The 138,590-nt window shown below is 36.3% G+C and overlaps 2 protein-coding genes across 5 annotated transcripts in view; one reads left to right on the plus strand and one right to left on the minus strand.

Annotated features, from left to right (window-relative positions):
- Positions 1 to 15,253: 15,253 nt before the first annotated feature.
- Positions 15,254 to 116,649, minus strand: CEP126 (centrosomal protein 126). Of its 4 annotated transcripts, none has more exons than XM_069079982.1 (11): positions 116,442 to 116,649; positions 108,808 to 108,927; positions 85,828 to 85,970; positions 82,027 to 82,138; positions 73,600 to 73,801; positions 47,948 to 50,159; positions 42,050 to 42,171; positions 37,331 to 37,361; positions 36,466 to 36,675; positions 35,023 to 35,087; positions 15,265 to 17,590 (listed from the first exon to the last, which is right to left on the minus strand). In XM_069079982.1, the coding sequence occupies exons 1-11, from the start codon at positions 116,552 to 116,554 to the stop codon at positions 17,456 to 17,458; spliced, it is 3,465 nt and encodes a 1,154-aa protein (XP_068936083.1). In that variant the 5' UTR covers positions 116,555 to 116,649; the 3' UTR covers positions 15,265 to 17,455. The 4 variants fall into 4 exon arrangements, with proteins under 4 accessions (XP_068936085.1, XP_068936083.1, XP_068936082.1 ...); XM_069079981.1 differs by having other exon boundaries at positions 15,316 to 17,590; positions 37,286 to 37,361; XM_069079983.1 differs by lacking the exon at positions 15,265 to 17,590 and adding an exon at positions 26,912 to 27,367 and having other exon boundaries at positions 37,286 to 37,361.
- An 18,332-nt stretch (positions 116,650 to 134,981) lies between these two features.
- Positions 134,982 to 138,590, plus strand: part of ANGPTL5 (angiopoietin like 5) — a 30,818-nt gene continuing 27,209 nt past the window's right edge. Inside the window, 2 exon segments of the mRNA XM_069079998.1 lie at positions 134,982 to 135,224; positions 135,226 to 135,282. Of these exon segments, the coding sequence (XP_068936099.1) occupies positions 135,024 to 135,224; positions 135,226 to 135,282 (258 nt within the window). The 5' untranslated portion in view covers positions 134,982 to 135,023.

A 138,590-nucleotide genomic window follows, 5' to 3' on the forward strand; every position in this document is an offset into this window, starting at 1 on the left:
AAATATGTGATAAAAAATGAGGGGATACAGAATGCTATGCACAGTCAAAAGAAAGAAATGTCTTAATTGATTGAAACTGACTACCTCAGACAATCAGACATCAATACCAATGCACTTAAGGGAATTCTTGAAAAGCTCATTAATTAATTAAATAAATATTGTCTTCCAAATGTCTGTTTCTATGGGGGATACACATCTCTGGTTTCAAGGATTCAACAAATAAATTCAACAAAATTTACTAAGTGTTTCTTATTTACAAGGCTCTATGTTAGACTCTATAAAAATAATCATTGGCTCCCTCTTAGTGCTAGGATCTTATTGGAAAGGCCTCTAATTTATCCCTATTGTAGATGATGCTGACTTGATGTGTGTGTGTGTGTAAATACATATATGTATGTGTGTGTAATAATTTTAATGAAAACTCCATTTGTTCCTATGCTTTCCAGTGGTTTTCAACAAGATTAAGTATTATATCTTCTCAAAGTATTTTTCTTTGTGTATTAATATAATCATAAGATTTTTGTTGTTTTTCTTATTAACACAGTCAGTTGTGTTTGTAGTTTTTACAATATGGAACCAGCATTGCATTCATGGTATACATCCAGCCTGGTCATAGTGTACAATCTTTATATGTTACTGTGCTCTCCTTGCTAATATTGGCCTATAGTTTTCTCTCTTTTGGTATCAAGACTATATTTGTGTCACTGAATTTGGTAAAACCTCTTCTTTCTTCTTTCCAGTTTATATCATGTTGGCATTGTTTTTTTAGCTTTTATTTTTAATAGAATTTTATTTTTTCCCCACAATTGTATGTAAAGACAATTTTTAACATTCATTTTTACATTTTGAGTTCCAAAATCTTCTCCTTCCCTTCCTCCCCTCCCCCTTCCTAAAATGGTAAACAATTTGATATAGGTTATATACATATATATATGTAACCATATAAAACACATTTTCATATTAGTCACAATTGTAAAGGAAGCAGACCAAAAAAAAAACCATGAAAAAAATTAAGTGAAATAAGTATGCTTTGATCAGCATTCATACTCTATAGTTCTTTCTCTGCATGTGGACAGCATTTTCTCTTAAGTCCTTTGTAATTGTTTTGGATCACTGTCTTACTGAGAAGAGCTAAGTCATTCATAGTTGATCAACACATAATGTTGCTGTTATTATGTACAATGTTTTCCTGGTTCTGCTCATTTCACCTTGCATCCGTTCCTACAAGTCTTTCCAGATTTTTCTGAAATCTTCCTGCTCCTTATTTCTTATTGCACAACAGTATTCCATAACGTTCATATACCACAATTTGTTCAGCCATTCCCCAACTGATGGGCTTCCCCTCAGTTTCCAATATTTTGCTACCACAAAAAGAGCTGCTATAAATATTTTTGCACATGTACATCCTTTCCCCTTTTTTATGATCTCTTTGGGATACAGACCTATTATGTGGATCTAGTTTGTAGTATGCTGGATCAAAGGGTATGCACAATTTGATTGCCCTTTGGGCATAGTTCCAGATTGTTCTCTAGAATGGTTGGATCAGTTCAAAACTACCAACAGTGCATTAGTGTCTCAATTTTCCTACATCCTCTCCAGCATTTATCATTTCCCCTTTTTGTCATATTAGCTAATCTGGTTGGTGTGAGGTGATCCCTCAGAGTTGTTTTAATTTGCATTTCTCTGATCAAGAGTGACTTAGAGCACTTCTTCATATGCCTGTAGATAGTTTTGGTTTCTTCATCTGAAAACTGCCTGTCCATATCCTTCGACCACTTATCAATTGGGGAATGACTAGTGTGCTTATAAATTTGACTCACTTCTCAATATATTTGAGAAATGAGGCCTTTATCAGAGACATTTGCTATAAAGATTGTCTCCCTGCTTTCTGCTTTCCTTCTAATCTTGGCTGTGTTGGTTTTTGTTTGGTTCATAACCTTTTAAATTTAATATAATCAAAATTATCTATTTTATGCTTCATAATGCTCTTTATATCTTCTTTGGTCATAAGTGCTTCTCTTCTCCATAGATCTGACAGGTAGACTATTCTTTACTCTTCCAATTTGCTTATGGTATTCATCCCCTATGTTTAAATCACGTACCGATTTTGACCTTATCTTGGTTTATGGTGTGAGGTGTTGGTCTTTACCTAATTTGTATCCTATTGTTTTCCAGTTTTTCCAGCAATTTTTGTCAAATAGAGTGAGTTGTTATCCCAGAGGTTGTTGTCTTTGGGTTTACATTTTTCTTTAAATGTTTGATAGAATTTTCTTATAAATCCATCTGGTCCTAGAGTTTTTTTTTTCCCTTTGGGATTTTATTTATGGCTTGTTCAATTTCTTTTTATAAAATAGCCATTTATCTTTAATGAAATGAATATTTCTGTGATTTATACTTTGAATTACATGTTCTTTGGAATTATTATTATTACTTTTGCTTTTTGGAGGACACCTGGGGTTAAGTGACTTGCCCAAGGTCACATGGCTAGTAAGTGTTAGGTGTCTGAGGCTGGATTTGAACTCACGTCCTCCTGACTCCAGGGCTATTCTTTGGAATTAAGTTATTTAGTTTCCAATTAATTTGGCATTTCTGATTCAACAGCTCTATATTGTATGTATTTTTTCCCATTATAGATAGTAAAAGTTATATTTAAAATTTTTGAGTATTTCATTTTTGTGAAGGTGCTATGAACAGCTGAGAAATAGCTATGTTCCTTTCTAGTTCCCAGTGTTCTCCAAATATCATCATTTCTAACTTTTCTAAAATTCTCTCTATCTTCTTAACTTATTATTTTTTTTTTGTTTAGATTTATCTATGTTTGAGAGGGGTAAACTGAGATCCCTTACTATTATAGATTTAATGTTTTGTTTTTTGGAGGGGGGAAGGCAAGGTAATTGGGGTTAAGTGACTTGCCTAAGGTCACACAGCTAGTAAGTGTGTCAAGTGTCTGAGGCTGGATTTGAACTCAGGTCCTCCTGACTCCAGGGCCGGTGCTTTATTCACTGTGCCACCTAGCTGCCCCATAGATTGAATGTTTGTATTTTCCTGTAACTCATTAACTTCTTTAAGAATTTAGATGTGATATTTGTGCAGATGAATGTGGTTCATTCATATTTAATATTGATTAATATTAATTCATTTTCTATAGTATCTTTAAGAAAATATAGTTATCCTGTTTATTTCTTTTAAACAGGTACATTTTTACTTTTGTCTTAGATTCTGATCGCTACCCATCTTCCTTAAGCTGAAGCAGAATAGGTTGTACTCCAGTTCCTTTTATAAAAAATTCTTAATATCTTTTTAATTGCTTTTCTTACAAAAAGCATATTGTTGAATTCTGATTTCTAATCCATTCTGATATTCTCTTCCACTCTATGGGTGAGTTTATCCCATTCACACTCACAGTTATGATTGCTGTATATTGTCCTTCTTGTTTTTCCTGCCCTCTCTTAAGAGTCTGTTTTGCTTCTAATGCCTCCCTTGATTTAGCCTTTCTTATTTCCCCTCCTTTCCCCTGTTTTCCTATTGCCCTGTTGATTGAGATGTATTTCTTAACCCAGTTGTGTGTAGGTATATTCTTCCCTCTTTTAATACAAATGAGAGTGAGGTCCTAATGTCATCACTCCCCTTCCTTACCCCATTGCCCTGCTCTTGTGTACACTCCTTCTTGCACATCCCATTTATGAGATACTTGCCCTCATTCTTTATCTCCCTCCATCTTTGTGTTTTCCTCTTCCTCACTCTTTCTATTCTTCTTTTGATGTCATCAAAATATAACAGAATTATTCCTAGGTAGTTTGTCAAATTAGACCCCTGATGATAGAGTTCTGAGGGGCTATATGTTTCATCTCCCCCTATAAGAATGAAAGTAGTATAATTTTATTTAGCACTTTATGATTTCTCACTTATGTTTATTTTTTATGCTCCTCTTGACTCCTGTGTTTATATGTTAGATTTTCCACTCACCTCTGGAATTTTCATCAGAAATGTATGGAACTCCTATATTTCATTGAAGGTTCATTCCTGCCCCTCCTGCCACCCTCAGTAATAATACTCGGTTTTGCTGAGTAAATTATTCTTGATGGTAAACCTCAATCTTTTGCTTTCTGGAATACTATGTTCTAAGCTCCTTGTTTCTTTAGAATGGTGATAGCTAAATCTTGTGTGATTCTACCTGGCTCCTCATACTTATATTCTTTCTTTTTTGAATGCTTTAATTATTTTTATTTTTATCTTGAAGATATGGATTTTGGCTCTAATATTCCTGAGAGTTTTAATTTGGGGGTTTCTTTTAGGAAATGATTGGTGGATTTTATTTCTACTTTGCCCCATGATTCCAAGATATCTGTATGGTGTTATGATTTTTTGAAATATGATGTCTAGGATCTTTTTCTTTTTTGGTCATGGCCTCAGATAGTCCATTTATTCTTTTTTTTTTTTTTTTAAGCAATCAGGGTTAAGTAACTTGCTCAAGGTTACACGGCCAGTTATTTCTGGGTGTGGTGCTGAGTGTCTGAGCCCGGGATTCGATCTCCAGGTCGTCCCAACACTGGAGCCGGTGCTCTTACTCGCTGAGCCACCTGGCCGCCCCTAAGCAATTGGGTTTAAGTAACTTGCTCAAGGTTACACGGCCAGGTGTTTCTGGGTGGGTGCTAAGTGTCTGAGCCCGGTATTCGATCTCCAGGTCGTTCTGACACTGGAGCCAGTGCTCTTACTCGCTGTGCTACCTGGCTGCCCCCATTTATTCTTAAATTGTCTCTCCTCAGTTTATTTTCCAGGCAAGTTAATTGTTTTTGCTGTGAAATATCTCACATTTTCTATTTTTTTAGCCATTTGACTTTAATATTTATTGATGTTTCATGGAGTTATTAGCTTCTATTTAGTCAATTCTAATATTCTTGTCTAAGGCTTTGTACTTATTCCAAACTGTTGTCTTTTCATATGTTTCTTCCATAGCTCTTATTTGGTTTTAAAAATTCTTTTTATTTTTTTAACTCTTGCTTTAACTCTTCCAGTAATCCTGGCTGGACTTGTATCCAAGCTGCATTTTACTTTGAGGCTTGGGAGGAAGATTTTTTTGAATCATTCTTTTCTTCTGGGTTTGTATCTTGAATTTTCCTATTACCACAATATCTCTTTATGGTGAGATTCTTTTTCTTGTTTGTTTGCTAATTCTAGCCTACTTCTTGATTTTAGACTTTATGTCAGTGCTGGTCTTTACCCACTCCTGGAGAGACTACTTGGCTTGAGCTCCTGTACTATTATGTCCTTCTATAGCATTCACAGCTCAGGCTGGAGGCCTGCAGGCTTTCTGTGCTCCCAAAATGATGTGATCCTGGGCCAAATGTGCTCACTTCCCTTCTGGTCTGAACTCTGCAAGTTCCTAACCCAGGTTTGGTTATTTGACTAATCCTTGGCTATGAATTTCAGCAGATGCTGCTGGACACAGCCATTATTGACTGCTAGGAGGCACTGCATGTTAAAGGTGCCTAAACTTCCCCTTTGTTCTGGGACTTTTACCCAGGTTATTCCACTATGGAACTGGGCTGTAGACTAGAACCCAGTTCCTGCTCTGCTACTGGGATCCAAGCCACACAGTTGTTTGCTTCTGAACTTGTTTTCTACTCAGGACATAGCTAGGGCCAACCTAGCAACTGCTCCTTTGGGTCTGCTCCTCTTTTTCCTGGATCTGTGACCTGAACAGGATAGTGACAGAGTTAACAGATGGCACCTATTCCTGTATCCTAGTACAGGAACTAGTTCAGGGAGACTTGGAATCTCTTCCTTCTCAGGTGATTCTTGCCCTGTTGATTCTCTTTTTATCTCTGGATGCTAGAATGCTCCATGCAGCTTACTTCTGCTCAGACCCCATTCCCTAGTATTTTTAGACCTCTGTCTGAGCTTCCTTGGGCTGGAAAAATGATTCACTGTACCTTTTTCTTGGATTTCTCAATGAGAATTTGGTCTGGAGAGGTTTCTAGAGCTTTGTGGAACAGGTTTGGTGGGTAAGCTAGGTTGTACTTCTGTTTATTCCCACATCTTGACTCTCAGTATATTTTATTAATGTATGGTACCAGAGATAAATTTTTTACCTCTAAAAATTGCTATATGTGATATTTATGAGTGAGACTTTGACCTATAAACTCATTTCTCTCAAACTGCTTTCCGTTTTTTTACAGTAGTTTTTTGTTGAATAGTGAGTTCTCATCCAAGAAGCTTGGATCTTTGAGTTATCAAACACTAAGCTACTGTGCTCCTTTGATTCTGTATGTTGTGGGCCTAATTTGTCCAACGATTGACCTATTTCCTCATTAACATCAAATCATTTTGATAATTATTGCATTGTGGTAGAGTTTGAAATCTGTTATTGTTAGGCTTTCTTACTTTCTACTTTTTGTCATTATTCCCATTGAGATTCTTTATTATTTTGTTCATCCAGATGAGAAAGTTTCATTATAATTTTGTCTAGCTATACAAAATAATCCTTTGGAATTTGATTGGTCCTGCACTGAACAAGTAAACTTGTTTAGGTAGTATTTTTATTTTTATTATATTGGTTTAATTGACTAGTGTGAGGAAAGAAAATACACATTTATAGAATAACTATTACATGCTTGTACTAAGCACCTTGCAAATATTATCTCTTTTGACCCTCACATAAATTTTGTGAGGTAGGTGCTGTTATTGCCTCCATTTTATAGTTGAGGAAACAGGTTAAGTGGTTTGCTCAGTATTACACAGCTAGTGTCTGAAGCCAGATTTTAATCTCAGGTCCTTCTTGATTTCAGACCTAATGCTCTTATCAATTGCATCACCTAATTTCTCTAGAAGTATGCCAACATAAATATGATCAATGAATATTTCTCCAATTATTTAGGTGTTTGGGTAAGGGTTTTCTTGGTAGTTGGATTCATATGGTTCCTGTGTGTGTCTTGGCAGGTGCACTCCCAAATATTTTATACGTTCTGTCATTATTTTCAATGGAATTTTTCTCTTCAAGCTGGGTCTTCTTGGTAGTATATCAAAGATGTCGATATTTATATGTGTTTTGCTGAAGTTATTGTTTCAATTAATTTAACACTCTACGGTTAAGTAAACCATCATATCACCTACAAAAAAATGATGATGTTGCTTCCTCTTTGCCTATGCTTATTTCCTTAATTCCTTCTTCTTGTCTTACTGCTACACTAAGTGCTTCTGTCACTATACCAAACAATAGTGATGGACTTCCTTGTTATACCTGATCTTAATATAAAGTCCTCATCATATGTAATGTTGGCTTTTAGTTTTAAATATTACTTATCTATATTAAAGAAAGACATATTTATTCCTACATTTTCTAGTGATTTTTTAAAAGATATGAATGGGTGTTGTATCTTATAACAAGCTTTTTCTGTAGCTATTGATATAAACATGAGATTTTTGTTGTTCCTATTATTAGTATTATTCATTATGTTCATAGTTTTCTTAATATTGAATCATCTCTGTATTCTTGGTGAAAATCCAACTGAGTGGTAGTGTATAACCCTTGTCATTTATTGGTATGGTTTCCTTACTAATATTTTTAAAAATTGTATCAGTGTTCATTAGGGATACTTGTCTATAGTTTTCTTTCTCTGTTTTAACTCTCTCTGGTTTAAGTATCAAGACAATATTTGGGAGGTAGAGTCAAGATGGCAGAGAAAATGCAGCCAGTAGCCTGAGCTCGCCCCCAAAACCTTGAAATAGTATCACAGAACAATTTGTGAAGCAACAGAACCCACAAAAGGATGGGGTGAAATAATTTGCCAGCCAAAGACAACTTAGAAGGTCAGCAGGAAAGGTCTGTTGCACCTGGGTGAGAATGGAACACAGTCTAGTGCAGGCTCTGGGAGCCATTGAATCATCAACAGCAGAGGTAGCTTCTGGCATCCTCAGCCCACAAACAGTAAGGGGGTTGAATCAAAAGGAGATTACAGAGATCTCTTTACTGGGGCAGGACATTGGGGGCAGGACTCTGTTGCTTTGCCATCCTCAAATCTGGGTCATAGTCCTGGATGGGACTCCCAGGGCAAGGAGGAGCACTAGCATACCAAAGCTTTCAGCTGGAGTGGAGTGGGGACCCTCATCACAGTTCAATGGCAGAAAAGAATACTTATGATCACTCACAGACTAGAAGAGTAGCAAATATACCTCTTCTTAGACCATACCACATTGGAAGAACTGAAAACTTACATATCACTAGAAGTATCTCTGAAAACAGCTGCATAAACCTCCTGATGCTTGGGACAATGTGTCCTCCACCCTGGAAGCAGAGCCACACTTTAACAAAGAGTTAAAAGCCAAGAAATAGATTGGAAAAATGAGCAAACAGCAGAAAACATTCTGATCATAGAAAGTTACTATGGTGACAAAGAAGATCAAAATACACACTCAGAAAATAACAAGTCAAAGCTACAACATCCAAAGCCTCCAAGAAAAATATAAATTGGTCTCAGGACATGGAAGAGCTCAAAAAGGATTTTGAAAATCAAGTAAGAGAGGTAGAAGAAAAATTGGGAAGAGAAATGAGAGTGATGCAAGAAAATCATGAAAAATGAGTAAACAATTTGGTAAAGGATACACACACACACACACACACACAAACTGAAGAAAATAACACATTACAAAACAGAATAGGCCAAATGGCAAAGGAGGTACTATAAGCCAATGAAAAGAATGCTTTCTCTGTTTTAAATTAAGCATAATTGGGCAAATGGAAAAAGGCATGAAAATTCACTAGAGAAAAGAACTCCTTAAAAAGTAGAACTGGCCAAATAGAAAAGGAAGTACAAAAGCTCAGTGCAGGAAATAATTCCTTAAAAATTAAAATTGAGCAAATGGAAGCTAATGATTCCATGAAAAATCAAGAAACAAAATAAAATCAAAAGAATGAAAAAATAGAAGACAATGTGAAATATCTCATTGGAAAAACAACTGCTTTGAAAAATAGATTCAGGAGAGATAATTTAAAAATTATTGGATTACCTGAAAGCCATGATCAGAAAAGGGGCCTAGATGTCATCTTTCAAGAAATTATCCAGGAAAACTGCCCTGATATTCTAGAACCAGAGGGTAAAATAGAAATTGAAAGAATGCACTGATTACTGACCCTAAAAGAGATCCCAAAATGAAAAATCCCAGGAAAATTATAATTAATTTCAGAGCTCCCAGGTCAAGGAGAGAATATTGCAAGCAGCCAAAAAGAAACAATTCAAGTGTTGTGGAACCACAATCAGGATAATGCAAAATTTAGTAGCTTCAGCTTCTACTCATACTTCATGGGGAAAAATGGATATTCAATGAAATAGAGGACTTTCAAGCATTCTTGATGAAAAGACCAGAGCGGAATAGAAAATTTGACTTTCAAATACAAGACTCAAGAGAAGCATAAAAAGGTAAACAGCAAAGGGAAATCACAAGTATTTTATAAGGTTAAATCATTTACATTCCTACATGGGAAGATGATACTTTTAATTCATAAAAACTTTCTCATTATTAGAACAATAAAAGTAAAGGGTGAGAAAGAGGAATGCACTGGGAGTAAGGGAAAGAGAGCAGTAGAATGGAGTAAATTATCTCACACAGAGACAAAAACAAAAGCTCTTACAGGGGAAGATGGGAGAGGTTGGGGCGGGGGGAATAAGTGAACCTTACTCTCATCAGAATTGGCTCAAGGAGAGAATAACATGCACACTAGATTGGGTATAGAAATATGTCTCACCCTACAGAAAAGTAGAGGAAGGGGTGTGATAGTAATGGCAATTAAAGATTCCCCTGTATTGGCTTGGTTTTCAAATTGATTGTGTTAAAGCCCAGAGTTTGTTAATCCCACCTGTGGGATGGGCTTGTTGATGTGAAAAGAAAGTCCTGAACTGGGAGGAGCTGGGGATGTAGATTTGGAGAGACACTAGAGAGAGGCGGAAGATCTTTTTGGAAGCAGCACCTCATGGAGAGAGAGAGACTAAGAGAATTGCTGGTGGCCGCTTTGAATTGCCCTGGACTTTTGAGACCTGCCCCCTGAGCTGCCAAGGACTGAGGAGACATGGCTGTTTTGCTGGTACTTTGTCTGTCTGTTTTGATGTTGTTTTGCCAGATTTGTCCACTGGTGAAAGACAGTCCTTTTGTTGAAGAAGTCCTGGAACCTGGCTGTTCGCTAAGAAGCCCTGAGACTGTTCTTCAGACAGAGAGTGAATACTGTCCACTGGTGAGGGACAGTACTGTTGTTGCAGGGGTCTGGAGACTGTCCTGCAGACAGAGTGAATACAGTCCACTGGTGAAGGACAGTGCTGTTGTTGCAGGGGTCTGGGAACCTTTCTGTTGGTTCGGAAGCCCTGAAGAAGGATTTTCTTGTTGGATGTTTACAGAAATCCTGGGAGAGGGCTTTGCTAATGTGTTCAGGGGTTCTAGGACTGTTCTACAGACAGAGGATAAATTCATGAAGGGACTGGCAATGTATCTTATGGCCTTGCTAAGCCTTGTCTCCCCAGGAACTAAGATTGCTGAGAACTTGCCTGGTGTCAAGATGAAGAAAAGACCTCCATTTGGGTATTAAGTGCTGTGTTTAAACTTGATGTAACTCTGGGGTAGATTCAATTGTGATCCAGGGGTGGGGAACTTTTGACCTTATGTTTGGAAACTAATCTCCATTTGAGAAGAGGGGCTTTGTGGTGGACTTAATTAAGGTATAGCCTAGGGGTGGAGAAGTATTTAGAACAGAGACTTTGTAATTGATTGAATGATTGGAAGGTCCTGGGGTGGGGTAGTCCTTGGAGATTATTTAATCACATTTAGTAAATGCTGTATTTGGAATGATGTCATGTTTTGATCTTCTCTGTTCTTGGTTGGTCACTGAATAAAATAGAGAGCACCTATGCTGGTATTTTGAACCTGGGAAGTTGCCTTTCTTTTGGCATTACATTACAAGGGGATAAGAGAAGGGGGAGTGATAGGTGGGAGGGCAGACTAGGGGACACAATAGTCAGAAGTAAAACACTTTTTTGGATGAAAGGAGAGATATAATAAAATAAACAGGGTAGGGAATAGGATAAAGGGAAATATATTTAGTAATCATAATTGTGAAAAACATTGGAGCAAGTTTCTCTAATAAAGGCCTTATTTCTCAAACATTTAGAGAACAAGAGTCAAATTTACAAAAAATAGAAGCCATTCCCCAATTAATAAATGATCAAGAGATATGAACAGTTTTCAGATGAAGTAATCAAAGCTATCTATAGCCATGTGAGGTGCTCTAAATCACTATTTTTTTTTTTTTTGCTTTTCATAGGGGCATGGGGTTAAGTGACTTGCTCAAGGTCCCACAGCTAGTAAGTGTTAAGTGTCTGAGGCCGTATTTGAACTCAGGTCCTCCTGACTCTAGGGCTGGGGCTCTATTCACTGGACCACCTAGCCGCCTCTCTAAATTATTATTGATTGAAGGAATGAAAATTGAAACAATTCTGAGATACTACCTCATACCTATTAGATTGGTTAATAGGACAGAAAAGGAGAATGACAAATGTTGGAGGGGATGTGGGGAAAATGAGACATTAATACATTGTCGGTGGAGTTGTGAACTGATTCAAGCATTCTGTAGATCTATTTGGAACTATGCCCCAAAGGCTATAAAATCATGCATACCCTTTGACTTAGCAATACCACTACTAGGTCTGTATCCTAAAAGAGACAAAAACCAAAAAGGAAAAGGACCTATATGTACAAAAATATTTATAGCAGGTCTTTTCTGGGGGCAAAGAATTAGAAATTGAGGAGAAGCCCATCAATTAAGGAATAGCTAAACAAACTGTGCTATGTGATTGTGATGGATTACTACTGTGCTATAAGCAATGATGAGCAGAATGCTCTCAGAAAAACCTGAAAGGACTTATATAAGCTGATGCAAAGTGAAATGTACTGTGTACAAAGTAATAGCAATATTGTAAGATGATCAGCTGTGAATGACTTAGCTATTCTCAGAATACAGTGATCCAAGACAACTCTGAAGGACTTATGAAAAATACCCATCCACAGATAAAGAACTGATGTTGTCTGAATACTGACTGAAGCATACTTTTTTTCTGAGGGTTTTTTTTTTGGGGGGGGTCTGTGTTTTCTTTCACAACATGATTAATATATGGAAATATGTTTTGCATGACTGTACATGTATAACCTATTTGAAACTGCTTGCCTTCTCAATGAAAGGAGTGGGAAGAAGAAGGGAGAGACTTTGGAACTCAAAATTTAAAAATGAATGTTAAAAATTGTTTTTACTATGTTTAATAGGAATGTATATGTAGAGCTGTATTGCCAAGTCAATATTCACAGCACTGACGGTGACTATGAGTATGCCAGCATAGCTCTGAATTGCAAAATTCAGAAAGTCAAATTGCAACACCAGGAAATTGAATCCATCATAGCAACAAAAAGCTAATACACATTATCACCACATAAAGCAACACCATCCCAAAGCCTTCTCCCTGCTCCAGCCTTCCCACAAACACTCACAAGCCTAGCTGTCTCCTTGCTTGCATCCTCTCTTCCTGCTGTTCTAACTGCTCTGACTCTCAGCTTCCTCTGGGCTCTGCTCCACCCATTCAGCAAGCTCTTCCTACCACAGGCTCCATGCAATTACATTCAGCCTATTAAGAGACAGGGAACATCTTCAAATTCCCATTACCATTACAAGAGCCTATATCAGATTGCATGCTGTCTTGGGGAGGGAGGAGGATAGGGATGGGGAGAAACTGAAAATTTATGGAAGTGAATGTTGAAAACTAAAAATAAACAAACTTTAAAAATTAAGCAAAAAATTGTTTTTACATGTGACTTGGAGGAAATAAAATACTAAATAAATTTTGAAAAAATAAAAAGTAAAAAAAAGACAATACTTGTATCACAGAAGGAATTTTTGTAGGAGCCTTCTTTTCCTCTTCTCCCCCCCGCCCCCGAAATAGCTTATGTAATATTGGAATAAATTTTAAATCCGTCTTATCTTGGGGATTTTTTTCTTTGGAAGCTCATTTTTGGCTTGTTTAATTTCTTTTTTTTCTTGAGATAGGGTTATTTATTTTTATTGGATTATTTATACTTGTTTTCATGTTGTCTTCCTAATTAGACTGTGACAGGAGGGCAGGAGTTATTTTCCTCCTTTTTTTTTGAACTCCTAGTTCTTAGTAAAATGACTAGCACAGGGTAGATGCTTGAAATGCTTGTTGATTTAAGTCCTCTAATTCTTCTTTTGTAAACTGTTCATTTTATATTTTTTTAAACATTCATCTATTTCATTTATTAATTTTTATTAGCATACAATTGGGTAAATAGTTTTCAATAATTTACTTTATTTCTTCTTTACTTGTGAATTCCCCCTTTTCATTTTTGGTACTTGTAATTTGGTTTTATTTTTAAAATAAATTTTTGCTAATGGTTTAATCTATTGTTTTTTTTAAAGAGCTCATACTTTAATTTTTTCCTTTCATTTTTGTTAATCTCTTCTTCGATTTTCAGGATTTCTATTTTGGTGTTTATTTGGGATTATTTAATTCATTGGTTTTTAGTGTTTTTTTTTTTTAAGTTACCCAAGTCATTGCTTTGTCTTTTCTTTTGTTAAAGGGTTTAGAGATATGTATTTTGGCTGAAGAGTGCTTTGGCCACATCCCCCAAGTTTTTATATGATTATTGCCATCATCATTACCATCATTTCTATGATAATTTTTATTTGATGAACCAATTCTTTACTAAGTTACTTATTCTAATTAATTTTAATTTCTTCAGTGGCCCTTAATGATTTTTTATTGCACTGTTGTTTGTAAAATGTTAATATTTCTGCTTTTCTAGTATTTGTTTATGAGGTGTTTATACCCTAATATCTGTTCATTTTTTGTAAAGATATTATATGCAGTGTGTGTGAATGCATATATGTATGTATGTATATATATATGTGTGTGTATGTGTGTGTGTGTGTATGTGTATACTTCCTCCTCTTCCTATTCAATTACCACCAATGATTTGGCACGTGTAATTTTTCTAAAATGCCATTCAGATTCTTAACTTTTATTAAAAAAAAATAGGTTTATCTAGGTCTGAAATAGTGTACATCGAGATACAGTTTTACTATTATAGTTTTACAGTTTCTCCCTGTAGCTGATTTAACCTTTAAGTGTGGATAATATGCCATTCTGTGCATACAAGTTTAGTATTGATATTATTTCATTGTCTATGGTACCTTTCAGCATAATGCAGCCTCCTCATTTATCTCTTTTAATCAAGTCTATTTTTTTGTAATGACAAAACCTCGTCTAAGAAAATTGCTACCCCTGCCTGTCTGGCTTCAGTTAAAGCCTAATAAATTTCCTGCAGTCCCTTATTTTAATTATTTGTAAATCTTTATACACTTAAAAGTGGGTTTCTTATAAACAACATATTGTTGGCTTCTGCTTTCTAACATATTCTGCAATCCTTCTCCATACTGAGTTCAGCCCATTCACATTCAGAGTTATAATTTGTGTGTTTCTTGTCATTCTGTTCTCTTATACTTTTCTTCGCTTTGATTCTTGACCTCTCTTAACAAAGAGAAATGTGAACAGTGTACAAAGCACCAGTGCTATAATTTTGATGCAGTCTGCTTCTACTTTCTTGTCCTTTTTCTTCTCCCTTGCCTGGAGCCTAATCACAGGTTATTACCCTTTTTTCTTTCCATTTAAACACCTCTTTCTGATCCATTCTCTGTCATTAGTATGTTTTGCCTCCCTGAATCTCTTATTCTTCTCTGTTTCCTCATTTGAGTGAACTATAATTCCGTACCCAACTCTGTATATTTTTCCACCCGCTGACAAGTGAAAGTGAGGTTTAAGTGTTGCCCACTTCTCTACCCCTTCCTGTGTTTATATAGTCTACTTGTACATCCTGATTGTGTGAGGTAATTTCCCCCATTTTCCCCCTTCCATTTCTCACCACAATAGATTTTTCTGCTCCCTCTCTCCTTCTTTTAAGAGATCATCAAAATATAGCAAAACTACTCATAGGATTTCTGTCCTAATTCCATCTATTATCCCTGATGCCAGAGTTCTGAGGAGACACATGTTATCATCTTCCCATATTAAGAATGTAAACAGTTTAACCTCATTTAGTCCCTTATGATTGCATTTTTGTGTTAACCTTTTTGTCTCTTTTGACTCTTGTGTTTCTATTTCAAGGTGTCTAGTCAGATTTGGACTTGTCATCAAGAAGCTTTAGAAGTCTTTTATTTCATTAAGATACTTTTTGTTTTTTACTCTGCAGGATTACACTGAATTTTATTCTTGGTAATAAGCCTGTGTTTTTTGCTTTTTATGATATATTCTAAGCTCTCTGCTCCTTTACAGTTGTGGCTGCTAAACATTGTGTGGGTCCTCAGTACTTGTTTCATTGACATATAAGCTCTGAATTTTGGCAATGATGTTCTTGGAAGTTTTCAATTGGATTTACTTTCAAGATGTAATTATAGAATTCTTCCTATTTTTGTTTTGCCCTCTGGTTCTAAGACATCTAGGCAGGTTTTTTTTTTTTTAATGATTCCTTGAAATATGTCTAGACTTAATTTGATCATGGTTTTTCAGGTAGTCCAGTGATTCTTAAATTAGCTCTTCTTGAGGTTAATTGTTCCTGATATTAGATACCTTATACATTCTTCTATTTTTTTCAGTCTTTTAACTTGGTTTTTTAAAAAAATATTTCTTAAATCATGGCACTGTTAACTTCTATTTAGTCTAATTTTTGATGTGCCTCTTCTACTAAGCTGTTAATTTTCTTTACAAGTTTTTCATCCATAGCTCTCATTTCTTTACCCATTTTTTCTTCTAGAGCTCTCATTTAAATTATAAACTATTTATAAACTATTTTAAATAACTTATGTTTCTTTCAGGAATTTTAGTTGAACTTGTGTGTTGTGTTTTTTGCAGTTGTGGCTGTAGATACTTTAGAGTCATTCTCTTCTTTTTGGGGGAGCTTGTATATACTGACTTCTACTTACCATCTTGACTGGTCTTCAAGGACTGCATCCAAGACATTTTGATATAGCTTCTTTTTGTTATAATTCTCAATCACGGTTTTTGTTGTTATGATTTGATCTTTGACTTATTCAGGATGTCATTATTAAATTTTCATTTGTATCCTTATGTTTTATAAGGGATCTGTTTAATATTTCTGTTTTTTTCCTTTTAAATTGATAATTTCTTTGTGCTTTGGCACATGGTCTATTTTTGTAAAGGTACCATGTGATCCTGAGATATATGTATATCTGTTTACATTTCTATTCAGAAGATTCTAAATCTTAAAAGTCTGAATTCTTGAACATCTAGAGAAAAACTTTGTTTTATATTTTTCTAATCTTTTTTATATTAGTTAAGTTGTGAGAGAGGCACATTAGTAACTACGATGATCATACTACTATTTATATCTTTTTACAATTCACTTTTCCTATATGAATTTAGATACTAATGTCGTTTACTGCATAAAGTTTAGCACTGACATTGATTCATGTCTGTTGTTCCTTTAAGTATAATAGCTTCCTTGTTCATCTCTCTTCATAATGTAAATTTTTACTTTTGCCTTTTCTGATAGTTTGATCGAAGCTCCTGTTTTTTGGAATCATGTGATGCATAATAAATTTTGTTTCAGCCTCTCATTTTCATTGTTTGCACATTTTAATTTTTTTTTATATTTAGCAGATTATTAGATTTTCCTGTTGTTCTTGTTACTTACTTGTGTCCAATTCTTTGAACTGCATTTGGGATTTTCTTGGCAAAGATACTGGAATGGCTTGCCATTTTCTTCTTCAGCTCATTTTAAATGAGGAAACTGCGGCAGAGGATTAAGTGACCTGCCCAGGATTACACAGCTAATGTCTGAAGCCAGATCTGAATTCACAAAGATGAGCCTTACTCCATGTAAAGCCAAACATGAACAGCTTTCTAGAGGACTGCCGCTGTGAACAGCTTCAGGGTTCTGATTATATAGTATAGTGAACTCTCTATTTATTCAGTAATAAACTTAAGACAAAACATCGACAGAAACCAAAGTACAGCATTCACAATATTATGACATAACACCTTATCACTAAAGTGTCCACATAGTTTTCACCAAAGTGGCCACATGGTTTTAAACAAAGGATATCATTCAGTAAGTCCTTAACTCAATCATCCTTAAGGAGCAGGCCTCCTTAAGGGACACAAAGTACACAGGTCAAAGTTCTCCACCCCTAGGTCACAATAAATCATGATCTTCTCAGCCAACATCAGGTACCCAAGAAGAGGTCTTTTGATCTTGACTTGAGGCTGGCTCTCAGATTCCATGGTTCCTCTTCCATGGTCCCAGCTCCAACTGTCACCTGGGTTCAAAGGCAGGCAGCTCTCACCTCCTTGTTTGGGTCCTTGTACAGCTCCTTGTTTAGTTCCTCATCCAGTTACCACTCCACACTGAAGTTGTGTCCAGTCCACCTCAAGTCCTTCACAGTTCCTGTTTCTGGGAAGACAAAGCTTAACAGAGCCACGATAATATTCATGCTCATTGCTGGCACCATCATCAATCCACTATCTGCCTGTGAAATCAACAGAGAACCATAAACAAGATCCAAGAGGTCAACACAAGTTATCAGCATAGAAATCAACACAGACCCCAAACAAGGTCTGAGAGATCAACACCAATCATCAGTAAAGTCCCAGGACCTCCAAAACTCTCCTCCAGGACTTCTGTTTACAGACAACCAGAAAATTATCTTTCAGAGCTTCCAGTAAGGTCCCAGGGCTTCTGGACAAAGTATCACAAACAAAAATGAACACAAACAGAAGAGACAAACAGAGTTCTGGAATTTCACAAGTTTTCTCCTTCTTAACTCTGCCACCACAAGAGTTCTCTTCTCAGTCCTGTTCTCTCCACCCTGCACCTCTCCTTATATATGGTCATTAGCTCCTCCCAACAGGGGATCACAAGTTTTGGGGTTCACAAATTCTGGGGTTTGAAAGTTCTGTTTCTTAACAAAGACTTGATATAATCATGGGCAAGGCTTAAAAGAAACTTGAACTGAAACAAGGTGTTAAATAATTAAATAGCTGAAACAAGGTGTTAACTACTTCTTTGTTTGCCATTACACTCCAGGCCTGGCACTGTGCCACCTAGCCACCTAGCTGCTACCTTGCATTTAGGATATATTTAATGTTTATTTAACTGAGTTCATTAGAGGGGCAAAAAAGTGTAGCAAAGTCTAAGTTGGGGGGGGGATATTATTACTGACTAGGAGAATAAGGAAAGTCTTGATGAAGGAAATGTCATTAAGAGACAACGTGGTGAAGTATAAAGAATGTTGGATTTGGCATTAGGGTCCTCAGCTTGAATTCCTGGGCCTCTGGTATTTACTACCTGTATAACCATGGAGAAGTCATTTTACCTTCTTAGGCCTCAGTTTCCTCATCTATAAAAAGCGAGGGATTTAGACTAGATAGCCCTGTATCTCCTTCTAGCATGAAGACCCATAAATCTATCATCCTGTGAGTTGGATTTAAAGAAGATTAGAAATTTAATAGATGAAGAGATGTAAATCTTAAAGAACTAGAAAGATGTAAACTATCATTATCCTCATCCTCTTTCTCATTATTATCATCCCAGGCATAAAGTAGAGTTTGAATAAGGGCATGTAAGTACATGCTCAGTGGGCAAAGAAAAGTTCGATTTGATTGTAACATAGAACATGTGAAGGCAATTAATATGAGATGAGGTTGGAAAAGTAGTATAGCTCTAGGTTGTGGGGGAGCCTTCAGGTCCAGGTAAAAAATATTAGAGCTTTATTCCAAAGACAGTAGGGAGCCAATGAAGATTTTTGAAAAAAAGAATAACTTAAGTATAAGGGGCCTAAGCATAAGAAAAAAATATTCTAACAGTATTATAAATAGGTGCTTTATAATATAGGACTGCTAATCTATATTTTTATTGAATTAGATTAAGTATACATTTTAATATTTTAAATTGTGTATAATATAGATGACTCATTTTCTTTGTAAAACATCAATCCTAACCCTAACCCCTAACTAATTTTAACCCTAACCCTAACCCTGTGAGTCCAAGGGTGAGAAGAGTTACCCTAAGTGTTAGTTACCTGGTGTTCCTATGGCAAAGGCAGATTTTTTCAAATAAAAGTGGTGGAAGGAATGAATGCTGATTGATAAGTTTGAGGACACAGGGGACTTTGTGGTTTATGGAGATTTCAAAGAGCACACTGGAATGAGCTAGGGGATAGTTCAGTAGGGATGGGAAGGGCTAAGATATAAGGATAGGAGTAAGGGTTTGGGAGGAGATATGAGTGGACCTGAAAAGACTGCTCTTGGCATGTTCCCTTAGCAGAATTAAATGAACAGGAGAGTTAAAAGTTAATCTTCTTGAGTGTTTGACATATAATTTGGAACTTTGGTATTCTGGAATGTTTGACTCCAAAAGGTGTCTTCTAGATACTAGAGCTCCTTGAATGAAGGAGGCCCTCCAGTTTTCTATACTCAAGGCTTCCAAGTTTTTTTGTGGAGGAAAGGCTTCCTAAGGGCTTCATTTAATGAATGGTGTCTGGCTTTTTCTAGTTTTCTTCTATTATACCTTTTGTCTGTTCACTATACCTAAAACATCTAATTCAATTATAATTTAAAATTCAATAATCTTTACTATTTTAGCAGAATTCAGTGTCTACTTGTAGCAGCAAGCACCCCAAGCACGTCCTCAGGGTTTGCTGCTCACACAGGTTCTTGGATCTGCTTTGTTAAAGGAAAGCAACTCAAAATGGGTTAACAAGCTTACTTTAATCAGTCAGACATATATCGTTTACCTTGTTCAGGGGAAAAAGGTCAGCACTCCAAACTTCAGAATATACAGGCAGAATTATCAAGACAGAAACAGATCAAGTAGACAGATTTCCAAACTGTCCAACCATTACATTCATACCCAGTCAACATCTGGGTTTCCACATCTGGGTTTTTCAAAGCTGGGGGGGCCCTGGACAACGGCTTCCCAGAACACAGATCAAATCACAGAACACTTCTCAAAGTGAGCCCCCAAACAAAACTACACATCAGGGCTTATATAGCCTTCTCCTGGCTCAGAGAATGTAACAACCTTATTGACTCACTGGCCAATCAAGAAGTATCTACTGAAAAACAAGCCTCCCACCCCAGGCTTCAGGTGCACTTTAGCCTAGGGACAGGGAAGATCTTCCAAATTTGCATTCCCATTACACTACTATAATGCAATAAATAAGTATGTCCTTAACAACATAGGACTGCTGATATATATATTTTGATTGAATTAGATTAAATGTACATTTTAATATTTTGAATTATGTTTAATATAGATGATTTATGTTCTTTGCAAAACAGCAAAACCTACAGACAAAAACTAACATATTGAGTCTGATTCAAGGAGTGAATTTTACATGTTGTATACACCATCAGAATGTGAGTTCCTTCATGGAATGGGATCTTTTTTTGTCTTTATATATCAAGCACATAGGAAGGTGGGAGAGTCATCTGGCACACCAGATGGAGTACTGGACAGAAAGATTTGGTTCACTGGACATCTAAAACATGTTCAAATTACTTAGGCTGTCTGAGCCTCAGTTTCCTTATTCATAAAAATGGGATAACCTAACTCACATAATTGTTGTTAGGTTTAAATGAGAAAAATGTAGGTAAAATTCTTTGCACACTTTCTAGTGCTATGGAAACAACAGTTTATATTGACATTTGATAAATTTAATTCAAGGCCTTTCTATCTATACTAAAATAACTAATATAAGATATGAAAATACCATTATTATTTCTTCTCTTAGCAACTATTTATGATTCTTACTCATACATTCGTCTAAACATTGTCAATACTCATCCTTTTGGAGAGCAAACTTCATAAATTTATTGCCTATTGTATAAAGCAATATTTATTTTCATTTACACTCAGCTTGGTTTGGGCAAGTTTCAATAAATATACCTTTTACTCTCATAGAGTTCTCCATGCCAATGCTATTTATAACTTTGATAACATTACCTTAACTGTCATCTTTCCAGAATCTCAGTTCCTATGATTTCCATCTTTACTTTACCTCAGCTATCTATAGAAATGGTCACATCTCAGTCCTCAACATCACCTAAAACAATTCTAGCAGTAATATTTTAAACTCTGAAACTCTGGTCAAAAGTTGTTCAACTATTCAACCGCCATATTCCTGCAGTACCTACTTACTTGTCCTTGACTTTCTCCCTGTTCTTTTGGTCTATTATCCCTGTATGGTCTTTACTTCCTCCATACACAGTGCTGTCCATTGTCAGTCATTTCAATAAGAATTTTTTCCTTCAGTCTTGAGACCAAGTTTCCTTGTACTCCCCATATTTCTTCCCTGTTACTTGTTAGTCCTGTGTCCCTCTAACCATCTCTGCTTTGATTTTCTAATTACATAACACTGCTGGAGGAAGTCATTCATTTTTTCCTTCATTTATTTATTAAACATTTGTGGAAAGCATGTCTTAGAGGCTAAAAGAAGTACATCTTTTAGATAGGCACAGTCTTATGTTCTTGTGAAGTTTATAGTGTAACAGTGGATAAGGTACAAGTGTAGTAAAATTGTTACTAATGGGGAATGGGGATGGTAAGAGGATGAACATGGAAGTCTTCATGAAGGAGGTATTTTAGTCATGAAACTGCATTGAATGGATCCACTAGCAATACATACTATTATAAACCAAGGTCCCACAGATCCATGACAGTACTTTTTATTAATTTCTGGCCAACTAATTATCACCCCATATAAAGGCTTTTTAAAGATTTTTTTTTTTTACTTTAAATTATCAATTCCCTTCCCAGCCCTCTGGACTGGAAATCTGCCACACTCCATTTCCCAATGGATTCTGCCACTCTAAAATCCATTCAGATCCATTTTTTAGAGGTTACTGAAGGAATTCTCAGAGTAGTTCAGGTGAGTTCCTGCTTTCAATCTGCCATCTTGGCTCGGCCCTGCCCCACCTTCTGTCTTAGCAAAGAAATAGTTGACAAGATTGGGAGAATATTGATAGATGCTGTCTGTGGTGAGCTTCCTCATCCACACCTCAAAATTCCATCTCCTCTTCTCCACACCTCAAATCTACTGTTCTTTCATCTCTTCCTTCATTGAAGTGTCAGAAGATTAAGTAATCCTCCTTTCAAATGTAGCATTAGATTCTGCAAAGCACTGAATGACTCACTTTTCATGATTTTATTGCATCATTCTCACTTCTCTTCCCAATTTTTCCTCCATTTATCTTGATTTTCAAAATCCTTTTTGACCTCCTTCATAGCTTGTGACCAATTCGCATTGTTCTTGGAAGCTTTTGATGCAGGAGTTTTGACTTTGTTGTCTTCTTCTGGCTCCATGTTTTGATCCTTTTTGTCCCCAAAAAGATTCTATGGTCTGATTGTGCTTCCTCTGCTTGCTCATCTTGCCAGCCAATTACTTCACTTTTGAGCTCTTTGCCATGGTAGAACTCTGCTTCCAGAGTCGAGAGAGCTGTGTCTCAAATTGCTGGGGTTTTCGCAGCTGTCTGAGCTATGAGGAGGGAGCCCTCTCTACAGCTGCCACAAGTTCTGGCACACTGGCCACACACCCCAGGACCACTGCCCAAGACTGCGACCCAGATCCAAGCAGGTCAAAGCAAGAGCAATTACCCTATGAATGGTTGCTCGGTCCCCCTACAATCTGCAGGTCAGGAGCTCTGGAGGCAGCCACAGGATAGCAGCTACTGAGCCTCTGCTACCTCTTGTCCCAGGGACAGGGGCTGGACTGCACTCTTCTCCACCCAGTTCCAACAGATTTCCCTACTAACCTTTTACTTTTTCTTTGGCTATTATGGGTTGAGAAGTCTGAAAACTGCCATAGCTGCTGGTGATTCACTCTCCTGAAGTCTGCTCTGGCCAGTTCTGTGCTGCTGTTTGGGGCCACCCTGGGTCTTGGCCCACAGCTCATATGGGACTGCTCAGCCCCTAGCCTGGTGTGATAGACCCTTCCTGTTGGCCTGCCAGGCTGCCTTCAGCAGGAGATTTATTTCTCTCTGTCACTTTGTGGGTTCTGTAGCTCTAAAATTTGTTTAGAGTCATATTTTACAGGTATTGGAGGTGGTTGGTGCGGGAGCTCATGCAATTTCCTGCTTTTACTCCGCCATCTTGGCTCCACCCCCAAAAGTGTATTCCAAATTCTGTATTCCAGCTCTGTGCAAAGGCACAGAGATAGATGATGGCACATAAAGTGTTATTCATGAGTGGCAGAAGTAGGTCAACTTGGCCAGGCAAGAGAATGTGTGGAAAGGACTAAAGTATAATACTGGAAAGGCAGAATAGGGCTAAGTTGAGACAAACTTTAAATGTCAGAGCTATCTAAATTTGACCCTAAAGGTTAAAGGGAGCCACTGAGAGTTCATGGAGTAGGGAAAGTGGTGCTTGGCCTGTAGAAAAAATAACTCTGGCAGATGTGTGAAGAATGATGTGGAGTAGAGAGAGACTTGGGGAGGGGAGACCATTAGGAGGATATTGCAATAGTAAAGATGAGAGGTGAGGAAGGCCTAAACTATAATGGCTGTCTGAGTGGAGAAAACGGGGCACACGTGAGAGATATTGCAGAAGTTGAAATGACAAGATTGGGTGCTTTTATGTGAGGTGAGTGAGTAGTAGACGGTGACAATAAGATTTTGAACCCGGTGGTACAAAGGTTGCTGCTACCCTTGATAGAAATAGGCAAATTTAGGAGATGGGTGAGGAAAGATAATGAGTTCTGTTTTGGGCTGAGTTTGAAGTTTGAAATCCCTAAAGTAAATCCAATTTGAAATGTCCAATAATCAGTTGATGATTCAGGACTAAAGTTTAAAAGATTAGAACTGGATATCATCTAGCATTCATTGGTATGGAGATGAAAATTAATTAACTTTTAGATGAACTGTTATCCAGCCACCTATACTCGAAAGGCTGATTTTTTAAAAACATAAATGCAAGTGTTTAATTTAAAAAAATTAATGCAATTAAATATAAATTACATTTTATTTTATTTGATTTTTGCCCAAATTGTAATTTTTTGGGATATCAATTCTGTCATCCATGTTAGATCACTCTTAACATTTTGTTACATGCAATATGACAGGCATGACATCCATGCCTTTATACAAGTCACTATTAAACAGCACAGAGACAGACACTTAGTGTACACTTCACTAGATAATTCTTTCAAGGGTAAGAGAAGCATTAATGACCAGAAATTAAAGTATGCATCCACCTGAAAATGCCATGGTCTAGCCATCATCTCTAAATCTTGTCCACAAATATAGCATTAGATTCTGCAAAACACTGCTGAAATCTAGGCAAACCTTACCAGCATTCCTCTAATCTATCATTTTAGAAACCCTGTAAAAAAAAGAAGTGATTAGTCTAGTAAGATCTGTTTTTAAAGCTTTTGTAGATTCTCACTCTCTTTAGAATGAAGCTTTAGAATTTTGCTAGCAATTTGAGTCCAACACAGTGGCATATAGTTTTTGTTTTTTTGCTTTTGGGAGGGCAGGTGGGATTAAGTGACTTGCCCAAGGTCACATGGCTAGTTTTTGTGTTAAATGTCTGAGGCTGGATTTGAACTCAGGTCCTCCTGATTCCAGGGCCGGTGCTCTATTCACTGTGCCAACTAGCTGCTTCAGTGGCATACAGTTTTTAGAGAATATTCTCTTCTCTTTTTGAAAATAAAGACATATGCCCTGCTTCAATCCTGTGGCAATTCTTATTTTCTCTACAGTCTTTCAGACACCACTGACAGTGTTCCAGAAATCACATCCATCACTTCTTTGACCACACTGGGATCTAGTTTGTTTAGGCCTAGTGACTTGAACTAATCAAACTCAGTTAAACACTCTATATTGGTAAATTTTGTTCATGCCTTTCTAGCCCAAAGATTATTCTCCTTGGAGAAGAAGATAGAAGAAAATAAAGGTTGAGTGGCTTTTCCTTCTTTTTGTTGTCTATTATCAGCTATCCCAATATAACTTAAAAAAATACTATTTTTATTACTTAGTATTCTTCTTAGTCTCAGCTTATTTAGTCCTTGATACTGTTAAAGAGCTGTGACATGCTTTTTATTTATCTTCAGTTACTTATTCTGGCCTCCATTTCTATATGTCTTTTGAAAATTCTAAGTATCAGAATTATAGAATCCCTGTTGGAAAATAAGATGGAGTCTGGGTCATATATGATTAAGAATATTCTCTGTAACACACTTGACAAGAAGGTATTCAGCGTTTGCCTGAAAACCTCTACTTGGGTGCAACCAACCTGTAACCTCCCAAGGAAGTTGATTCTACTTTTCCATAACTCTTAATTGTTAGGATGGTTTTCCTTTTATTAAACTTATTGCAGTCACTCTTCAACTTTCCTCCATTGTTTCTAGTTCTGCCTTGTGAGATTAAGCATAACAAGTTTTATACCTCTTCAGAGAGACAGCTAAGTGGTACAGTGGATAGAGAGAGCAGTGGGCCTAGGGTCAATAAAACTCGAGTTCAAATTTGGCCTTACACACTTACTAGCTGTGTGACTCTGGGCAAATCAGTTCTGTCTACCTCAGTTTCTTTAACTGTAAAAGGGAAATAATGATAGTACCTCCCTCTCAAGGTTATATTGTAAGGATCCAGTGAGATAATTAAAAAAAAATCCGCTCAGTTTCTGAAACATAATAGATGCTTAACAAGTGTTTATTTCCTTCCTTCCTTCCTTGTGAAATACTTTAAAATAATTGAAGACAACAGACATGTCCTATTCCCCTCAAGTTTTCTCTTCTCCAGGCTACATGTTCCACTTGTCCTCAAGGTCCTTCACTGAAGTCAGTCTCCTCTATACATTCTTTAACTTATCTATGTTCATTCTGAAATGTGATGTTCAGAACTGAACACAGTACTCCAGAAGTGTGGTCTAGCCAGGGCAAAATTTATACAAACTATCACTTTTGTAGTCCTGGACACTTATAATAATTCAGTGAGTTCTTTTTGAATGCAAAATAGCTCTTTAAATAACACAAAGAAAAGGTCTGCAGAGATTAGAGGTCAAGAGAATAGAAAACTCAGTGACATTAGGCAAAAGCACAGATGAGAAAGCCTGAGGAGTCAAGAGTTGGCATGCTTCCTAAAGAATTAACCTTTGGAGAACCTAATGAACTGTAACTCATCTGGAGTCAATACTGTCACAACACAAATATGATGGTAGTCTGAATGGAATCTAAAAAAGAGGAGTCAAAAATCTGTCATTGTCTCTAATACTGTCTGGGGGGAGGGTGTCAGACTGGCTGAGATGAATAATCAGTTTTCCTTGGCCTGTATCCTTATCTCCACCATAGAAATAAATCAGGGTATCATAGCTTGATGGCAGTATTCCCTAAGGTCTTTCAACTCCCTTTACCTTGATCCTTTATTCATCAAGTAACTTTCTGACACTAGGTCATTTTCTAAAGTATACTTTCCTACTAGAAAGTAAAGGTGCTAACCTGTGGGCACAAGTATTTTGACCTGTTTGACAGAATTTTCAGAGTAAATGAATAAATGGCATTGTGGATCATCAATCAGTCTCTTGTGAGTATGGTTAATGTGAACTAGTATCTTAAGACCTGATCATCCCTAAATGAACATATTCAAATTTCTGAACATGCAAAGATGAGAACCAGACTCTGAACTTATAGTGACCCTACCAAACTGTAGAGAGGAAAGGAGAGAAGAAGAGAAGAGAGGAGAGGGGAGAGAATGAGAAAGCGAGTGAGAGAGAGAGAAGAAAAATAGCTGTCTTCCCTTTCTATGACCCCTTTATGTATAATAAAATAAAACTGAAGATCAGAAAACTGTACAATATCTTTTACAAATTTAATTGAATTTATTAGGAATTTCAGAAAAACAAAGTTTTAAGATTATAGCTCATACATAATCTGAATAGCAAAATATTTTTCTTTTTAAAGTAAATTTACATTCAATAGCATGCTCATTAAAAAACAATGAGGTATTTCTATTCTTTTAAAATGCATTTAACAATAAAGTGCATAAATAAAGCAGAACTGATATGATGAATGTAAACTAATCTGTTAATATTCATTGCATGTGTTATCAATTTGCCCTCCTTTTACAATTTATTGTATAGTGCTTAAAATGGTTATAGAATTCAGGAATATATTATATATTTACAAGATAATTTCAAAATAAAGGTTCCATCTAGTAGTTGTTAAGTTCCATTAATATTTTCTCTGTATTTGGGATTGAACTTCAGTGGATATACTGCGGCCTATAGATAGGGAGGTTGTCCATGGCTGACTGTTCTGTAACATAATTAGTTTATGAAAAACACAATGATATAATATCCTGAAGAAACTGACTTCAACACATTGTTAATTAGGTGTCTCCTTTTCATATGTTAACATAAATAGTATCAATTAATTCATTAAAGCTCATTCATTAGCCCAAAATTCTGAAAATTCTGAAATGTCACAATAATGTTCACATTACATTTATGTTATTGGTAAAACCTCTTACCCAAGAATTGCTGTATAAAAGGCCAACTTGCTCATTTTGCAATTCACTTTAAACTTGGATGTGGAAGCAACATATAATCAAGGATGTGAAAGCATGCTAAAGCAAATTGCTTAGTGTGATAGTTGTTTAATATGCATTACAGCACTTTTGAAAATAAGCAAAATTTACTCTGAATTGAAATTATGGCTCCTGGGATTCAAAGTCAACACTGAAAATCTCAATCTGGAGGTGGCAGAGGTCCTCAGGATGCTTATAGAATAGTTTGGGAATTTACCTCAAGAAAGATATAGTTCTCAAAATGGGAGGGGAGAAGGGTCCAGAGAAGAGGTTGGATTACCCTTTTTTATTTCTCCTAACAGAACCGTGAGATAGGAGTTTAAGCTTTGAAAGAGCTCTGTTAATCTTATAGCAATTCTGTTTAAATTGTCTACTAAGAGAATCAGGTCTATAGTTCAACTGTAGAACATTTAAAGAGGCTCTGGAAAGATGATCCTGTTTATCTTTGGATACTCTGATATATCTGATCTCTTTGGTTCAGCTATTTTCTCTACCAGGACAGATTTCAAGCTGTCAATGTCTTAATGAGTCACTATTGCCAAAAAAGATTATCACTTGGTGGCCAAACCCTCTTGTGATGAGGCCCCTCTCCTCCTTGACCCTCTCAGAACTTAGCTGGGCTAGTCATCAGACAGAAGATAGTCTGTACTTGACACCTGTGATTTTGTGGCACTGACAGCTTTTGAGAAGCTTGAGTCAATTCTACCCAAATATGAGGGCTTTTACATAGCAGTGTTTATAGGACAGAAAACACTTTAGGATGTAGAATGTACATTAAAATTAAAAATTAAATCCTTCATATATTGAAGATTGACAGAATAATTGATGATCATAAATCTACAAATCACTTATCAAAGACAATATTCCAAATGATCAATAATTTACAGAATGCCTATCATGCATATGAGTCTGTTATGTACAGTGGGGGATACAAAATAATATAAAAAAATTTCTGCCCTTGAGATGTTTACAATATACTTAATGTCTCTGAGCAACTAAGAAATATAAATATGAAAATTATAATAATATAAATAATACAATAAATATATAACAATAAATAACAAATATAATAATATATTAATAATATAAAAGGAAAGAATGATACAGATATCATATCTCTGGAGCTGAAAACAATAATTTTAAGATCTTTTATCCATAGAATTCCTCATGTTCCTAGAGAGAACTGGCTTACAGATTCCATTTTTGTTTAGGTAAAAGTCAATATATTAAAATGGCAGCCTTTTTAAGGATAACCCAAACTTATTTGGCCTACTACCCCCTTTTAAAAAAAAAAATTACTCAGCGACGTCCTGGAAATCAACTTTCTTTAACCTTTCACCTTTTTTTTTTTTGAAATTTGCATCTTTCTGATATGATCTGCATAAACTTCTGATCCAATTTAAACATACATATCTTTGAAATTTATTAACTAATTATAGTTTGTCAAGATCTTCTTTTATCTTAACAGATATTGACTATTGGCTACCTCCCAACTTTGTGTCAGCTGTAATCTGCCTAAGCATGATATCTATAGTCTCCCACTACCAATAATCAGAATGTCTGTCTTAGTAGCTAAATCCTTAATGACTGTATGGGGGAATTAGAGGTTAGATTACTTGCCCAGGGTCATATAACTATCATGAAAGGCAGGATGCAAACCAGGTCTTCCTGACTCCAACTCCAGCACTCTTATCTACTATGTGGGCTTTTATTCATATAATTGTTAAATAATGTAAAACAGCACAAGATTAAGGACAAGCCCCTGGGGCTCTCTACTAGATTTCATCCAAGGTGACTTCAATAATGAATACCATTAATTTTGGCTATCTGACTTAGTTCTGTTCCATTCGATCCATATCTATTTCCATCTTGTCTATATATGGATACCATGAGACTTTAAAATGCTTTGTTGAAATCTAGTTGTGGGGGTGGAGCCAAGATGGTGGCATAGAAGAAAGAAAACTCTGTATGCCCTATCCATAACCACCTCAAATACCTATAAAAATGACTCTAAACAAACTTTAGGGCTCAGAACCCACAAAGTGACAGAGAGAAACAAACCTCCTGCTTAAGACAGCCAGAAGGGTCTATTGCAGTGTGCTGGAAGCCGAGCCCAGCCCTGCGTGAGTCTGCGGTTTTAGCCACAGGGCAGCCTGACTAGCTGCGGCTAGAGGGATATCAGGAGAGTGGATCACAAGCAGCTGTGGCAGTTTCCAGATTATCAACCCATAAATGCCAAAGACAAAATGAGAGGTCAGTGGACTTTGGGAACAGGGGGTCCAGGGGTGTGGTCTGGCCTCTGCCCCCTGGAGGGAGAATTGGTTGAGGCGGGGTGGCCACCGCCTCATGGCTGCTTCAGAACTCCTGGCCTGCGGATTGTAGGGGGATCAAGTGACCAGTCTCAGTTGTAATTGCTCTTGCCTTAACCTGCTTGGATCTGGATTGTTGTCTAGGGTGGAGGTCCTGGAGTGCATGACCAGTGTGCTTAGAGCCAGTGGAGGCTTCAGAGAGGGTACCCAACTAATAGCTCCAGCAGCTGAGAAAACCCCAGTGATCTGGGACAAAGCTCTCCTCTCTGGAAGCAGAGTTCTACTATGGCAAAAAGCTAAAAAGTCAAATAATCGAGTGGCAACATGAGCAAGTGTTATGGGAATGGGAATTTAAGATCTTCCCTGCCCCTAGGCCCTTTGATAGGCTTAAGCGACTCTGAGAACCTTCCCTGATTTGAAAATATACTCTGCTCCCCAATAAGCTGAATGTGGTCACATGGAACCTATGGTGGGAAGCTTGTTTTTCAGGAATGCCCATGCCTTGATGCTTTGTGATTGGGCAGTGGGATGAGATGGTTGTGACATTCTCTGAGCCAGGAGAAGGCTATATATATCCTGATGTGAGATTTTGTTTTGGGGCTCACTTTAAGAAGAGTTGTGTGATTTGACCAGATGAGACCCTGGGCAGCCATTGAGTCCCCTAGCTTTGAAAACCCAAATGTTGATGCTTCCCTCTCTGGTAACTGACTATGTATAGATGTAATGGTCAGGCAGCTGGAAGTCTGTCTGCTGATCTGTTTCTCTGTATTTTTTGTCTGCTTGTAATCTCTGTATTCTCTGAAGTTTGGGGCGCTGACCTTTTTCCCCTGAACTAGGTAAATGACATATGTTTGATTAAAGCAAGATTGTTAACCCATTGTAAGTTGCTTTCCTTTAGAAAAGCAGATCTAAGAACCTGTGTTGGCAGCCACCCTGGGTATGCTATGGTACTTGCTGCTACAGCAAGCAAAGGAAGCAAAGCAAGCACAGCAATCCGAATTTGGATTCCTTTTTTTGGGGACAAAAAGGATGAAAGCATGAAAGAAGAGAAAGACAATGAAGCCAGAACTCCTGCACCAAAAGCTTCCAAGAAAAATATGAACTGGTTACAGATATAGAGGAGCTTAAAAAGGATTTTGAAAACCAAGTAAGATAAGTGGAGGGAAAATTGGGAAGAGAAATGAGAACGATGCAAGAAAATCATGAAAAGAGAGTCAACAACCTGACTGAAGAAAATACCACCTTAAAAAATAGACTAACTCAAATGGCAAGAGGCTCAAAAAGCCAATGAGGAGAAGAATGGCTTAAAAAGCCAAATTTGCCAGATGGAAAAAGAATCTCAAAAGCTCACTGAAGAGAATAACTCCTTCAGAATTAGATTGGAGCAAATGGAAGCTAGTGACTTTATGAGAAATCAAGATGCTATTAAATAGATCCAAACAAATGAAAAAATAGAAGGCAATGTGAAATATCTCACTGGAAAACCACTGATCTGGAAAACAGATCCAGGGGAGATAATTTAAAAATTATCAGACTACCTGAAAGCCATGATCAAAAAAAAAAGAGGAATATAATGAGAAGAGATGGGGAGAGACAGAATGGGATAAATTATCTCATATAGAAGAGGCAAGGGAAAACTGTTACAATGGAGGGGAAGAACAGGAAGGCAAAAGGGAATGAGTCAACCTTACTCTCTTTGAATTTGGCTTAGGGAGGGAATGACATACACACTAAATAGTGTATCTTGCCCTACAGGAGAGTAGGGGGGAAGGGGATGAGAGGAGGGATGATGGAAGGGATGGAAGGTTGGGGGGGGAGGGAAGTTGGAAGCACACACTTTTGAAAAGGGACAGGGTCAAAGTAGAGAATAGAACAAGTGGGGGTTGGGATAGGATGGAGGGAAATATAGTCAGTCTTTCACAATATGTCCACTATGGAAATGTTTTGTGTACCTACACATGTACAACCTATATTGAATTGCTTCTCTTCCCAGTAAAGGTGGTTCATGAAGGAGGAAGGGAAAAAATCTGGAATTCAAAGTTTTACAATTTAATATTTAAAAAAATATTACTATTATTATTTTTACATACAACTGGGAAATAAGGTATACAGGCACTGGGGTATAGAGATCCATCTTGCCCTACTGGAAAGTCAGAGGGAAGATGGGGGAGGATATAGGAGAGAGCAGATTGGGGGAGGGGGTATACAGTGGGATCACTCTTTTGGGGTGGTGGGTAGGGGAAAGTTGGGGAGAAAATTTGTAACTCAAAATCTTGTGGAAATGATTGATGTAAACTAAAAATAAACATAAAATCTAACTTAAAAAAATCTAGTTGTGCTGTGTTTTTGGTATTCCTCTGATCTTCCAATCTAATCTTCTTATTAATGTAGGAAATGAGATTATCATGATTAATCTATGAAATGGTGATAAATTAGACCTGAACTATCTACTTACATTACAAGGTTGTCATGAGGATCAAAGGGGCAGTATATATGAAGTACTTTGTAAACTTTAAAGTGATACATAAATGCATAAATTCTGAAGAATAGAATTCTGGTGAGGTCGATGAGTGGAAAATAGCAGTAGACATTACAGATATTGATGTGACTTATTGGTACTTCAACTGTTGGAACTCAGATTTTAAAAGAATCCACATAAGATACAGAATTGGGACTGGTAACAAAAGACAAATACAAGGAGCAACAAGAACGTATAAAATAATGTGAAGAAGGATAAAGCCAGTTTAATCTCAACCTTATGATAAATTCTGAAGATAACTAAAAGGGATTGTTAAAGCTATGTTAGTGGTAAATGGAATATTAATAAGTTTCCTTCTTAGTGCAAATGAGAATGAAGAAAACAGAAAGATCCTAGAACTACCCAACTCTCATTTTGCTTCATTGTCTCTAAAACAAATCCTACTGATGCCTTTAATGTGGAGGTGACCTTAGGTCCTTGAAGGCTACGCTAGAAAAGTACAAATTCTAGTACTCAGCAATAGACTGAGTCTGTCTTCTGATGACCAGTCGAAGTAAGTATGAAATGGCTCACTGTCAGAAGTCTGTCTTTACTTTGGACAAAGCAACTATGAAACAGAGAAAAACAGAAAATGGTGCGTAGTCCTGCACAACTCCCTTCCACTTTGCTTCGTTGGTTATCCGGCACTATGGTGTTAAGAATCACACAGGTTTGGACAGCATTTATAAATTAACTTAGCTGTCCGTACTTTAAATGTGTGATCTTTGCTAAGTGATCAGTCATTGGACATAGTACTGAAGGAACTGAATCATGTCAATCATTCTAACTACAAATGAAACCAATAAGACAGCAATTGAATAGAAGGATTACTCATGGGTTTTCCTTGTAGAGATAAATAAAAGAGTAGTTGGAACTGGGAAGATTAAGCCTGGAAAAGAGGAGATATAGCAGTTTTCATATATATGAAGGACTGCCATGTGCAAGAGGATTATGCCTATTTTGCTTAGCCCTAGAAAACACTTGGACCTTACATTTGGGTGGAAGTTATAGAGAGGCAAATTTTGATTCAAGATGGGAGTAAAATAAACCCAGCTCTTTCTAATAATTGTAGCTGTTTTAGGTGGAGCTTTTATGACTGGCTGTCTATCTATTATCTTCAAGTCTTGTCTTCTCCAGATCAGATAGCCTTCAAGGAAAATTTATTCAGTTTTCTCCATGGATGGAATGCTTTCCCTCCCAATTTAGACTCTTTCACTTCCTTTAAGACTCAGCTCTAACTCTGGCTCCTTCAGGGGACCTTTTTTAGTCTTCCCAGTTGCTATTGCCACTCCTTCTAAGGTTATCTTTTATCTACTTTGTATATTTATCTTTGTATGTTCTGGTTTATATGTTATCTTCTTCATTATAAGGTAAGATCCTTGAGGGTATAGATTGTATTTGTTTTTTCTTTTGTATCCCAAGTTCCTGGCACCAGTACCTGTCACAGTCAAGTCAACTAGCATTTATTAAGCATCTATTAAGTGCTCAATAAATGCTTGTTGATTGATTGACCTCAGTCAGCCATATTACTCATTTGTATTTCTATATAGTGGGTTGTTTGTACCACTCTTGTTGAATTTATCAATACTACTGTTTTGTAGTTATTTGTGTTCTGTGTATTCACATTTATCTCCTATTGGATAAAGTTCTTGAGGACAGAGACTATGTTTTATTCATTTCTGTTCCTAGAACAATCCCCTGTATATAGCAGACTTTTAGTACATGTTGCTGAATGAACTAAAAATTTCCAAAAGGATTATATGACTTTGTAAATTGGTGGCTCTTGAGAAATTACTTAGATAGCTGATACCCCATGTATTTTTCTTGCTAGAAGTCAAGTAATGCAACTTTAATGTGGACTTCTTCAGTAAATTCAATGCTGAATCTCACTCTAATACATTAGTAAATCTCTATGGGATTATGCATGAATTTGGTAATAACTGTATTTCACTGAGGAATTCCAAAAGAAGGCCTTTGGGATGTTGAGCTCTAGAAAGAACATGATAGGAACCAGAAACAACTGTCACTGAAATCTCCATAGGGAATTCTTGATATAGCTAAGTACTTACCTTATATGAAGACTGACATTCTGATCTTTGCATATTCTCCCTTACAGCTTTATTACTGAAGTGGTCCAGATGTAAGAGTAAATCAGCTTCTTCATTACATCAGGACATTTGTTCTAATGGCATGCCCTTATATTTTGAAAGCAGGATATGTAAATACGGTGTAGAGGACACTGGTTTTAGAGTCAAGAGGAACCAGACTTCTATCCTGATTTTGCTCATTACTACCTGTATGACCTTACACAAGTCACTTACCCTTTCTGGGCCTCATTTCCTCATTTATAAAATCAGTGGACTAAATGATCTTTAAGGTCAATTACTGCTCTTCAAATTGTGAGTTCCCATGGAAAAGCGGTGCTATGTATGGGTAAGGGTAAGGTTGTCATCTTCAAAAACTAACTTAAAAATCAATATCAACATGGGAGAGGCTTAGATAAGAGCAAGAGTTTTTTTCCCACATGAAAATGACTAAAAATAATCTCAATACTTACCAGAGGTGATGCTATTTGTAAAATACTTTTGATTGATGGGTTTTTGCAAATGGCTTCTTGGACATCTAAAAAAATTCCACAATAAAAAATTACTGTGGTAATGTATATTAAAATATATTCATGAATCACTGTAAAGAATACTTTACAAATTTCATGTGTGTGTCAATAATACTTAATATTAGGTGGGGAATATTCCCTATATACTTAATATGCTTTTATGTTAGTGGAAAAATACAAATGTGAATTCCTGTAATTGCAATGTCAATTAGTCATGAGGTAGTTAAGGGACAAAGTAAGATAATGTAGTGATAGCTATTTTTAATTGTAAAACATCATGTATGTGTAAGGTATTATTTAATCAGTATGGGCATTAACATTAGACAATGTAAACAGTCTGATTAAAATATATACAAATTACATTAGTAGAAAAGTATGATTATTTGAGAGTTTTGATAATAACAAGCTATTTACAAATATTAAATTTTTATAAAGTGCCTTTTACCCTAGGAGAATCACTATCAAGAAGATAAGAGCAGGTTCTGTTATTCCTGTTTTGATGCTGAGGCACAGAAAGCTGAAGTAATATTCTCAAGGTGATGGAATGGATTAGTGGTAGAGCCAGGAAAAAACAGAGGCCTTCTGATTTTTAGGTTGTATCTATACAATACCAAATATCTGGATAAAAAGTGAAAAATTCAGTTAGTCATCCAGATATTTTCAAAAAGCCAAATGGTCAGTGTCAACAAACAAAAAATAAACCAAAAAAAAAAACCCTTCCAGATGACTGATTGCATTTTTATCTGGATTTTTCAATAACAACATTTAGTACTATATGTTTTTTTCTTAAAACAAGAGAAACAAGTTGTCTTTGCCATCCATTATTTCCATCCATATGCATTGAAAAATTAAAATTCAAATAACCATATTCTTGAAATAAAAGGAATAGAGTGGTAAACTTGAGATAGTCTCTTAAAGTCAATTAAGTAGCCCCAAAATACATTTGAGGACATGATAATTCATATATAGTGTATATTTTTAGGCTAATAAAATAACTTACTTCAAAAGATCTGTGATTTCATTGTAGGAGGTTCTCCTTCCCACTGATGCAGATACCAACCCTTCCTCAACCTTTTGGTTTTCTCTGGCCAAAAAATGCATTACCTGATGGCCAGCCTCCTGGTGAAATGTCCCCTTCTCACTGAATTTAGCTAGGCTAGTCCTGGGGCAACAGATGCATAGTCTGCTTTCAGGCCAGTCCTTGAAGCCTTTAAAGGTTGGTAGGAAATGTCAGCATTTAACTTTCTAACGACATAGCCTTTTGAGAGTAAAGGATTATCAACATGCCACAATATGGCATCAAATTAGGATTTTAGTAAAAGGTTACTGAAATTATCAAAATATTCAATATTGTGTTCATTATATCAAAACTATTCAAATGCTTACAATGTAATCTTTGATTGAGGTGATTAAGTGACTCTATGATCTTCTGTTCTTCAAAAGACAGTGTACCAATGTTTAATTGTTGTGTCTTGTGTAAAGGAAGAGTTGGTTTGTATGGTTGCATGGGTTTCATGGCATTTAGAATTTTGTCCTCAGGAACTGATGATTTCACTAATTTTTCAGCCATCAAAAACTGGGCAGTACTTTCTGAAACTAGAGAAGTTATGCAAAGCATTAACAGGATATTTTTCTTGCAACTGAAAAGGCTAAAACATACAGATTGTGTAATTTCATGAATTAGGCATAAAACCCCTGTCAGCTGGCAATCATTTAACTAGAATTTTACTATAATTGATAGTCATAATAATTATACTAAGGTAATTAAAGCTTTTGAAGTGCTTCCCAAATAAAATTAAAATTATGTTCAGTATAGTTAGGTTAAAATACATTTTATTTTATCCACTGATCTTCAGAATGCACATAAAGAAGATGAATAAAATAATCTTTCCCACAATGATTAATATGTGGAAGGATATGGATAGAACAAGAAAAAGAATCAGAAATATTCTGTCTTTTGAATGATTTTACTACAATTAGTTTGAGGTAGCAGCAAATATGTCCAGGAAGACATGTCAGATAGATAATTCAATCTGTAAGAATAACTTGAATAAAGAAAAATGAGGTAGAAAGAAAAAGATTTAAAAATAACCTGTCAGTGTAGCAGTATGATTAGGACATGAGAGTTAATAATACAAAAATGTAAAGGAACAAATGAAACGTCTGTGAATAGACCAGGAAGGAAAATATGAAAACTCAAACATACCTTCTTCAGCATGAGAAATACTACTCAGACTTTGTACTGGCTCACCTGAGCTTAGTTGTATAGGCTGTATTATATTCTGTAAAAGTTGAAAAAAAATCAAAACCATTATTCTGAATTTTTAAAACTTATATAAATTATACATTCATAAATCTTCTCAGTATTTAATTGAAATTAGTATTTTAGTGTTCAGCAAGTATTTTTCAGATCAACATTCTTCAGTGTTAAGAATTAAATGAATGTATATAACACTATATGTTTAAAGTATTTTATACAAAAATTTTGAAATTGATTCTAAATATTTCAGTGACATTTTTAGACATTTAGAGTGGAAGGAGTGTTGGGTTTGGAGTCAGAAGTCTTGGCTTCAAATTTCTGGCTCTGTCACTCGCTAAGTGTGTCCTGGGCAAGGCATTTAAATTTCCTGAAGTATGTTTTCTCCCCTGTAAGAGGAGGAGAATACTAGATGAATGCAAACGAGCTATTAAGCTCTACATCTATGATCTTATGACCTGTGATTTCTCTGTAGGAAGAAATTTGTTATTTCTCTTCATTTTTGTTTCAGTCGTATTCTAACTCTTTTAATTTATATATTTGCCAAGGTTTCTTATTTCAATTAGAACAGATTAGTGTTTCTATTAAAATTGAGAATTTTGTGGTGATACCTTTAAGGTATATGAGGAGTCACATTCATATCAAAGATAGCAAATAAGAATCAGGATGTTATATGAAATAGGAGGATCGTGTCAAATGATCAGGCAGTCATAGTGACATTATGACTCAGAGAGCTATATGTAGTTGTCCTTACTACAGCCAATACTTAAATGGATTTGGGTTTATCTGAAGAATGATGCCTCAATGAGTCTGTCTTTTTGGTCTCCTTTTGCAAAGAGAAATGGAAATATGTATTATGCATTTTATGATGTTTGGAACTACAGAAATAGTTTCAAGCAACCAAACTTGCAAGAATTTGACCCTCCAAAGGGAAAAACAGGATGAATTTAGAAGAAAATGGAGAAAAATGGCTAAACCACAGAAAAACTTTCAACTAATTGGTTCAGACATCATCTTATTACATACTAAGCAATCAAAAATGTGAGTGGCTTTATTTGAAGATCCTTATTTTCTCTCTTAATAAGTTTCTAAGGCACCTACTGTTATTTGGCTTCTTATGTAACACCATTCTAATTGCTACTACCACCATGTACACTCCCATTTCAATGGCTGTTAGTGGATTATAATTTGGGTTCCCTTTTGTCCTCCCATTTGACTGCTTTTCTTTCTTCCCCTCAAAACACTCCAGAGACAAGAGAGCTGTGTATATTCTTTGGAAAGTGAGTAGTGCCAAAAGAGAAGAGGATCTACTGATCACTGTGATCCTTTTTTTCCTTTCTTTGTCCATTTATCTACGAAGAGTTTACTTTCTATACATGTTCCAGGGGCTGTAGTAGTGATGGTAGTAGAAAATACAGAATAATGAAAATATATCTTCTGTGAAACTATGCTAACAGTCAACCACTGTAATGGTTAAATACTTGGCATATAAACTAAGTAGAGGAATAGGAGTAATAATTATAAAAAAAGGCTTGAATGAGGGAAAAATTCAGGTGTAACTTCAATTTTGATCTAGTCAAAACAAGACTCTGAAAGGAATGTGAATGGAGGTGTGGCACAGAGAAGGGAGCATTGAAGATGGAGTCAGAAAGACCTGGATTAAAATACAGTGTTAGGAATTTATTTGTTATGACTCTAGGCAATTTACACGATGTTTTTTTTCTTCCATTTGAAAAGACTAAAACATATAGATTTCGTATTATTTCATGAATTGGATATAAAACCTCTCTCAGTCAGTAATCTTTTAACTAGAATTCTATCATAATCGATATTTATAATGATGATACTCTAGCAATGAAAACTTTAGAAGAGTTAAGAATAATGTTAATATAAGAAAAATGTGTGGTCTTATCCTGAGGAATTCCTGTTGCTATAACCTTCTCTCCTAGTTGACTGATAATCCATTCATGACTTTGTAAATAAATTATGAAACTGTGCTAACTAGGTCCACTACAAATTTATATCATTAATTAATCTCAACTAGGCTTTCACTGTGGTAAGGCAATTCTTTTACATATCCCTAATCATCTCACTATCAGTGACTTACAATGCTTTTTCATTTTTCTTCAAATCCTTCATCACTCTCAATCTCCTTAATCTCTCAACTAAGAACTTGGTCTTGTATTTTACTCAAAAGTTGAGGTCCTTTACGGAGAATCTTCCTCTTATTTATTCTCCTCTTCACTGAATATTGAAAAGACAGTTGTCTTTTTGTTACCAGGTCCTCCTTCAGCCCTGTTTTCACACCAAGAAGAAGCTCCAAGGCTTGCCAAGGCTAACCCCTCTACTCGTCCTTATCCTGCTCTATCCTATCTTCTCCAGCAGAGTGCCCCTTTGTCATTCCTACTCTCACACTAATCTTCAAGCTTTATCTACTGTTTCCTTGCTTCCTAGAAAACATGCTCATGTATCCCAACACCATTATCAAAAAAAATCTTTACTTGATATGTGCATCTGTGCTAGCTATCATTCTACATATTTCCTCACTTTTGCAGCTAAACTTAGTAAGTCCATCTATAATTAGTGCCTCCACTTTCTTCTTACTGTCTTCAGTCTGGCTTCTGACCTCATCATTCAACTGAAACTGTTCTCTTCAAAGTTGCCAATGATCTCTTAATAACCAAATCTAATGGTTTTTCTTGGTCCTTATCCTTTTTGATATTTCTGTAGATTGATACTATTGATAACTCTTTCTTCAATACTCTCCTCTTTCTAGTTGTGTGTGTGTGTATGTATGTATGTATGTGAGAGAGAGACAGAGAGAGAGAGACAGAGAGAGAGAGAGAGAGAGAGAGAGAGAGAGAGAGAGAGAGAGAGAAAGAGAGAGAGAGAAAGACAGGAACTCTTCTAATTCTTCTACCTGTATGACCACTCCTCATTTTCTTTTGCTATGCTCACAAAATTGTAGATGTACCCTAAGGCTCAGACCTGAGCCCTCTTTACTTATCTCTCTATATTTTTGCTTGGTGAAAAGCTCAGCTCCCACATGGACCGATTGCACTACCATTTCTGTGCCAACAACTTCCAAATCTACCTATCCAGACATACTCTATACCCTCACCTCCAGCCTACATCTCCAGTCACTGACTGGACATCTCAAATAGAGATATAGACATCTTAAACTCAGCATGTCCAAAACTGAACTCATTTTTCCTGCCAAACCCTTCCCTCTTTGTAACTTTCCTATTACCATGGAGGTAATACTAGGAGTCATATAGACTAATATGTTATCCTTGACTACTCCTTCTCTCTCATCCCCCATATCAGAACTGGAAAGAATAGGATCAAGGAAGAATAGAAGAGTTAGCCTTGGCAAGCCTTGGAGCTTCCTCTTTGAAAACAAGGCTGAAGGAGGAGTTAGTGACAAAAAGACAACTGAGTGATATTTAATGAAGAGGAAAATAGGAGGGAGATTCTCAGTAAATGTCCTCAGCTTTTCAGTAAAATACAAGGCTAAGTTCTTAGCAGAGAATTAAAGAGATTGAGAGTGATGAGAGATTTGAAGAAAAATGAAACTGTCTCTACTAGTTTGTTTCATGTGTTGTGTACGTCCCCTTCTTTCCTCTGACACAATGTAATGGTATTAGTAATTTGAAGATCTTCCCTGCCCCTTAATAGGCCAAATAAGCAAACTCCTCTCACCTGGAGCCTGTGGTGAGAGGAGTTTGCTTAAGTGGTGGAGCAGAGCCCAGAGGAAGCTGAGAGTTGGAGCAGTTAGAGCTGGAGGGAGGAGAGGATGTACCCAGGGTGACAACCTGTGAGTTGACAGGCTTGTGAGTGTTGGTTTGTGGGAAGGCTAAAAGATGGTGTGGCTCCCTGCTGTGTTATGGTGTATTAACTTCTTTGTTGCTATGATGGATTTGGTTTTCTGGTGTTAGGATCTGGCTTTCTGATGTCTGAATAAATGTTTTGCTTCTGCCTTTTATATGGAGAGTTATATTTCACAATTTAGAACTATGCCAGCATATTCATAGTTGTTTGTTGATGCTGTGAATATCGTGTTGGTGCTACACACTGCTACCATGCTGGTGCCTAGACTATTGCAATAGCATCCTGACTGGTCTCCCTGCCTTAAGTTCTGGATAGAACACTGGAACTGAGTTATATAGACCTAAGATATGTGGTCTCAGACATGAGCTGTGTGATCCTGGACAAGTCACTTAACCTCTGCCTGCCTCAATTTTCTCATTTGTAAAATTGATATAATAATAGCACCTAAATCCTTGGGTTATTGTGAAGATAAAATGAGATGTTTTTAAAGTGTTTTGCACATATTAAAGTGTTATATAAATATTGTTATTGTTGTTATTCTCTACTCATCTGTCAAACTGATCTTTCTAAAATGCAGGTCTGAACCAAACAAGGTCCTTTAACTCCATAGCCAATGCTCTTTCCTCTGTACCATGTCACCATTTACAGAGAAATTCTAAAACTATTGTTAAACAAAAATAGGCTCTGAAGATGAGAGCAGAACAATTATTATAGTACAGGGCTTTGAAAATTAAGCAAGCAGTATAGCAATATTAGACTTGATCTGCAGTTAGGTTAGATCTAATTTTTCTTCATGGCTTCTGATATATAATGAGAACCATGAAGGCAATGTTTTATTTCATTAATATAATATCTCAACAATAAATGGATATTTATATTTACCTGTGGCTGTTCAAAGCACCTCTGCCTCATAGAATTGGAGATATGTCTTCTTTGCTCTAAGAGAGTTCTTGGTTTATTTTCATTGCTTTCAAGATTTACTTTTCTTCTTGCACTGGTAGAATCTTAAGACAAATGCCAGAAAAACTTATGAGTTATGCAAAGCAGAATAATCTATTTTACTATTGTATACAGCAAAGTACTTTCAAATATGACAGCAGATTTTATGACATAATAGTTTATTTTACAAAAGTGAAAACGTGAAAGGGGAATTTTCAAATGTTCTGGTATTTAGAATTATAAAACAAACAGAAACAGGTACTTTCTAAACATAAGGAGTAACAAGTGGTTCAGCACTTTGTCTTCTGGGGGAACGGTATTCTAAATTTCCTGCAATTTCCTGTGTGAAAAATTTTAAGCAGCCATTAAAGTCCAATGATATTTCATTTGCTAGGAACAGCTTTTCCTTAGTCTTTTAAAAAATATTTCCTTTCTTTAGGGAAAGTTAAAAATTCCATATCCTCTCTTAAAAACTTCCTAGATAAAGTAAACATGAAGTAGTGATCCATTTTTTTAAAACCATTTTATTTCAGGACAAAATGCTCTGAATCCTTTTGATTTTTTTAAAAAAATTACCATTTTGGTTTTTCTCTTCCTCTGTTCATTAATTTTATTGATATTCATTGGTTTTAGATAGAAAATATCAGCAAGGCAGGATTCATGTTTACTAAAATCAGATTTATTTACAGAGAGACAGTGAGACATAGTGGATAGAAAACTAGTTGGCCTCAGAGTTAAAGAAGATCTGAGTTCAAATCCTGCCTCTGACATATATTAGCTATTATATATCCTGCGCAAGTTACTTCCTTTTTCAGTGTCTCAGACAACTCTCTAAGACTATAAATTGCATAGCTGGTGCTAATCTATACTGGTAGAGGAAGTTTCCTTATCTGGAGTTCCATATATCAATGAATAAAAAGGTCTAGTTTCTTCTACCCCATTCCCAAAGTGTAGCAGCCATTTATACATTTACAATTAGTTGTTATCTGAGGGTTTCAGTAATTTCAACTGTTTTAAAAAGAAACTGGGGGGCGGGTAGGTAGTGCAGTGAGTAGAGCGCCAGCCCTGGAGTCAGGAGGAGCCAGGATTGGTTCCAGCCTCAGACACTTAACACCCACACACACAAAAAACTGGCTGTGTAACCTTGGGCAAGTTACTTAACCCCAATTGCTTTAAAAAAACAACTGGACATTTAACACAAGAAATTGCATAAAGTTTCAGATGAATTGTTATTGATCCATGTACTTCACATGACTCCTGAATTCCTATAAAATATTGTGTTTCTTATGATTTATAGTCATTCCATTTAAACATAAAAGGGGAAAAAACTCACTAGTGACATTTATAGAATCTTAGAAATGGAAGAGGTCTTAGAGGTCAGTTGATTAAACTTTTCCCCCATGCAGGAATGCTTTATCAATGACAGATGGTTATTTAGCATCTGCTTAACATTTCTTGGGACAGAAATCTTCTAACTTCATGAGAAGGCCTTTTCCATTGTTGGACAATTTTACATGCAGAATAACCTTTCTTATGTTTAAATATAATCGGTCTCCCTGTAACTTGTACCCATTGATCCTATATTCTGTCTTTTTGAGCAACAAAACCAAATCTACTCTTTATTTCACAAGATAGGACATCAATAACTGTAAATGACTACCATGTCTTCCCTGCCTCTGGCTAATGACCCTCTGTTTATCCAGCAATAGCAACAGTGGGTCATATGAGTATTTGAAAATCTCTAAGATAGAAAAGATATGTTTTGTTCTATTTGGCCTCAAAGGGCATAATTATGAGCAATAGGATATAGGTAAAGAGAAGTATATTTAAGCTCAATGTAACAATATAACAATATCCAAATGACTAAAACTATTAAAAATTGAAAAGGGATGCTTTGGGAGATGGCTGGATGCTCCTCATTCCATCAGACAAAGATTAGACTATCATTTGTTGGGTATGTTATGGAGGACATTTTTTTTTCAACTTTACTTTGTACTAGATAAATGGTCTCTGAGGTCCCTTCCAACTCAATGATTCTGTAATTTTATGAAAGACAGGCCAAAATTACCTCACAAAACAGTGAAAAGCAGTGGAAGGAAAAATTATACTGCATAAAGAAAGCTTGGCATGAGACCAAACTAAGTCAAATCATTCTGAGAGCATTTATAGATGAAAATATAAGAACAAAAAGATGTGAAAACAAATAAACTTCCCAGTACTTTTATATTGATCTATTGTAATAACTGTTGACAGCAGTATCACCTCACCACATTTATTCTCCATCACTTCAGTACCAAGAGTGCTATATGAGAGAACAGTCCAGAAAACAAAGTGATGAAGAGTGGCTGGATTTGACCAAAACATTCTGGAAATCAAGGCTGGATATGTGATAATTTTAAAGATACTAATGGATTGATTTTTCAAGCCATATCAACGAAAAAAAAAGGCAAAAATAATGTCAAAATTCACAGTCTGTATTATTACCACAAAAAGGGTGACAGAAAGTTATTAGTAGCTACCAACTCTACTATACTTTTGGGCAAAGGACACAAGATCCTTTGGGGAAATGGCTTTTGGTCTTACATGTTTGTGATTACCTATATATCTGGAATATGAGAGCCTTGTTAGAGAAATATGACAGAATTTTAAACCCATTTTCCACTTTCCCTTCATATCCTTGCATTGCTGATTTTGTTTGTATAAGCCTTTTAATTTCATGTAATGAAAATTATCTATTTTATCTTATGTGATTAACTCAGTACCTCATTTAGCTATTTTTTATTGGTAAATCCTTAACAAATAATAGAGGAAATTATAAAAGATAAGGTAAAAAATTAAAGTGACGTTGAATATAAAAATAATGAAAACAGAATAAAAATTAAAACTGTGGAGTGAGAAGATATCTGCATCAAATATTACTGATAAATGTCTGATATTCAAGATAAATGGAGAATTGACAAAAATATATGTGAAAAAAATATAGTTTTCCAAAGGAGAATTGCAGATTACAAATGGCCATGTAAAAACATTTTCAAGTCACTAATAGTAGAAAAACACAAATTAAAACAGTTCAGAGGATTCACCTTGTTCCATGCCAAAAGAAGAATATGACAAAAATAGGAACAGTCAATATTAGAGGGGTTATGGAAAGACAGGCACATTAATATATTTTTAGTGGAACTGTGAATTGGTCCAACTGTTCTGGATAACAATTTGGAATTATTCAAGAAGAATGGCCAAAGTTTTCATACCCTTTGATCCCCAAACCCTATGGTTGTGCTTATACACCAAAGAAGTCAAAAACAGAAACAAAGTTCCAAAACATATAATAAAATATTCATAGCAGCATTTTTTTTTCTTCTTTTTTGGAGGGGGGAATGCAGGGCAGTTGGGGTTACGTGACTTGCCCAAGGTCACACAGCTAGTAAGTGTTAAGGGTCTGAGGCCGGATTTGAACTCAGATCCTCCTAACTCCAGGGCTGGTGCTCTATTTACTGCACCATCTAGCCACCCCTATAGCAGCATTCTTGATGATAGCAAAGAACTGTCACTGTCTTGTCGTGGTGGGAGTTTATATAACTCAGTGAAGCTATGAGCTATTCTGAGCAGTGTAACCCAAGATGGACAGGTTATAGTGGAGAGTTCTGACAAAAGGTGATCCACTGGAGAAGGAAATGGCAAACCATCCCAGTATCTTTGCCAAGAAAACCCCATAAACAGTACTGGGCCTGGTGTGCTATGATCCATTGGGGTCACAAAAACTTGGGCATAAATAAAGAACAAAGAACAAGAAAAAAACTGGATCCCCAACAGTTGAGAAATGGCATAAAAATCCCAACAACGATGACATATGAATGTAGTGGAATACCACTGTGCAGTAAAGATAAAGATGAGTAAATCTAAGAAATGAGAAAATCTGTATGAACTGATGGAGAATAAAAAAAATAACCAGCACCAAAGGAACAATATGCACATTGACTACACCAGTGAAGCTAAAAAGGTCACTGAAAGGAAGCTGACAAGTGACTGAAAAACCAATGAAGATACAGGAGCATCTTCCCTCCTTATGGTAGAGAAGCAAGGGGCTATTAGGATGAAAAGTTATATACATTGACAAATATAGTCTCTGTTATGGGATGTTTTTTGCTTAATTGTTAACTCTGCCACAAAAGACACTTTAGTCTGGAGAGGGGAAGAAGTCTTTTTTCCTTTCCCAGAAATGACTATAATTTAAATACAAAATGCTTTAAAAATAATTTAAAAAATTAACTTCATAAGTACAAGATTGGGGTGTTGGTGTTTGGCTATATATCAGTTCATCTGAAAAAGATACAGGAGAGTTTAGTGGGATATAAGTTTATTTTGAGATGGATATGTCAGAAAATTAATTAGGAAGTGTCCCTTTTGTAACTCAACTCCTTGGGAAGACCGTCTACAGTTGATGTCTCCATTTCTATTTCTTTCAGTCTCTAACACTGAAATCTAGCTTCTAACTTTCCTAATTTCTTCTAATCATTCAACTGAAACTGCTCTTGTCAAAGTTACCAATGATTTCTTAATTACCAGATCTAGTAGCCTTTTCTCAGTCTTCATCTTGACCTCTCTGCAGCTTTTGACACTGGAATACCCTCTTTTCCTTGATACTCTTTCCTCTCTAAGTTTTTTGTGAACATTGCTCTCTCTTAGTTCTGACCACTTCTCAGCTTTCTTTGCTGAATCTTATCCAGGTCACTCCCACTAACCAGTGTTAACACACATAAATGTAAATTACTCTATTAACACTGCTACTCCTGATCTTTCCTCTGAGTTCTAGCTGCACATTTCCAACTGCCTACTTGACATTTCTCCTGGTTGTCCCATGAGCAACATCAAATTCAACGTGTCAAAACCAAGTGCATTATTTTTCTCCTTAAACTTAAACTTAATTTCCTTGCCTCAAATCTCTCCTAAAAACAATCCATCCTTTATATAGTTGCTATAATGATTTTCCTAGAGTGAAGATCTGAACATGTTATTATTCCCCTTTGCCCCCACAATCTGCTTACTCAATACACTTTAATGGCTTCCTATTGCTTGTAGGATCAACTGTAAATTGCTCATGACCTGCTCCAACCTAACTTTTTAAAAATTATACATTATTCTCATTCACACACTATCTAATCCAGCCACATAGGACGCTCTGTATTCCATCTTCACACCTTTGCACCGACTATTCTTTTTGTAAGGGGTATACTCCCTTCTCATTTCTACCTTTCCTTTTTTTTTTTTTAAATCAGCTCAAGAACTACCTTCAGAAAGCCTTCCTGATTCCCCCAGCTGCTAGTATTGTCCTTACAAAATTATTTAAAAATTGTATATTGTATTCTATATTGTGTTCATCTTGCATATATGTGTATGTTACAGCCACTCTACTATCCACTTTCCAAAATATAAGGTCCTTGAGTGTACTGACTGTTTCTTTTTTGGCCTTATATCCCCTAAGTGTTTGGCCATTATAGGGACTTATTTTTCTGCAATTTCCAGTTGGTAATCATTTCCCCCTTAGACCTCACTTCACATACCACTTTTGTTTCTCACCTATATTTAGCTATATTTGTATCATTTCCATCCTAGTTTGTAAGTTCTATGACAGCAGACACTGTGGTTCACTTAGCACTAAGTACATAAATCCTAGACACATAATTAGCACTTCAACTAAATCACATACTGAGAGAAGTAACCTAATTCTTTTAGGGTGATGCTTAATGCACTATTGCAACAGTGCCACAGGAGGGGAAATTTCACATGCAAAGTAATGCGGAGACATTCTACTTATTTTTTTTAAAGTCAGCACAGTCTTACCAGCAGCCTTCTCATTTTGTCCTAGGGCACTACACTCTCCTTTCCACTGAATACCAACTTTTTCTTCAATATGCTTCAAAGAGTGACTATTTTCTTCATAAAGAGGACTTCTTTGTGCACAAATTAATGAACCATCTTGCTGGGCAATCATCTGAGTACCTTTCACATTATGTTTTATCTCTGATGATATTTGGCGTTCAGAAGTGAGATAGGAAGGTAATGATGGCATTGGAGTGACTAACTCAGAGCTACTAGTATTCCAAGGTGCAGGGCTACTTTCTTGAGTAATATGACTAAAAATGTTCTCTGTTGGAAAAACATGCCTTGAGCCTAGGTTTCTACTATTTATAGTACTGCTTTGGGATTTTGTAGGCATAACTTGTTGACACTGAGAATCTTTTACAGTTTTACTAATCCTATTATTTGTTATAGATTTATGAGGAGGGTGAGGTGCAATTAATTTGCCCTGAGTTGGTATAGTCTTATTGGCTTCATTTGTAGGCCGTGGTCTAATGACAGTGCCTTTTTTGTTTTTAGTTGCAATACTTGATTGAACTTTGGAAGCCTTTGATCTTTGAATTATCTTTATTATCCCACTCCGTGGAACAGTCTTCTGAGTTTTAGAATCATTATTTTGAACAGGGAATTTACCTTCCTCTTTTTTTGAGGTTATCCAGGCTTGTTTTGCAAAGCTTTTACCTGAAGGTACAAAAGAATCTAAAGGCACATTATCCGTTTCAGACATTTGTGTAGCAGCATTTTTTGTGATAAGAGAGTTATCTTTGGGGTTTTCATACTTCATTACTCCCAATATGCCCTTGTGGTTTTCATAACTAGCAGAATTTATAGCAGAAGCTTGAATGCTAATGTTGCTAGAAGCACTGACTTTGGTTTGAACGTAAGCTGGCTGTGATGATGCTTGAGATGAAGCAAGTCCAGTTTTCAACGAAGTTTCTCCATCTTCTTTTTCTATTTGGCCAATTTCATCAAACCACCTCAGTTTTTTAATGGACTTTTGCATTTCTGAGCCCTTTCCCTTTACTTTTGTCAACTCCACACTATCTCTGATTGCTGCTGCAGTTTGACTTCCCAAGGTGAAGCCTTGTTTTATAATTAATGCCTTGAAATAATCATTTTCGTATTTAGATTCTTTCTTTAATATACTTTTGAGTAATTTAACTCCATTTCTCTCATGATTATTATGTTTGGATCTTTTTGGTTGTTCAACTAAGTCAGAATTATTACATCGTGATGGTGTGGTTCCAACTGTTTTCTCATTTTTATCTTTCATTGACATTGGATCAGGGGTGTTACACATAAAAGCACTAAGTGCATCTGGAAATAAAAAAGGCAGTGCCTGATTACTACTCCCAATGTTTTTCATCTTTTCATCTTTTATATTTTTCAAACTGTCTAGCCCATCAGTACACTGTATTGGGCAAATTTCTTCTAAGTGCATATTATTTTTTTGCAAAGAGCTAATTGAATGTATATTACTATAAGTACTTTTATAGTTAGTCCATTGACTAGAAGGTAGTACTACAGGTGTTGCCATAGGTATATTTGAAGCAGGTACTGAAGTGGTTCTGTTTGGTTGAGTTAATTCAGGACATTTCTCATGTTCTGAAGACTGAACTATTTCTCTTGTAGTGGGAGATGAAGTAGTCCAAGTTTTGCTGAATCTAAATGTTGGGCTTTCAGCAACTAATGGTCTCTCTCTTTTAAGCGTTCTAGAAGATAGAGAGTCAACTTTCCATATACTGAAGGTTTCTGATGTCTTTTCAGTCTTTTTGTCTTGTGCAAAAGTACATGGGCTCTGTATAATGGCTACTGTACTATCAGAAGCATCTGTACTTCTTTCGCCAATCCTGTTAAGAGCAAATGATCTTAGTTTTGTATCATTAAAATGGTCATTATGTTTATTTATAAAGTCTGGAAAAGGAGAGGCTGTCTGTGTATTTTGATCACTTAAGTTTATTAGCCAATTATTTATATGTTGAGTTTTAGAGAGATGCAATTCACCTGCATCAAAATAAACTTGATTTGTTGGCTGAGGACTCTGTGAATTGTGAGATACAGAGTTCTGATGGTTTGCTGAAGATAGAGCTCTACTAAGTGTTGAATAGATTTCTTCATGGTCTCCAGCTTCAAGACTGTCTATACTTGACAGAGTTTCAGAATTTGTAAGTTGATTAACTTCTTCATGAAGATCCTGAAAAAAGAATGTAAATTTATCTTTAAAATATCTTAATGTTTAGTGTCAAAATTAATGAAGCACCATAACATCTCAGTTATTATGGAGGCTCATCTTCCTGGATACACAGGAGTTTAGTAGGGCAGGTTATAAGCTTTGTAGGGAAGTAATGTAATAAAAGGAAAGAGCAATGAATTTGGAGTGAGAAGACTTGTATTTGGATCTCAGTTCTGTCACTATCCATATGTGACTGGTAAATTCATTTAAACTCTGTGGGTCTCAGTTTTCTCAACTCTGAAATATGGAGCTTGATTGGATGACCTCTAATTTCTCTTCAAGTCCTAAATTTGTGATTCTATGAAGTTCCTGACTTAGTAGAAAACAATGGGGAATAGCAGCTAAATACAATCTTACCTATGATCATCGAGGTTATAAAGCAAGGAGGGGAGGGCAGAACCAAGATAGCATAGAAAAGGTAGGTACTCAAGATAGAACTCAAGATAGCATAGAAAAGGTAGCTCTCCCCCAAACCTCTCCAAAAACCTTTAAATAATGACTCTATACAAATTCTAGAATGGCAGAACCCACAAAGAGATGGAGTGAAACAATTTCCCAGGCCATGACAACTTAGAAGTTGGCAGGGAAGGTCTGCTGCACCAGAGTGAAAGAAGAGAACAGTCTAGTGCAGGCCATGTCAGTGCAGACTGGCCCCAGCAAACCAGAAGCAGTCCTAGGGTGCCTGAATCAGTGGCAATAGTGGTGGTTTTCAGACCTCTCACTATAAAGATGGTAAGAGGATCAGACAAGATGATTTTTTTTTTAGTGACACAAAATGAACTTTATAGCTTTTTCTATTCTTAAAATACTGTTAATATTTAATAAATCCATTCACTTCAGTTACTTATTTTACATGACATTGAGTTCACAGGATTTTAATGCATATTCATTAATTCTTTATTACAAAACTATGCTTTTATCACATTGGATTTTTAGAATACCTTTGAAAAACAATTGTTTTCCAAGTCTAGCCTTGATTAGAGCCCATAGATTTTCAATGGAGTTTAAATCAAGTCAGTTCTCAGGCCACTGAAATATGTTTACCTCCATCTCTTGGTTAAGTTTCTTAACTTTTCATGGCATACAACACATTACAAGATGGTCTTGAAGTATTCCAACTTCATGTTATTTTGTAACAATTCTATTTCTTAGTATTTAATAGTAATAGTAGCAGTAGTAATAGTAGCTCTCCTGGGGCAGCTAGGTGGCACAGTGAATAGAACACTGGCCCTTAAGTCAGGAGGACGCGAGTTCAAATTCGACCTCAGACATTTGACATACCTACCAGCTATCTGACCTTGGGTAAGTCACTTAACCCCAATTAACTTGCATTCCCCCCTCCAAAAAAATAGTAGCTCTCCTCCTCTCTCTCCCCCATCCTCCTCTTTTTCCTCCTCTTCCTCAGTGCTTAGTAGAATTTGAAGCAGCAGCAGCTCTATTACTACTGCTGGTACTACCACTGCTGTCACTGCCACTGCTTCTACTTACTACTACTACAGCATGACTACTGCTGCTACTAGCTAACATTTATATAGCACATGCCATGTGCCAGACACTGTGCTAAGTGCTCCACAACGATCTCATCTGATGCTCACAACAACCCTGGGGATTCTACTACTATCCCCATTTTATAGATGAGGAAACAGAGGCAAACAGAAGATAAATAGTTTGCCTGGATTCACACAGCTTTTTAGGTCAGATTTGTCTGAAGTGATATTCAAATTCATGTCCTTCCGACTCGCGGCCCAGCACTCTGTCCACTGGACATTTATCAGAGTTCATCATTGCCTCAATGAGGGTAAGACTTCTACATTCACCAGAAGTTAAAAAAAATCTCCCAAATATTTCTTTGGGGTGGATGTTTTGCAATCTAATGAAGATACCAGCATCAACAAGATGAGATTTAAAGGAATCCCTTTCCTGGCAGCAGGGGCAGGACTCTGTTGCATTGCCTATACTTGGATCTAGGTCACAGTCTTGGGTCTTAGTCCCAGTGCAAAAAGGAGCACTAGCACAACAGAGCTTGTGGCTGCAGTGGAATGGGGACCAGGGCAGAAAAGAGTGCTTGTGGTTATTCACAAACCAGTGCACAGTACAGAAGAGTAAGAAACACACCTGTCCTAAGATCATACTACTGTGGAAGAACCAAAAACTTACAGGTCTCCAGAATTACCTCTGATAACAGCTGCACAAAAAACCTGAAGCTTGCAACCCTGGAAGCAGAGCCCCACTTTAGCATAGAATTAAAAGTTAAGAGATAGGCTGGAAAATGAGAAGATAACAGAAAAAAATTCTGATCACAGAAAGTTACTATGGTGACAAGGACAATCAAAACACACACTCAGAAGAAAAGAACAAAGTCAAAATGCCTACATCCAAAGTCCCAAAGAAAAATATAAATTAGTCTCAGGCCATGGAAGAGATCAAAAAAGATACTGAAAATCCAGTAAGAGAGGTAGAAGAAAAACTAGGAAGAGAAATGAGTGATACAAGAAAATAATGAAAAAGGAGTCAACAGCTTGGTAAAGGAGACACAAAAAATACTGAAGAAAATAACACCTTAAAAAACAGAATAGGCCAAGTGGGAAAAGAGGCACAAAGATCCAATGAAGAGAAGAATGCCTTGAAAAGCAGAATTTGCCAAATGGAAAAGGAGGTACAAAAGCTCACTGAAGAAAATAATTCCTTGAAAGTTAGAATTGGGCAAGTGGAAGCTAATGACTTTATGAGACATAAAGAAACAATCAAACAAAAACAAAAGAATGAAAAAAAAATAGGAGAAAATGTGAAATATCTCAGTGGAAAAACAACTGACCTGGAAAATAGATCCAGGAGAGATAATTTAAGAATTATTGGACTACTTGAAAGTCACAATAAAAAAAAAGAGCTTAGACATTATGTTTCAAGAAATTATTAAAGAAAACTGCCCTGATATTCTAGAACCATAGAGAATAGAAAGGGAAAGAATTGACCAATCATCTCCTGAAAGAGATCTCAAAATAAAAACTCCCATGAATAATATAGCCAGATTACAGACCTCCCAGATAAAAGTGAAAATACTGCAAAGAGCCAAAAAGAAACAATTCAATATTGTGGAGCCACAGTCAAGATAACAAAAGATTTAGTTGCTTCTCCATTAAAGGAGCATAGGATTTGCAATATTACTTGAGGTAAAAAGAGCTAGGATTACAATGAAGAAACATCTACTCAGCAAAACTGAATATAAACATTCAGGGGAAAAAAATAAACAATCAGTTCTGCCATTCTAGAATTACCATGCATTTCAAGCATTCCTGACAAAAAGTCCAGAGCTGAATAAAAATTTGACTTTCAAATACAAGATGCAAAAGAAGCATAAAAAGGCAAATAAGAAAGGGGACTCATAAGGGATTTGATAAAGTTAAACTATTTATATTCCTACATGGGAAAATGATATTTATAACTCCTAAAACTTTCTCATTATTAGGGCAGTTAGAAGGAGTATACATAGACAGAAGCAGAGGTGTGAGTTGAATGTGATGGCATGATTATTTAAACAAAAAAAATAAGGAATAAGAAAGAAGAATGTAGTGGGAGAAGGGGAAAGGGTGAGGTGGAATGGGATAAATTTTCCGACATAAAAGAGGCCTGAAAAGATTTTACAGTGGAAGGGAAAATTGGGAAAGCGGGGAGGGAAGCCCAAGAATTTTACTCTCCTGGGAACTGACTCAAAGAGGGAATAATATATACACTCAGTTGGGTGTAGAAATATATCTTACTATACATAAAAATAGGAAGGAAAATGAATAAGAGAAGGTGGGGAGGCATTTGGGAGAGGTAAGAGTCAGAAGCAAAACACTTCAGAGAATTGACAGGGTAAAAGGAGAGATTAGAATAAACAGGAGGAAAATAGGATGAGGGGAAATACATGGTTGGTAATCATTACTGTGAAAAAAAATTTACAGTGAATTTCTCTGATAAAGACTTGATTTCTCAAACATATAGTAAACAGTCAAATTGATAAAAATAAGATTGATGGGGAAGTGGGATATGAACAGGCAATTTTCAGACAAAGTAATCAAAGCCATTTATAGTCATATAAAAGTGCTCTAAATCACTATTGATGAGAGAAATGCAAACTAAAACAACTCTGAACTACTGCCTCACACCTATCAGACTGACTAAAACAACAGAAAAGGAAAATGACAAATATTGGAGGTGATATGGGAAAATTAAAACACTAATGTACCACTGGTAAAATTGTATACTGATTTAAGAGCAATTTGGAACTATGCCCAAAGGGCTATAAAACCATGCAATACCCTTTGACCAAGAAATACCACTACTAGGTCTATATCCCAAAGAGATAAACCACAAAAAGGAAAAGGACCTATGTATGCAAAAATAGTTATTGCAGCTCTTTCAGTGGTGGTAAAGAATCAGAAATAGAGGGGAATAGCTGGACAAATTGTATAAAATTGTGATGGAATACTATTAGTTCTTTAAGGAATGATAAGCAAGATGTTCAGAAAAACATGTAAAGACTTATATGAGCTGATGCAAAGTGAAATGAGCAGCTCTAGGGGAACACTGTACACAGTAATAGCAATATTGTATGATGATTTGCTATAAGCAACAGCTATTCTCAGCAATTCAGCAATACAATGATCCAAGAAAATTCTGTAGGACTTAGAATTGAAATGTGTTGTCCATAGCCAAAGAAAGAACTGGTAGAGTCTGAATGCAGATCAAAGATACTTTTTCTTTACTTTTTTGTGTGTTTTTGTCTGTTTTCTTTCACAGAGTAACTTACATGGAAATGCGTTTTGCATGATTAGACATGTATAACCTGTGTCAAATTGCCTTCTCAATGAGGGGAAAAGAAAGAAGGAGAGAATTTGGAAATCAGAATTTGAAAAAAAAAGTTAAAATTGTTTTTATATGTAATTGGGAAAAATAAAATATTAAATAATAAAAAGCAAGGAGGGAAAGGAAAATAATTCTTTCCCTCTGAAGATGATGAATTAAAACTGAATTGAAGGTTTTCATAAGAACTGAATTTTGGATTCATAACTTATTTATTCTCCAAAAAATTTTTGAGGTTGCAACTATGCATTACCCCCATTAGGAGGCAACAGAGACCGAAGAACTAGATTTGGTCCGAAAAAAGGCTCAAATCAATGCAATTAATGCTGGTTTTACTAATGTGATCTCGAAGTACTGTCTGAAAAGCATTGTGCCCAGCATATATCAGGTGCTTAATAAATAGATGTTGATGATTGCATAGTGAGGCAAATTAGACTATTTTCCTGAACATGCCTTATATGCTTTCCCATCTTTATGCCTTTGATTACATGTTTCTACAAGTTCAGAATATCCTTCCTGTTCCCCTGCTGGCTGAATTCCTACTCATAAAGTCTTAATAAAATGTTATCTTTTTCACACAACCTTTCCAGATTAACTGGTTGTAAACTATTGTCTCTTGGACCACATATAGCAATCAATTTTGTACCTCTTCTATGTATTTATTATGTATCATAGTTATATGTGCAAAGTCATGTGTGACATTTTTCACTATATGTGTCTTTTGCTCCATTAGTCTTCAAGGTCTGTGATGTCAGGACTAATGTTTTTGCAAATTTTCTATTTCTCCTAGTGCTGAGCAGAGTTCTGAACACAGTCGGTTGTAAATGAAGGTCTCTTATTACTGAGGCAGTGCTAATTTTTGGGAAAAAAGAGATAAAGCAATCTGACAGCTTTTTTTTTCAAAATGGATTTTCTACTTAATGAGCAAACTGATGCCACATTCTAATGTACTACTGTTATAAAATCTGTAAGCCTAATACTCACTTTGATGATTTCTCTTCTCTTACCATTATAACAGTGTGTACAACAAAGGCATGGGGTAAGGGATAGATAAAGAAGCACAAAGTCTTGACAATCTAAAGAGAGACTTTGGTTCTGATTTAACTTGTATTCTACTCCGAAGTTTACATGCTTCCATTTGGGGTGGAGAACGATAACAGCCAGAGCTAACTCACAGGAAGATATCCCCACATATGATTCAATGTCATGGTCCATTAACATAAAAATAATTTGATGGAAATTTTGACCTCATCAGAGAAAGAAAACTGAACCAAAGGCTGAAAAGGCGCCAGATAGTCTATTTTTATATCCTTAAAGGAAGACTGGAACTATAATTTTGAAAATCTTCATACTTGGAATTCACATATTAACTAAGTTTTAAAATTAATTACAAAATAAAAAAGGGTACTTTCTGTAGTATACATGCAAATGAATCTTTAAAGTCTGAAGTGAAAAGTATGAGATATTTAATCTTATCTATAAGCTAGTCCTAAAAGTCTTGGTTCCAGGACCAGTTGATCATATAGTTATTTTACATCAAAATAACACTGAATATGAGAACAAAGATTTGGGTTTAGAGCAAAATCCCTTCAGGGAACATTTTGATATATTGGTTTCTTCTTAATAAAGTATAATCAGAAGATCTTAGGTTTTCCATTGACCACTTTTTTTTCAATGAGTTGTATCTTTAACCTCTATTTGAACTTGACATCATAAATAAGAAAGATAAATATATTCTTATTTAAAATCTGACTTTCTGTGATATCCAGTGCTAGTTTCAACCTATTACTATCAATGTTTTGAAATGATTAAGGGTGTAATAAGAAATCAAGCAATTTAACTTACAAAAGAATTCTATTTACTGCTTTTACTTCCAAACAGATTTTGTTAGAGATCTTTAAAAGAAAGGAAATTTGGGGCGGCTAGGTGGTGCAGTGAAGAGAGCACTGGCACTGAAGTCAGGAGGATCTGAGTTCAAATTTGACCTCAGACACTTAACACTTACTGGCTGTGTGACCTTGGGCAAGTCATGTAACCCCCATTGCCCAACTTCCCCCTCCAAAAAGCAAAAAAAAAAAAGATAGAAAATTCAAGGTGAGTCTTAGAATACTGATGTTTGTTGATTGATTATAATTTCTCCTGATACACAATTGTTGATTAAGAATCTGTATAATTCTGAAATGCCATTTGTCATAAATCCAATTTGCCATCTATCCATGTTCCTTAAAATTTGATGTATTTTTTTTTAATTTTACGTTTGTATTTGGCATTGCAAACAATCAATGTTTTGATTGGCATTAAGCAGGCTGTGAAAGCATGAAAATTTTGAATTTTTAACAGGTCACTGTAACCTATCTTGAAACTGAAAAACTTTTTGGGATGCATAGAGATCGAAAGTAAAACCCTCTCCATGACAGTAATGTGAAGAAAACAGATAATGAGAGAGTAAGAGAGAATAATTTAGGCAGATTCAGATAGCAACTGTGAGACAAATGTTCTTGCTATGCAAAAACAAAAACAAAATTATACTTTACTTTAAAAATTAGGTTTATTTTTTAACACTAATTTTTTTTATATTTTGCAAGAATATATTTTCCTTCCTCCTCTACCCTTCCTTCCTTCTCTACTCATTTAGAAGGCAAGCAATATGATATACATAGGAAGTCATGCAAAACATTTCCATATTTGCCATGTTGAAAAAAAGCAAGAAAAATATTCTTTATTTTCAACAAAGGAGAAAAAACAAATAATATTGGAACATGAGGCAAGTCAGTATCTTTAATGAAACTTGTTCTTTTATATTTGTCTAAAGTTTACCAATGTTCTAAGTCTGAATTAAAATAGTAATAGTGTTGGTACTGATGTAAGTACTGCACACATTAGTTTACTTAACATAGGATGAAAGAGTATTAGAAGTGAACAGGACCTTAGAGAAAATCTAGAACAAATTTTTCATTACATATGTATGAAAAAAACTGATGCTTTGGATAGGAAAAGTGACTTTAAACCAGACAACTAGTCAGTGTCACGACCAAAGTTAAAACTCTTGAATCCCAATCTAGTGCTCTTTTTACTGTGCCATACTGCATTCAAAATCCCCCCATTATTAGAGCAGAATTTCAAATGCTATTTAGTGCTCACACTGCCTAGAATCTACAAAATATTTATGACAGACAAGAAGCTTCTGAGTGGCCTGTGAATTCCTGGCTTCTTCCATTTCTTAATCCTAAATCATATTTTCCAACACATTTTGCCATCTTCTCTGCTCTGCTTCAAAATGAAGTAATTAAGTTTTTAAGACTTGCTATGCAGAATTTTGTCTACTTTTTCATTTAAATTTCCTGTTTAATATTTGATTTGTGTAATTTTCTTATAAATTCTGGATGTCAAATTTTATCAGAAATGTTTCCTGTGCATTTTTCCCAGATCATATCCTTTCTTCTTATCCAAATTGCATTCATTTTGTGTATTTAAAAGCTCTTAAAAATTTTCAAATATTCAAAATTCATAAAATGCCTCTGCTAATATTCTCTGTACTGCAGCTGCTTATAAGTCATCTTGTATCAACTGTGTTGAAACTGAAGGAGGCCAACAACTTCTCTAATGATATGAATTATAGTTATCATTGTATCATTTAACCATTTGAATATATTTTGATATACAGTATGAGCAGCTCATCTAAGCTGATTTTCTTTTTTTCTCTTTTTATTTTTTAGTTTATATCATTCATTTCCACAAGATTTTGAGTTACATTTTTTCTCACCATTTTTCCCCTACCCACCACCCCAAAACAGCTCTCTCCCATATCTTCCGCCTTCCCCCCTCCAAATTTCCAGTAGGGCATGGTGGATCTCTGTGCCCCAGTGCCTGTATATCTTATTTCCCAGTCACATGTAAAATAATAACAACAACAATAATAATATGTATTTTAAAACCTTGAATTCCAGATTCTTTCCCTTCCTCGGTCGTCATCAACCCTTACTGGGAAGACAAGCAATTCAATATAGGCTGTATATGTGTAGCTATGCAAAACATTTCCATAGTGGACATATTGTGAAAGACTGAATATATTTCCCTCCATCCTATCCCGACCCCCACTTGTTATATTCTCTGCTTTAACCCTTTCCCTTTTCAAAAGTGTGTGCTTCCCCCTCAACCTGCCCTCCCTTCCATCATTCCCCCTCTTATCCCCTTCCCCTCTACTCTCCTGTAGGGTGAGATACCCTATTTAGTGTGTGTGTCATTCCCTCCCTAAGCCAAACAGACTAACTCAAATGGCAAAAGAGGGTCAAAAAGCCAATGATAAAAAGCCAAATTTGCCAGAAGGAAAAAGAATCTCAAAAGCTCACTGAAGAGAATCATTCCTTCAGAAATAGACTGGAGCAAATGTGACTTTATGAGAAATCAAGATACTATTAAACAGATCCAAACAAATGAAAAAACAGAAGGCAATGTGAAATATCTCACTGGAAAACCACTGATCTGGAAAACAGATCCAGGGGAGATAATTTAAAAATTATCAGACTACCTGAAAGCCATGATCAAAAAAAAAAAAGAACCTGGAAATCATCCTTCAAGAAATTCTCAAGGAAAACAGCCCTGATGTTTTAGAACCAGAGGGCAAAATAGAGGTTGAAAGAATCCACCAATCACCTCCTGAAAAAGATCCCAAAAAGAAAACTCCTAGGAATATTATAGCCAGGTTCTGGAGTTCCCAGATCAAGGAGAAAATATTACAAGCAGCCATGTAGCGGCAAGCACCCCAGCATCCCCAGGGTCTTTGCCAACACAGGTTCTTGGATCTGCTTTGATAAAGGAAAGCAACTCAAAATGGGTTAACAAGCTTATTTTAATCAAACATATATCGTTTACCTAGTTCAGGGGAAAGAGGTCAGCACCCCAAACTTCAGAATATACAGGCAGAATTATCAAGACAGAAACAGATCAAGTAGATAGATTTCAAACTGTCCAACCATTACATCCATACCTAATCAACATCTGGGTTTCAACATCTGGGTTTTTCAAAGCCGAGGTGGGGCTGGCTCTCAACAACGGCTTCCCAGAATCCAGATGAAATCACAGAACACTTCTCAAAGTGAGTCCCAAAACAAAGCTACATGTCAGGGCTTATATAGCCTTCTCCTGGCTCAGAGAATGTAACAACCTTATTGACTCACTGGCCGATCAAGAAGTATCTACTGAAAAACAAGCCTCCCACCCCAGGCTCCAGGTGCACTTTAGCCTAGCGACAGGGAAGATCTTTAAATTTACATTTCCATTACAAGCCTGGAAGAAACAATTTGAATATTGTGGAAACACAATCAGGATAACACAGAATCTGGCAAGCTTCTACACTGAGGGATTGAAGGGCTTGGAATATGATATTCCAGAGATCAAAGGAGCTGGGATTAAAACCAAGAATCACCTACCCAGCAAAACTGAGTATCATGTTTCAGGGGAAAATATGGTCATTCAATGGAATAGAGGACTTTCAAGCATTCATGATGAAAAAACCAGAGTTGAACAGAAAATTTGACATTCAGATACAAGAAGCAAGAGAAGCATGAGAAAGTAAACGGAAAAGAAATCATAAGGAACTTAGCAAAGTTTAACTATTTACATTCCTTCATGGAAAAACAATAATTGTAACTTATGAAACTTTTCTCAGTATGAGAATAGTTGAAGGGAATAGAAATGTGGATATATATATATATGTATATATTTCTATATAGGAGGGTATATGGGCATATGAATACATATGCGAGCATGTGTATATATGTGTACAGGCATTCATAGACAGAGGGCACAGGACCAATTGAATAGGAAGGGATTATACTTAAAAGGTGAAATTGAGAGGTGAGAGAGAAATATAATGAGAGGAGATGGGGAAAGATAAAATGGGGTAAAATATCTCATATAGAAGGGGCAAGGGAAAACTGATACAATGGAGGGGAAGAACAGGAAGGCAAAAAGAAATGAGTCAACCTTACTCTCACTGTATTTGGCTTAGGGAGGGAATGACATACACACTAAATAGGGTATCTCACCCTACAGTAGATAAGGGGGCAGGGGATGAGAGCAGGGATGATGGAGGGGAGGACAGGTTGGGGGGAAAGGAAGTTGGAAGCATACATTTTTGAAAAGGGACAGGGTCAAAGCAAAGAATAGAACAAGTGGGGATCAGGATAGGATGGAGGGAAATATAGTCAGTCTTTCATAACATATCCGCTATGGAAATATTTTGCATGGCTTCACATGTACAACCTATATTGAATTGCTTGTCTTCCCAGTAAGGGTGGGTGACGACAGAGGAAGGGAAAGAATCTGGAATTCAAAGTTTTAAAATCAAATGTTTAAAAAATTTACATATTAATATTTTTTTTTTTACATGCAACTGGGAAATAAGATATACAGGCACTAGGGCATAGAGATCTATCTTGCCCTACTGGAAAGTTGGAGGGGGGATGGGGAAGGATATAGGAGAGAGCAGATTGGGGCTGGGGGTATTCAGTGGGAATGCTGTTTTGGGGTGGTTGGTAGGGGAAAGATGGGGAGAAAATTTGTAACTCAAAATTTTGTGGAAATGAATGATATAAACTAAAAATAAACATAAAATTTCATTTTAAAAAAGAGTGTAAGTAGGTGGAGATCTGGTAGTGCTGGAATCTTATTCTCATTTGAACTGTGTTAAAGAGGGAATAAAATATACATTTAGAAGGGTTTAAAAGTCTTCTAAATTTATAAAGAAATAGGAGGGTGAGGGGACAGTATAAGGGAGGGACTCTTAGAAGGGTGTGTATTAGGGAGGTAGTGGATAGAAGTAAATCAGACTTGTAAAGTGAGATAGGATAAAAAGAGAGGGTGAGAAAAATAATAGTGAGGCAAAACAGGATGGAGGGAAATACACAATAGTAATTACAACTTTCAATCTGAATGGGATAAAATGATCCACAAAACAGAAATGGATAAATTAATTGATTAAATTAACAATTTAACTATATTATTTTTGTTTATAAGAAACACACTTAAAAGTAAGAGATATACACAGAGTTAAAATAAAGGGCTGGAGTAGAAGGTAAGAGGTAAAAAGGTAAAAAAAAAAGTAGGAATTAGCAATCATGCTCTCAGAAAAAATTAAAGCTAAAACAGATTTAAATAAAAGGGATAAACAGGAAAAACTATGATAAAAGGTACTATGGGAAATGAAGTAGTATTAACACTAAACATATATGTACTAAATGCTATAGCATCTAAATTTTTAAAGAAAAAATTAATTACAGGTGGAAATACATAATAATACTACAATAGTGGGGGGATTTTAATCTCAGAATTAGATAAATCCAACCATAAAATAAGTAAGAAAGAAGTTAAGGAGGTGAATAGAATCTTGGATAAGCTAGACATGATCTATATCTGATGAGACCTGTATAAGAATAGAAATGACTATAACTTTTTCTCAATAGTGTATAGTACCTTTATAAAAACTGACCATGTATTATTTCAGATTGGAGTAAAGTTTCTATAGACTGATTCTCAAATAAAATTCTCATAGTTCAAATACATGCAGAACTTTGTCAAAGTTATAAGAATATAAGTCAAAGGATATAAACACACAGCTTTTTGATGAAGAAATCAAAACTATAAAATAATCATGTTAAAAAAAAAGCTCTAGGGGCGGCCAGGTAGCACAATGAGTAAGAGCACCAGCCCCAGTGTCGGGATGACTTGGGGATTGAATCTGGGCTCAGACACTTAGCACCCACCCAGAAACACCTGGCTGTGTAACCTTGAACAAGTTACTTAACCCCAATTGCTTAGGGGCAGCCAGGTGGCTCAGCGAGTAAGAGCACCAACCCCAGTGTCGAGATGATCTGGGGATCAAATCCGGGCTTAGAAACTTAGCACCACACCCGGAAATAACTGGCCGTGTAACCTTGAGCAAGTTACTTAACCCCAATTGCTTTAAAAAAAAAAGCTCTAAATCACTATTGATTAGAGAAATGCAAATAAAAACAGCTTTGAGGTATCATCTTACACCAATCAGATTGGCTAAAATGATAGAGGGGGAAAGAGACAAATAGGGGATGTGAAAAAACCGGGACACTAATTTACTGTTAGTGGAACTCTGAATTGATCTAACCATTTTGGAGAGCAATCTAGAATTAGGCCCAAAGGGTTTTAAAACTCTGTATATCCTTTGACCCAACAATACCACTATAAGGTCTATTTTTTAAGGTGGTTAGGGAAAAACAGAAAAGAACTTAAATTTTCTAAAATATTTATAGCAGCTCTTTTTGTGGTGGCAAAGAACTTGAAATTGAGGGAATGGCTCTCAACTGGGGAATGGATAAACAAGTTGTCGTATGTGATTGTGATGTTATACTACTGCATTATAAGAAATGATGAGGGGCAGCTAGGTGGCACAATGAACAGAAAACCGGCTCTGGAGTTAGGAGGACCTGAGTTCAAATGTGGCCTCAGACACTTAATTACTAGCTGTGTGACCTTGGGCAAGTCATGTAACCTGAACTGCCCTGCCTTCCCCCTTCCAAAAAAATAAATGATGAACTGACTGATTTTAGAAAAAGATATATAGACCCTAAATGAAGTATGCTGTGCACATGGAAATGTTCTTTTTTTTCCTTTTTGTATTTAAGTTCAAAATGAATAAAAATAAAAAATTTAAAAGACTTTGTAGAGAGATAGTAAGAGAGTACTTACTGACTTTAATGAGTTGAAGTTTCTAAGTCTAGATAAATTTCATACTTCCTTCAGTATACTGCAGTATTTTTTTGGTGTTTATATACATACATGTAAGTACAAAATACCTAGATGTTAATTTCAAATACAGATTCTCTTCTAAGTATTATTACTGTTCATACAGACCTTTCAAAATGGTTGTTTTTAAAAAAATTCTGACCTCAAAGTGAATACTTCCATATATACAGTAAAACAAAGAAAGATTATACACAAGACTATAAATCTCTATTATTTATAGCTTGCTTTTCTTTTTAAGCATATAACAAATTCAGCATGTAAACTTTCAAAGCAGTCTTGTTTGTCTGTAATTCTTTGTTATCTTATGTGAATTAAAAAGAAAATGCTTCAAGGACCTTCTCTTTCTTCTATATTGGCTTTCAAATGTATTGGCAATATAGATATATTTTTTAATCTAATCCCCTCTTTTAATTTTTTGTAACTTTCTTTTTTTTCCAAATGCTTTACTAACTTCTGATGTACATCATTCATTTCCGCCAGATTTTGAGTTACAAATTTTTACCCTGTTTTTCCCCTACCCACTGCCCCAAAATAGCAGTCCCACAGGATATCCCCTCCTCCAATCTGCTCTCTCCCATATTTTCTCCCATACTCCTTTCGACTTTTCCAGTGGATCTCTATGCCCCAGGGCCTGTATATCTTATTTCCCAATTATATGTAAAATAATATTAATAATAGTGTATACATATTTGAATATTTGATTTTGAAACTTTGAACTCCAGATTCATTCCCTTCCTCCCTTGTCACCCACCCTTACTGGGAAGATAAGCAGTTCAGTATAGTTTGTACATGTGTGGCTAATGCAAAACAATAACATAGTAGATATAGTGTAAAAGACTGACTATATTTCCCTCCCTTCTATCCCACCTCCCACTTGTTCTATTCTCTGCTTTGATCCTGTCCCTTTTCAAAAGTGGGTGCTTCCAACTTCCCTCCCCCCCAGCCTGCCCTCCCTTTCATCATCCCCCTTTCATCCCCTTCCCCCCCTACTCTCCTGGAGGGTGAGATACCCTATTTAGTGTGTATTTCATTCCCTCTTCAAGCCAAATTCAATGGGAATAAGGTTGACCCATTCCCTTTTGCCTTCCTATTCATCCCCTCCATTGTAACCATATTCCCTTGCCTCTTCTATATGAGATAGTTTACCCCATTCTGTCTCTCCCCATCTCCTGTCATTATATTTCTCTCTCACCTCTTAATTTCACCTTTTAAGTATCATCTCTTCCTGTTAAATTGGTACTGTGCCCTCTATGTATACCTGTAAACATATATACACATTCACATATGTATTCATATGCCCATATACCCTCATATATAGACATATATATTTCTATTCCCTTCAACTACTGAGAAAAGTTTCATAAGTTACAATGATTGTTTTTCCATGTAAGAATGTTAATAGCTCAACTTTGATAAGTTCCTTATGATTTCTTTTCCCTGTTTACCTTCTCATGCTTCTCTTGCTTCTTGTATCTGAATGTCAAATTTTCTATTCAACTCTGGTTTTTTCATCAAGAATGCTAGAAAGTCCTCTATTCCACTGAATGACCATATTTTCCCCTGAAACATGGTACTCAGTTTTGCTGGGTAGGTGACTCTTGGTTTTAATCCCAGCTCCTTTGACCTCCGGAACATCCTATTCCAAGCCCTTCGATCCCTCAGTGTAGAAGCTGCCAGAACCTGGGTTATCCTGATTTTGTTTCCTCAATATTCAAATTGTTTCTTCCTGGCTTCTTGTAATATTCTCTCCTTAATCTGGGAATTCCTGAACCTGGCTATCATATTCCTAGGAGTTTTCTTTTTGGGATCTTTTTCAGGAGATCGGTGGATTCTTTCAACCTCTATTTTGCCCTCTGGTTCTAAAACATCAGGGCAGTTTTCTTTGAGAACTTCCTGGAGGATGCTTTCTAGGTTTTTACTTTGGTCATGGCTTTCAGGTAGTCCAATAATTTTTAAATTATCTCTCCTGGATCTGTTTTCCAGGTCAGTGGTTTTTCCCATGAGATATTTCACATTGCCTTCTATTCTTTCATTTGTTTGGATCTGTTTAACAGCATCTTGATTTCTCATAAAGTCATTAGCTTCCATTTGCTCCAGTCTAATTCTGAAGCAATGATTCTCTTCATTGAGCTTTTGAGATTCTTTTTCCATCTGGCAAATTTGGCTTTTTAAGGCATTCTTCTCCTCATTGCCTTTTTGGGCCTCCTTTGCCATTTGAGTCAGTCTGTTTTTTAAGGTAGTATTTTCCTCAGTCAGGCTGTTGCCTCTCATTTCGTAATTTTCTTGCATTGTTCTCATTCCTCTTCCCAATTTTTCCTCTACTTCTCTTATCTGCTTCTTAAGGTCCTCTATGGCCTGTAACCACCTCATATTTTCCTTTGAAGCTTTTGGTGCCGGAGTTCTGACTTCACTGTCTTCCTCCTGTTCCATGTTTTGCTCCTTTTTATCCCCAAAATAGGAGTCTAACATTGGAATCTTCTGTCTGCTTTGTTTCTTTTGCCTGGTCATGTGGCCCCTCAGTCACTTGACCCCTGGGCTTTTTGCCACAGTAGGACTCTACCACCAGACAGGGGAGCTTTTGTCCCAAATGCAGGGGTTTTCTCAGCTGCCAGAGGTATTAGATGGGTGCCCTCTCTGAGGTCTTCACATGCTCTGGCAAGCTGGACACATACCCCAGGACCTCCACCCTAGACTGCAATCCAGATCCAAGAAGGTTAAAGTAAGAGTGATTACCCCTCAGACTGGTGCTTGGTCCCCCTACACTCTGTAGGCCAGGAGCTGAAGCTGCCACGTGGGGCTGGCTGGCTGTGCCATCTCAGCGGCTTCTCGCCCCGGGGGCAAAAGCCATGCACTGCCACTTAGTGGGTCCCAAAGTCCAGACTGCACTGACCTCTCACTTTGTCCTTCGCATCTATGTGTTGATAAATCTGGAAATGGCCACAGCTGCTGCTGATCTGGAGTCCCTCCTGCCGGAGGCTGGTCAGGCCCACCCTGGCGCTAAAGCCTCCGCTTGGGGCTGGGCTCGGCTCCCAGAACACTGCGCTGGATGATTCCTGCTGGCCTCCTGGGCTTTCCTCAGTGGGAGGTTAGCTTCTCTTTGTCATTTTGTGGGTTCTGCAGCTCCAAAGTTTTGTTTAGAGTCCCCTTTTTACATGGATTGGGGAAGGTGGAAGCCAGAGCCCCAGGGAGGTCCTGCTTTTACTCCGCCCCCGGCAATATCTTGGAAATAGGTTATGATGAATTTTCATGTATGATGATTTATTTTCACAGATGATTTGTTATTATTTCTATTTAAAATGGTTATAAACACTAAAATATAACATACCTATGTAGTTGATTTTTTTTTTTGGCCCAGGAAGTTTGAATACTCTTGTAAAAAGCAAGCAACTACATGTATTGGAATATATTTCATTCATTAGAATAGTATGGAAGGATTACCATAACACCTGGGGTTATAAGTTTAAAAAAATTCAATTTGAAAGATTATGTTTCAATTTGGTCAAAAATAATAACCTTAATGAATAAAATGAGTATAATTACAACCTCTGTGGAGATAATCAATCAACAAGTATTTATTAATTACCTATTATATTCTAAGTACTAGTTATACATTTATAAAGAAGTCCTAGGGATATGAAGGAAGGAAAACATAGTCCCTGTTCTCAAAAATTCACATTGTAATTAGGGAAATAACATGCAGGTATCTAGGTAAATATAAGATATATACAGAGCAAATCTGAAGGTGAATCCCCTAGAAGCTAGGGGACTGAGAAAGGCCTTCTGAAGAATGTAGAATTTGATCTGAGTCTTGAAGCAAGCTAGGGAATTAGAGGTGGAGGTGAGGACATAGAATATTACAGCAAAGTATATAACAAATTCAGCATATAAACTTTCAAAGAAGTCTTGTTTGTTTGTGATTCTTTGTTATCTTCTGTGAATTAAAAAGAAAATGCTTTAAGGACCTGCCCACAAAGAGCAAATATACCAGCATAGCTACACTGTAGTCCGAGGTAGAAGGAAGCCAAGGTCCAGTTGGTGAAGAACTTTGAACGTCAAACAGAACGTTTTAAATCTGATTATAGAGATAACAGGGAATCACTGAAGTTGACTGATTAGTAGAATAACATGAAGAGACCTAATGATTCTGTTACATGTTTTCAACTGTGGCCAACTATGTTTGTATTGAAAAGAACACTGGGTTTGGTGTGAAAAGATCTGCTTTTGAATCCATGCTTCTAGTCAGTAAAGTATGTGAAAAAAAGGCAAATGTTAAGTTTAAACCGTTAGTTCCTCATCATTCCTCTCCCTACTGTATGGGAATTTGTGAGGAAAGCACTTTACAAAGTGAAAATTCTATATAAAAGTAAGTTACTATCATTATTTTTATCCTCATTAATTAATTAATCTTCTTCATTCTGCCCCATCACCTAATGTGTTATATTTAATCTTCTTTGCTTTGTCTATACCTGCTTCATTGGCAAAACTATTCACAGAACCAAAGAGTGGGAAGGTACAGGAAAGGTCATCTGGTCCAATTCATAACCAATAAGAAGGCAAACTACTTTGCGTAAACATCTTCAGTGAGGGGGGAATACATTATTTCCCAATTAAACTCATTACACATTTGTATAACAAATTTTTAGGAAGCTTTTCCTTACATTAAACCAAAATTTGCCTCTGTAATTTGTACCATTTTCTTCTAGTTTTACTCTGTGGGCTAAAAAGCACAAGCCTAGTACTTCTTTGAAGCAAACCAAATTTAATCCCTTGTAAAAACTTTAACAAATTAAGTATGTTGCTACCCAAGGATAGGACAGCTTAGAAGTACTCTTTAATGCAACAGCCTTTCAAAAACCTGAAAAGTTATTTTCCCTGACTCTAGCATTCTCTTCTCCTGCATAAAACCTCTAGTTCCTTCAAGTGATCCTCATATGGCATAATCTTGCAACAATTCAGTATGATCTACTTTGGGTACTCTAGCTTTTTAATGTTATTTCTAAAATACATGGGTATCTCCTCAAAGTTTCATCCTAGGGTACCCTTTTCTTTGTTGGCTACTGGGGGAAAAAAGAACCCAGAATTTTAATGAAACAGAAGACTGCCGAGCATTCCTGATGAGAAGAAATACTGGAGTTATATAGGAACTTTCAAGTTCAAATGTAGTAATTGAGAGGAAAACAAAAAGGTAAACAAGAATGAACAATGATAAAGAGCTAAACAAGGATAAAATGCTTATATTTCCATGAAAGGAATTCAGGCACGTCCCTTCTGAACCCTATCATTATTTGGGGTCATAGAAGGAACCTAATTAGACAAGGCTTGGAAATGGTTCTTTTATGTCTTGATCCTAAGAGAAGAATGGAAAGAAAGAGGAAGAGGAATATACTAATGGGGAATGAAATGGAATGTTAAGGAAAATTAGTTCATTCAGGTTCAGCAAGCAGACATCTACATATACTTGGAGGTTTGGGGAAGTAGCTGACCCTTGAATCTCACTCTCACCTAAAATAGACAACGAAGATAAGGATACATACAGAGTTGAGTACAGAAATTTATTTCACTGACTGGGGAAATAAAAGGAAAAGAAAAGAAAGGAAGGGGTAGCACAGTGAGTAAGAACACTGGCCCCAGCGATGGGATGGCCTGGGGATCGAATCCGGGCTCAGACACTTAGCACCCACCCAGAAACACCTGACCATGTAACCTTGAGCAAGTTACTTAACCCCAATTGCTTAAAAAAAAAGAGAAGAAGGGAAAAGGGGGAATTGAGGGTAGATTAAAAGAGAGATTATTTCTAGGTAGAATAACTCTAAGATTATACAAAATATTTACGACTCTTTTGGAGAGGTCAAAGAAATGGGAATTTGGGAGTAACCATAAATTGGGGAATGGCTGAACAAGTTATGGCATATAAATGTGATGGAGTATTTGGAATAATATTATGCTCTAAGAAATGATAAAGAGGATGGTTTCAGAGAAAATAATGGTAAAATTTATATGAATTGATGCAGAGTGAATAGAAGCAGAAAAACAATTTGTAGAATAACAATAATATGTGATGGCTAACTTTGATAGATTTAAGTGCTTCTTAGCAGTGCTGAATCTAAGACAACTCCAAAAGACTCATGATGGAAAATGCTATCCACATCCAGAAAAAAACCATGGAGTCTGAATGCAGATTGAAGGATACTATTTACTCTCTCTCTTTTTTGGTTTTGTTTCTTCTTTCTTGTGGTTCCTTCCATTGGTTCTAATTCTTATTTAAAACATGACTAATGTATGGGGGTGGCTAGATGGCACAGTGAGTAAAGTGCTGGCCCGGAAGTCAGGAGGACCTGAGTTCGGTTCCGGCCTCAGATACTTAACATCCATAAAAAAAAACTAGCTGTGTAACCTTGGGCAAATTACTTAACCCCAATTGCCCTCCAAAAGGCAAAAACAAAACAAAACAAACACGACTAATGTGAAAATATGTTTAATATGAATGTATATGTAGAGCCTATATCAGACTGCATGCTGTATTGGGGGGGGGGAGGAGAGAAAAACTGTAACGCAAAATCTTATGGAAATGAATGCTGAAAACTAAAAAGAAATAAATTTTTAAAAATAATTTAAAAATCTCTACAGATGAGCAAAGAAGACATTATGAAGTGCTTGATACCAGCAAATATCAGATTCAGATTTTGTAAAACAAGGAGAAAATAACTAATGAGAGATGTAGATAAGAATAACTAGCAATCAACTGTACCCTAAAACTATCAGTGCTGTCTTTTAACTGCCCCTCTGACTTGTTGACATTAATATGTAATATGTTATAGTTCGACATTAAATATATAATGTTACCAAAAAAAAAAAAAGAATAACAACAATATGGTCAAGACAAACAACTTTGAAAGACTTGGGAATTCTTATCAGTGAAATGACCAACTATGATTCTAGAGGATTAATGAAGAAACATGCCACCCAATTCTTGATAGAGAAGTGAAAGACTCAAAAGTACAGAATTATACATTTTTGGGACCTATTCAGTAAATTTTGCTTTTTCTTGCAATACACATTCATAACAGAGGTTCTGTTTTTCTTTTATTTTAAATTGGAGGCGAGGGTGGGAATTGGGGAAGGTGAAGGCAGATTTTTGTTAATTAAAAACATATATTTTTAAAAGAAAGAATAAGGAAAAAGGGAACAAAGATGGGATTTATATCAGGAATGTAGGAATACTTCAATATTAGAAAAACAATCAGCATAACAGACCACATTAATAACAAGATCAACAAAAGTCAAACTATTATATCAACAGGTAGGAAAAAAAAAGCTTTTGGCAAAATACAAATATCATTGCTATTTAAAAATAACTAGAAAACATGTGAATGAGTGAACCTTTCCTCAATATTGCAAATAGTATCTATCTAAAATTAGGAGCCAGAATTGTGTGTAATGGGAATAAATTTTCCATTGACATCAGGAGTAAAATAAGGATGCTCATTAATCACTACTACTATTTTATACAGGGTATTCTAAAAATTTTAGTGCAGTTTTAAGCTTTAGTAGCTTCAATTTAGTAGCTTAATTTAACTTATAACAGGCAACTAGGAGGGAAGGGGAAAAGATAGAAGGGGAATTAAAGGACAGTAGATTAAGGGAGAAATTGTTTCTATGCAACACAAACTTTAACAACACAGAATATTTACAACTCTTTTTTAAGTAGCAAAGAAAAGAAATCTGAGGATACTCATTGATTGTGAAATGGCTAAACAAAAGTCAGTGTAGCTTGCAAAACTGCAGTAAGACTTCTGGAAAACCCTAATATAGTACTCAAAATGCTAGCTATAGCAATAAGACAAGAAAAAGAATTTTAAGGAATAAACAAAGCTAAAGAGGAAACAAAATTATTGCTTTTTTTGTAAATATAGTGGTTTACTTAAAGAACTCTAGGGAGTCAAAGTTAAGTTAAATGATAATCAGAAAAATTACAGAATATAAAATAAATCCACTTAATTCATCAGTGTTTCTGTAGAAAAAGCTCAGAAGAAGGTTATTCAAAATAACTACAGAATATACTTAGGAGTCTGCCTACTAAAACACACAGAAGATCTAAATGAATGCAATTCAAAATACTTTTTATAGAGGCAGATTAACCTAAATCATTGGAGAAATATTAATTTCTTTTTTTTTTTTTAAAGCAATAGGGGTTAAGTAACTTGCTCAAGGTTACACGGCCAGTTATTTCTGGGTGTGGTGCTGAGTATCTGAGCCCGGATTTGATCCAGGTCATCCCGACACTGGAGCCGGTGCTCTTACTCACTGAGCCACCTGGCCACCCCTAAGCAATTGGGGTTAAGTAACTTGCTCAAGGTTACACGGCCAGGTGTTTCTGGGTGGGTGCTAAGTGTCTGAGCACGGGATTCGATCTCCAGGTCTTCTCAACACTGGAGCCGGTGCTCTTACTCACTGTGCTACCTGGCCGCTCCGAAATATTAATTTCTTATAAGTAGCCTGTATACTACTTCTAAAATGCATTTTATAAAATAAAAATGATAGTGCTATCTAAATTAATTTACTTAAAATATTCTTCCTATTTTTTTTTCTTAAAATTTAATTATCAGGGATAGCTTTCTGGGAAGGGAAGAGGAATATGGGGTAAATATAAGTGGTTTAAAAACAAATGATAACACTAAAAATTTTTTTTAAAAGTTTACTTCTTTCAGTTGTAACTTAATCTGTTCCATAAGATTGATAAAAATGCAAAATTGAAAAAAAGGAAAAATGACAAGTACTGAGTGACTGCCTGCGGTGAAATAAGAGCATTATTGTACTGTTAGTAGATCCATGAACTGTGCCAGACATTGTGATCAGCAATTAGGAATTATGTCCCCAGTCACTAAACTATGCAGTCTTTGACCCAGCAATACCACCATTAACACTATACCTCGAAAGAGTTAAAAAAAAAAGAAAAATAGCCTCTGTGTACAAAAATATTTATAGTAAAACTCTTTGATGTAGAAAAGAACTGGAAGTGAATGGAGTGTCTTTCAACTGGGAAATGGCTGAACATATGAATGTAATAGAATATTATTCTATTGTGAGAAATGACTAAAGGGATGATTTCAGAGAAACCAGGGAAGACATATCAAGTGATACAGAGAACAAGACCATGAGAATTACTTATGTAATAACAACACCACTGTAAACACAAACAACTTTGAAAAATGTGAAGAACTCTTATTATGCAATGACCAACTATGATGCCAGGACTGATGATGACCCATGCTACCGATCTCCTCAAAGACATTTGATGTACTTAAAATGCAGAGTGAAACATACAGTTTTGGCCATGGCCAATATGGAGATCTGTTTAGCTTGCTCCTCTTTATTTGTTACTTATGGTTTTCTTTTTCTTTTTTCTTTTCAATGAGTAGGGTAATATGTAAGGGAGAGAAAACATGTTTATTAACAGAATTAAAAAGTAAAATAAAAATTTTATAATGAAAGAAACATGAAAGAAGGGGAGAAAATTATATCAATAAAAAAGGGAACCCAAAAGAAGGTTTTATATCTAATGATGGTATATGTAGTAACCTACTAACGATCCATTTTAAAAATAAAGTTTTTCTCCAGGAATGTTGGGATTATGCTTAAACATCTACCTTACCATTACATGATTCTCCCTTGGGAACTGATGTTATGCTTTTCTGCTGTAAAAACACCATGTATGAAAGCACTACAATAATATTATTGTTAATTATAGTGATATTATTCAGAAATTCATATTTCATACCTGAACATTGCTTAGATGGAGTTCTTCTAAGAGGTTCTGAGTTTCTTCCAGGTTAAGTTGGAAGTTGTCTTCCTGGCCAATAGCCCAGCTTGTTTTGCTATTTTCCTGTATTTCTTTGTCACAGTTGATCCTGGATGAGAGATGTTTCTGATACATGGGCTCTATTCTTGTCACTGCAGAAGTCACAGCAGAATCTATAGTTCTTGAAATAAGAAAAAGATGCCAAGTACTTCTAATTTTAGAGGCTGTTAATAGTTCCCTTCACTTAGTTGTTTGCCCCTTCTACCCCACTGCCCCAAGTCAACTGGCAGCCAACCTTCTAGTCAGGGGTCTCTTTAACACTTAACTAATCTGGCATCTGGCACTCAAACAGCACATATGTAGTTTACAATCTATACCTGAATTCTTTTCAGGTGGCAGAACCTACTAAAATGTATCTTTTACTAACAGCCTTGATATCTAGGCACAGGGTGGGGAACCTGAGGCTTTGAGGCCACATATGCTCTTCTAGGTCCTTGGGTGCAGCCTTTTGACTGGGTCCAAGTTTTACAGAACAAATACTTTTATTAAGGGGATTTGTTCTGTGAAGTTTGGATTTACCTGCCCTAGAGGAATCTTTATACCACAATGAGGCAAGAGAATAGGGCTTTTTGTAATATTAATAAAAATCATAAATGTCTAATAAACTCATTTTGTTTACTTTTAAAGTTGTCTCAAACTATACATATTATGTAGCATATTTTCAAATATTCACAGATAAGGACATAAGAAAAATATACATGCTGGTGACTTTTTGATAAAGTAGTCACACTAAAAATGATTATGCAAATGTCTTACAGTGACAACAAAGAACTTTCAACACAGCGTCATTCCTCCCCAAACTAGTGTAGGAATCTCTATAATTTCCTACAGATTCAATTCTTAGGTGCTACACCAATGTATATCTTGCTAAAATCTGGGGCATTCTTATTGTTCCCATTAGTCAGCAGCCAATTCCTTAGAAACATTCCTATAAAGCAGAGGTATGTAACTAATTTTTATATCATGGACCCTTTTGGCAGTCTGGTGAAGCCTATGGACCCTTTCTCAGAATAATTTTAAGTGCATAAAATGAAATATAGTACTATGAAGAAAACCATTTTTATTAAAGACAGTTATGAAAAACCTAAAAATATAAGTTCATGAATCCCAGGTTAAAAACTGCTAATATAAAGGATAAGAAATAACTCCACTGCTCCAAAGGAACTGTACTCCAGGCAGGCTCAGGATATGGAAAGGATTTCCAAAGAATAGACAGTAATTTGTATTCTCTTTTGTGATTAAGAAGCCCAAATACTGCCACCAAAGGTGTACATTTAGTATATACTGCAATTTTTTGTGTAAACCAAGCAACCAAAAAGTCATCACGAGTGACTCACACTCTTCTCCCATACCCTATTATTAGAAGCTCCATAAACTTTTGGGTATAGATATAAATTCCAAAGATGTAAGTAGTTAGTTCTAAGTCTGTCACTATCTCTACCTACTTTTCTCCAACTCTTATAGTATGTAGGTATAAGGAGAGAAGGAAAATCATCAGGTGTAATTGGGACTCTTAAGACTTCCATAATGTGCTGAATTTTAGAAATGTTCACAGGTTTTAGGATAAAGTGCAAACCTCAGCACAAAGTTTTGGAAAATAAGAGATGCAATAGTGGTGTCAGTGCCTTTTGTAGCAGGTCTTGAAATCTGATTCTCAAAAATAGTCATACAGGATTTATATGGTACGTGGATGCTTTGAGGGCCATATATACCCATCTCCAATACTTATATCTGTATCTGTATTATTAAATAATAGATAACTAACTCCTAACTTTGTTTCTGTGGCTATATAGGTGACAGACACAACAAGAATACAAACAGGGGATACCATTCGCAACAAATATCACCTTGACTCCTGCAGTACTAAATTAGAACACTTTTTCTTTTCTTCTTGTAATCCTTTCCCTTCTATCCTCCCCCATTTTCCCTCCCGCTTTAGGTCATCATCCCCATGACAAATATTACTAAGTCTACTTATTATCTAATAAACTCAATTTGTTTACCTTTAAAGTTGTTGTCTCAAATTTTTCTTCTCTATTCCTTTCTTCTCTACTCCACTTTCTTCTCTTTTCTTCTCTACTTTCTTCCCCCAGTGAGAAGGGATGAAGGGACGGACAGAAATAGAAGTAGAAGGGCGCACAGAAATAGAAGGCCAAGGCATGGATGAAGATGAAGATATGTATGAAGTAGAAAGAGGGACTGATAAAGAGGATGGAATAAAGGAAGGAGGTGGCAAGCAGGGAGAGAGACTTGAAGGTAAAGGAGAGGAAAAAGGAGTAGCAGCAGAACGAAGTATGGATGGAGCAGTAGAAATAGAAGGGGAAGGAGAAATAAGAGGTATAGGAGAAGGAACAACAGATGAAGAGGAAGAGGAGAGTACAGAAGGAGATGGAGAAGAAGAAATACAAGTGGAAGGAGAAGAAGATGTGGAAGTAGATGGAGAACAACAGGGAGGTGGGCGAGGGACAAATGAGGTGCGGGATTGAGGTGGGTAGGACAGCATTTTGGTTTGTAGAGGAGATGGCTGTACTGATTGAACAAGATCTGGGTTAACAGGATGAGGCAATTGAGAGAGAAAGCCAGGAACATAAGAATGAATGGGAGCTGGTGGGTAGGGAAGACGCTTTGATGAACAGGAAGGCATCAAAACTGGCAGGACAGCTTCTGAATGAACAGGAGAAACAACTAATCTAGCTGGAAGGGAACGGCGTACAAGGGCAGGCTTTGGAACAGATGGAGTTGAGAACTGAGTTGGATGGAAAGGATTGGGTCTGGAAGATTTATAAAATAGCTTGTTATGTGGGATGGGATCAGAGATGGCAGATCTTTGGGGTGGACAAGGTAGGTATCTAGGAGGTTCAGAAAGAACTGGGGCTGGAAGATGAGGGAGACAGCCTGAAAAGCTAGATGTGAATGGGGTTGGAGGATGGGGGAGATAGATAGTTTGATAAGAAGGGGTCGAGGCAGGTAAAAAGGAATCAGAAAGTTTAGGAGAAACAGATGGACAGATAGGCATAGTTTGTAGCTGATGGATGGGAGAAAGAATTGGGCAGGTTGGAAGGGTTTGGGAGACGTGGTAAGGCATAGGAACCAGTGGAGGAGACAGCTGATCAGGGCTGGAAGGTGTGGACACAGCTGGGCAGGCAGGAAGGGATCTGGATGGCAGGAAGGCATTTTGGACAGGCAGGTAGAGACAGCCTTATTAAGTTGCTCTTTTAGATTACCAACCTGTCTCAGATCTCTAGTTTATATATATATTTTTAGGGCCTAAGACTTTTAATTAATCAATGACTCCTTTTACAAGGGGGAAATCTAAGTGGCAAAGTAAGTAGATAAGAGTACCAGGCCTGGAATTAGGAAGACTCAATTTCCTGAGTTCAAGTCTGACCTCAGACACTTATCAGTGATGTGACCCTGGGTCAGTCACTTAACCTTGTTTGCCACAGTTTCCTCATCTATAAAATGAGCTGGAGAAGGAAATGAGAACCACTCCAGTATCTTTGCCAAGAAAACCTCAAATGGGGTAACAGAGTCTGACACAACTGAAATGAATGAACAACAATAACCTTTCACAAGGGGACAATCTATATATGGAGAGGAAAACAGAAATGTCCCCTCCTCCCAGCTTTTACTCTCAGCAATTCAGAGAATGTTGGCCATGAAGATAAGGAGTGGAGTAGGAAATAAAATTGGATCAAAGGAGACCAGTATATGTTCCACTGTAGAATAGCTAATAAGGTCTTCAAAATCCTCTTTATTAGTGGACAGACCTCCCACCCATGAGTTGTACATAATAACTGACTATATTTTTTTAAAAATGCAAATACATAGATATTGGAGATAGGTATATGACAACATTTTGTAATCTTCAGATTTAAAATGAGATGGGTTTCCACTTCTTATATCCTTTCTGTTATGAGAAGGCAAGTCGATTCAATTATATTTTTTTTTGTTGAATTGAGCTAAAGGTAATCTATATTGCAGGGTTTTAGTTGAAAAGAAAGACAGATAATCTGCCTTGTATTTCCTCTGGGGAATGGAAAACTGGAATTATTAACATACTTTCTCTTTAAAGTTTCTATGAAAGGGAAAAAATAAAAGCATAATTCCTGGATTTAACACTGACTAATTAACTTGACTAATTTTTAACTTAACAATTTTGTAAAATATAGCTTAAGATTTTTGTGTATATAAGAACTATATATTTCACATGGAGATCATACGATTATATAATTAAAAAGAAAATCAAAGGGCATTCTTATTAAGTTGTACAAAATAAAATTCAAATTTGTCTTTTATTCTTAAAATTTAAATTTACCAAATTTTCTCCCAGCTTAAAAGTTTTTCCTAGTTTCCCGAGTTACTTTCTTTGGGGTTAAGGTGAGAGATCTTTTAACAGAAGAAGATTTTCTTTGATTTTTTTCTTAGGAGTTTAGGAAACACTGGTTACTCTCCAGATTTTCTCCTTGTTTGCTCTTCAGCTGTGATTTTACCGACATCTTATATTACTTTTATATCCCTTACCATCTTCCTTCCTATATAAGTCTTATTTTGAAACTAGCCTTAGTATCTAGGTCATTTAAAACTATATACTTTCTTACCATTGTAATAAATACATACTGTAATAAATAATTCTTTTATTGTTTAGAATTATTCAATGCTAACTAAACCTATAGCATAAATCATGCCTAAAATAACCAGAATTATTTATTTAAAGATTTCCAATAAATCACCATTCCATACAATCCTTACTATCTTATATTTGTATAAAGCTTTACATTTTGCAAGATGTCATCTACATTGTGAAATACGTTAGAAATGTTGGAAAGAAAGCAAGTTTACCTCCTGAATTCACTATTCTATATTGTTTCTATCTACAAACAGAATATATTTTATTCTTTTACCTAGTACTATGTTGTGAGTTTCTTAAGAGGGTAGGTTTACCTTATTTATGTTTATACCTTTCCAAGGACTTAATATATGCTAAGCACTTAGTAAGTAAATACTTGCAGAAGGAGTAAATTAATAAACTAAAATACAAAAGACTATACATTTAATGAGTATGTGCATATTTTATACACACACACATATGTAGTGGTTAAGGCCAAGAACTCTAGGTTCTTTTCTGGTTTTGTCATTCCTTTATTTTAATTTTTTATTATTTATATTCTATATTTACATTATACATTCCACTATATATTATTTTACTATTTGAAAACCAGAATTATTTTGGCACTTTTCCCTCTTCTAAAACCAAAAGAGAATTCATAAAGTTAAACAAGAAGAGGATCTATATATTTCCAATGATAGTACATAAAAAACTCATTACTGATAATGGCTGCTAACATGAAAAGATAAGTTGTAAACTGTTAGGAGCTTAGAACGAAGGGGGAAAAAACAATATATTTTTATTAAATTAAGTGATTTGAATCCTTCTTTTTGGACTAGGATAATAATCCTTTTATTGTTTAGGATTACTCAATGCTATCTAAAAGATATATGAAAAATTTGAATATATTATGTTTGTTTATATATATAAATTTATATAATTTTATAAGTTTATATAATTATATTATTGTTTGTATAGAAGTTTGTTCCCCTTCTTCAGGCACAAAGATGATACTATTAGTATACAAAAATCTATTATCACCAGAGAATGTGCTTTTAGCCAGTTTTATAGTTGTGAATTAGTACTGATAGATATTTACTCTTGCCTAGTCTCTCTTTTGAACAATGCCACACCAATGTGAAGCAAATCAATAATAACCAGCATTATATTTTACAGATTACAAAGCTTTTTTGAAACAAAGCTGTGAAGTAGTCAGTATGTTTACTCCAATTTAACTGATGTAGAAATGGAGGTTCAAAATAGATAGCACAGCAAGGATTCAAACCCAGGTTCTTTTGACTCCAAGTCCAATGCTCTTCCACTTACAGAAATTTCTGCCTAAGTTTGAAGCTATGAGATAGGAATAGTTAGTGAATAAAGAGTAGGGAGAGAAGAGCAAGGGACAAAAGATGAATATCTTCTTCATAATTATTGTTCCCAATTACCTCAGCAATGACTCTCAAATTTATTTCTTCAACACAAAGATGGGGAACCTATGACCTCAAGGTCACTTGTGGCCTGCCACCTCCTCAAGTGCAGCCCTTTGACCAAATCCAAACTTCATAGAACAAATAACTCCTAACGTTTAACCTATGACCTGAGTTTCATTCCAAATGCTGAACTCCATCTGGTTGTCCTGTTAGCTCAAGTTTAACTCATTTCAAACTCAATACATTTAAAACTAAACTCCTAAATTCTCCCAAGGAAACAGCTTTTAATTATTTCCTGTTTATCCCTACATAGCTTACTTTGTATATACTTGTTTGCTTGTTGTCTCCCCCAATAGACTGTAGTCCTTTGAGGACAGGGGCTATCTTTGGCCTCTTTTTGTATCCCTAGTACTTAGCATAGTGCCTGGCACATAGTAAATGCTTATAAATAAATATTTATTATAAATAAATATTTATAAACATTTATTGATTAATTAAATGTCTGAATGAACCAGCTCCCCTTCCCAACTTTTTTTTTAAGGCATTATCATTTTCCTAGTTGTTCAGGTCTGCAGTTTGTCCCTTCCTTACAACCCTAATAGTAGTTATAACCTTGTCCACTCCCTTAGTTCTGGATATTTGCAACCAATCTTATTGACTCACTTATTGAACTCACTGACACTACTGTGTTCTAACTTACCCAACATGATTCTATCAGGTTAATGTTTCTAAAACATCATTTTGTCATGTTACTCACTGGTTCAAGAACTTGCATGGTTTCCCATTGAAACCTGAACTCTCAAGCCTGGTATTCAAGGTCTTCTAAAATTTATCAATAACTTTTTAATCTAATTTCCCCATTACCTGACATTGTGAATCCTCTGCTCCAAAAATCCTATCTTCATGAGCATTCCCAATTCATGTCATTCTTCCTATTTGGGATACCCTTCCTTCTGCCTATTGAAATTATACCCATCCTTTTGAGCTCAGATGATATTCCCATATTATCCAAAAAACCCTTCCTGAACACTCCATATTAATTTCCCTCTTCTCTAAGCCACTACAGCACAATGAATGTATCACGTATTTTGATAGTGAATCTTTCTTCTTGACACTGTTATTTAAACTTTCACAGAATAGTTGATCCCCAAATTGAAAGGGAACTCAAAGTGAGGTATAGTGGAAAGAGCAGTGAATCAGGAGGCAGGAAGAGTGGATGTGAGTCAGGGTTCTGACCAAGACCATAGGCAATTTTTAGATTTAGAGAAAAAAGAGTCCTTAGCAATTACAGAATTTCTATCTAGGAGGAATCTTAAGAGATCATCTAAATTTAATTCATTTTATAGATGAGGAACCTGAGGCACATGGAGATTTAATGGGTGTTTAGTAAATGCTTCCTGAATTGGACTATATCAATCAAAGTTATATAGGTAGTCAGTAGCAGAGGTGAGATGAGAACTAAGGTCCTCTGATTCCAAATCCAAACCCTTACCATTAGTAACTAAGTCATCTGATTTTTTCTCAAACTCAGGTTCCTCATCTATAAAATGAGGGTGCTAATTAGATTTCTCTAAGTTCACATCTATCTTTAAAATCTTGTGCAAACAATATTTGAAAGAAGAATCCTTTTATATATATGTCTCATTTCTCCAACTTAATCGTGAGCTTCTTATAGGTAGGGAATATTAAACTTATTTTTAATTTCCAAAAAATGTAATATATTTCCATGAACATTTATAGTAAGCATGTAATAAATGTTCACTGAATAAATGAAAAATATAGAATCAGAAGGGGCATGAAGAGTTTATCTATCTATCTGTTGGCAGGCTTCATTTAAACTGCTCTGTACCGAAGTACATCATGGCCTTTCCAAGACCTCTTGGTTAAGATCTGCAGTGACTGATAACCCTTTACCACAAGAAAACTTCCTTATATCCAGCCTAAATTTCTCAGCCTATAATTCAATTCAATTTTTCTTTTTCTATTCTTAGTAGAGATTGATAGAATTTGGTTTTAATTTTCTAACACTGGTTTTTGATAATTAATATTGCCTTAAGAAGAAATAATTTCTTTAGAAAGTATTTTTTAAAACTAAGTACTTTAAAATTTAGAATTTGAATTTGACTGTAGCAACTACACTAATCATATTCCACTCTATTTAAATTTCATTTGTAAAAAAGAAACATTGCTTAGCTCCATAATACAGATATTGAAGAATTAATAGTGACAGCAAAAATATCACAAATATGATGTAACTTAACTAAGTTATAGTAAATAATATAAATAAGAATATTAAAAAATACTTACTTCCAGTTTATCGTAGGTCTATTGGAAGAGTAAAAGTTAGATTCTTGTTTCAAGTTGAATCCCTGAATTTGTTCAAGGGCTTCTTCTAATCGGGGAACTGGCTTTTGATAAACTTGTGTGGATAACAAAAAACATAAAATGTCATAGAATCAATTAATCATAAAATAATCTCTCTGATCTTTTAAATTTATAGCATCATGTAGTTCATAAAACAGATGTGAGTTTTATTCATCAACAAGAAATAGTTTTTCAAGTTTTTTTGTTAGCAGAATTTTTTTTATCTCAAAAATTGTATATAAGTTATTACCTCAAATTTCTTGTGGAAAATTTCAGGAAGAGATGTAATAAAGAATTTTGATCACATCACTTGAATGTCTTCTCTCCATTTGAAAATATTTTGGGAATGCTTTGGCTACAATATCTTCAGCCCTTGTTAGTCCCTATTTATAGATGTCTACATGTTTTGGGCAAGTAATATAATTTTCATAGTAAAATCATAACAGATGACATTTATATAGCACTTTACAATGTGCAAAGCAATTTATAAACATTATCTTACCTGATTCTCACAACTTTGTGACCCAAGAACTATCATAATCTCCATTTTGTAGAAGAGGAATTAGAGAGGTGACTTGCCTTTGATTACATAACTAATAGGCACAGGAGGCAGGATTTGAAACCAGGTCTCTCCTGAATCTAAATCATTATATTACATTATATAACATTTGGCTCTTTATCTCCCCACTGTGCAGTGTAGTTCCTTACCCAATGTAGGTACTTAATGAATGTATGTTCCATTGTTGAACTGAATTTTGGAGTTCAATTTTAGAGTAACACCCAAAGTTTACAGTCTTCTCTAATCTGATCCTACATTGATTATTATCTTTCCAGCCATATATTTTCTTTATTCAGAATCACATAATTTTAAATTTACAGTAGAAAAAGGGCTAGACTTGGGAGTTAGGAGAGACATGGGTTTGAGTCTTGCCTTTGATACTTATTAGCTGTGGAACCACAAATGAATCATTTAATCTTTTTGTGCCTTGGTTTCCTCATGGATATAATGGCAGCAATAGCTGCTTAGAGTTGTTATAATGATCATATTAGATAATATGCATATAATGGGGGTTGCTCAATGGAGTCTGATCAATTTTAAGAGCTTCTCTAGCAACTTGATGAAATTACAGGTTGTAGGCTTTTGTTTGGAGGTATCCCTCCGAAGAGGAGGTGTTCGTGCCCACTAACACCCACTAACTAACAGCACACAGACAACTTGTGTGATTGAGGTGGCCTCCAAGATGATAGGTTATTTGAGGATTTGAAGAAAAACTTTTATTGTAGAAGTGGATCTGCTCTGTGGTCTATCAAAGCAAGCTGTGAGATCAGTTTGTGCTCTCTTTACCTCTCTGTAAGACTTGTTTGAGGGAGAGAAGAAACCTATGCTCATATGCAGTTTCTTTATACAATGGTGACTTATGGCAGAAGTCTATGGCAGAGGTAGACCTATTGCATGTACAATGCCTGGGAATCAGTCAATAAACATTTATTAAGTGCTTAATATGTACCAGGAACTGTGCTAAGCACTTCAGATAGAAAGAAAGGCAAAAGATAATGTCTGTGCTCATAAAGTTGACAGTCTAATGGTGGAGACAATAAGCAAACCACTACAGGCAAACAAGCTATATACAAGATAAACAAAATATAATCCACTGAGGGAAGGGACTAGAATTAAGATGGATTTGGAAAGTTTCATGTAGAAAGTGGGATTTCAGCTGGAGCTGAGAGAAGCCAAGGAAAAGAAGAGGGAGAGTATTTCAGGTATGGAGAAAAGACAGTGAAAATGCCCAGTCAGGAGATATAATGACTTGCTTGAGGAAAAACAAGGAGGCCAGTATCATTGGATCACAGAATGCATGGGAATGAGGTATAAAAAAGAATGGGGTGGGGGCAAGTTATAAAGGGATATGAAAACCAGAGGATTTTATATTTCATCTTACAGGTTACAGGGTGCCAAAAGAGTTTACTGAATAGAAGGGTGACAAGGTCAGACCTTTACTTTTAAGAAAATCACTTGGTAGCTGAGTGAAGGATGAACTACAGTGGTTAAAAATTTGAGACAAGAGACCAACCAGAAGCCTATATTACAGTAGTCCAGCCATGATGAGGGCCTGCACCAGAGCCGTGGCTTTGTCATAAGAGAGAAGGGAAAGTATAAAAGAGATGCCATAAAAGTAGAAATGACAGTACTTGGCAACAGATTGTATATGGAGGATGTAAGATAGTGTAGAGTGGATCCTTTGCACCTTATGCATTTTCTGTGAGGATGAAATAAAGGCTGTCCTGTGCAACGGCATTTGCAGTTGTTACCTTGAGTGCCTGTCTGGGAACTAGGAAACCCTTTTATCTATATTTGGGGACACCTAGACATAAACTATATTTGAACTTTATTTTGGAGATTTTTTTTGGAATAATTCTAGTTGTGGGAACAAACAAATCAAAGTAAGATACTAACTCTTAAGGATCAAGTTCCAATGTCATTGTGAGTCAAGGGGTTTTTGTATGTATTGGAAAAGGGACCAGAGTTTACATATATAAAGTACTGTGCAAATCTTAAATGTTATATATTAACTATTACCTAATTCAACATGCTTATTTTTTTTTGTTTTGTTTGGAGGGGGGAGGGCAGGGCAATTGGGGTTAAGTGACTTGCCCAAGGTCACATGGCTAGTAAGTGTTAAGTGTCTAAGGTCACATTTGAACACAGGTTCTCCTGACTTCAGGGCCGGTGCTCTATTCACTGCACCATCTAGCCACCCCACAACATGCTCATTTAACAGATGAAGAAACTAAGGCCTAGAGAATGATTTGTACCAGGTCATAAAACTAGTTAGTTGGAGATGGAACTAGTCCCTGGATTCCTGATCTCCAGTTTATATGCCACATTGTTTCTCATCAAATGATATAATATTTATCTAGCACATAATAAATTCTTATTTCCTCCCCCTCTCATCATTAACACAAACCTTCCACTCTAGTATGCCTAGCTTTTTAATTTTCTCTAGACATATACCAAACTCTCCCATGCTGGTTCTGTGTAGCTAAATCTTTCCTATTGTCACAAGATCACTTCTCATGCTTTTCTCTACTTTTCTCCGAAAGCCTTATCATATCCATGTTGTTGACTGTCTTGTCATTTAAAATTCAAAGTTGAAAATTAAAAAACCAAAATACAAACAAAAAGTTCCTATCTCAGTACCCAAAACAAAAACACCTAGGAAATGATTTTAAACCAGATGCAAACTATATAATTCCTAAAGCTATTGAATTATTGGTGCAGGTAGATAGTATAATAGAGCACTGGGTCTGGAATAAGAAAGACCTGATTTCCAATCTGGTCTCAAACATTTAGTAGTTTTGTGACCCTGGGCAAGGCATTTAACAATTCTCTTCCTGTCTTAGTTTCCTCATCTGTAAAATAGGAATAATAACAGCACCTACTTGGAGAATAACTGTAAGGCTTAGCACAGTACTTGGCACATAGTAAGTACTATATAAATGTTTGCTATTATTACTATTAGAAAATCAAAATTAAACTCAACTTCCAAAGATCCAATACCATATATGTGTGTGTGTATATATATATATATATATATATATATATATATTCTGTGTGTGTGTATTATAAGTATATACTAATCTCTTTTATTTGGTCTTCTGCTTTACCAGTACGTTATTAGTTTCATGTAAAAAATCTGGTGATAGGTTTTAATTATTTTGCTAATGTATTAGAAATTTATAAACCTGTTCTCCTGCGCTGAGGAGGGATATGAGCACGCTGGAATTTTTCAGTGACTTCTTCAAGCTTCTGTTTTCTCTGCTGAAGAATTTGTTCCCTGATCTGGTGTTCTTTTTCTTCTTCTTTCTTGCGTTTCTCTTCAAAAGCTCTACATTGAAATATGCAAATATATGAATGAAATATTATTAAGCAGCAATATTTTCAAATTCACAAGCAAAATACATTCAGAAAACTATTTAAGTCAATTTCACACCTCACAATTTTCTCAGAAATAACAAAATTATCAAAAGTTTATAAAGTTATGTTATTAACTTAACTTATTATATTAAGTTAATGACTTTGGGTCACTCTAAATTTGACCAAGTAAGTCACTTAGTGTTTACTAGGTGGTTAGGGGAAATTCATTTAAGCCCTTTAGAATTCTATCTGGATCACTAATATCCTAATATGAGTTGATTTAGGAATAACTCTGGTATGGTTGCTCTTCCCCTTATCAAAGAAGTCTTTTCAAGACCAGAAGCAAGATCACACAGACCTCTAGAACTTCTGTGTATTTGGTCCAGTCTATGGCAGGTACCTATGTCACCAAATTTTCTCTATAACATTTCTAGAGGGGAGGGGCTAACCACACATAGCTATATCCTTCAAAAATTACTGTAATAATATTAGCAATCATCAATGAAAACAAATATGTAAAATAATACACAAAGATTTAAAAAAATTAAGCTATAAACACCTTTTAAAAATATTAACATTAACAACATAGTGAAATATATGCTTTACTTCTACATCCCCTTTTGAACTTTTTCTTGTTGTTATTATCCTGTACATGGTTGTAATCAGTCTCTCTATTATTCTTTTGATTCTGCTTTATTTACTTGACATCACTTAGTCAAGTTATCCCATCATTTCCCTGTATTAATCACATAATTGTAACTTCTTATGGTACAACAATATTCCATCATGTTTGTATATCATAATTCATTTAGTCATTACTCAATCATTCTATACATGTGTTGTTTCAAGTTTCATTTATTTTATTATTATTATTATTTTTTTAGCAATTGGGGTTAAGTAACTTGCTCAAGGTTACACGGCCAGTTATTATTTCTGGGTGTGGTGCTGAGTATCTGAGCCCAGATTTGATCCAGGTCATCCCGACACTGGAGCCGGTGCTCTTACTCACTGAGCCACCTGGCCGCCCCTAAGCAATTGGGGTTAAGTAACTTGCTCAAGGTTACACAGTCAGGTGTTTCTGGGTGGGTGCTAAGTGTCTGAGCCCGGTATTCGATCTCCAGGTCTTCTCAACACTGGAGCTGGTGCTCTTACTCGCTGTGCTACCTGGCCACCCCCAGTTTCATTTATTATTACATAGTAATTGCATTGGATATTTTCCTCTCATGGATCACTACCTTGGCATTATGGAGGGGCTTGTATAGCCCAATGAAATTATGAGCTATGCTGTGCAGTATTGCCCAAGATGGTCAGGCCATACATAGTATAGCATAATCACTCTAGTATCTTTGCCAAGAGAATCCAATGGACAATATTTAAAATATATGATACTGGAAGAAAAGCCCTCTTAGGTCAGGTGTCCAACATGCTACTGAAGAAGAGCAGAGGACAATACAAGTAGTTTCAGTACTAATGAAGCAGCAGGGCCAAAGATGTTAGGAAGCTCAGCTATGGATGTGACTGGTGATGAAAGGAAAATCAGATGCTGTAAAGATCAATATTGGAAAGGAGCCTGACATGAAAGATCTGTGGAACCAAGGTAAACTAGATGTGGTCAAACAAGAGATGCAAAGATTAAACATCAACATCTTGGATGTCAGTGAACTTAAAAGGATGGGAATGGGTGAATTCAATTCAGGTGATCATTATATATACTATTATGGGTAAGAATCCCTTAGAAGAAACGGAATAGCCCTCATTGTTAATAAAAGGGTGAGAAAAGCAATACTAGTGTATAATCTCAAAAATAACAGAATGATATCTATTCAAATCTAAGGCAAATTGTTCAACATTACAACAATACAGTAGTATAATTACTATACAGTAGTATAAGTAGTATAATACAAGTAGTAAAAGTATAATATTAATTCTGAAGAAGCCAAAATTGATCAGTTCTATAAAGACCTACATCATCTTCTAGAAATTAAATAAAAAAAGATGTCACATTAATCATAGGGGATTGGAATGCTAAAGTAAGAAATCAAAAGATAACTGGTATAACAGACAAGCTTAATCTTGGAGTAAAAAATGAAGCAGGGAAGAGACTAATAGAGTTTTGTCAAAATAACTTGCTGGTCATAACAAACACTCCATTTCAACAACCCAAAGAGCAACTCGACACATGGACATCTCCAGATGGTCAATAATGAAATCAGATTGATTATGTACTTTGTACCCAAAGGTGGAGAAGCTCTATATAGTCATTTAAAACAAGACCTGGAACTGACTTTGGCTTAGATCATGAGCTTCTTATTGTTTTAAAATACAGACTTCAAATATCGAAGTAGGGAAAACAATCAGACCATATATGTATGACTAAATAATATCCCTTATGAATATGAAGTGGAATTGATGAATAGATTTAAGGGATTAGACCTGGCAGACACAATGCCTGAAGAACTATGGAAGGAAGTTTGCAATATTGTACAGAAGGCAGCAACAATAGACATTCTAAAGAAAAAGAGGAGCAAGAAAGCAAAATAGCTGTCTGATGAGACTTTACAAATAGCCAAGGAAAGAAAGAAAGAAGGAAGAGGAAAGGGAAAAGAGAAAGGGATAGATATACCCAGCTGAATGCAAAATTCCAGAGAATAGCAAGGAGGGATAAAAAGGTTTTCTTAAAGAAGCAATGCAAAGAAATAGAAGAAAACAATAGAATGGGAAAGATGAGATCTCTTCAAGAAAATATGAGATAACAAGAGAATGTTTTGTGTAAAAATAGGCATGATAAAGAATAAAAATTGTAAGGAATTAACAGAAGCACAAGAGATTAAGAAGAGGTGGCAAAAATATACAGAAGAACTATACGAGACAGACCTTAACATAACCTATAACACGATTATCATGATTAGTGATGTAGAACCAGACATCCTAGACAATTAAGTCAAGTGGGCCTTTGCTAAGAAGAATGATAGTGGAAGTAATGGAATTCCAGCTGAGCTATTTAAAATCCTAAAAGATGATGCTGATGCTGTTAAAAGTGCTGCAATTAATATGCCAACAAATTTGGAAAACTCAACAGTGCCCATTGGACTGGAAAAGATCAATTTACATCCCAATCCTTAAGAAGGACAATGCCAAAAAATGTTAAAATTCTCAAATGACTGCCCTCATTTCACATGCCAGCAAGTTTAAGCTTGATATTCCATGATCTAGGCTTCAGCAATATCTGAACCAAGAATTACCAGAAGAACAGGCTTGGTTTTTGAAGAGGCACAGGAACTTGAGACCAAATTGCTAACATTTGCTGGATTGTGGAGAAAGAAAGGGAATTCCACAAAAAAACTACTTCTGCTTCACTGACTATACTAAAGCCTTTGATTGTGTGGATCACAACAAACTGTGGCAAGTCCTCAAGGATATGGGACTACCAGATCATCTTACTTGTATCCTGAGGAATGTTACCAAGAAGTAATAGAACCAAACATAGAACAACTGATTGGTTTAAAGATTGGAAAAGGAATATGACAAGTCTGTATATTGTCACCTTATTTATTTAACTTATTTATATGCAGAGGACATCATGAAAAAATGCCAGGCTGGACAAATCAAAAGCTGGAATTAAGGTTACCAGGAAAAATCAACCATCTCAGATATGCAGACAATACCACTCTGATAGCAGAAAGTGAAGAAGAATTAAGAAACCTCTTATCCAATAAGAGTGAAAGAGGAGAGTGCAAAAATGGCTTGAAGCTTAACATAAAAAAAACTAAGATCCTGGGAACTGGTCCCATCACTTTCTGGCAAATACAGGGAGAGGTGGAAACAATATTAGATTTATATTCTTGGGCTCAAAGATAACTACAGAGGGTGACTGCAGCCATGAAATTAAAAGATGCTTGCTCCTTGAAAGGAAAGCTATGGTAAATCTGGACAGCATACTAAAAAGCAGACATCACCTTGCCAACAAAGATCCATATGGTTAAAGCTATAGTTTTTGCAGTAGCAGTATATGGCTATGAGAATCAGACTACATATAAAGAAAACTGAGTGCTGCAGAATCAACACTTTAAAATTGTGGTATTACAGTAAACTTTTGAAAGTCTTTTGGAGAACAAGGAGATAAAATCAATCAATACTTAAAGAAATTATTCCAGACTATTCAATGGAAGGTCAAATATTGAAGCCAAAGCTTAAATACTTTGACCAAATAATGAGAAGACAGGAAAAGACCCTGATGTTGGGTAAGACTGAAGGCAAAAGAAGGGGACAGTAGAAGGTTGTGTCACAGAAGCAACAAACATGGTTTAGATAGGCTTTGGGAGATAGTAGTGAAGGATAGAAGGACCTGGTATGGTCCACAGGGTCATGAAGAATAAGAAATGACTGAATGACTGGACAACAGCAACAACAATGAATATTTTCATATGTTTCTATAATTATTAGTGATCTGAAGCATTTTTATCACATGGTTATTGCTTGCTTAGATTTCTTCTTCTGAAAACTGTCTATTGATATCTTTGACCATTTATAAATTGGGGAATAGTTCTCAATGTTATAGATTTGAGTTCCTTCCTTATTAAAGAAACTTACTAAAAATATTTTTTCCTAGTTACCTGGTTCCCTTCTAATTATGGCTGCAATAGTTTTTGTTTGTACAGAAACTTTAATTTTACACAACTGAAATAGTTCCTTTAATCTTCTGCGATCCTCTCTATTGTCTAAATACAGATCTAGATGGAAAAATGTTAATTGTTCATTGGCAGGCCAAGAATATATGATAAAAATAACAATGGTTTGTAGTTATTTTAAATGGAATTTCTCTTTGTATCTCTGTGCTACATTTTCTTGTTAATCAAGAAATGTTGATAATTTATGTGGGTTTATTTTATATCCTGCAAATTTGCTGAAGTTATTGTTTTAAATTAATTTTTTCTTTGGATCCCTATAGTTTCCTAAGCATCACATCTACAAAATGTGATAGTTTTGTTTCTTTTTAGTTTTGCTTATTTCTTTATTTTTTTTGTCTTAAGATTATGTAACTGGAATTTTGAGCACTATATAAATAGTAAGGGTGATAAAATATATCATTTTACCCTTTATCTTACTGGAAAGGTCTCTAGTTTACATCCATTACACTTAATGCTAGTTCTTGGTTTTAGGAAAAGTACAGTTTATGCCTGTTTGCCAGTTTGTTTTCCAAACAAGAATGTATATATTTTCTCATAGCTTATTGTGCAATTATTGATATAATCATATGATTTCTGTAGTTATTAGCTTCTTATGTCAATAATTTTACTAATAATACTGAGTCAACCCAGTATTCCTGGTATAAATCCAACCTGTTAATTGTATATATTTTTTTGTTATCTGCTGCTTTAGTCTCCTCGGAAATATTTTATTTAAATTTTTTTGCATCAATATTCATTAAGGATATCAATCTATAGTTTTTCTTCTCTATTTAGATTCTCCTTGGCTTGGGTATCAAGATCATATTTGTATCACAGAAGAAATTTACTAGAAAACATTCTTTTCCAGTTTTTCTTTCCAAACAGCTTCAGTAATTCTGGAATTAACTGTTCTTTAAATGTTTGCTAGAACTCACTTGCAAATCCTTCTGGAGCTCATTTATGGCTATTAGTTTTCTTTATTTCTTGTTCTATTTTGTATTTTTGCAAAAATCCTTAATTTCGTTTATTTAAAAATTTCAATTAAAATTGTATTTTATTTTTTCAATCTGCAAAATTCTACCTTCTCTTCCTATCACCACCTCCTCTCCCTTGTTAAGAATAAAAATGAAACTCCCATTGTGAGATATTTTTGTTCCTATTCTTTCCTCTAGCAATCTCATTTCATTTATAAAATTGTTTTTAACATTTAAAGCCCCGTTTGTTTCCCTGCCCCCAAAACCTCATCCTTAATTTCTTCCAGGAATTCTAGTTGAATCTGTGCCCAGATGGTATTTTTCTTGGAGGTTTTCTCCATAGCTGCTGTGGAGTCATTCTCTTCTTCTGTGTTGTCTTGGAAAGCACTTTCACCATAATAGCTCTTTATGATGAAATTGTTTGTTTCTTTATAAATTCTTCTAATCTTACTTCTCATTTTCTCATTTTGCATTAATGACAGAAACTGCACACTTCTGGTGAGAATAGCTAGATTGTACTTGGTACTGTTTTATATCCTCTTGAATCCTACTTCTACTTTCTCCAAATAAAGAGTGGTGTATTGTTCAAGGATCTCAGGAGCAGCACAAGTTGGGAGATGCCCAGTATGCCCAAAGTAGTCTGAACCTGGGTGGAATTTTATTGGTATCTTCCTGATGTGATCTTTACAAGCTTATGACCTCTGTTGGGTCTCAGCAACACAAATGAGTTTGCATCCCAGTTGGAGCTTGAATAAAATTGCTGTAGTTACATGGTTAGGTAACTGGAATGTTCTGTGAGTCCACGAGAACAAAACTGCAGACAATTCTTTGGTCTGAGGTTCCATTCCTGGTTATTGAGCTGCAGGTTTCAGACTAGGCTGGGAGCTGACCTGAAACCCTACTGATTTCCAAGGTCAGAGCCACATGGCTGTTGCTCATTTTTGTTTCTACTCCTTACCTAGCATCTGGCCTCAGAGCGCTTCTTGCCATGTTCTTACAAACCTAAGTTCTAGTCCCCTTTTCAGTATATACTGGATTTACAATTTAATTTAGCATATGAGCAACAGAGTTGCCTGCTGGTAACTGTTCCAGTTTCCTGCAGAGTCAGACCTGTACAGTATCAATGACCTCTTCTCGCCCTTGTGTACCTCCTGACTTCCATACTGGAAGGGTACATACAGGGCCCTCCTGGTTAAATCTCATCCTTCTGGTCTGTAGACCTCTATGTCTCTTTATATTTAACTAGACAGAAAAAATGCCTCACTGTAATGTTTTCCCCTTGTATTTCCCAATTAGGAATTGGACTGGTACATTTTTCATGTCTTGTTGGAATATTGTGAGGAGGAGACAGGTTGCACCATTTTCTTCTATTCTGCCATCTTGGCTGGTCTTTCCCAGTCTGTTTTTATTCTTCCTTCTTTCCTCAGGAAATATTATATTACATATTTGATGAAAAATTTTCTGTATCGATTGGCTATATTTAGTGTATTAAATTATAGTAGTTCCCTATTACCTCCAGGATCAAATATAAAATCCTTGGTTTGGTTTTTAAAACCCTTCATAGTTTGACCCCTATTCTACCTTTCCAGTCTTCTTATACCTTACTTCGATTCGTGTACTATCTGATCTAGTGACATTGGTCTTCTTACTGTTCCTTGCATAATCCATCTCTCAACTGAGCATTTTCACTGGCTGTCCCACACATTTGGAATGCTCTCTCTCCTTATCTCAGATTCCTGGCTTCTCTGTCTTCCTTTAAGTCTCAGATAAAGTCCCATCTTCTACAAGAAATCTTTCCCAGTTTTTTTATTCATTGTAGCGCCTTCCCTAAGAGACTATCTCCAGTTTATCTTATGAATAATCTTACTCGTACCTATTTTTTTCTATGTCATCTCTATTAGAATGTGAGTTCCTTGATATCAGGAAGTATGTTTTTGTCTTCCTTTATATCCCCAGAACTTACAATGCCTGAAATATAGTCAGTACTTAAATAAATGCTAGACAATTGATTAAAGTATTAGATAAAAGAAACTGCTTAAAACAAGGCTTCAGAATTCCTAACAGGGTGAATAAGATAGATGCATGAACTAAATATCAGGAAATTGATTCCCCCAGTATATTTTCTGTTCTTTTCTTGGAAACTCTTCAACGGTTAAGGCCAGACTTCATCTGTTTTGAAATGTAGTGGCAACTGAAATAAAATGTTCTAGTCACCCACAATGTAGTCCACTAGGAGTTGGATAAAATTGTCACCTATCCTAAGTTTAGAATTGTCTTTTATTCATTAATGGTTTACATTTATATAGTGCTTTATAGGCTCTAAGATGCATACCTAAGAACAACCCTGTGATAATAATATTTAGAAAACTAACTCACTAAGTAACTATAAGCCATTAGGAGTGGATCAATCTGGATTAATTTAACGAATTAATCATCAAACAAGATCAAGTATCTACTATGTCCCAGCACTGTGCTAGATACTATATATACAGGGATAAAGAATTAAACAGTCCTTGTTCTCAAGGACTAGAGTAGATCTGTAGATTGAAGTGTATATGACCTAGAATGTTACTTTAAATTGCATATTCATTAGCATACTCATATATTACTAGTATACTACTCATATACACTTGTGTTAGTCCAGATGTATATCATTCACCTCATCTTACAGGCTTATTAACCTGAAGTATACACATAGTAGGCACTTTAAAATGCTTTATAAATTGAACTGAGGCTAAGTCACTTGACCAAGGGTTCTAGTTCTGCTTTTGATCCTTCTAATTCTGAGACTAGTAAGTGTTCTTTCCAGCACACTGTCACTGCATGTGAAAACAGATTTATTTTTATACTAAGAATTTAAATATGAAAGTTTATTTATAAAGGAAATTCTAAAGCTTCTTCTCTGAAAGCATGATGAGGGCCTTAGAAACTGACTTTGGACCTTAAGAAGTGTGGCTTAATTTAGTTACTAGTCTTTGAATGTCACTTGAAATTAATCTTTTTTTTTCAAATGCTTTATTAACTTCTGATTTACATCATTGATTTACGCCAGATTTTGAGTTACAAATTTTCACCCTGTTTTTCCCCTACCCACTACCCCAAAATAGCAGTCCCACAGGAAATCCGCTCCTCCAATCTGCTCTCTTCCATATTTTCTCCCATACCCCTTTCGACTTTTCCTGTGGATCTCTATGCTCCAGTGCCTGTATATCTTATTTCCCAATTACATGTAAAATAGTATTAATAATATATATGTGTGTATATATACATTTATATATGTGTTTGTATATATATATATACATATATATTTAGATATTTGATTTTAAAACTTTGAATTCCAGATTCATTCCCTTCCTCCCTTGTCACCCACCCTTAATGGGAAGATAAGCAGTTCGGTATAGGTTGTACATGTGTGGCTAATGCAAAACAATAACATAGTAGATATATTGTAAAAGACTGACTATATTTCCCTCCCTCCTATCCCACCTCCCACTTGTTCTATTCTTTACTTTGATCCCTTCCCTTTTCAGAAGTGGGTGCTTCCAATTTCCCTCCCCTCCAGCCTGCCCTCCCTTCCATCATCCCCCTTCTCATTCCCTTGCTCCCTACTCTCCTGTAGGATGAGATACACTATTAAGTGTGCATTTCATTCCATCTTCAAGCCAAAGTCAATGAGAATAAGGTTGACCCATTCCCTTTTCCCTTCCTATTCTTCCCCTCCATTGTAAGCATTTTCCCTTGCCTCTTCTATACGAGATAGTTTACCCCATTCTGTCTCTCCCCATCTCCTCTCATTATATTCCTCTCACCTTTTAATTTCACCTTTTAAGTATCATCCCTTCCTGTTAAATTGGTACTGTGCCCTCTATCTATGTATACCTGTAAACATGTATACACACATTCACATATGTATTCATATGCCCATATACCCTCATATATAGACATATATATATATATATGTCTATCTATATACATATATTTCTATTCCCTTCAACTACTGAGAAAAGTTTCATAAGTTACAATTATTGTTTTTCCATGTAGGAATGTTAATAGCTCAACTTTGATAAGTTCCTTATGATTTCTTTTCCCTATTTACCTTCTCATGCTTCTCTTGCTTCTTGTATCTGAATGTCAAATTTTCTATTCAACTCTGGTTTTTTCATCAAGAATGCTTGAAAGTCCTCTACTCCACTGAATCACCATATTTTCCCCTCAAACATGGTACTCAGTTTTGCTGGGTAGGTGACTCTTGGTTTTAATCCCAGCTCCTTTGACCTCCGGAATATCCTATTCCAAGTCCTTCGATCCCTCAGTGTAGAAGCTGCCAGATCCTGGGTTATCCTGATTTTGTTTCCTCAATATTCAAATTTTTTCTTCCTGGCTTCTTGTAATATTCTCTCCTTAATCTGGGAATTCCTGAACCTGGCTATCATATTCCTAGGAATTTTCTTTTTGGGATCTTTTTCAGGAGGTGATTGGTGGATTCTTTCAACCTCTATTTTGCCCTCTGGTTCTAAAATAACAGGGCAGTTTTCTTTGAGAACTTCCTGGAGGATGCTTTCTAGGTTCTTACTTTGGTCATGGCTTTCAGGTAGTCCAATAATTTTTAAATTATCTCTCCTGGATCTATTTTCCAGGTCAGTGGTTTTTCCCATGAGATATTTCACATTGCCTTCTATTCTTTCATTTGTTTGGATCTGTTTAACAGCATCTTGATTTCTCATAAAGTCATTAGCTTCTATTTGTTCCAATCTAATTCTGGAGCAATGATTCTCCTCATTGAGCTTTTGAGATTCTTTTTCCATCTGGCAAATTTGGCTTTTTAAGGCATTCTTCTCCTCATTGCCTTTTTGAGCCTCTTTTGCCATTGGAGTTAGTCTATTTTTTAAGGTAGTATTTTCCTGAGTCAGGCTGTTGACTCTCATTTTGTAATTTTCTTGCATCATTCTCATTTCTCTTCCCAATTTTTCCTCCACCTCTCTTATCTGCTTCTTAAGGTCCTCTATGGCCTGTAACCAGCTTGTATTTTCCTTTGAAGCTTTTGGTGCAGGAGTTCTGACTTCACTGTCTTCCTCCTGTTCATGCTTTGCTCCTTTTTGTCCCCAAAATAGGAGTCTAATGTTGGAATCTTCTGTCTGCTTTGTTTCCTTTGCCTGGTCATGTGGCCCCTCAGTCACTTGACCCCTGGGCATTTTGCCACAGTAGGACCCTGCCACCAGACAGGGGAGCTTTCCTCCAAAACGCTGGGGTTTTCTCAGATGCCAGAGGTATTAGATGGGTGCCCTCTCTGAGGTCTCCACATGCTCTGGCAAGCTGGACACACACCCCAGGACCTCCACCCTAGACTGCAATCCAGATCCAAGAAGGTTAAAGCAAGAGTGATTACCCCTCAGACTGGTGATTGGTCCCCCTACACTTTGCAGGCCAGGAGCTGAAGCTGCCATGTAGGGCTGGCTGGCTGTGCCGTCTCAGCAGCTTCTCACCCCGGGGGCAAAAGCCACGCACTCTCACTTACTGGGTCCCAAAGTCCAGACTGCACTGACCTCTCACTTTGTCCTTCACATCTATGTGTTGATAAATCTGGAAACGGCTACAGCTGCTGTTGATCTGGAGTCCCTCCAGCCGGAGGCTGGTCAGGCCCACCCTAGGGCTAAAGCCTTGGTGTGGGGCTGGGCTCGGCTCCCAGAGCACTGCACTGGCCGATTACTGCTGGCCTGCTGGGTTGTCCTCAGAGGGAGGTTAGCTTCTCTGTGTCATTTTGTGGTTTCTGCCACTCCAAAGTTTGTTTAGAGTCCCCTTTTTACATGGATTGGGGAAGGTGGAAGCCGGAGTCTCAGGGAGCTCCTGCTTCTACTCTGCCATCTTGACTCCGCCCCTGAAATTAATCTTTTTTGCTGACATTCAACTGTTATTATCAAATTTTCCAATTGGAAATTTCCAATTTCCAATGGAATAACTATAGCAATCCAATGAAGGAAATTATTCTTTGGTCTGTAATTCTGTGGCTAGAACACTATCACTTTATGCAATATTTTTACTAGCTTGTTGAAATTAATAATGTGGTAGACTGAAATTAATAAACTAAGAGTAAGATCTCATTTATTTGCATAGGTTCACTACCACTGAAAGAAAAATAAGATTAATAGTCACATTTAAAAATATTATTTAAACAGTATTTTATCATTCTTACAAAAAAGTCTGCTTATGAGTAGATTATTTAATTTGCAAATACTCTAAGCAATATAAAAACAGGAAATGCAAATAAATTAAACTACCAAGAAAATGAAATTTAAATATGAGAAGTGATAATAGAGGAATAGGCCTGAAGATGAGTAATCATTCATTAAGTCATTTCAATCATTGTCTAGCATATTGAAATGTTGCCAATTTTATTGGTTATTTGCTTTAGTATTACTAAAAGTTCCACATGGGACTAATGATTTTCAAAAAGTAAACATGTATTATTCCTATTGTTTGGCAATTATTGCTATTGGTTAGAAATGTTTAATATGAAATCTGTCTTGTGGTGCTGTTGCATTTGAAATTTAACAAGAGTCTGCAGAAGAAAACATTTATTATTAGGGGTATGCTGCCTGTCAACAAATGGGTTACTGGCTTACCTCAATTAATGGCAAAAGACCCCAAACAGATGGATAATTCCCCTATTATAGGTTTTGGGGAGTACAGAAGAAAGAACAGAACAAGGTAGATAACATCATGAGATTGGGGACAACATGACTGGCTACAAAGCTGAGGCACAGGGGACAATATGATTGGTTGAAAATGTGGTAATAGAGGCTAGCAACAACTCCTTCCTTCCCTTCTGAGAGTCCAGATGCAAGATAACAAACCAGACAACCTTGAAAGATGGCTTGATTGTATAAAGATATCAGGTCTGACTTCCCTTGTGCTCACAGACACATCCTCCAAGGTCTGTTGAATTCTTTGAGACAAGAATAGATCAATGATTACCAGGAAAGTTGGATTTCTAAACTTAATCTGTTACTGACCAAAAGGATTATGAACCAAGTTCAGAGGCAGAGAACCACGACTTACACAGTTACAGGACAAATGCAATTAATTGTAAGTAGAATCAATAAATAAATGAAAAAGGATCAATTCAATCATCTCAGTGCCTAGCACCTTGGCTCAGAAGTGTGCCACTTTGTTTACCATATAATGATTTGTCTACACCAGTAGATTCCCAGAAATTAATAGCTATTTTGCATCCATGACTTTAAAATGAAAACATACTGAAAATTATTTATAAAATTATAGTGATAAGTACTCTTAATTTGAAGAACATCTGATTAAAGGCCTATAACGTATTAATAATTACTGTGCTTAAAAATGCATCATAGCTGTGGCACTAAAAAAGTATTTAAATGTGACTAACAATATAGAGTACTGGACATTTTTTTCCAGTCCTCATGAATTTTCAGAACTCTCCAAGATACGAAATATAACATAAAGCAATTGCAGCTGTCTCCACAGGCCAAAATGCAAAGAAACCGAATAAGGTGAGAAATTGATTAATAGCAGAGAGGCTAATCCCTAATATTCTTACTCATCAATTCCTTCCTTACCAACCTTTATGCTCTGACTAGGTAGCAATAACTTAACCCATTGGTTTGGGTTCTGGGAACCACTTGGCAATTTCCTTGCTGTTGTTGCGGTCTCTGCTGTCACACTTTGCCCCTACTCTCACACCACCATTCTTTGGCAACAATCAGCAGACACCAACACTGCCTACCTCTTTGTGGAAGAGGGAGAAGTAAAGGAAAACAGAATCAAGTTCAACCTGAAGCGGCAGGACATTTCAGCAGCCCTCAACAGGGCTATGGTGCGTGTGTGTGTGTGTGTGTGTGTGTGTGTGTGTGTGCGTGCGTGCAGTTCTTGGGGGGGGTATACCGTTAAATTTAAAGGAGTCAGAAAGTGAACAATCAGGAAATACAAGGAAAAAAGGGTGAGATTACCAAATATGCCAGGTGGAAGAAAATTTAGTAAAACCAAAAGCACAAGCTGATAAACCAACATGGAAGATATTAGAGGGGAAAATGTCCACCAAGACATCTAAATGTGGTCAAATATTTCTTAAAACAAAGGGTCAGTTTTATCTAATCTTAGACCTTTAATTTGTCTCTCTATTACTACTGCTATCATTTTGTATTATATTATATATATTTATAATTATATAAAATAGTGGGAGTTAGTCCTCAAATTATTTATCAGGAAAGCTTCTAATGTATCCCTATTACATATAATGCCTGTTTTAGTTTTTGATTGATACTTTATATGATATTGAAAAAGGTCTCTTTGATGCTTATCCTTTTTTTTTTTTGCCTTTTTTTTTGGAAGGAATTTGGGGTTAAGTGTCTTACCCAAAGTCACACAGCCAGTAAATGTGTCAAGTGTCTGAATCCGGATTTGAACTCACGTCCTACTGACTCCAGGGCCGGTGCTCTATTCACTGTGCCACCTAGCTGCCCCAATGTTTATCCTTTATAGGATTTTTAGGAAGAATGAGTGTTATATTACAATTATATTACAAAGCAGAAGTCATCAAAATAATTTGGAATTAGTTAAAAAATTGAGTAGATCAGTGGAACAAATTGCACTGAAACAGCAGAACTCAATAATTCAGTGTTTTATAAGGAAATCAATTACTTAGGAAAGAATTCACTATTTGATTAAAATTTCTGAGAAAACTATAAAACAGTCTAGCAGAAATTAGATGTAGAGCAACATCATATGCCATATTTCACAATAAATTCAAAATGGATACATGACAATATTATATGCCATATTATTTGCCATAATATTATGCCATTAAAAAATCAGAAGAGGTCATATACCTTCCAAAGCCATAGCTCAAATATGCATTCTTAGCTAACACAGTATAGATGCAATTTTAAAAGAAAAAAGTTAATTTTGACTGCATGAAATTCAAAACATTCTATACAAAGAATATTAATGTGTCTGACAAAATAATGGAAGCAGTTGAATAATAAAAATATTTGTATCAAATTTCTCAGATAAGGGTTTGTTATCTAAGACATGTCTAACTCTAGCTATATCCACATATATGAGTATATGTATGTATATATGTGCATATGTATGCTTAGATGGACAGACAAAAACCATTCCTGATACAGAATACGAAAGAATATTCCAATTCACTAATAATAAGAGAAATGAAAATCAAAACAACCCTGAGGTTTTAGTTAACACTCTGAAAATGAACAAAGATGACAAAATAGAGGAACAAAAGAGAGACAAAATAAGAGATGGGTTGTGGAAAGATATGCAAATTATTTTCTAAAACAGGAACTATGTGGTAAAAATGTGATTCAATATGATCATTTTGAAAAGCAATTTTCAATTATCAAAATAAAGTAACTAAAATGTCCCTACCCTTTGACTCAGAGATTTTACAACTTAGCACATATCCCAAAGTGGCCATTAATAAGAAGAAAGTCCCCATATACAACAAAGTATTTACAGTAGTACTTTTCATTATAGCAAAGACAAGGAATAAATGGATATTACTGTGGCATAAGCAGCAGAGTAAGATAAATACAGAGAAGCACAGAAGAGCTTATGTGAACTGATTAAGTGTGAAGTAAGAACCAAGAAAATAATATGCAATGCCTATAATAATTTAAATAGAAAGAACAACCACCATAAAATAATCACAAGTGAATATTATAAAATTATGAAGAAAAGTATAGCCCAGCCCAGATAAAACCTTCCCCCCAACCCCCATTGCTTTTCAGAGGTGAGGTAGGGGTACAGTTCATGAGTGTGGAACAATGTATTTACTGTCAGACTTTTTTGGATATATTAATCAGTTTTGCTGATTTTTTTCTTTAAAATATTCTTTGTTACATTGGATAACTCTCTGGAAGGATAGTAAGGAGGGAAAGAAATAATAAGAGAAATTTAGGTTATATAAAGACAAAAGATATTAACAAAATTAATTTTAAAAGATTATTTGAAAGTACATCTTAAATATGGTAGAACTGATTGGTATGATCACCATGTGATGCAATTTTAATTCTATATGGGATCATTTTGTTTTAGGCATCTTAAATTATAAGTGAGCATACGGAATAATGAAATTGAAACTTAAATAAATTTGAAAAATCTTACCCAGGAATAAAAGTAACTCATTTTAGAGTGAAGATGGTCATTTCCTCAAATAAGTGCTCACTATCCCTCAATCTTCCCCTAAATAAAAAGGCAAGAATTTGAACATTACAACCTGTCAATGATCTTTATAAAACTCGATAAAACTTTTGCCTAACAGTTTGCTTGAATCTTCACTGGCTAGAAAAGAGCCATTTGCTCACTGAACCTCAAAATACAAAAGACTAAATAATGAATTAGATAAGCCAACTTCTTATCTTTCATTTGACTATAAATATAAACAGATGAAGAGCCAAAAATAATAAAGAAAGGCTATTTTGAAAACAGTGATGACAATGATGATCAAAATCCCTAAAATGATTTAACCAGGTAGAAATTAGTAACCTATAGATATGATAGAAAATATAGAGTAATCAGAGGAACAAAGAAGTGGAATGGCAAAGAGAAATAGAACTTAAGTCTCCCTCTACAAGTCCTCCAAACAGATTAAGAAAATATGAGATCTAGTCCTAATTGGGAAATCCAAGAAAAAATCAAGGGAAGTCATTTTTCCAGCCCAGGTACATAGAGACAGAGTGGTCTGTAGACAGTAGGGATAGAGTCTGGTCAGGAAAGGCTAAGCCAAGCACTCCAGTACAGGAAGATGTGTAACAGGAAAAGAAGTCCCAAATCTAGCACAGAGAGGTCTAAATGTGTGCAGGAATATATGTAAACTCTCAGGTCTGTTGCCTACTATCCATTGCTGGGTAACAGATCCAAAGTTGACTAAAGAGGGGACCTGTGCCTAGGAACAATGTTACAGGGTAGTTAGCAGATGCAGGCTCTATCCATGTACCCAGCAGGGAGCAAGCTCAGAAGCAAGCATCTGCTGTGTGGCCTAGACCTCAGGAGTGGAGCAGAGTCTCAGTTCTAGCTTCTAGTCCAATCTGAAACTTACAGAGGACTAATTAATGCAGAAATCTCAGACCAAAGAGAAGTCTACAGGTCTGTCACTTTTAACAAGTGGAACTTTCTAGCTGACTAATAGTAGCTGAGTCTATCAACAGTTGACTTAAACTTCAAATGAAGTAGTTGCTCACATCCAAACCCAGTTCAATAACTTGTAGAACCAAGACCAGGGGAGCAGATATGACACTTTAACCTAGATAATACCACTTTGTGCACAATGAAAACTTAGTTTCCTAGCCTGAGCTTTCTCTGAGAGATGGAATATTACTCCATTTCCCACCAGGCCGTACTCTTCTGAACTTCTCCATCATGCCCTAGAAACATCTTCACCCAAAAGATTACTTCAGCCTTGGAACTCACGCCTCAAAAGTATTCTCTACTCCTGGGGCAGATTTATTTAAAGAGTTTATACAGGATAGACATCTTTTCATTTCACTCCTCTGAACTTCTCCATCATGCCCCCATATTGGCTTTCTCTCCCGCATCCCCTACCACTTTTGGCTTCCTTTTCTGGGTTGTCTACACCATTAGAACATAAGCTCCTTGAAAGGATGGACTGTCATTTTTGTTTGTTTTATAGTTGTATTCCCAGGGCTAAGCACAGTGTGTGGCACATAATAAATGCTTGTTTGATCAACAGTTTCAATACCCCTGAGAAAATATTAGCAAGAACCACCCCAGAATTCCCTTCAGAAGTGCACAGGGTCTGGCCCTGACATAAAGTCCAAAGTCAGAAAGTAGGCCGAGAGAATGAACAAACAAAAAAAGAACCCCACCATTAAAATCTATTATGGTGACAGAGACATGTAAGACATAAATCCAGAAAAAAAAACCCAGTTCCAAAATGTCTACAGGAAAAGCCTCAAAGTAAAATACAACACAGGTATGACTCAATAGAATTCCTGGAAGATACGAAGTAAATTTTTTTTTTAGAAAATTAAAATGGTTCTTATAAATTAAATGAAAGTTCGAGAAGAAAAAACTGAAAAAGAAATAAGAGCATGGAAGAAAGAATCAGAAAGGGAATTACAGCTTGGCACAGAGGTACAAAACCTTATCCAAACAGCAAACTCCTAAAAAATCAGAATTCACTCAACAGGAGTCCAGGATTCCATGAGACAACAAGAAACTCTGTTTTAAAACAAAGTCAAAAGATTCAAATAAACAGAAGTGTAAGGTATCTCATAGCAAAAACAACTGATCTGGATAACAGATCAAGGAGAGATAATTAAAGAATCATCATGCTGCCTAAAAGCCATAACAAAAATAACAATAACAACAACAAAGAACTCAGGTAATACATTTCAAGAAATAAGAAAAAACTGCCCAGATCTCTTAGAAATAGAGGGCAAAATAAAAATAGAAAGAATCAATTGGTCACCTCTTCAAAGAAACCCTAAAATGAAAACTCCCAGGAACATTACAGCTGAAATCCATAATTTTTTGGTCAAAGAAAAAAAATACCTCAAATATCTAGGAAGAAAGAATTCGGGAATGGCTGAACAAGTTGTGGTATATGAATGTAATGGAACAGTATTAAGAAAAGATGGAGATGTTTTCAGAGAAACCCAGAAGGACTTGTATAAATGAACAGAGAGTGAAGTGAAACTGAGAGAAAAATATATACAAAAACAATAATATTGTGAAGATAAACAATGCTGAAAGAGTTGGGAACTCTAACTAACACAATGACTACCCTCAATTCCAGAGGTCTAAAGATGGGTTATGCTATAAGTCTCTTGAGAGAGAAGACTGAGATATTTTTTGTGTGATATGGACAATGCAGGAATTTGTTTTGCTTGACTACACATGTTGGTAACATGTGTATATATACATGTGTATATTTCTTTTTCTTTGTTGGGGGGGGAAGTAGGAAGAAGGAATGGTAATTTCTGGACAATACAGGAATTTATTTTGCTTGAATATACATTTTTATAACAGGATTTTTTCTTTCTCTTGTAGGAAAAAGGTAGAAAGGGAAAATGGTAATTTCTGCTGATTAAAAAAATAGTTAAAAAAAGAAAATAGACACAAATACTTCACTAGTCTGGATGTCACATATCATAGCCCCAAGAACCAAGAAGAAAAACATCTAAGCATAAAGATCTATTTGCAAAGCTCATTTAGCTTTTATTAGAATGTCACTCAGAGCCCACTAATTCTTATTTTCTAAATAATTCTAACAGTTATCTGATTATCAGTCTATCTTTTCCATTTTTCTTTTGCCTTTTGGAGGGCAATTGGGGTTAAATAACTTGCCCAAGGTTACACGGCTAGTTTTTTTGTGTGGGTGTTAAGTGTCTGAGGCCGGAACAGAACTCAGGTCCTCCTGACTCCAGGGCCGGCGCTTTACTCACTGCACCACATAGCCTCCCCGATTTTTTCCATTCTTTACTGATGAAAAGCAGCAAAATTATTAAAAATCTTGAAATGTTGCCATGTCATACTATTACTCATATTGATTTTATTGTTTATTAAATCCTTCACATTTTTTCCCCACTTAAATTGCCATACCTTCATAGTTCTTTAGGGTTTTATGAAAATCAAATGAGATAAACAGAGGTTAAATGCTATGCAAAACACCAAGGTTAGCTAATATTATCTCATTATTTTCATACTTTTATAGGTTTTAGGTATAATATTGTTATTACTTCTATAGATGAGGTCCTAAAAACAGATGATTTATAAAAATATAAAATACTCAAATACAACAGTGAATGATCTTATTATCTTATCATGAAGAGACCTATGGAAAGAACTTCAAAACAATTATAATAGAAAGAAAGGAAGAACTGTGCAAATAGAAAGATTTCCATTGCTTGTAGTTAGATGAAATGAATATAATAAGCTAGTAAACATTTTCCAAATTAATTTATAGATTAATGCAATTCTATAAAACAAAACAAGAAATAGAGAGGTGAATGAGGTTAGCATACAGAGGACTGGCCTTACTATCAGAAAACCTAGATTCAAGTCCAGCTTCTGTCACATGTGTACTCACATTGGCAAGTCTCTAACATGATAAATTTTGGGTAAGTTGCTTTGCTGAAAAGGTGGAGGTAAATTTCCATAGTGAAAAATTTCCATCAATGAAGTCATAGGTAGAGATTTCCTCCCTTCATCCCCACACCATGCCAATTAAAACACAAAAGCTCTAATTCATAGAATAAAATATTCTTAATTATTTTTTAAAGGTCTGATTGGTAGTGGGGGGGGAAAGCATAGAGAATTAAATAAATGGAAGAGAAGGGAGTATGCTTCACAGAATCCAGTGAAGAAGAGGTTAGTATTTGATGAGCCCATATTTTAAAAACTGCAGAATGAAAGCATTGTAATAAAAACATTAGAAAAATGTAATCGCTTCATGGCACAAAATTGTTTAAACAACTACCTTATATTATATGCTAAATAGTCACTAAAATTAGAAGAAAAAAGAATAATATCAAAGGAAATAATCAGAGACAATTTATTGATTCAATTATACAAAAAGAATAAAAAAGATTTGTACAAAACTCTCTAAAGTAAAAAGAAATAAAGAAAATATTTGCAGAAAATACATTAATATTAAAGCCCAACATCCAGAATTTATACAAAGTGATACATATTCAAAGAGTAATATATACTACCCCAATGGAAAAATGTTCAAAGGACATGAACCAACAGTGCTGGAAGGAGAAAATGCAAATTGTTAATAGCCACATGAAAAGATGTTCAAATTCCTTAGCAATCAGAGAACTGCAAATCAAAAAAACCTTAAGATACTACCTTCTATCCACTACATTGATATACATAGCAAAAATGATGAAACTGAATCCTGTCAGCATTTTAGGGGCCTTTTATTACATTATCTGTAGGACTTTGGACTGATACAAACATTAGGGTGAGTAATTTTGGAATATATGATGAGAAAAAGCCACAAAATTAAATATACTTTCTAATTCAATGAGTCCATTGCTAGGATTTCATTCTATAGGAGAGAAGAAAAAAGAGACCTAGCTGTATAAAAATAACCATAGGTACATTTTAAGACCTATTAGAACTTATACTCTGCTGGGTCACCTCTTTGCCAAAATGAGGTATTTGAGAAATATAGTTGAAGTTGCTATCATTAGCTTGGTACTCTAAATATTTTACAAGGTGCCACCCTGTAGTATTTTATTATGTTATAATTATCAAAAATAGCTTTGAAAAAAGGTTTCACCCCTTAGAAACTTATAACAGATTCTTCTCTGCAGTGACTAATGATATTCCTCAGGAAATATGCATGTTTGACACTATGAGGAAGATAGTAGTTTTGTAAGTAAAAATGATCACTTCCTGTAAATAACCATGAATATATTTATGTGTATAGTGTTTACAATGTGAACAGAAAACCACAGAGTCACAGATTTGGAATAAGAAAGGACCTTAGAGGTTAACTAGTATAACTTTACAAATGAGAAAACTGACATACAAAGAGGGGAAGTGACTTGCTTAGGAAGTAAGTGATAGAGCTAGGCTTTGAACCTGGGTCATCTGACTTCTAAATCCAAAGAATAAAAATACTCATTTATGAAAAGAACAAACAACGTGGAGTACCTATGCTCTATTTTCCTCTGTTTCCCTCAAAAACAAAGAGAAAAAAGTACTAATGAAAAACATTAAAGAAATATAATTAATGGAACAAAGGAAGAGTTAACATGAAAAGACAATATAGTAGAGAGAAAAAAAGGTAAATAATTTTATTTTCCCTAAGAGAGATTTGCAGCAGATTCACAATGATGTTATTTATATGTTCTACTAGTCATCTATTAAAGTAAGTTGGAGAAGGTACAAAAACATCAATGGTTTTTTTAAAGGGACTATATAACAATCTAGCCCCACCCCCCCAAAAAAAAAGCACTGCTAGAAAAACTGAAAAATAACAGAATCAAAAGATACTGAGTACTAGTACTTCACTTTGCCTTCTTTTTTATAGGTAGGTATTTATCTATTTTAGGTTTTTCATTCATTTATATATGTTCTAACTGTTTTTGCAAATAACTGTTATGTACTCTTCCTGTTTACATAATTATTCAAATTATATATACATACATATATGAACTTTATTCTTTAACTTTAAATACATACATATCTCTCTCTCTATATATATATATATACATATACACACACATACACGTGCGTACTGCTACCCAAAAATATCAAAAGTTCATGAGACATAGTGTTGCAACTAGATTTATTATAAGAGAAATGAGTATGCATGTGGTACCCTAAAAAAGTGCACAGAGTTCACAATTCAAACAGAAGCTTGCATATTTATGAAACTGTGACAAAAAGAGGAGGAGAAATAGAAATGTCCACCTAAATGGGAGTGACAGGGGAGGAGAAACCATAAATAATTAAGATGGTAAAAGCTGCTGGACCATGAAGTTATTGATGGTCTGCTTATGTGTAAGGGTCCCAGGTGAATAAGCAGTTTCCCAGTACAGTGCAGACTTATTGGCACCTGTCTTGATTCCCAAGGACACACAGAGAGTTCAGCTTAGGGTGCAAACAACAAATTATGTCAGCTTAGGATGAGGGGGTAGGGTTTCATCCTTGACATGTTCAGGGCCTTTTGCATACTCTGGGTACAGTGTTTCTGGAACACATGGCAATTCAAAAGGACAAGTCAGGGGACCCCCTTAACAGCATGCATTGCTTTCTTACATAGTTGAATGTGAGTGACACAAAGGCAATAAGTAAGTAATATGATCAAGCCACATAACCAGACATAAATGATTAAATAGTAAGCTATTATTCAATCACAAAAGGTTGTAAAAACAGAAAGGGAAGCATTATAGTAAAAATTATACATGGCATAATTCAGACAACTCAAAAGACAATTCATCATTGCTTTATGATTTGTGAAGAAAAGTAAAACTAAAAACCTGAAAAAAATTAAAGATAACATTCTATTTGGAAGATGCAATATTATTATTTAGGTCAACAAAATTCACTGCCTCCCCCTTTCTGAAGAACAAAAAGTTCAGTCATCTAGTAAAACCAGCAAAGCCTTTTAAAACTATCAGAACAAACTATAATTACTTACTTTCTTCTTCTGTTTGATTCTATACAATATTTACGCGCTCGACTTCGACATATTCTTTGTTCCTGCAGTAACTTTTGACGTTCTTCTTCTAAATTTTTTTCCAGATGGATCTTCATATTTCTAGTCATAGTGTATTAAGGAAAGTAGTTTATTTAAATCTTTATTCAAAGACAAATGCATATTCAATAAACATTTCTTAATGGAGCACAGAGTCTACAATCTATAACAAAGTCAATGAGGTCTGTATCATATACAAACCTTATTGAAAGACCCCTTCAATAACAATTACTTTAGATGAAGTCAACAAGCGAGACTAATTTCCAATATATATGCTCTATTCACTGTGCCACCTAGCCACCCCCAAACTCAAGAATTTTTCAATTGCTTTTAGCAACTGAAAATGTTTCAATTACTTCTGACTAAAGAGTGTGCTAGGTGGTGCAGTGAATAGAGCACCAGCCCTGGAGTCAGGAGGACCTGAGTTCAAATATGACCTCAGACACTTAACACACTTACTAGCCATGTGACCTTGGGCAAGTCACTTAACCCCAATTGCCCTCCAAAAAGCAAAAAAAAAAAAAAAAGAAAGAAGAGTGTTCTCCATTAGATGTTTAGATTGTTGAAGTCTCCCATCACTACCATATTATGACTTTGTGATCTATTCCCTGGATTTTCATCTATCTACTACTTTTGTTTAGGCAAAGTGTATTATATTCCCATGTTAATAACACCCTTCTGTTTCTCCACTGATCTTCACCCAAATGCATTTCTACCACTCAACAAGTGTTTATTAAGTGCCTACTACATACAAAGCTGGGGAAGATCTAAACAGAGCTGAGCACATACAGCAAAGATCAGAAATATGGGTAGGGCTTTGTTCCCTCCCTGATAAGATCTGGACATCAGCATTGTGGGGAGTCAAAGAGGCTTGATCCAGGACTCAGATAATTGCCTTGATATCAGTGGACCTGAATATCAAAGACCTCTTTGTGACACGACTTTTCATCAAGTTAGCACCTGAGTTTTTTGTTATGGGTTACACTTATAAGGATGTTACTTGAGTTCTGGGATCAATAGACTATACCCCAAGATTTTAGTTATTGAGAGCCAAAATATTTGATTTAGCACTCATGTATCTTTGGGTGGTCAGCTCTAAACGTGATGTCTTTTGAGGATTGCATCTCTGTCTTTGAAGTTTGCATTCAATTGTATCCATTTATGACTGTGGCTGCATTAGCAGGTACCTGAGACCTAGATCAAAGGTCTTACCCTAAGACTTTAGTCTCCCGAATAACAAATCCTTATCAAATTATCTATTCTGTGCTACTTCTAGGATATAACAGACTAGGTAATGATTAGAAAAGTTGAGTCCCTTCCTTTATCTCATTGTTCTATAAAAACCTGGTCCTAAGAATCAATAAATGTAATTCATCATTCTTCCTTGAACTACCCACATGGCCTAGTCATTTCTTATTCACGTCTCCAGTCATGCTTAAGTGCTGGACACTGAGCAGCCCATGGCAAGCATAATCTAATCCCCACCAATACTGTCCCCCAGTGACTGACCACCACTCTACCTCAGTCCCTGAAATGGCAGCCATTGAGAGGCAATGGAAGAACCTCTTAGGCCAAAAGCAGGTAGCAACAGGGGAAGTAAGGTAGAATGCAATTCCAAATCCCAAGATTCTGGACTCCAAGTGCCTAGACCCAGCCATGTAGAAGCAGTGGTGGAGGCATCTTGCAAGTATGCTTTCTTTCAATATGGCCCCAGAAAAAGGGAGCCATATGGTTAAGTTATGAGAGTTCCTGAACATGAGTCTTCTTGAAGAGAGGTAAGATTGGCACTGGAGCTACAAGAGTAGCAAGGGCTACAATACAGAAAAGCAAATTCTAGACCTTGCCTTTGACTACTGTCTTCATAACATCCAATGTAATTTCCAGTCATGGCAGTAGAGCACAAATGTTGACAGGTTCTTCTAAGGTTGGAAGATTTTGAGTATAGGTTTTGAAATACTGCATGTGCATCAACTGAGGACCAGATTAGGAAAATTAAAGTTGATTTCAGGGTGATAATTTTGCTGGCCACAACTACTCTTGAAGATCATCTACTGAGTTTAGAGCTTCCAAATCACTTGAAATCCATAACTCCCCCCTTCAAGGACCAGCTTAAGGCCTTTCCTGACTACTTCAGCTTAGTGTCACCCACCAGCGTATATCTGTTATGTATACATCCTTTATTTACTTCTCTGTGAACATACTATAGACCCATAATAGAACATAAGTCATGCAAGAGCTGAATCTATCTCCTTTTTATATTGGTATTCCTAGCACCAAGGACAGTGATTAGCAAACATAAAGCACTAAATGTCTATTGATCGATCTGATACACTAGAGATTGCTCCAAAGAGTAGCAGCTCCCCTGCTTAATAATTATGGGCACCCTGGCGGCCAGGTGGCTCAGCGAGTAAGAGCACCGGCTCCAGTGTTGGGATGACCTGGGGGTCAAATTTGGGCTCAGATACTCAGCACCACACCCAGAAATAATTGGCTGTGTAACCTTGAGCAAGTTACTTAATCCCGATTGCTTAAAAAAATAATAATAATTATGGGCACCTGAAGTTGCACTTAGGTGCTCACTGGACCTATTTTTTATGTTATATTCCTCATTAGAATGTAGGTTCCTAGGGGTGGCCAGGTGGAGCAGTGAGTAAGAGCTCTGGCCCTGGCGTCGGGAGACCCGGAATCGGTTCCGGTCTTAGATACTTGGTGCCCATACCAAATAACTGGCCGTGTAACCTTGAGCAAGTTGCTTAACCCTGATTGCTTTAAAAAAAAAAAGAATGTAGGTTCCTTGAGTGCAGGGACTGTTTCATTTTTGTCTTTGTATCACCAGCACCTTGCATAGGGTACACCCTTAATTAATGATATTTGCTGTTCCTGAGCTAAGTAAGATCACAAAAATAAAATAATATAGCAGAGCTCTCCCCCACAACTACTTCACAAAGATCTAGAAACTATACCAGATGGTATCCTGATTGGGATAACCAAGGAAAAATCAGTCACTTTTCCAGCACAAGTCTGCATTGGAAGACAGATACAAAAGACTTTAGATATTGGGGAAAGGGTCCAGCTAGGTACTTGTGATGACTTCTAGCACAGTTGTATATCATAGCAAGAGAAAGCCCTTGACCTTGTGTAAGGAGTAAGAACAGCTACCCAATGGAAGCCTTGTGGCTCACTAACCTAGTACTGAGTCACAGATTTAAAGCAGACTGAGGATGGGATCTGCATCTAGGGGTAATGGTTTAGGGCAAGCAGAGTTCATAAGCCCTAGCCTGCATACTGAGAATAGCAACTATGGAAGCAAGCAGCAGCTTAGTGGCTCTAGTTCTAGGAGTGGAACAGAATTTCTGATCCAGCACTCAGGTCCATCTGAAACTTACATATGAATAATCAGGACAGGAAGTGAAGATCAAACGGGAGCCTGCAGTTTTGTCACTCTGGACCTACAGAGCTTTCCAGATGGCTAGAGGTGGCTGAATCCAGAAGTTGTACACTGGTCCTCTAATGAGGGGCAAACCCTCAGATGTGGTGCTCAGACTCAAACAAAAGTCAGGAACTTGCAGAGCTCAGACCAGGAATACCACACGCAAACTTTGCCTTGGATCACACTATTTTGGGTACCCCGAAAACTTGCAGGTTCTCGGCCTAAGCTCTTTCCCTGATACTAGAGTAACACAATACTCAATACCCTGAGAAAACAACTTAAGGATTCAAGAATACAATAAACAGGACCAAGCATAGCCTAGCCATTCCCTCCAGAAGTACACATGGTTTATTGTTAACACCAAGTCCAAAGTCAGGAAATAAAGTTAGAAGTAACAAAGAAAAAAGAATCTGATCTTAAAGTGCAATTATTGCAAAACATAAACCCAGAAGAGAATGACTCTAAAGTATCTAAAAACAAAATCTCAAGGAAAAACATAGCTTGGAAAAACATGCAAATCCAACTAGAATTCCTAGAAGTGATAAAACAAGAGTTTTTTAAAAATTATTTTCATAAATAAGAGATCTAGAGAAAACAAATGGAAAAGAAATGGGAGTTCTAGGATGAAAAAAGGAAAAGAAATGAGAATTATGGAAAGAAGAATTGGAAAGAGAATTATCAGTTTGGAAAATGAGGTATTAAGCCTTCCCAAGCAAAAGACTCCTTGAAAATTAGAATGGGCCAAACAGAAGTTAATGCCACCATAAGACAAGAAGAAACACTGAAGTATTTGAACTCAGGTGCTCCTCACTCTAAGCCAGACCCTCTATCCATTGTGTCACCTAGCTGCCCATGCATATTTGTTAGGTTTTTTTTCTTTATCAGTTGGGGGTGGAGGATGTGGGAAGGAGGGAAGATGGGTTTTTGTTAGTTGAAAAAAATGTTTAAAAAAGAGGGCATAGATTGCATGCAGCTAAAAGGAGAAGGGAAATGGTTAACTGGGAAATAAATCTTTGCAGAGAGTTTCTTTGATAAATGTATCATTTCTAAGGTGAATAAGGAACAGATTAAAATGTATAAAACTAAGACCCATTCTCCAATTATTAAGTATTCAAAAGATATTAACAGGCTGTTTCCAAAGGAAGACATCTAAGCTATCAAGAAACATTAAAAAATGCATCAAATGACTAATTATTAAAGAAATGTAAGCTAAAGCAACTCTGAGATTCCACTTCACATTCCTCAGATTGGCAAAGTTGACAAAAAAAGAAAAATGACAAATACTGGGAAGGGAGAATAGGTACATTCATGCACTGCTTGTAGAGCATTCCAGATTCTGGAAATCAATTTAGCATATAGTCAAAAAGTTACTAAATTGTGGATATCCTTTGGTACAGTGATACTGCTACTAATCCTACACTCTAAAGAGATTAAAGGCTAACAAGAGTAGACAAAAGATGAAGAATATATTTTTAAATGGTCAGTATAGAATTTGTTTTGATTAGCTATGCATTCTTACAAGAATTTTTTTTCTTTTTCTTTCATTTTTAATGGCTGGGGTGGGTGGAGAGAGATATTTAGGGAGAGAAAATAAATGTTAATTGAAAAAATAATTTTTAAAAATTCTGTTGAATGCTTGCAGACATGCTTAGTCATAATCACATATAGAGAAGAGGAAAAGGAAGCAAGTTTGCACTGTCAGAAGGAGAGAAATTTGCACTGTCATCAAATTAACCAATGCCTTTTCATTTATTTTTAGAATACTTATAGAAATATAGTAAGTATATAAATATCATATGAAGTATTATAAATTTTAGATACATAGGTGCTGTTCAAGTCTTAACTGGACTCCTTCATATTGAAATGGTCCTCTCAAAGGATAACATAAAAGTACCTTGTAGCTGGTGTTTGTCCTGGGGAGGTTACAATTTAAAATAAATGATGGTAAATTTACTACTGATCTGTACAACCAACTGCATTGCTAAGTCAAGGCCCCTAGAGGGAGTCTCATACTTATTTCTGTGACAGGGCTCCAGTATAAAAACTTTATGACTCCAATTAAAGAGGAGGAATGTACTTTACCAATTTGCCTCTTTTACTTAATATTCTTTTAAGAAACTACTAAGAAGGTACTGACATATATGGGATCATTGTAATGGACCATGGAGAGACAGAAGAACTATTCAATTATTATTTTGCTTCCATTACTCTGGGAGAATGATTTTTGGATTAGAAAGAGCTGGAACAAAAATGGCTGATAAGGTGCTAGAACCCAGTATAAGTATAGTGCAGTACACTGGTTGCTAATGTAGGGTTTGAAAAAGTTTTGATAAGTATTTCATTATAACTGTTTCCTTGTGATCCTATGTATTTTATTTTATTCATTTAAAAACATTCTTGTGGGAAGGGGTTGATAGCCAGACTGCCAGGCATATTGTATGACCATCAGAGGAAGACTTATGGGGTAGCGGGGTTTTATACTAGATCACCTCTGACTCATTCTAAGAGATTTTTTGATATTTATCAGATCCAGGAAGTCTAGCAGGATTTAGTAGTAAGCCTTAACATTTAAAAAAGTATGCATATGTCCATCATAAAAATGATCCCCTAAAAGAAGGGAGTACAACTACCATAAGACCATAGATCTTAAGCTGGAAGGGACCTCAAGAGCTCATCTAGCTCAACTCCCTCAGTTTTGTATTTAAGGAAACTGAGGCCCAGGGCAATTAATTAACTTGTCAAAGGTCAAATAGTTAGCAAATGTTGGATGTGGGATTTGAACCTCCACAAAAAATCTGGTGCTCCTTCTATTGTAATATAACAGGGATAGTTACATGGCAATTCTGAGTCCAAGGAAATGGCAATGTTCAGGAATATAGGGGAACAAGCAAAGGCTATTGATCTTTATCAGTTAAACTCTTGAATTGAACCAATTGAATCAGTTGAATTTTAAGTAAATGAGTGACAATTAATTAGGCTGAATCTTGTACTAAACTTATAATTTTCAATTAAAACTGCCTAAAGCTCAGAATAAAATATTTGAAAACTTTTAAGTTTTAATAACTACGTAACAAGTGAGAAGCAGCATGGAATAATGCATAGCAGGTAGGTCTTAAGGTCAGAAAGACATGGGTTTAAAACCTGCCTCTGACAAACTGTTGTATAACCATATGCTAACCTCTCACTCTGACAATTTTCTAAGACATAAGTAACAAGAAGTTGCCACTATGCACCCTAGGAGGGAGATTCCCAGCAGGAATACCAGGTGAAATCACAGGTTTAAGACAAATAAAGGTAATCAGTACTTGTTAACATACTTTACAGAACTTCTTTATCACTTTGAAAATCCAAAGGCTTATCATAAACAATATATTTTAAAGGAATAAACATGGTTGATTTTTTTTTTTTACTAACGTTTCCATATCATAATCTACCCAAACACCATATTATGAATCGGTTAGTATGTATCCATTCCTCCTATGTCTATAAATTCTCAATTTGTCTAAAGTAAACCCAATTTGTGGGTTATCCACGTCACTCGAACCCCCCTTTTGTCAATGACTGCAACAGTTTGCAATGGGATGAGAAAACGAGCTTTGGGGAAACCTTTCATCACATTTTGGTGAAAAAGTCAGGAGGAAGAAGATGCCAAATTGATAACAAGATTCGTCTGTGGGATTACCTGTAGGTCTTAATTATCTATACAATTTCTCCTAGGAGCTTGATAAAGAATTGGAAGGTATAAGAATTAAAATACTCAGTCACTTCTGTAATACACAGAGGGGGGGAAACAAAACAAAATAAAAGAAAAAAATTCCACCAAGAAGTGTGCTTCGGGAACTGAAGGTTTTTAAAATGCACAAGAATTAGCAAAAACAAACAAAACACCTCGGAATAACTGGGAATAAGGTAACGGCAGAGGAAGAATCTGTCATAAGAGGTAACTCGTGTGCATAGACCTTATTTCAAGTCCAGGCCGGGCAACAACAACACTGGAAACAGGTATCAGTGGCACCCCCACAAGCAGGGGTCGGAGTGGAGGGGGTGGGGGTGGGCTAGCTCCTGGGCATGGCCGTCATCATTCAAGCAGAAACACAACTGTTTATCACCCATCACCTTTCTGAAGCGGTTTGCCACGGAAGGATACTGATATACGTTGTTCCCTCGGGTAAAGTTGCTTCTCCAGTAGGGGACTGGGGAGGCAGGAGCAGTGCCTGGTCCCCGCGCTGGGCTCCTGGCCCCAGGCCGGCCCGTCAGCATCTCTCAGCCCAGAGCCGCCTCGACTCTCTGCTGACCCCCCCAGACGCTTCCCTCATGTCAGCCGCGCGGTGCCCTCCCCCACGTCCCCTCTCCACCCCCCCCTCCCCTCCCCTCCTCTCCCCCAGTCCCTAGATCCCAGAGGCCTCGAGTTACGAGTGCAGCAGGGTGGGCCGCGCCAGCCGCGGCTCCCGCGCAGCGGTTCTGTTGGTGGTGTCAGCGGCGGTAGCGATGGCAGCAGCTGCAGCAGCAGCGGCGGCGGCGACCTCGCCTGGCAGCAGCAGCAGCAGCCCGGTCGACTCCGCCGCCGCCGCCATCTTGACAACCAACAGACGCCGCTACCCTCGCAACGGAAACTAGGGAGCGAGAGCTGGGGGAGCCGGATTCGGGGAAAGAGGCGGGGTAAGGAAGGAGGGGAGCGAGGACACAGAACCCTGGTGGTGGGAGGAGAGGGGGCGGGGCGGCGGCCGAGGCTGTAGCCAATCCGAGGCGCCGGCTCGGCCTCGCGGGTCTGGCGCGGGCTGAGGAGCGGGCGTCGAGGGAGTTTTGGGTAGGACAGAGAACGTCTTTAGAGGAGCGCCTTCTGTGACCTAGTTGCGCCACCGAGAGTTTAGAGGAGTGCTCAGTTCTTCCTAAGAATGTGGAGCGGTCTTAACCTCCCCCCCCCATCTCCACCCTACTTCACTACCCCCGCCCCAACCATAAGTTTGACCAACATTTGAACCTCTCCTCTTGGACAGTGACCTACTCCTCGGATTTCTTTGGGGCCGGTGTTCGGTTTTCAGCCATTCAGAAAGATGCCCCCTCCACACAGACACTTGCTGAAACGGGCCATTCCCTTACAACTCTAAACCTGTGACCTGAGGGTTGCTTCTGCCCTTTCTACAGGCAGTAGCCAACCTCATCCAATGTCCACACCCTATCACCACGTGGTTTCTGCCTTCGCCTTTGAGGCAGGCGGGCAGCCAGTTATTGGCACCGATTGATCCTGTCTGGGGTGGGGAACCTGCGGCCTCGAAGCTACAAGTGGCCCTCCAGGTCCTCAAGTGCGCCCTTTGACTGGTTGCAGACTTCACAGAACAAATCCTCTTAATTAAAGGAGTTAAACTCAGAACGTTGGTCTTGGAGTTGGGGGGTATTTTGTTTTTAAAGATGAAACTACCTATCATCAGGAGACAGTCATAGAAAGGGTTAATTGGCACAGTACTATGATAAATTAAAAATGGGAGCCATCTGCTTGATAGCTACAACACTGTATAATGGTGGTGGTGGTGATGAGTCTGAAAGCATTTATTGGATCCATCATAATGGCATATTCAAGTTCTGATTGGTTTTCAGCCAGCTTTCTTGCTGGAAAGTTCCGAGATTAGAACCAGAATACATAGACCAAATAAAGATTACTCACCCACAATTCAAATGTCCCTGTCAGCCTGTGCAGTTTTAGAGTTGAAGCAAAGAATAGTGTTTCCAGTTGAAATTATTAAAAATACTTCCTCCCCCACAAAAGAAGAATGCTATGACTAAGTGGAATATTCCCAAGAAGCTGGCTTTTTAAAAGTATCGCGTCTAATCCTGTATAGGTTAAGACAAAATAATAAAATACCCAGAGGCGGCATGGTATAGTGGATAGAGGGCTAGTTTTCAAGTTGGGAAGATCTGGCATCAAATCCTGCCTTTGATGGTACTAGCCTTATAGCCAGAAACAGCTATACTTACCCTCTCAGTACTTCAGGTAACTTTATAAGATAAGTAACAGAAAGTTCTGATCTGCATTGGTAGAGGAAATTTCTCCACTGATGAAATCATTGGGACTAAGAGTAAACAAACACTGCCTTCCTGTATGTAAGTATGTCAAGGGGATAGAAAGTAGATGTAACAGGTTCACTGTCTAGGGAAAAACTAAGCATCATACCAATCTTAGTATTTAGAACTGAAGAGAAATTTCTTAGAGAAGTCATAGATTTAGAGCTTGAAAGGACCTTAGGGTCAGATAGTCAAATTACTAATTTTTAAAGATAAATAGCAAGTTTAAAGGTGAAGTCTTTAATATAACAGGACTCTTTTTCACCATTCCCTTCTACTATTGCTGTTATTATTCTGCCTCACATGAAATGGTTTGAAAAAGTACAGTACAAGATTATGTACAATGTCCCTTTCAGCTCACAAATTTTGTCTTTCAATGAAAGAAAACGGTGTTGCTATAGGTTTAGAATATTTAGGCATTACCCAGCTATCTTGAAATTCTAGGATTTGATAACGTACTTGCTTACTTTGCATTTATTTTGTACATCTTATTTATGTACACATTTTCTCCTCTGAGCTTCCTATGGACATTGGGAGAAGGACAGCATCTTTCTCAGCAACCCAGCAACATGGTTTCTACCAGTTCCATAACAGTGCTGAACTTGGATCTTGGGCCACTGGCTTCCTTTTTTCTGCTTTGAGTTTCTTTCCTGAGCATAGGTGACCAAATAATGATTTTAAAATGGTTCAGCATTATAGGCAGTCTTGTGAATCTGAGAGGCCCGCTTCTGGGTCCTTTAGTTGAAGCTGACTGGCAGCAGAATGAGTTTACACATTGGAAGGGATGATCACAAACAAGAGAATGAAACTAGCCAGCTCTTGGCTTGCAAGAAGACATGGGTCTAGAGGGAATTATTTGGCTAGAGCTGAGGTGAAATGTGAAATGCTGATTTAGCAGTCCCACACATTGCTTTATTTTCTGATGTTTAAGTCTAAACCCCCCCCCCCCAAGAATGTAAAAGTTGTTAAAGTTATTTCTGCTACTTGTTTGTTTTTGTTAATATGCACCTATGAATCTTTCATGTTATGCATTTGTGTGTGTGTGAAATAATAGTTGTTCTATACTTGATTTATATTTTATAAGTACCTTCTATCTCCCCTACTCCCAACACACACCTTTTATTGAAGCTAAACTTTAATTTTTTCCTTTGGTTCCAAGGTTGAGGAATAAAAAGCCAGACTCAATGAAACCAAAAACAAGCAAACAAAAAGCCTACCTCAGCTTTTCAGAGACCAGGCTTCTCCCAACTGAGAGTCACTGAGTTCAATGTTAAGAACAGACCCTTTGGTAGAAAGGGAGAAGCCTAGTGTTCCCAAGTCCCTGGGCCAAGTGGTAGTTATTGTTAAAGTTACATTCTATTTCTTTATAGATGGGATTCAAACCAAAATCCTTTGATGTTCAAGCTTCTGATCTTTTCAGAGAGATAGATATTTTCACATGGCATCTTTCTTCTTAAAACATTTGACCCTATCCCTTGCAGTCTTCTTGTGAAGCTGCCCTAGTCCAAAAACAAATAAGAAAGCAATAACATCAAAGTAGAGTGGAACTAAAGATTATATGAGAGGCAGCATGCCATAGTGAATAGAAAGCTGACTTCGGATTCAGGAAGACTTGGTTTCAAATTCTATTTCTGACACATACTGGCAGTGTAACCCTCGGCAAGGTAGTCCACCTCTCAGTGTTCCAGGCAACTATCTAACAGATCGGTCAAATCAATCAAAACGTATTTATTAAGGGCCTCCTTGTCTGTAATTACCCATACCACTGAAATCACAAAAAAATGAGTGGCCAACTATTGCATGAACTCATGTCTTGGGTGAAGCACTGATCATGAACAGTAATCAAAATATATGTTATATGATCATTTTTCAAGGTGATAGGTTTATGTCACTAAAGGAGTTTAGGATTATGGTTCTAGAGCTGCAAGGGATCTCAGAGGCCCTCTAGTCTAGCTAGGCCTTTCATTTTACAAATGTAGAAACAGGAACAGGAGAGTTCAGTGACTTGCTCAAGGTAATACAATTAGAAAATAGCAAAATTAGAAGTCATACTCAGCTCCTAGGTCATCTACAGCCAGGGCTCTTTCCACTATACCATGTGCATGTCCTGTAACAGCTTTTTTTGGGGAGGGCAGGGGGAGTGTTCCTGATGTCAGGAACTAGGTGTGATATTAAAAAAAATTTTATTGATATCCTTCATTTTTATAGCACCTAAATTTCACACAGTATTCCTCCTCCTACTCTCTTCCAGAGAGCTATTCTTCATAACAAAGTATTTAAAAAGTATAAACAAAATAAAATATGAAAGAAAAGGTACTGCAAACTAAATAATGTGTGTGTCTCTCTGTGTGTGTGTATAATCTGATGTTATATGCAATACATAAAGTGTACTATTTGTAATCATTGGTTATGTAAGGCCAATCAGATGTAGGCTGATTATTTCCTTTTAGCCATCATATTAGTTATTCCTATTTAGTCTTGACTAAATAGTCAAGTTAAGCTTACTCCAGGTGTAGATAATTGAGATAAAATTGGTATTCAACAGAAAATCTAATTACCTGTGCTTTTTCCATTAAGGAAAAGCTCTATTAAATTAATAGCATAAATGCTTAACTAATCTTTAATTATTAAATATAAACAGTGATACAACTTAGTCCAAGTACAAATTAAGCGCTTTTCATTTTAAATTTCAGTTACTAATAATTGCTACTTAATTAAGGATCAATTTTCCTACTTGAAGAATAATCCTATTTTCTTAGCATGAGTAAAAGGGTACTTACATCAGGGTGCCCCATAAGTCTATCTTTTGTCTTATTTTTTTCAATAATTTTATCAGTGACCAGAATGAACTATTAAGAAACTCCTTCTGCTTATGCAACTTGGCACCTTCTCTTCAATTTGTAGTCATGGAGAATGACATGGAAAACTGAAAAGTTAAGTGACTTGCTCAGGGCCCCAAAGCAAGTATGTGTCCAAGAAGGGATTTGAACTCTTTGTGTCCTGGTCAGCTCCCTACCCATGACTCCCTCTATGGCTTATTTAAGATGACTTATTTATCAAGTTGGTACATGATGTAAAACTGGGAAAGACAACTGATATGTCAAATGACAGAATAAATATACATTAGTCAATATTCTTTGCTTCCAGTTATTTAACTCATTCTAAATACACATAATTGTATTATCATTCAAATCTATTTTTGTTCTTGTCTCTAAGGATGAGAACTTTTGTCAAATGCCTTGCTGCAAGTGAAGTATAAATCCTATATATTTGTGGCTTGTCTAGTTAGTAAAAAAAAAAAAAGAAATCAGATTAATTTGTCTTCATGATATTCTGCTGAATCTTAATGATCACATCTTTTCTTTATAAATGATTGTAAACTTTCCCCTGTAATAATTAATTTTAGAATTTTGCCTGGAATTGAGTTGAAGATCGGTAGCCTGAAGTTTAAGAAATCTTATCTTCTGTTTATTTGAAACTGTGACAGTATTTGAACATTTCTAGTCTATCTGTATCTTTCTGGTCTCTATTTAAAAAAATAAATCATTAACAATGACCCGTTACTTCTATCAGGCAGTTCTTTAATATCCTGAAGTTTATGTTGAGGTGTGTTGACATTGAAGACCCATAGCTCCTCCCTTACCAACTTTTCAATAATCATAGGAACAATTCTCTATTAACTACTAAGGAAAAACAAACAAACAAACACCCCAAGCCTTCAAATTCCAAAGATTATTCTTGGCAGAGAAAACTGGATCAATATGAGATTCAAATACTTCTTTCATCTCTCAAACACAGTATTTAGCCATAGTAGACACTAGATAAATGCATCCATTGGCATCATTATATTTGCCCTGAATAGCTTTGATTTTTCTCTTATCCCATTTCTGTATTTAGTATTTATTTTAGTACTTAGTATATAGTATTTATTTTATATTATTACTTATTATATTAATTAATAATATAATTATATTAAATAATAATAAAATTAAATATTTTATAATTATTATATAGAATTTAGTATTCATCATCCGTCTTAGCATTTCTTACACTTTTTATAGGACTGTCTCACTGTATCATATACTTCCTCAGTTACCTGATCTTGCCTGTATCTTCAGTATATGTCTTTTAAAACCTAAGTTGGGTGGTTATTTCTGTATATAGTCACATCAATATTATTCAAAAGCTTCCTTTCCTCATGATCAGAATAATTTTTATATCATCACAATTTCATTCTTGAGAGTATCACATTTCACTTAGGCAGACTTTCTATATAAAACTTTAGACTAGTGGCTCTCACTTATTATTTCTCTGAGTTATTTGAAATCTATTCCTTGGATACCTTATGTGCATATCAAACTTACTTTTATAAACTGCCAGAATCAGATCTGATGAATGTGCAAGTATCTAGGCAGGAAAAAGCAATTCATATCTGGGGATGAGGGCAGGGCACAAGCTGGGTGAGCAAGTCTAAACTGAAAAGCAAGGTTGATCTCAAAGTGTTTAGATATCAGTCATCTGTAAAACTAATTTTCCTGAGATTTAGGCCAAAGGGTATTCCATTGGGTACTGAAGGTTGCCATCATTATATTGAGTCAAAGATTTCCCAAATAATGCATTCATTTTACTTATTTATAATTAGTGATAAATTCTTCCATTCTCTCAGATTGATAACCGTGGTGTTTTCCTTCACTCTTCATTCTGTCTTACCAATGTATCTAATCAATTCACATTTCTATCTTTATGACATTCCTTACCTCTGTCCCTTTTTCTCTCCTTATGTAGCTACTAACTTACTTTAAGCCCACAACACCTATCAGGGTATATGGGAATATGCTGGAGCCAACTCAAACTAGCCCAGTGTAAAGCTAAGCACAAGCAGCTTTCCACAGGACTGCTGCTATGGACAGCTTTCAAGATTCTGATTACATAGTATAGCAAACTCTCTATTCAATAACAACTCAGAGCAAAACATTCACAGAAAATCAAGGTAAAGCATTCACAATGTTACAACTTATCACAAAAAATCAAAACACAGCATTCACCATGTCACAGCTCAACAACTTATCACTAAAATGGCCACATAGTTTTCACCAAAGTGGTCACACAGTTTTCAACAAAGTACAGTCATTTAGCAACTGAATCATTTAGCAACTTAATCATTCAATCATCCTTAATTCACTCATCCGCAAGCCTTCTTAAGGGACACAAAGTACAATAGTCAAAGTTCTCCACTCATGGGATACAATTAAGTTACAATATCAGTCACTACTCAGTACTCTCTTAAGGAATAGTGGAAAAATACACAGGCCATCCATGCCTAGGTCACAAGTAAGTTACAATTTTATCAGTCACTAACTCAGTATCCACAGAGATTTTTTTCATCTTTACTTGAGGCAGGTAGCTCCTACTTGAATCCGCCAAACTGTTACCTGGGTTCAAAGACAGACAGCTCCCAGCACCTTGTCCAGCTCTCTGTCCAGTTCCCACTCCACACTGAAGCTCACAGTGTCCAGTCCATCTCAAATCCTTCACAGTTTCTGTTCCTGGGAAGAGAAACTTAACAGAGCCACAGACAGGCAAAGTACAGTCATCTTCCTCTGGCAGCTCCAGCTGGACCTCAGAAGTCCTCAGCAGCTCTAGCTGGCCCTCGGAAGTCTTCAGCAGCTCTGTTCTAAAAATCAAAACCACTTCCTCCATGGAAATTCTAGTCCAGCAGCAGCAACCCAGCCTTCAGATGCTTGCTGAGAGAAATTCTCTCTCTCCGGCAGCAGCTGCTCTGCCTCCAAATGCTTGTCCCAAGAAGTTCTGACTGTCCAGCTTGTGCTCTTCCTTAAATATGGTATGACTCCTCCCGGTTCAACCCCTTCCTGTTACATCAGCAATAGGGCATCATATCTTCTGTTTCTTTAACAGAGGCTTAATTTGAAACTAAGTGATAAGTACCTCTCAGCTTTCCAATACAAAGGGATCTTCAAATTTCATTACTATTATACCCCAGTTGTTAAATTTTCAACAGGAGCATTAACACCTCAGAAATCAACAAGTATTACAAATTGGGCTTGGTTTATTGTTCTGCTAATTATTTGAACTTAATAAAATGATGGAGAAAATGTAAATAATGCAGATTAAACTTAAAAGTATGCCATGCATATTATATAACTGTTAAACAGTTAAGAGCATACCCCTTCCTCTCACCTAAATTACTTCAGTGGCCTCTTGACTGCTCTTTCTGCTTCAAGTGTTTCCCACCCTCGGTGAATTCTCCATATTGCTGCTCAGGTGATTTTCATTAAGTTCAGAAATAGCTATGGTACTCTTCTGCTTAATTTATATATAGTAACTTTCTATTGCCACTAGAATCAAATATAAACTCTATTGTTTAATTTTTAAAGGCCAATACATCTTGCTTCAACCATCTTCATTGTACATTACTCCTTCCTACCTTACTCAGTGATCCAGCCAAACTGGCTTTCTCTCTGTTCCTCACACATGACATTCCACCTCCTGGTTCCATGCCTTTGTACTTGCCACCCACCCTCTATGTCTGGAATGTACTTCTCCCTCACCTCCAGCTCATAGAATCTTTCTCTTTCTTTAAGACATAACTCAAGCACTCCATCCTATGTGAAGATTTTCCTGATCCCCTAAACTAATCCTCTCCTTTTCAAATTGTCTTGTTTGACTTCCTTATATTTATTTCTTTTGTGTTTGTTCTTATATATATGTCATATATATAATATGCCCTTGTGATCTCCTCTAGAATATAAACTCCTTAGGAGTAGGGATCATTTCATTTACTGCATTTGTGTTCCCAATAGTGCCTGGAATAGAGTAGGTGCTTAATAAATGCTGGTTGAGTAATCAATTGATGGTTAGTAAGGATTTAGAGGGTGTAATTATACTATAAGTCAATCATAATTATGATTGATTAAATATGGATAGATATTCAATAGGTAGGTAGGTATATAGTAGGTTACCAAATAGAAGACATTTTTCTACTTCTTTTCCATTTTAATTTTTAGAGAGAGATTTCCAGAGGACAACTAAACTTATTCTGCTATGATCAAGGGCACTTTGGAAATATGATGATAGTTACTCTCCTGTTTTTAAGCTACTTTTATTAGTAGCACAGCTTACTAAAATTTAGCCTTGGTGAACTATAAATTGTTTAGGTAGTCACTGGCTGAGAGAGCAGGAATGTTAAGGTGAATAAGAAAAAGTAGAAAGAATAAGTAGGAGCCATATTTTGTATGGAAAGGTTTAGGATATTTTTCTGGAGCCACTTCCCTAACTGGGCACTAGCATTCACAGGTCCTAGGGGACAATTCTGAGGCATTGTGGTTTTAGTATTTTTGTTCCTGAGCCCTTGCCTGAGGGTCTCCTATCAACAAACAAGCAGTTGATTCGTTTTTAAAAAATAGATTTGCTAAGAAAGTATAGCAAGAAGAGTTCTCAAAATGTAGGCACCTCCCTCAAAATGTAGGTACACTCTTCCCTTGCACACAGAAGGTCCCTGGGGTAGAGTGAGCACAAACTTAAAGTAAAAACCTAGTGAAGCCACATGTAGAGAATATAGGTGGGCAGAAAAGAGACTTATTGGCACTGGGAGTCCCTTTGTAGAGTCCTCACCAAGTTCTCCTTAGGTAAAAGTCCTGGCTGGCTGGTCAGTGGGACTTGCTAGGTCAATGCATCTATTGAATCTATAGCCAGCACTTCTTGAGGGATCCTGCTCTTAGAAGTTGGTGATTATCTCATTGAAGATACTTCCATTGCCACTGGCCATTACTGTGCTAGTGACCACAGCTATCTCCTTAGTATGCTCCACTGGAACTTTTGGATTTCCCAAACTCCTAAGTTTGCTTGGACACTTCCATCTCAGAATACACATTTACCTAAGATCAAGAAAGAATAAACACGAAGCAGCAAAGGGAGCAGGGTGTTCTCAGCTGCCATGGCTGGGTGGGAGACCCAACTATTTTTTGCTGTAGCTATTTCATTTGATTCTCAGGATTAATTTAAGAGTAGTCCTGCCTAACTTGAAGCTGAAAAGCAATTTTTAATTAAAGCATGGACATCCCCTCCAAGAAGTATTCCCTAAGTTCTTCACATCAAAATATTCCTTTCTTCCTCAAGTTTTCTTAGAGAGAATGTTGTCAGTTTCCCCGACACAAAGTCTGGGTAATCACTTGACTTATAGAGAGGATCCTTCTTCAAGTATTGGCTGAAATAGATAACCCCTGAAGTCCCTTCTAACTCTGAAATTTTGTGGTTCTTTACTCTTTCTCTTTCAAATTCCACCTGGTATCATATTTATTTTCATGTACATGTCATACCCTTGCTGCTAGATTATAAACTGCTTGAGGGTAGAGATTGAGTATTTTTTAAAAAAATCTTTTTATCCTCAGTACTTAGTATTAGTACCTTGCATATGGAAGGTACTGAATAAACATGTGTTGAGTTTATTATTTTGTTCAAAGGATTGGGAAATTGATAACTAAAATGTTGGCTCCAGATTCAATGAACTCTACTATTGATTACTGTGTGACAGTAGATAATGTATAAATCTTAAGTAAACAGGAGAACAAATTGAAAAGATGGGGGGGGCGCCACAGAGTCAAGACAGCAGAGTAGAAGCAGGACCTCTGAGCAGCTCCGGCTTCCACCTACCCCAATCAATGTGTAAAGGGAACTCTGAACAAAATTTGGAGCTGCAGAACACACAAAATAAGAGAGAAGTTAATCTCCCACTGAGGACACTCCAGCAGGCTGGCAGGAATCGGCCAGCGCAGGGCTCTGGGAGCAAACCCGAACCTAGGCCCACATGAGCCAGAGGTTTTAGCTCTAGGGTGGGCCTGACCAGCCACCAGCCTGAGGGACTCCAGATCACCAGGAGCTGCAGCGATCCAGAATTATCAACTCATAGATGCAAAGGACAAAGTGAGAGGTCAGTGCAGTGTGAAATTTGGGAACCAGTAAGTGGGAGTATGTCAGCTTTTGCACCCAGGGTGTGAAGCCGCTGAGAGCCAGCACAGCTAGCCAGCCCCACGTGGCAGCTTCAGCTCCTGGCCTGCAGAGTGTAGGGGGATCATGCAACCAGTCTGAGGGGTAATAGCTGTTGCTTTAACCTGCTTGGATCTGGATTGCAGTCTAGGGTAGAGATCCTGGGGTTCGTGACCAGCTTGCCAGAGCATGTGGAGGCCTCAGAGAAGGCACTTAACTAATATCTTTGGCAGCTGAGAAAACCCCAGAGTTTGGGACAAAAACTCCCATCTGGTGGCAGAGTCCTACTGTGGCAAAAAGCCGAAGGGTCAAGTGACTGAGGGGCGGCATGACCAGGCAAAGGAAACAAAGCAAACAGAAGATTCCAACATTAGACTCCTATTTTGGGGACAAAAAGGAGCAAAGCATGGAATGGGAGGAAGACATTGAAGTCAGAACTCCTGCACTAAAAGCTTCCAAGGAAAATACGAGCTGGTTACAGGCCATAGAGGACCTTAAGAAGCAAATAAGAGAAGTGGAGGAAAAATTGGGAAGAGAAATGAGAATGATGCAAGAAAATTATGAAATGAGAGTCAACAGCCTGAGGAAAATCATATCTTAAAAAACAGACTAACTCAATTGGCCAAAGGGTCTCAAAAAGGCAATGAGAAGAATGCCTTAAAAAGCCAAATTTGCCAGGTGGAAAAAGAATCTCAAAAGCTCACTGAAGAGAATCATTGCTTCAGAATTAGATTGGAGAAAATGGAAGCTAATGACTTTATGAGAAATCAAGATGCTGTTAAACAGATCCAAACAGATGAAAGAATAGAAGGCAATGTGAAATATCTCATGGGAAAAACCACTGACCTGGAAAATAGATCCAGGAGAGATAATTTAAAAATTATTGGACTACCTGAAAGCCATGATCTGGAAAAGAACCTAGAAATTGTCCTCCAGGAAATTCTCAAGGAAAATTGCCCTGATGTTTTAGAACCAGAGGGCAAAATAGAGGTTGAAAGAATCTACCAATCACCTCCTGAAAAAGATCCCAAAAAGAAAACTCCTAGGAATATTAAAGCCAGGTTCCAGAATTCACAGATCAAGGAGAGAATATTATGAGCATCCAGGAAGAAACAATTTGAATACTGTGGAAACACAATCAGGATAACCCAAAATCTGGCAGCTTCTACGCTGAGGGATTGAAGGGCTTGGAATAGGATATTCCAGAGGTCAAAAGAGCTGGGATTAAAACCAAGAATCACCTACCCAGCAAAACAGAGTATCATCTTTCAGGGGAAAATATGGTCATTCAGTGGAATAGAGGACTTTCAAGCATCCTTGATGAAAAAAACAAGAGTTGAATAGAAAATTTGACATTCAGGTACAAGAAGCAAGAGAAGCATGAGAAGGTAAACAGGAAAAATAAATCATAAGGAACTTATCAAAGTTGAACTATTAACATTCCTACATGGAAAAACAATAATTGTAACTGATGAAACTTTTCTCAGTATTAAAATAGTTGAAGGGAATAGAAATATGTATATGTGTATATATGAGGGTTTATGGGCATAGGAATACATATGTGAATGTGTATATATGTTTACAGGTATACATAGATAGAGGGCACAGGACCAATTTAATAGGAAGGGATGATACTTAAAAGGTGAAATTAAGCTATGAGAGAGGGATATAATGAGAGGAGATGGGGAGAGACAGAATGGGGTAAACATATACAAGAGGCAAGGGAAAATGGTTACAATGGAGGGGATGAATAGGAAGGCAAAAAGGAATGGGTCAACCTTATTCTTACAGAATTTGGCTTGGGGAGGGAATGAAATACACACTAAATAGGGCATCTCACCCTACAGGAGAGTAGGGGGGGAGGGGATGAGAGAGGGGATGATGGAAGTGAGGGAAGGCTGGGGGGTGGGAAGTTGGAAGCACCCACTTTTGAAAAGGGTCAGGATCAAAGCATAGAATAGAACAAGTGGGAGGTGGGATAGGTGGGAGGGAAATATAGTCAGTCTTTTACAATATATCTACTGTGTTATTTTTTTGCATTAGCTACACATGTACAACCTATACTGAACTGCTTATCTTCCCAGTAAGGGTGGGTGACAAGGGAGGAAGGGAATAAATCTGGAATTCCAAGATTTAAAATCAAATATTAAAAAAAAAAATATATATATATATATACACACTCTTATTAATACTATTTTACATGTAATTGGGAAATAAGATATACAGGTACTGGGGCATAGAGATTCACCATGCCCTACTAGAAAAGTTGAAAGGGGTATGGGAGAGAGCAGATTGGAGGAGGGAATATCCTGTGGGACTGCTATTTTGGGGCGGTGGGTAGGGAAAAAATGGGGAGAAAATTTGGAACTCAAAATATGGTAGAAATGAATGATGTAAATCAAAAGTTAATAAATCATTTGAAAAAACAAATAAACAACAACAACAATAATTAAAAAAAGATAAATGACAGTTTCTCAAAGTTGCAGTGGACTAGGACCTGGCTGATGTTGTATATTTTCCTCCTTTTCCTTTAAAATATCGAGGGGAAATGAAGGAAATTATACAAGTAAACACATCATGTTTACTTATCTAGGTATTCAGATTTCATTTTTACTCTTAGCCCCTTTTTTTTTTGGAGGGGGGAAGGTAGAGCAATTGGGGTTAAGTGACTTTCCCCAGGTCTAGGTTTTTTTGTATTAAATGTCTGAGGCTGCATTTGAACTCAGGTCTTCTGATGCTCTATTCACTGCATCACCTAGCAGCCCCCAGCATTTTTACTCTTTTTTTTCAAATGCTTTATTAACTTCTGATTTACATCATTAATTTCCACCAGATTTTGAGTTACAAAATTTCTCCCTGCTTTTCCCTACCCACCACCCCAGAATACCAGTCCCACAGGCTATCCCCTCCTCCACTCTTCTCTCTCCTATATCTTCTCACACATCCCCTTAGACTTTTTCAGTAGGGCATGGTGCATCTCTATGCCCTAGTGCCTGTGTATCTTCTTCCCAATTACATGTAAGATAGTATTAATGATAGTATATATATGTAATTTTAAATATTTGATTTTAAATCTTTGAATTCCAGATTCATTTTCTTCCTCCCTTGTCACTTACCCTTACTGGGAAGATAAGCAGTTCAGTATAGGTTGTACATGTGTAGCTAATGCAAAACATTAACATAGAAGATATATTGTAAAAGACTGACTATATTTCCCTTCCTCCTATCCCACTGCCCACTTGTTCTATTCTCTACTTTGATCCTGTCCCTTTTTAAAAGTGAGTGCTTCCAACTTCCCTCCCCCCTACCCTGCCCTCCCTTCCAACATCCCCCCTCTCATCCCCTTCCCCCTACTCTCCTGTAGGGTGAGATACCCTATTTAGTGTGTATTTCATTCCCTCCCCAAGCCAAATTCAGTAAGAATTAGGTTGGCCCATCCCCTTTTGCCTTCCTATTCTTCCTCTCCATTGTAACCCTTTTTCCTTGTCTGTTCTTTATGAGATAGTCTACCCCATTCTGTCTCTCTCCATCTCCTCTCATTATATTCCTCTTTCACCTCTTAATTTCACCTTTTAAGTATCATCCCTTCCTATTAAATTGGTCCTGTTCTCTTTATCTGTGTATACCTGTAAGCATATACACAGACATTCACATATGTTTTCATATACCTGTATACCCTCCGATATAGACACACACACACACACATATATTTCTATCCCCTTCAACTATTTCCATACTGAGAAAAGTTTCATCAATTGCAATGATTGTTTTTCCATGTAGGAATGTTAATAGTTCAGCTTTCCTCAGTGGCTTATGATTTCTTTTCCCTGTTTACCTTCTCAAGCTTCTCTTGCTTCTTATATCTGGATGTCAAATTTTCCATTCAACTCTGGTTTTTTCATTAAGAATGCTTGAAAGTCCTCTATTTCTCTGAATGACCATGTTTTACCCTGACAGATGATACTCAGTTTTGCTGGGCAGGTGATCCTTGGTTTTAATCCCAGCTCCTTTATCCAGGATACTCCTCCGGAATATCACATTCCAAGCCCTTCGATCCCTCCGTGTAGAAGCTGCCAGATCCTGTGTCATCCTGATTGTGTTTCCACAATATTCAAATTGTTTCTTCCTGGCTACTCATAATATTCTCTCCTTGATCTGCAAATTACAGAACCTGGCTATAATATTCCTAGGAGTTTTCTTTTTGGAATCTTTTTCAGGAGGTGATTGGTGGATTCTTTCAGCTTCTATTTTTCCTTCTGGTTCTAGAACATCAGGGTAATTTTCCTTGAGAATTTCCTGGAGGATGATTTCTAGGTTCTTTACCAGATCATGGCTTTCAGGTAGTCCAATAATTTTTAAATTATCTCTCCTGGATCTATTTTCCAGGTCAGTGGTTTTTCCCATGAGACATTTCACATTGCCTTCTATTCTTCCATTTGTTTGGATCTGTTTAACATCATCTTGATTTCTCTTAAAGTCACTAGCTTCCCTTTGCTCCAATGTAAATCCGAGGGAAAGATTCAACTCGTTGAGCTTTTGAGATTAATTTTCCATCTGGCAAATTTGGCTTTTCAAGGCATTCCTTTCCTCATTGCCTTTTTGAACCTCTTTTGCCAATTGAGTTAGTCTGTTTTTTAAGGTATGATTTTCCTCAGTCAGGCTGTTGACTCTCATTCTGTAATTTTCTTTCATCATTCTCGTTTCTCTTCCCAATTTTTCCTCCACTTCTCTTATCTGCTTCTTAAGGTCTTCTATGGCCTGTAACCAGCTCGTATTTTCTTTTGAAGCTTTTGGTGCAGGAGTTCTGACTTCACTATCTTCCTCCTGTTCCATGTTTTGCTGCTTTTTTGTCCCCAAAATAGGAGTCTAATGTTGGAATCTTCTGTTTGCTTTGTTTTCTTTGCCTGGTCATGTCACTCCTCACTCACTTGACCCTTCGGCTTTTTGCCACAGTAGGACTCTGCCACCAGACAGGGGAGCTTTTGTCCCAAACTCTGGGGTTTTCTCAGCTGCTGAAGGTATTAGTTAGGTGCCCTCTCTGAGGCCTCCACATGCTCTGGCAAGCTGGTCATGAACCCCAGGATCTCTACCCTAGACTGCAATCCAGATCCAAGCAGGTTAAAGCAAGAGCTATTACCACTCAGACTGATTGCTTGGCCCACCCACAGTCTGCAGGCCAGGAGCTGAAGCTGCTATGTGGTGCTGGTTGTGCTGGGTGTCTCAGCGGCTTCTCGCACTGGGGGCAGAAGCCAATGCACTCCCAACTACTCGTCTCAAAGTCCAGACTGCACTGACCTCTCACTTTGTCCTTAGCATCTTTGTGTTGATAAATCTGAAAATGGCCACAGCTGCTGCTGATTTGGAGTCCCTCAGGCCGGTGGCTGGTCAGGCTGCCCTGGGGCTAAAACCTCTGGATCACCTGGGCCTAGGCTTGGCTCCCAGAGTGCTGTGCTGGTTGATTCCTGCCAGTCTGCTGGGCTCTCCTCAGCAGGAGGTTAGTTTCTCTGTGTCATTTTGTGGGTTCTGCAGCTCCAAAGTTTGTTTACAATCTCCTTTTTATATGGATTGGGGAAGGTGGAAGCCGGAGCCTTAGGGAGGTCCTGCTTCTACTTTGCCATGTTGACTCAGCCTCCCCTATTTTTACTCTTAAAATCAATATTCATTTTAAAGTGTCTAAACTAAAAAATCATTTTCTTTGCTTCCCCATAACAAGACATTAAGAAAGGAAGGAAAGGATGTGGTATGGGCTGCAACTATATAAATACCTATACTTTTAAAACTATCTATATATGTGATAGTGCTAACAAATTCTTATTTGGATTGTCAACAGGCAATGATGATACATTTTCACAATTAGGTCAGGATTAAGTTTATTTCTTTAATCACATGACACACTATCCTTCTGCCTTGAGACTGACAAAATGTAATGAAAAATATTTTTCTTATGTTTCAATTTTTACTCTGTGGAGATTCATGTCCTTGAAATAGTAATAGAGCATTTGCCACCCTGGTATTCAAGTAATATTAAGAGACATATAGGAAGACTGTCAGAACATTGCATGTACCTTCTGTCAAGGATTTATGGGAAGGCAGGAATAAGAGTTGCTTAGAAAAGAGAAAGCATGAATGGACAGAAATCTGTACTCATGTATATTCATGTATTAACCTGTTAAAGTATTAAGAGATACATATATACATTCAATAAAATATCTAAGAATAAGATATTCAATATAAACTCTTCAGATATGATTTCATGAATTCTTTATAACCTTCTTATTGTATTTTTTTTTCACCCAAAATGCTTTACTTGACAATTAACTGTGTGGAATTTGCATCTGTGTTGTTTCCCTAGGCCATCTGTTTCTGTCTATGACTAATTTTGGAATTGAAGCCAGTTTGAGCTCAGCTGCCCAGTTCTCCAAGATGAGTTGTTATTGTCCACGTGGACAGCTATTCTTAGAAAAGTGCACCTCAAGCATACTCAGAGAAATTTATGCCTAGTCAGCTATACCTATAGGAATTATTTATGACAATGTAGATGGTAACAAAATGATTTCTAGGACTATTAATACATTTTTCCTGTTGAATAATATTCTTGCTTTGGTGAATTGTCCTAGTGATAATCTAGAAAGTGTTTATAGTCATAATCTACTGTGCAATAGGCATACATTATAAAATGCTATATAAATATGAGCTATTAGATATAGGTAGATGAAATGGAGTTCAGAGTAATTTGCTTAAAAACAACTGAAATTTGTTGAATCTATGATGATGCCTAGTTCTGACATGGATTTAATCTACACAGAAAAAAATGGAATTTATTTGGTCAATATAAATGTAAATGAATTGAAACTAAAAATACATTCAAGATTATATTCTTGAGATGCCAACACTGATCAAACTAGCTAATTATCTTTACTCTGTGTATGATGAATGAAACTCATCTGGTTCTAGTGTGATTATGGGGTCATGGAATTTAGAGATCAAAGATACCTTGGAAATCATTAAGATCTACCTCCTTGTTTTTACAAATAAACCAAGGCCTATAAAACTTAAGAGATTTCACAAAATCACAGAATCTCAGAGTAGGAAGGGACCTTGGAAGCCATCTAAACAAATTCAATGCTGAATTGGAATTTCTTCCACTTATTGAATACTATATTTTTTTCTGTTTCATTTTTGACATACTAATTTCCACAGATAACAGCTTAACAGAAAAATATTTTCCCCCAAATACAAGAAAAGGAAACTTATGACATATAGACACTAGGAAGAAGTTAAGTGTTTTGATTTTTTAGGTTATTTCTAGAAAGCTTTGAATTTTATAATAAGTAACTTCTATCTATAGCACAATTGCATAGAATATTTAAAAGTGACCTAAAGAAAGCAAAATCCTATATTAATTTTTTAGATGTTCTAAATGATGTCTTTTAGAACATCAGGTAGGATTAATCTTATTGCGCTCTTAATTTGTGGATTTTTTTGATGATGAATTATTCTCTGTTCACTTAGTAGAGTTTGGTCACTCTGAATATTTGAGACATAGGGGTGGAATGACACATCCTGTAATGTGTCTTAAATAGATCCATTAAACTCTAATATATCATCTACTTCATACTTCACATAGTTATTCCTGAACACCAAATCAGGTGCCTGTGTTTTTAAAATGAGTGATGTTTTATGTAAGGGAACTAAAAAATCGGGGTGTTGGCTTCTATTTGTGTTGTACATCTTCCAGAAACTTTTAACTGAAGAGTCTGTGCCCTGCTGTTTTTTTCCACAGAGTTGGAATTTGAAGCAGTGTTTTCATTTCTTCAAGAAAAATATGGTACCTCTAAGCTTAACTTCATCAATATGCCTAAATATATATTTTTTTTATATGGGGAGAAAGTGTGCAAGGTAATTGCATACAATTTTCTGCCAAGGTAAGTAAATTATATTCATTTGATAAGAAGAAACTGATTAGGTAGTTTTCATAAAATGGGTTCTACATTTACCAAAGTTTCTTTTACTTCTAACAATTAGTCATAGGATAATTGAGTTTCTTTTATTAAAACATTGAGATTAAATTTTGTAACACTATTAATATTATATTTAGGCTATCATCCTTTAAATAGAGATTTGATGGTCTTAAAACAATTTCTAATCTATTTTAGTTTATTTTTTTGAAAAACAATTGTTTGAAAAAACACATTTTTTCAAAAAAAATTTGAAAAACAATGTGTTAAAAAATGTGACTCATGACAATAAGTTCATGGAATATATGATTGGTTAGAAATATATTTCATTTTAATGAGCTATTTTAATTGTTATGTAGCATTATGTATTTTAAATATTGTGTTTATTTTTATCTAGAAAGCTAGGAAATAAAACCCTGGAGAAAAAAAGACCTGTTACATATATGCTTATTTAGATTTTATATTTTGTTTGAATCTGTTTAAGTCCTTTAATTAATATTTAAAATTATATTTTATTCAAAAGCAAAATGTATCTATTAACTGCCAATATAGGAAGTTTGAAAAAGTAAGTGAATTACATGAAAGTTAATGAAGTAATAATTGATTTAGTCCTCTCTTAAAAACTTAATTCTTTTAGGTTTTTCAATTGGTTTAACAAAAGCTATATATAGTCACATATTTTAAGCTTTTTAAAATACCCATTATGTCAGTTATTATCTTTCCATGATGCAAAGAAAAAGTAAAGAATTACTAGTTCTGAAACACAAATTTTGTCTGGGTAATTGTAAATGTACAAATCTTACCTGTGTGAAGATAAACTGCAATACAAAGATACATGTGATAAATACAAAAGAGAGGCCCAGACAAAGAGATAGAATTTTTTTTTTTTTTGGAGGGAGAAAGGGGGAAGAAATTGCCTTTAACTGGGGAATCAGGGAAGACTTTGTGTAGGAGGTGGCACCATGAGCTGCTGACTGTTTTCACTCATCAAAGATCAGCAGGGGGCAGAGAAGCCTTGACTCTTCTCCCTCCTTTTCCCATTCCTTGAGCAGGGGATTTCTATGCGAGATCTCTATTTCTTAAAGCTATTTCTAATTTTTTATGTCTTATGTAAAACTGCCATAACTTCTCTATGATGCCTGTGTATTGTTTATAAGGGAGATTATAATGGAGGAAGTCAGTGAATAGCTTGTGAGACAGAGGTAGAGAGGATGAATCTTCTCTGACTTGCAGACAGTAGGGAAAGGAACTTTTTTCTTCCCGTTTCCTAAAAGGAAACTGAACTGAATGAAAGAAAATCATGTAGTTTTGATTTTAGAAATGACTTAAATTCAAGCTCCTAGATAGCAAAGATATACCATCCATGTAATTTAGCACCATTTTTCATTTGGCTGTGAATAACCAAGATTCAGATGGCTTAAAGTGTCAGGCTTTTCAGTGAAACTTCCAGCCTCTAGAATGAGGGACAGAGTAGAAACTTAGACCAAAGGATACTCTAGGTCTCCCAGGGAAAGGAGAAAGGTGTGTTTTGGGAGGTATGTCTATAAGGCAGAGGTTCCTAATCTTTTCGTGTGTCATGAAACTTTGGCAGTATGGACCCTTCTTCTCAGAATAATGTTTTGAAAATGCCCAAAATAAAATATATAGGAAATAAATTATGTTGAAATAAAGATGTAATTTCTTCCCCACCCAAATTTTTAGAATCCCTTTAATCTATCCATAGTTAAGAACCCTTGACCTAAGGCAACTCCTCACCCTCAAATTCCAAAGGATGGAGGGCAACTTCCTCACCTAGATAGCTAAACCCTGGCTCATAGTGCCATCTGCTGATTAAATAGCAAATAAGTAGTTGAAGACTAGAAATCCTTCTGGTCTTCATAGTATATTGCCTTGACAAGGATTGTCTTGTTTTTTAGTCTAGTTCTTAATATGGTACTTTACAGAAATATACTCTGCAAAAGTACATTACCTAATTAATATTTTTTTTATAATTTATACAGTTATTTTTACCAGAAAGGTAATACATGAATCATATTATAATGAATAGAGGAATGCCAATTCATTCACTCATTAATTTCCATTTTCCCGTTCCTCTATCTTAAACTCCCATCCCCACTCCTGCAGAGGGATTCAGAGTGCCTACTCCACTTCATCTTTTGGGCTACTCACATCCTTGCAGTAAGCCTTGAGAGTCACCAACTATAATCATTCCTGTAAGATGGAGGACCACTGGACCTTAACAGCTGTCCTGCAATTGAGCCCTAAACATCTTGTTAACTGCTCTGCCATTATATAGCTTTCTGCCCATAGTGCCTGACCGTTTGCTCTGATGCAACAGCTCCTGAGCCCCAGGCATTTCCATCTGCCCTGCTGATAGACATTAAAGATTTGGGATTTTCGGGGTGGCTAGGTGGCAAAGTGAATAGAGCACCAGCCCTGGAATCAGGAAGACCTGAGTTCAAATGTGATCTCAGACACTTAACACTTACTAGCTGTGTGACCTTGGGCAAATCACTTAACCCCAATAGCCCTGCCTACCCCCTCCAAAAAAGCAAAAAAAAAAGAAAAAACCAAAAAAACCCAAACCAAAACAAAAAATAAAATGAGACAATCTTGGACTCCAAGGTCAGATTACTGAATTAAAAAAAAAAAAGATTTGGGGTTTTTCTGCTATCCTGCCACTATACACTGAGGGCCATTGTGCCTTTCCATCCATGTTGCAACTGAATGTTTCTGCATGTATTGTCTCCCCCAATTAGAATTTGAACTTATTAAGAACAGAATCTTCCCCGTTTTCTGTCTGTATCCAGTCAGTAGTCAGCAAAGTACTTGGCATATAATATGCACTTAATGACTGCATCTTAATTAATTTAGTCACCCAAAGAGAGGTGATGGTGGGGGATTTGATATTTGCTTAGCACTTATGCTCACAATGGAATTTTCAACAACATATAATTCCTATTGAATAGTATCAGGTTAAAGGCTAACAGTGCCACCTGGCTGCTATGAGACTTTGAAAAATGAATGTTCAGAAAGTAGGGTGGCAGCTAACTGAGAGAAGAGACAGTGTCATGGTGTAGCAGCAAGCACCCCAAGCGTCCTCAGGGTTTGCTGCCAACACAGGTTCTTGGATCTGCTTTGATAAAGGAAAGCAACTCAAAATGGGTTAACAAGCTTACTTTAATCAGTCAGACATATATCGTTTACCTTGTTCAGGGGAAAAGGTCAGCACCCCGAACTTCAAAGTACACAGACAGAATTATCAAGACAGAAAC

The sequence above is a fragment of the Petaurus breviceps genome, unplaced genomic scaffold, assembly GCF_028583685.1.
Source record: "Petaurus breviceps papuanus isolate PSGF00001 unplaced genomic scaffold, PetGlider_PUasm1.0 91133, whole genome shotgun sequence".
Lineage (NCBI taxonomy): Eukaryota > Metazoa > Chordata > Mammalia > Diprotodontia > Petauridae > Petaurus > Petaurus breviceps.

What these genes read in the sequence shown, in the direction of transcription:
- CEP126 (XM_069079981.1), bottom strand. Translation starts at nt 116,554, where the DNA reads ATGCTGACGGGCCGGCCTGGGGCCAGGAGCCCAGCGCGGGGACCAGGC. An exon ending in CGAGGGAACAACGTATATCA is followed by an intron (nt 108,928 to 116,441) that starts GTATCCTTCCGT and finishes CACTATGACTAG; the next exon opens with AAATATGAAGATCCATCTGG. An exon ending in TACAAATAGCATCACCTCTG is followed by an intron (nt 17,591 to 35,022) that starts GTAAGTATTGAG and finishes TTGATTTCACAG; the next exon opens with GCAGATAGTGGATTGATGAT.